Raw genomic sequence first — 141,456 nt, 5'->3', positions numbered from 1 at the left:
GACAAACTACTTCAACCACAATTGTACTGTCTCTATTTTAACCATAAAATCATCCGAGGTTGAATCCTCACGGCCATTTGTTGGGAGAGTCACTGAAATTCTAAAGTGAATACACACAAACAGATCATCCTTCTGCAGGTTTAAAACAAATTAGGTGTCTAATAATTTGGGAGCTGACTCCAAACCTATCAACACACCTTTTGCGATCAACCTAGATTTGGAAAAAACCTCTCTGCTGCTGCAGGTGATCTTTATTCAATACAAATTTCCTGAGCAAATCAAACAGTGAGACACAACAAGACAAGAAGTAGTCACAAGGATTTGAAACTTACCAGTAGCAGAATCACTGCAGCTATTGTCAGATCAAAGTAAAAGGATATGAGTGTGTGTTTTCACATTTACACGCTCTTAAGAACAAAGAAAGCAGGTACTGTCTCCAGCAGGTTTTCATTTATTGATTCTGTCCCGTTCAGGCCACACCTTCGTGCCTCATCCTGGAAGGTTACAACTCTGGATCCTGTATCAAGCACACACACACACACACGTTCATTCATAGGTCACCATCTTTTAACTGATTACACACACACACCCCAAGGCTTTGACTGACATGTCCTCATGATAATGAAACAAACAGAAAAGAAGAGTTTGCTGTTGTTGGCAGAAGTTTCCTCGTCATCTGGAGTCAAGCGACACACTCCTGACCTCGTGCTTGTGTGTGAGTTTCTGAAGAAAAGGAAATATTCAAAATGGTCACTTGGGATTTCCACCTCCATCTACTACTACTACTAATGTGCAAAATAAATCATTATGGATATATTTAAAATCAAAGAAATAAAAAAGAAAGTATAATGAAGAACTATTCTGTAATTCAAATATTTTTTTTTTTACTAAGTAGCTCCCCCAAAGGTTTTGTTGTGCTGTTGAAAAAAAAAAAAGTAATATGGATAAATACAATAAACACCAATAAGACAAGTAAAACTAATTGAACAGCACGTCTCTTATTCTACTCCTGTTGTTTATTTTCTCTGGAGGAGGTGAGAGTCTGTATAAAGTAGAAAGTCAGGAGAATCCTTTTGAGAACTCAGCAGGAGATCCCTGCTACATATACTGTGTGTGTGTGTGTGTGTGTGTGTGTGTGTGTGTGTGTGTGTGTGTGTGTGTGTGTGTGTGTGTGTGTGTGTGTGTGTGTGTGTGTGTGTGTGTGTGTGTGTGTGTGTGTGTGTGTGTGTGTGTGTGTGTGTGTGTGTGTGTGAGAGAGATCGTACCATTTGGGTTTCCACATTCCTCATTGAACATCCCAGTAATAGTGAAGAGGGCGAAAACCAGGAGACAGAACATGATCATCAGCACCTCCAGCTCAGTGAATGGAGATGCCATCAAAACGAAGTGTCCACCGCCACAGCTCTGTATGTGTCGACAGTAAATCTTTCACCTGTCCTCATCACCCGATTTCCAATGTGACCTCCCCTCCCATCACACACTGAAACAGAATTAGGATAACTTACCCCTGATGTGCAGGAACACGGAGATGTTGACCAATACACACACACACACTCTCACTCTATGTGTGTGTGTAACACACTTAGAAGACCTGTGAAGAGCTGACTTACTCGTCCCCTCTCAAGTTCAGGTGAGATCATATTAACCCTAATTATTAATGGGTCCAGTGCCTCTGTGTATCTGTGAGTGTAACAGTAGAAATGCCTGATGTAAAAAGTACGAATGTAGGTAGTGTTTGGTCTAGACGACAGAAGTGCAATATTTTATTGTTTCACACTCAACATTTACCCGTGGTTCTGAAACTGAAACCTTGTGGAAAATGAAGATCAGGTGGTTTTCTGTTTTATTTTTTTTTCTGGGGGTGAAACAAATCCCATGTGATGTGGGAGGTGTCCTGTTGCTACAAAAGAACAAATCTGTCTGTTGTCTGCACCACCTACTCATCCTCAATGTACTTCACCTACTAACACAGACACAAAGAGGTTCTCTAGATACATTTAAAAAAGAAATGAGGTTTTGCTAGAATAATACCCTGAATTAAATTAGACAGCAAAACAATGAATCTGTAGACTTCTCCATTTCCAATGCAATCTTGTAAAATTGCAAAAATGCATGTGTGTGTGTGTACTTGGACATACTGTAGATCGGACTGAGGACTTTTTGGCCGGTCCTCATTAAATAACATTTCTCCACAGACCTACACAGGGCAAATTGATATTTTACGCTGCCTCTCACCTCTAGGAAGAGACTCGGTTGTTCCAACAGAGTGTGAGAGAAAAAATCTGGTAAACTTGACCATATATACACTAATATATATATACTGTATATAGTGTAAACAGAACTTAAGGTGCCTCCCTTTTTGTCTTGATCATCATTAAGATGTTTTACTCTGGACTGATGTCACACATCATGTACCAGTGTCAGTCTCACTGCTGACGGTGCATGTCACAGTTAAGTCACAGTTAAATCAAAGCCACGAGGTTGAAGGAACTGTCTGCAGAGATCCAATACAGTTCTGCACTGAGGCACTGATCTGAAGAAGCTTTAAGAGTCACATTGACCTCCATAATTTAAATGGGAGAAGTCTGGAACAACCAAGACTCTTGCAAGAGGTGAGAGGCAGCGTAGGATCAAGTTGCCCTCTGCAGGTCTTTGGAGGAATTTTATTTATTTTACAATACAAATTGTTTGACTCTTGCCTCAGTCAGTTTAATGAGCATTTAAAGTCACCCATTTTCCAGTTATATCAATCATAATCCCTGTGGCCTGAGATAAGACACACGCACACATGCACACACACACACACACACACACACACACACACACACACACACACACACACACACACACACACACACACACACACACACACACACACGCGCACACACACGCACACGCACACACTGGCATGTTTGCATATGATTTCTTTAGGTTTTTAACTTCACAGTCAGTCAGATGATTAATTTGCCTTCATGCTTTTAACACATTATTCATGGAGTACAGTGTGTGTGTGTGTGTGTGTGTGTGTGTGTGTGTGTGTTTGTGTGTGTGTGTGTGTGTGTGTGTGTGCTGTCCATGTGCACAAATTGTGTAAGCTTATTAGCAGCAGAGGAGGAGATTGAGGTTAGTCTAAACCCTAATCCTCATGGACTGTGTGCTTGTTACCCAGCAAGCACGACAAAGTCCTGGCCCCGCCCCTTCAAGAAACACACACACACACACACACCTCGACAACACAAGCTTTCCCTTCCTCCTTGTTTACTGCTCAGCTTCCATCTCAACTCTTCCTCTCTCCGTCTCTCTCAACAGGAGGGCAGAGGAGGGGGAGGAGGTGGTGTGCACCGTCGAGGAGTTTCCTTGTCGTCATGACGACCTCACACCCCACCATCTCCAGATCTGTCTTCCTGTTGCCACGGTGACCTGATCGTGTTCCATCTCCGCTCTTCTTAATGATCCGGATCGGGCTGTGATAGGAGAGCGACCCTGGAGCGCCGTCTTCTCTTCCCTGAACGCCGCTCGTGGATGGGACAGCGAGTCACGCACAGGGACGAGGATCTGAGGACAGGAAGGTGCGACACGCCGGGAATGCTGTGGAAGTAACGGCGGAGGGTTGCCTGGAAACAGCAGCATGCCAGTACAGCAGATAACTGTGGTGCCGGCCAAGGAGACGGCCAGCAACGGCAAGAGTGCTCCTCGCTCCAAAGACAAAAACGAGGTGAGTTTTGGGAAATTTTGAATGTGTTGTCAAACCTCTGAGTTGGAAAAAAACCTTAGTAGTTGAGGCTTAAAACTAATGTTAAGTTATTTAATTGGTCAGAAGCAAGCAATTATCATGATGGACCCTGTTTGTGTTAATGTGTGCGTGATAAATCAGGTCTGGAGGGATGTTCACAGCATCGAGCACAAAGTACGTGACCTAGCAAAACATGTTTTGTTTTTTTACTCATCATGAAGTGATGACATTTGTACCCAAAATATTAAAGGTCAATCTTCTGCAGAAATACTTTTCTGTCCATTTAATGAAACCGATATACTGAAAACTTCCAATCTGCCCATAAAAACACACAATACCTTTTATTAGATTTCTTCATAGTCTTCACTGCACATATTATATTAATCTGGACAGACGTTGATGTTAACTGCAACTGGACTGGTTGCATGTTATGGATTTTAGGTTATCAGATCATTAGGCCATGAGGATTAACACAGACTGCATGTTTGACACGCACACTTCTTGTAGCAGGACTGTTTGGTTACATCACTACAATTATCTACTGAAGATAACCTGTGTAGACAAAAGTTATGTATTTATTTAGATGTGTAGATTTGTAAGGTGACTGTAATGCATAGATAATATATAATATAATATATATATAACGTGTACGTGCCTGCTGATGGTTCTGTTATAATCTTAATATAAATGAGCAAACTGTATGCTGCAGGACTTGGTTCCATTTTTAGGTGTAGAACCAATAGATAACAGAATAATAAACCATAAAGTAGGATAACTTTTATTCAAGCTCAATCGCAAAACGTGTTGAACGACATGTTTGCTTGAAGCTGTGCTGCAATGAGCTTCTACGTACATTTTCATCTCGTTTTGTGGGTGTGTCAGTGACGCCCAATCAGCTGTGACGTTTATGTAAACGTATTAAAAAGGCTGTGCACGTAATGGATTTAAAAGTTCTCTACAAATGCGGCAGCTGCTTTTCCAGATGGCAAAAGCAGATACTTTAACATTTAGCATATTTTGAAGTATAAAACACGTATATGAAGCCTTGTCATCTACGAATGCTAAGAATGACCTTCTCAGTTGCCATAGTTGCAGCATTTTGCGTCTCACAACTGAGTCATCAATGCACAACCGTTTACGTTGAATTAACAATGTTGCTACGTTTTGTTCCGGCCTGAATGAAGCAGATTAGCTTAAGTTTGATATTAGCCTTTTCATTAAGAAACACTTATTTCAGGTTCTTAAAACCACAGATTGTGTAAAACATGTCTTGAGCAAATATAAACGGTCTCAGCTGCAGCTCCATGGCCGGTTGTCTAAATCGGGCTGTAGGTGTTTTTGATCCCAAGCCAGAGTATAGAGACCAGAACTAGAATATAGCCGTCGTACCACGCCACATCACCTAATCTTCTCTGCAGAAACATGCACACGTCCACACACTGACTCACCAAAGTCTCTGCTGAGCATCACAGTCACAGTATAGGCAGAAGAAGAGCGGCTCAGGTAGGTGACCATCACATGTTAGCTGTGATTCAGCTCAACCGTTAGCTGAGGCTTATGCACGGACCAGGTATAACAGAACTGCTTCTTTTACTATATGATCTCTGGATGTTTCGTGTCTGTGTAATTCTGCTTGAAGGTGTTTCCGCACTTGCATGTGTTGGGTCAGTCTCTTTCATTTATCTGAGCAGCTATTGGCACAATGTATTATTAGCTGTCTTTTACTAAAGGCTTTTTTGTTTGCCTCAGAAACAGTAGCTGCTTCTCCTTTTTTTTTTACATCTGGTCCAGATTGTCAAGTTTATCAAGTCCACCAGTTCAACTCATCTCAAACCTGCCAGTCTTAAAGGAGAAAATGTATTTAGTTGTAAAGCTGTCTTGTCAACTGTTCATCGAGAGTATTGCAGTAACTGTGATCTCTGTGTGATCACTGCACTGGACTCCAGATGTGTTTATCCAATGTGGCAAACTACCATCGCGTCACCTATTGGTTTGTGAACGTCCGTTTTGAAGCCTCGAGTTTGGCATTTTGTCCAGCGCCATCTTGGTTTTATGACATATTCAGTGGAGGTGGGGTTGAGCCTGACTGAGAGCTGCACTGCACACCCACCTACACCTGCGACCTGCACCCATTGGATGGTAATAGCTGTCAATCAGACGTACCGTGCTTTATCGTCAATTTACTCTAAATTGGATTTAAATTTACAAAATGAACATCATGCTCTATTGAAGAAGACTTGAAAACAGAGAATGCAAACTCTGTTTCTCTATGGTTTAGCCTAGCTTATAAAATAGACTGGACACAGAGAGAAGCAGCTAGCTTTGCCCCATCACATATGCCTTCCGACAACTTTAAAATGATCATATAGTTGCAGTGTTTACCCTCGTGTTTAGGTGTTGTCACACCTGCATAGCTCTGAAGATGTGTTGGTAATTAACTTAACATGTAAGCTAACAAGGCCATTTACCTTGTAGGTGTTTGTGCTAAATGCCTGTGAAACCAGTATTCTCACTGAATGCAGAGAGGTTCCTTTAGAAAGTCTCTTTAGAAAAGCTTCTCTGTAAACATACATGTACGTATCACAGGTTGAGCTCCGGCTTTACAAGCATCTAGAATTTTATTGCATCTGTTTGTTCTCTGGGTTTTATTTCCTGACGATGAAGCTGTGGATGAAATAGTCTTGTGCTCAAGTTTCTGGACCTTTTAAGACTAATCTGACCATGATAGAATCCAGTAATGAACAATAAGCTTTATATTATAGTTACTCCCTCCTGCTAAACTACTCTGTTGTTTGTTTGTTTTTAGGAATTCTAAAGAAACTGCTTGACCAATTTGCATGAAAGTTGGTTCAAGGATGTGGTGCAGGTCAGGAAAGAACCCATTTCATTTTGGTGCAGATGCAGGAATTTCTTTTCACCTTCTTTCTCATTGCGAGATGGGGCATTTTTCAATATTTTCTAATTCATGGATCTTGATATATATATTATGACAATTTAGTGTTATCTAATATGCTGATTATGATTTGTCCTGTGAGATAAGACACCTGAGGTCACAAGTACATGTGTCCGTCCCCCCTGACACACATAGGAGGCCGCTGAGTGTTTGCTCCGACTTCACGAAAGGACTACTGGTTTAAACCTGGCCATCAGCAAATCCCTTGATCAGCTTAGATGATGCAGTCTACTCGTTGGTGTCTCTCTTATTAAATCAATCGATTTGCACAGAGTGTCTCCACAACTGTCTGTGTGTGGGTTGATTTGTGCGAGCTCCGTTTTGCTTTTTATCTGTCAAGTCTAAAAAAATATATAAACAAGTCGCCCACGAGAGATTCCAAACAGCACATTTAAAATCTGTGAGATGCATAACTCATAACTTTGATAGTGTTACACCTATAGGTAAAATACTGTACAAAATATAGGCTACTGTTTTTATATATATATTGTTTCAATTAAAGCTTTTTGACACAACTGGCTGAGCTTTCTAACCCATGTAGGCCATAGAGCTGTGCGGCTATTTAACAAATATATTAAAATGAACACATTCAATTTATCCTATTATTCTGTTTGTGCAGCCAGAGTCTGATATACTGCATCTGACTCTCTGTGCCATAAAACTGACTGGAAACAATGAAAATCCCATCGGTGAGCCACACTGGGCTCTAAATAGCGTGTGCATGAAATGTGAGTGTGAATTTCTATATGTCAGCCCTGTGGAAGAGTGCGACCTGTCCAGGGTGTATCCCGCCTCTCCCTCGTTATCAGCCTGGCCATGGCCCTCAAAGGATAAGCAGTAAAGATGATGGATGGATGGATGGAGCCACAGTGCTGTGAATGTGGGCTCTGTTTTGTATTTGATTTTGAATCCATCCCACATACACCTTCTCACTGCCTTAAATACACAATAATTCACAGCGGAAATTACAGTAGTTTCTATTCCTGGTGAAGAAACATTTCCTTAATAATTGCATGTTCTTTCTTAACCAGGATCAAATGGGTGAGTGTGACGGACAGGAACAGGATTTTGTTTTAGTAACATGAAGAACATCACCAGCCCCGTTGTGTAATTTTCCTATAAATCATTGCTACAACAACATCATGCTACTCTTTTACTCACTTTATTTCATGCTTCAGTTCATTATCCACTGCCAACTCATTACAACACTGTTGGAAGGTTAGACTGCTCTGTGTGTGCGTGTATCTGTGTATCTGTGTGTGTGTATCTGTGTATCTGTGTGTGTATCTGTGTATCTGTGTGTGTGTGTGTGTGTGTGTGCGCACTGGGACCCAATTTTCACACTTAACACATATCCACAATAAAGGCAGAAGAGATGTGCTGGATATATTGCAGCGATAACAAATGTGTGACTGGGGATGAGAGGGAAATGGAAGTGGTGATAGGAGCCTGTGAAGACGGACCAGTCGAGGGGAAAGGTAGACGTGTTTTGACCAAGAGTCCTTTTGAGATCAATTCAAATATGTTCATTGTTGTTAGCCTGTTAGCAGGATTACACAGAAACTACTCAACTGGTTTTATTCAATCTTTTCAATCCAAGAAAGCATCCATTAATGTAGAAAGTAGATTTGATTAAAGGGGCGGATACTTTTTGACATTCAGGGGACTGATAGTTATGAGTGTAAGAAGTTTTGTTCAGCTTGATTGAATTTAAGGGGACTGTAACCGGAGATATGCTCTGACTCTACTGACTGCCATTCTATTAGGTTTAGGGCCAATAAAACTTTTAGGGCCAATAAAATAACTGGAAATTCTTCTTATTACTTGTAGTCTATACAGATCAAACCTCTGTAATAGCCATGATTATGTTCAGCTTCCACAGTTTCAAACAAGTAATTTACTAATGATAATACAAACAAACAGCTGGACAAGGTTGGGATGCTATGAAAAGAAAAATACTGTTAACGATGCAAATCTTTCAGAGATTTTAGCTCGTTATTCCACAGTAACTATTCCCGACATTGAGATATAAAATTACACATGTAGCGATATAGGTTTCATCCATATTGCTCCAATGCAAGCTGACCAGGGTTACAAGTGTGTCAGTGTCTTAAAATAGCTTGGAAAACACAATTCAATGTATTCATGATGGTTTAACTGTGTTGGTTCCTGGAAACGCCCACACACACCCCCACAACTTGTGTAAGTCACTCCAGGATCTGAATGAGGCCACGTATGTCTGACGACTGAGTTCAAGGTCTGGCAGTTGAGTTCATACCATCGCTGCTGTAGTCCTAGAAAAAGTGCTTTAAGTTGACTTAAAATAGAGACACATTGCAGAGCAGCATCTTGGGCACTTAGCGGGACAACCAGGTAATAGGATTGGCTGGCTTTAGCTCGGGTCACAATGAAAGTACAAGGGCACGTGGCTGCACATGGCTTCTCACGCTAGTTCTCAACCAGACAACACTGAACACTGTAAACTGCTTTTGTTTTGATTGAGTCCAGGAATCTGCTTCGTCCAATTATACATTTCACTACTTCAACAACAGAAAACCTATGAGATGTGTCCAGATTTCTCCCCTTTCATCTTTTTGGGGGGAAATTCTTTGTAAATCAACTAAAAACAGAGTTTGTAAAGAAATTGATAGTTTCCAATGTTGAAATCATCGACAATATGTATCTGACATTGTTTTAAAGCTGAAACATTCAGTTAATTATTAGTTGAGTCGATTGACAGAAAGATAAAGCCAATAATGTTGATAATTAATTAATTACTTAATTAAATGCAAATATTCTCTGCTTCTAGCTTCTCAAATATGACAATTAGCTGCTTTCCTTTGTTTTATGTTATTTCAAATTAAAAATCAATATCTATGTCCCTGAAAGAACTTTTTATGTATATTTTTAGTATTTTATGGAGTAAATTATTAATCAGTTTGCCAAAAGGAATCATCATGTAATTATGTGCTGAGAATATCTACAGCAGTTCAAACTAAAACGTGATGGTGAGATGATACTTCTCTGAGTCCTCTAATGATTTCCCATCTCTCTCTCTCTCTCTCTCCCTGCAGGGAAGGAAAGCTCCCGGGCGCTCAGGGAGTCGATCCAGCAACATCTCCAAGGTAACCACTGATTATCAGGCAGCTTCGAGGGACAAACTCAGGGCCACAGTTCGTAGTGTTCGTAGTAGCAGCGTTTCAGATGAGTCTGATGTGCAAGAATGAACTAATGCTGGAACTGTTACTATCCATTTTTATTAAAGATTGCATTCATGACTCATGAGTCACAACATCATATTGGAACTCCCATTATTAATATTTTTTCATAATCTCTATGAATCGAATAACCTTATGTAAATTCCTGGATCTGCCTGTTTATCCGAGTAATGTGTAAAGATGACCCACCCCTCCACAAAACGTCATGGAAATCAGTTCCATAGTTTTTGAGTTATCCTGCTGAGAGACAGACACACAAAGAGAAGCAACGCCTCTGTTGTGGAGGAATCAAACCCACAGAGAATCATCATCACCTGGAGGTCAACACGTGAGCTGAGTCTTATGCGTCTCAGTCTAGTTTCCAGCAGAAAAGCTCAGATAAACCTGTAGAAACCAGCTGAAGTTAAAAACAAACCAGGACAAAGGAAACAACGAGCTGATGAGAAAAGTTGAATTAACAGTGAATGATTCAGCTGCTCAGATCTCAAAGGAAAGAGAATATTTGACTTATATTTTTGAATTGAGCAGGAGAAACAGCTAAGTTAGTGTAGACAGGTACATATGCAACAGCTTAACAACATGTAAGCCACAATAACTTTATAATGCCCAGTATGGGCTGTACTGTACTGTCAGTACTTCTGTTTTAGTTTGTTGTATAACTTTAACATAATGTATTTTTAATCACATCTTATTTTGAAAGTGTGTACAGATCTCACTTTTTAGTTTGATTTTATTGTTTGTTTTAGTTTCTTCCTTTTTGAGCAGTGATTTTCTTATTAAAATGTGTTCACCTGGGATTTGATATGACTGCTTTGTTTCTTGATTTCACAGTGATATATTTTTGTTTTAACATGTTTGAAATAAATAAATAAATGACATTTACAAATAAATTTGACATCGGGCTAACCTGAGTCTCTTGGTTGTTTCAGGCCAGCAACTCTACAACAGGAGTCACCACAGCCTCAAAGACGTCGATCAGCCCGTCTTCTCAGGACATATGCAGGTAAGACACAATGATTTGTTCTCTAAATCCAGGCTCCAGGGCAGCAACGGTTTTGTCTGTGATATTAACATGCACTCTTCTCCTCCACTGAGTGGGAGAATGAATTAATACGGTCTGCCGCACCCCGAGGGCATAACAAAATTTAAATGGATGCTGAAATCCAATGACGCACCCATAGTCGATGAGAGGAGGATGGCTCATTGCAGAAATGAGATCCTTTAGCTTATTATTATATCCACTGCTGATGTGGTCGACCTGCTGACGGGCTGAAAGGACACTGAGTCAGAAAAGAGGACGTGAGATGTGTGTGAGTGCTTGGATTTCCATTTATCACTTATCATGTTGAGTCATTCAAAAGACACCATTTCATTTTTTCTGTGTCTGTGGTCCAAGTTTAGACTTAACCACCTTTTGGTTTTTCTCTTTTTCATTCACCCCGATGTGATGCTGGTATCAGCTGCTGTTATTTTTGTCTCCAACTGGTCACAAATCGCAAAATATTCATCCTGCAGGAATCAGTTTTAGTTTGACACCATGATATATGCTTCTTTTTCATACCGAAAAAATGTAAAATGATTTAATAGTTGATGACTTAAGTGTTGAGTCAGTGTTGGTTTTTAGCTGGGATTGACTCCACCCTCCCTGCAACCCTCAAAGGATAAGCAGTGTAAATGATGGATACGTGGATGGAACTGGCACCATCCGTAAATCTGCATGATTACATCATCTTCTGACTCGGCCACACGAATATGACAGTTAGGACATTTTTTAAAACCACATATAAAGATTTTATTAGCTGTTACTTCTCCAGGACAAACCTGTAGAACCGACCGATTAGAATCACTGAACAAAATCTGGATCCAGAGACGTAGGATCAGGCCAGAGATTCACCAGAATTATGAGAATTAATTGTCTCACCTTAAATGGTAACCAACCTGCGTATGAAGATATATTGTTTTTCTTTTATTCTTTCATTTGAAAACAATGTTACTCTGGATAATTAAGAGATCAAACTGAAACTCATGTCTTTTAGCTCAAGCGCCAAATATTGACAGTGAGATCTGGATCTTCTGGTATAATCAGGACAGAAATTCTGGGAGGAGATGTTTTTGTTTTTATATTGTAGATTGTTAACTGTCTTTGCTCTTCAGACAAAATACACCTGCCCTGTGTCAGGTTGAAGTCAGAAATTTCAGATAGAAATATTTCAAAAGACAAAAATATCGACTTTATAGATTAGTCATTAATCAGGTTTACAAGCATTTGCTTCATTTATGTTGTCACATTCATGCCTTCTCCATCTCGTTTCACTTTGTTTTGACATATGCACATTTGTTTGTTTGTTTGTGTGTGTGTGTGTGTGTGTGTGTGTTAAGCTCTGGCCAGCTGACGCGTTTAGAGGAAGATGCTTCTGAATCACACAAACACAACAAGCACGCCTCTGAGATGACGGTCACCAGCACAGCTCTGGGCTCGTCGGCTCAAGCCCAGAAGAAGCAGGTGAAGCGCCGCCATCGCCACAAGAAGAGCAGCTGCTCCGCCGTGGACTGCGTGGAAACCAACGGCAAACAGGAGCAGACAGACCGCAGTGACCGCAGCCACAGCTCGGACCGCAGCGAGCGGGGGGAAAAGAGGGAGCGTTCTTCTAAGAACCGAAGGGAGCTCCCACCTCGCCTCCGCTGCACAGGGGCCCAGCAGTCCGACTCCTCCACTGAGGATGAGGCGGGCCGTGAAGCCCGCAGCTGGAGCAAGGAGAAAGCCAGAAGAGTGCGCAGCCGCGAGAGGGATGGGGCGAACAGGGGTCAAGAAGGCGAAGACAAAACAGAAGTCATGGAGCTGCAGTCGGTGGGCTCAGAGGAGGGGAAGGAGAACCAGCCTCTGGCGGAGGAGAGCGGAGGCCTCAAGAAGCGGCACAGCAGCCAGGGCTCGATCAAGAGAGATGACTCCCCAAGCCGAGATAAGGAGAAGAGTTACAAGTCCCAAAGCCCAGAAGGCAGCTCGTCACTGGCAGAGGACGCAGAGGAGCTCATCACCAAGAGATACCAGGAGAAGGGGTCGGGGGGTGGAGACATGTCAGTGCCCACGCCACAGAACCACTGTGGTGTGAATGGAGGCATGCCACGACTCTACTCTGTCGACTCTGAGACGGAGGTCTGCAGGTTAGTGGGTGTTTGTGTACACACGGGGGCATCTGTCAATATCAGGGTCACATTAGAAACATTAGAGATAGAGAAGATAAAATAACAGACAGTCCGTGTGAACAGTACAGTGGCTGCACGTTGCCTAATGAGTGTGTGTACATGTTCTCTGTGTGTGTAGGATCTGCCACTGCGAGGGGGATGACGAGTTCCCCTTGATCATGCCTTGTCGCTGCACAGGGAGCCTGTGCTTCGTCCACCAGTCTTGTCTCAACCAGTGGATCAAGTCCTCAGACACTCGCTGCTGTGAACTCTGCAAGTTTGACTTCATCATGGAGACGTCGCTCAAACCGCTACGCAAGGTACGCGCGCACGCAGCCATAAGTCTCTACCTCCAACCTTCTGTTCATCTCGACGTCTCATCCTCTCCTGTCTCCTTCCCTCCGTCTTCCAGTGGGAGAAACTACAAATGACGAAGGGCGAGCGGAGAAAGATCTTCTGCTCAGTGTTGTTTCACCTGATAGCGATAGCGTGCATGTTGTGGTCAGTCTACACACTGGTCAAGAGAACCGCTGAAGAGATCAGACTTGGGAAGGACGGTCAGTACTTTACCCCACAACACACCCCCCACCCCCCAGTCACATACCAGAGACATGCAGATAGACACTTCAAACTTTTAATCATGTTTATCTTTGATGAAACTGTTTATAGATTAAAGTATAATTAAAGATTGAGTTTTTGTTTTTTAAGTATTCAACTTTAGTCCCCAAAAGGTATTGTGTGTGAATCTAAGGCCTAATAAACAAGCAAACTTTAATCTCCTTTAATATTAAAGTTTCCAAGGTTTCATTTGTCATATGCTGAGATGCATGTCATGTTGTTGACAATGATAAATATTCAAATGTGCAATAAAAAACATAAGAATTTGAATAAATATTATTATTCAATGTGAGCATTTTATAAAATAAAATATAACATATATGTGCACGTAAAACACTGAACAATAAAAGAGAATTAAATCATGAATCTGCAGAATCAGTCAAAGGTCAGAAACTTCACAGGGAACCTTCTTCCTGTCTGTCTCTGGTCATGTGGGTAAAAATAGTCTGACGTGTTTGTGTTGTACAGTTTTAATCTGCAGCAGTCGTCACTGTTTCCTCTGCGCTCGACGTCAAGCTGCTGAAAGCTTCTACCTGGTTCACTGAGCTCAACCAATTTAATGTTTGGCCAATATCAATGAGCCGGTCCGAGCCTTTCACAGATGGATCTGTATCTGCGTTTATCTTTGCAGTTAAAAACTTTTATTAACAGAATAAACAATGCAGAAAATATGTAGATTTATGTTTAAAATTTGAAAAAGTAAGTTTTTTTTATTTAGGTTCTATATATTTTGTTGTTTTTGTGTTTCATTTTGAAATAGTTATTTATAATAAGGTTTATGGTTAAAGTGTAAACGTCACAGTGAACATAGAACCCCTCAGTGCTTTAGTGTCCATGGATGTGCTCAGTGTTGTGTGTCGTGCTGTGATCCCTGTGTATCTTTCTCATTGTACTCACACTGTAGGACGTTTGAGGCAGAAGTCAAACACTCAGGGGTCAGTAGTTCATTGTAATGTATTAGTTTTAATACATTACACCATAGATCATCTGCAATAAATCCTGCCTCCATGAAGGTTCTTTAAAAAGCCTTTTTAAAGAGATGCTGATTCAACTTAACTGTCATTTTGAAGGATGTATTTCGTGATGCTGTTGAACTTTACTACGAGATAATACTTACAAACTGATACATTGCAATTATAGATATGAACTGTATTTCTATAAAATACTATAAAAGCTTATAGAAATACATAAGAAAACAAGTATTTAATCAGATTTGTAAACAATAAACTTGAAGATAGAATAGATACAATTCATTAAAAACACAATTAAATAGTCAATTGCAATAATAGTAAATATCTAATAACAGAGATGTTTTATTTTAATAACACTGAACAGTTCAGCAGAAGATCTCTAAGTTGAATCAACCTCTTTTTTTAAAACTCTTTTATCATCACCTTTACGAACGGGGGATTTATGGCAGGACTGTTGTATTAGGTGGATTTTAGATCGGTGTACCCAAATAAACTAGTTCAGTGTTGATGCAATAATTAAAAAAACATTTTTGTATATAATTTAAAAAATAGCATAGAGCCCGTTTCTAAAAGGATTATAGTAATAAAGTGAAATTACACTCAATCTTGATTGCAGACGAATTATGGAGAGTTTCTCTTCTGAAGTACTATTCGGCACAGGGTAAGCACAGCTCCGCACACACCACGGATCATGATCCATGACGCGTCCTGCAGGTCGACTTATCGCTGCTGTGTGTGTGTGTGTGTGTGTGTGTGTGTGTGTGTGTGTGTGTGTGTGTGTGTGTGTGTGTCCTCAGGTGTGCTGGAGTGGCCCTTCTGGACCAAGCTGATCGTTGTAGCCATCGGCTTCACCGGCGGCCTCATCTTCATGTACATTCAGTGCAAGGTCTACATGCAGCTGTGGCGCCGCCTCAAGGCCTTCAACCGCATCATCACCGTTCAGAACTGCCCCGAGAAAGACCAGCACCACCCGCAGAGCCACGCCAGCACCCTCATCAACGGCAGGCACGAAACCGTGGAGGTCCCGGTCAGCCCGGCCCCCGTCCCGGCTCTGCCTGCACAGGTGGACTCAGACATGTCAGTGGAGGCTGCTCTGGCACCGGCACACAACCCCGTCTGACCTCATCTCCTCTCTGGCACACGAGAGTCCTGAATCACGCCATGCTCTTCTAACTCCACCAGCGGCGGTGACCATGGTGTGATTTAGACTCGTACAGTGTGTTGTGGTTCTCATGTGATCACTGATCTTAAAACGCGGCAGACAGATTTTATGTTAAAGAACGTCTCCTGTTCCTCAGTGACCACAAACTGAAACACTGAAGACACGGGTGAGGGGAATAAAGCCATCAGCAAGGACAGTGTGCAAAGACCCTATGTGGTGTCCCGACACCTTTTTATTCCTGTACGCATTTTTCAAAAAAACTGCTCTGACTCGTGTTGAAGGTGGACGCTGTTCCCCAGAGGACTCAGGATGTTTCAGATGGACGACATGTCTGATCCGTCCTGAACACTCAGAAGCAGCCGTCAGAGAGGTGAGATGCAGGGAATTGTTCAAATGCAAAAAGCTTTTTCCACACTTAGTGTTCCACTCATTTATATGTAAGATAAGTAGTAGAAAAAAAGCATTTGAAAGCAGTTGAAATCCTGCCTCCTCGTTCACATCTGGATTTATCTTTGTGTGTAGGGGCAGATGTAGACAGTGGACACACAGGCTGCACAGTAACTGACACGTCACATGTGCACACAAAGTAAAGACTTGATGTTGATATTTTCTGATGTAGCCACCTCACGTCTCTTCATTGTCTTTCACACGAGTGAAGAAGGGAAACAAGAGTTGAGATGTTTAACACACACACACACACACACACACACACACACACACACACACACACACACACACACACACACACACACACACACACACACACACACACACACACACACACACACACACACACACACACACACTTTGAATAAAGATGATTTTTAGACACTGTTAAAAACAAAGGTTTTTGTTTGAAGCACTGACATCTTCTCTCCCTTTGGACAATCAGGTCTTCAGACACCAAAGTGATATATTATAAATAGAGGAAACTATTTTAACAGTATCTTTAGTTCAAGCTAAATATTTTAAAAATTTGATGTTTTGAAGTTATTGACCGACAGATAAAAGTTATGAATTTGTGAACCTCCAGTAGCGCGGTGACGTTTTCCTCCGACAGTTTGAAGTTTCACTTGCTTTTGCGACGTCTGTCACTTACACATAGTTCGAGCTTTCACTGCTGCCGTTGGTTCATGTTTTACTTTGGGTTGTAACAGTGACTGAGCCTCGTCCACTTTTCTACAGTTTAATTTGGTTTTTTTTAACCAGAGTCACACAAAGTCACGAAAAATAAAATGTTCTCTTTCTTTTGTCTTAACTCCACAGTAAAGCACTCAACATCTTTGTGAAAATGTTTTTTCTATCTCTTACTGGATAAAATGGATTATTCAGGTTACATATGATGCATATTGTTTCTGTAATAAACACTGACTGTAGAACCCTCACAGGCTGATGTTACATCCTTAACAACAACCAGCAAATTTATAAAAGGACAAACTGAGGGGGAAAGTTTCCATATGTGGGATTTGGGCGCCATCTTCTGGACAGTAGCGGCGCATCACAAACAGTCTTTGCTGAAGGTGTTGGATGTTCAGTTGTCCTGAGTTAAGAGAATTAGTCAGAGTCCGACATCTGATTCATCTCGTCCTCCTGCTGCTCATCTTCCAAATCACCTTCATCCTCCTCGTCCTCTTCATTCTCTTCTGCTGCTGCTGCTTTCTCCTCTTTCGTGTCCAGACCTTTGCTGGAAACTTTTCGTAGTTTAATGTTGGGAAGTTTCTTCAGACTGCCGGTCCACTCTCTGCCGAAACCGAGAATCACCAGGTGACAGTTTAGCAGAAGGTAAATGTTATTTCATTCTTAAAGGCTGATTTGATGGTTTAAAACACACAAGGTTAAGAATATCTCATCTGTACAACGCACATAGAAATAGAATAATTCAGGTCGTGCTCAGAAGCAAAGTCCCTTTAAGGCCTCTGAACATTAGAGCATGTAAATCTTTTAAGTAATAACCCAAATTATAATGATAAACCTGTATATGAGCATAACTAATATCCTTCAGTTAAATGAAAAGAACATATGGTCTGAGGTCTGAAATCTTCCGACAGCAAAAGGCTAATTTCATCTTCTGCACAATAGAATTTGGTGAAACATTAAATCCAGATGATCTGAGTTCATGTCACTCACCTGAAGGTTTTCAGATTCTTTGCGTTGATGATGTCTGGGATCTCTGTGAAGGAGACAGCACAGCGTTGTCACATGTCCTCAAACAATAAGTGTGTGTATGTATATATGTGTGTGTATTTATACAGCAAAGACTCACCAAATCCCACACCATCATACAGCGCCCGCTCCTGCTCGATGGTCTGTTTGATGACAGCCTCTCTGGCTCCATGGACACAACCCTGACGACCTTTGATCCCGTTAATCAACTTGATCTGCTCCAGCTCAGGATCATATCTTTGCAGGTACCTGAACATACAAAAAAACAATCAAACAATCAAACAATGTTCTGATTGAAATTATTTGATTCGATTAAAACTTGCAACTAGAAAATATTTATTCACCTCTCGATAATGTCACAAGCATCTTTACTGGTGTACGTCGTCTTTGCTGGATCCAACTGTTCCTGAAACCACAACAGTTTCTCGCCTGTGAGTAAAGAGAAGACGTTTCACTATTATTATGGTTCTGGGTTGAACAAATGCAGCCGTCACAATCATCACAACATATTTTAAAAAGGGACAAAACCAAACAAATGAAGGAAAAAAAATACACAAAAAGGTCTTATTTACCCACAAAAAATAGCCCTGTATGTTTATCAAGTGTATTTGATGCATTAAAAATGTCTGTACAGAAAATGTGTCGTTTGGTGCAGAGTGTGTAAAACAAGAGGTGAAACATCATGCAGTCTGTGTTGAATTGGATAAAACAGTGTTTGGCAGATTTAATTTGTGCAAAAGATACAATTTGAAAATGTGATGGAGACGTGGAACAATCTCTAAAAGCAAAAATAACTTGATTTAAAAATGAAGGTAGAAAAACATGCAAAATAATGTTTATAACAAAATTATAAACAATTAAATGAAAAACTAGCAGTAAAATGCTATGTTTTCCACAAGCCGACACGTATTAAGATCTACGGCTCAAAGTATAGAAGGAAGGACCCAGCTCACCGATGCCGCTCAGACGGGAGTTCTTGCCAGTTTTCTGCCTGCGGAGAAAAAAACAAATCATTTAATTAATGAAACTGTGGATTAACATTTTCAGAAACGCTCATTTTCCAAATGGGAGTTTTGCTGCAAGACGCTGAATTGATTTCATACTCTGCAGTTTAAGGGAAAGTTTAAATACCAAGCAACAGTTATTGAACATTAGACATTAATAATAATAACATTTAACTTAAGAGAACACTTTATAAAAGCAAAAAGTGGCCGGATTTAGTCCGGGTTTGACGAATCTGCGAATCCAAACCTGTTCCAATGTCTAAGTGGAGGGAGAAATCAGCTAAATTGCATTTCTTTGTGTTTTCGTCAAAACAATAAATAATCCTGACACAGTTTCAAAGAATCTTTCACTTCTGGTCCAAATTAAACAAGTTAAAAAAAGCTCCCAATTATAAATAGAGGTTTAACAAGGTTTGAAGCGTTGAAACTTTGAGGCACGTTTACACCAGTGGAAAAAGGTGTAACAACTTCCCCTCCGCGTTTCTCTCAGTGAGGAGCTGCTCTTCTCAAACTTCTCAAACTTCACTCACTTCGCTTTCTTCCTCAGTCGGATCTCCTCTCGCGCGAGGTAAGCCGCCTTCCTGCTGAACGGATGAACCGCCTTCTCGTGCACTTTGCCTTTCTGGACCTTCGGCTGAGGAACACAAACAGTCACCGCCTTTAAAAACCACCGTAAATCATTTATAACTCGTCGTATTAATAGTTGAATATGAAAGAAATTGATTTACAGCGATGGAAGACACGAGGTTTTACCATTTTATCTGTTCGCTAACACGCGTGGTGCTGCTCTGTTGACAACCAGACCGGAAGTGGGCTGGTCCGTCACCAAATGACGCCCGGGTACGTACCGGAAAGGACCAAGAAGGTTCCTGATTTCAGTTTGGTTTAACGATGAATAATAAACTTTATTTATACAGAACTTTTCAAAACAAAGTTACAACGTTAAAAAAAAGATCAAATATGACAGGACAGAGGCAAATTGAATCAGCCCATAATACAAGATTCAAATCAAATAGGACCCTCAAGAATAATTTATGATTTATGGTAAAATGAAACAGAAAAAACATTAAAAGTAGATTCATTTTAATTAATAATCACTGAGTTTGTCTCTTAAAACCAGTTTATTACAAATATGCATCAAACATGTGCATCTGTAATATTTATCAATTTAGTTGCACACCATTGTTCAACAATAATCAAAACTTAAACCTGTTTAGTGTAATATCTAGAATTGGGTACAACCGTAGACTTGTATATACATGATTATGATTATTATGGTAATTATTATTATTATGGTTATTGCTATAATGTAAAGTCTCTGGGTCTACGGGTGTACCAAACATTGACATGTCTTTCAAAAATTACACTCAGCAGTGACTTAAATCACTACAATTTACTAAAATTACACTACAAACAAATAAGTAGATAATTCGTATTAATCTCATGAGTTTTTACTTGACCAAACAAACATTACAGATTCTGACAGATATTGAGTTCACTCACGCTTTCATTTTTCTTTTCTAAAAATAAATATTTAGGGTCTTTATTGTTATTTATTCACCATGTAAAGAATAACATTGGCACAGCAACACATTGTTTAGGTTCAGCAACATACTGTAAAAGTATAGTTTTTGCATGTGGTGTAATTTATGATAAACATTTGCAAACTTGATACATTTTCAGCCATTAAACAGTGTCTAATAAAACTGAAATGATCAAGATCATGACCGAAAAAGTGAGAACAAACAGTGTAGTAGTAAAACACAAGTTGATTTTGTGTTCACGTGTACAACGAGATATTGATAATGATAAGTCTCATAGTTCCAACTGCCTCCGTGAGACCAGCCAGGCTCCTCCAGCCCCTCAGGCATCGCTGCGTTCATGTGTTAAACAGATCGGATGTGATGAAGAGCAACACAAGTACAATACAGTTAGTTTAGCCCTGATGGTTCCCAACCTGAGGGTCAGGCGACTCCAGAGGATCACAAGATCACTGCGGGGGTCACAGTGATGAATAATGGGACAGAAGAAAAAAAACAAATCTTTATTCATGTCTGGTCCATCTGATCTTCTTTTGTCTCTTGTGGATTATTGGATTGAATGGGTGCGGCGCGTGGTGCAGCGGTTGGAAGAGTCGCGTCACAGCAAGAGAGTTCCTGATTCGATTCCCTGGTTCTTTCCCACACAGTCGACAGACCTGCAGCCCCGTGTGATTGAGAGAGTGATCGAGAGTTTGTTTCTGTCCCTGTGATGAGCCGACGGCCTGACCTGAGTAAAAACTATGGAATTTATATATTTATAGAATTATAAAGTAGCATAAAGTAACGTGTCGGGAACTTTACCTTTTAAATACAGTCCTTACATGACTAAATATATTTACATATTTTTCCATCTGTGCTGAAAAGAATGCCGGATCAAAATCACACCAAAAACATCACACATACATGTCATCAGTCCAGCGGACACAGGTCGTATGACTCGGTCAGATAAATAAAACCTTTTGAGGGAGGAAGTGCAGGAACCTCGACACTTTGATGTGACGTCACAGAGTAATAATCACATCGGAAGTTTTTTTTTTTTTTCTTGAATCAACAAGTTCACTTCATTCATTTTGAGTCCAAACACCTCAGTGCGTTTATTAAAAGTTTACGTAGCTGGGCTGTAAACACAAGACCAAAGGAATGTGGGATTTGACCATAAATGGACACAGATACGAAGACAAGCTTCCCACGAACCAGAGGAATTCAATGATTGAAAGCTCAAGAACAGCCACTCAATGGACCTTGTTTGAATGTATCCTGCAGATTTTCATTATCCTCTGTCCTTTTTCCTCTAGCGCCACCATGAGGTTGACATTAGTGGGCTTGATTGAGATGTAAATCTCGAGTCATCCAAACCAGTGAGAAACTTTTCACTTTCCTCCACCTGTACGACTCACATCTGGACAAACTGGAGACAATTATTTACCTGTGTATCACACATTTCCACAGCACATCATAGTTACTCTGCGCACACACACACACACACACGCACGCACGCACGCACGCACGCACACACACACACGCACACACACGTTGTTGTAATTTTCACCAGTTTCTATTGGTTTATTTGTTGGTTTATGTGTCAGCATGATTAAGCAAAATCTACTAAACCGATTCCCACGCATGTGAGACTGCTGCTGTTGTCGACTCTGCAGTTCTTAGATCATAGACTGTAAATAAAGATGGGTGACACATCTCCAATTCCACCCAACTATCCAGAAATAAAGCTAAAATGTATTTATCAAAACTTCCCAGATGCCAGTGGAGGTCGCGTCCATATCGATTATGAGTCTGTCTCAGCTGTCAATCATGATGTTTCACCCCCCATCTGCTAACACGGAGGACCTGAGGCATTTGGGATACTAATACTCATAATCAAGTTGTATTTATTTTAACTGAATGAGTTTTTAGTAAGTATATGAGTCATGTAAGCATATGAGTCATGTAAGAATCACCACATATTAGCCAACACTCTCTCTCTTCAGGGAAGTGGTCACCAGCGGTGTTCAAATGAAGAAGCAGTAATGGAAGAAGTATTGAGTTAAAGTATTATTTCAATACTGTACTCCACTACAAGTAAAAGTCCTGCGTTCATAACCTTACTCAAGTAAAAGTATGAAAAATGTACTGTACTGCACTCTACTGTACTTTACTTTACTGCACTGTAGTTTACTGCACTGTACTGTTCTGTGCGGCACTTTACTGTACTTTACTTTAATTTACTGTACTTTACTTTAATTTACTGTACTTTACTGTACTTTACTTTACTTTGCTGCACTGTTCTGTGCTGAAAAGTAAAATCACTCTAACGCAGTAAAAGGTTTTCCTATTCTATCTTATATTTTTGTTTAAATATCACAGCTACATAAATGTGTATGATGCATTGCTGCCGTAGATGTTTGAGGTTGAGCTCTGAACTTTATACCCTGTTGTTGTATCTTAATCTAAAGCAACGCATCACATTTTATAAGTCTCCAGCCTTTGTGATGAGGCATTTTTCAGCCAATGCAAGAGAAGTTTTAAAAAGTCGATTGGGAATTTTCTCGACACATAAAAAACCCAGTTAATTCTTCAGTTTATCACAAACACTCAACTTCAACACATCTGGAGACACGTGGTTCACACTCTCATCTGAAATGTAACTGAAGCTGTGAGACAAATGTAGTACTGTATCAATATCTCCATCTGAGAGTACAAGTACCTATAATGTATACCTAAGTATAGTATTTGTGTACATTTACTTAGTTACTGTCCACCATTGATAAAAGAAGTGTATGAGTGGTTGATTTAAGAGACGTTTTCCTGAAAGAATAATAGCCAGTTTATCTGCAGACGCTCTGTTAGATCAAGAAAAACACTGTTGAGTCTTTTAAAGTAGGCCAACAGCCTTTGTCCATAGATAATCACAACAGCATGACCCTCCAACTCATCACCAGCGTTTCACACACACACACTGACTTACAGTAGGATCCAGCCTGAGCCGAGCAACAGACACAGATCAGCAAACACTTTTTACAGCCTTGGATTTATTTTAGGCACCAGCCAGACACACAGAAACCATTTCTCCAGAGATAGCAGAGCAGCTGGCTCTCGCTGAACTCAAATTGTTTTTTCTTCTTCCTTTAAGTCTGTTCAGCTCTGTCGGGCCACATACCTCCCCGACAGGAATGTGACTGTGCTGCAGCTGAGGAGCCGTCAGACCTGTGGCTACAAGCACACAGTCGATTGCATCACATCCGAGTGAGTTATCTGTGTGAAACTGAGGGTGTGTGTGCGTGTGTGAGAGGGTGGTTCTTTTCTTTTCTTTTCTTCTCCTACTTCCATTTGACATGTAAAGTCAAATCAGGAAGTGTGATGCAGTGACAGTACAGAACGCAGCAGGCGCACGATGGCACTATGTCTGCCTCTCGGCCTGCTAACATGAGAGCCTTCCGGGGGAAGACCCCACTCCTCCTGCTGCTGCTGGTATTGATCACTCTGACTGGGACAGGTAAGACCTTTTCTTTCTTTTACCTTCTGGATTAAGACACAACAACTCGCCACCTTCTCACCTCCTCGCTGCTGTCGTCAGGTTTCCTGACTTTGATGCTTTGAGGTTAACGTCTCGACTGAAAACACGTTTAGTTTGGAAGTTTCTTCTGATCTTGTAATGACACCAGAAGCTGAAAGATCGAGCAACAAGGCCCGGTCAACCCACTCGCTCAACTGCTTTTTGTTCCTGTTCAGCTTTAACTTGCTTCAATCCACTTGTTGTCAAACCTCTTAAGAAGCTAAAACCTTCCTGTACTTCACTTTAAACCCAATACTCTAAAAACTGATGACGTTTATTCCTCTTCTTCCTCGTTTAAGATCTACTATCTTTTTCTTAAGCAAGAGAACCCTGACAAAACCCTGTTGCTCAACATGTTGAATATCTCCACCTCCTCTTTTCAATGCAGCGTGTGACTACTGCAACGGTTCAGATTTTTGTTGCAACCGTTTGAAATCATGAAGACGGAAGTTTGAAGTTCCTGTGAGATCTGAGAGTTACTGTCCTCCGCTGTAGTTTTTTTCTTTTTTTTTTTTTTTAATCAGACAGATGAAACCTCTTTGAAAATAATAGAATAGTTATTGTGTGTTTCACCTTTAAAACAAACCAAGTGACGGGATATAAAGTGATGAGAGACTTTGCATTGCAGCGTTGTGTCAAGACGAAGATGAGGATCCAGCAGAGGAGTTCGAAACATTGGACCCAGATGAGTCGGACCCGGGTGCTGACGACCCAGAGGCCTCAGGTGAGACATGAATCATAAGATATATCAAAGAATTCAGAATATGTATATGTGGCCGACAGCCTGTAGACATGTAGGTGTCTGTTCATGTGGGGAGGGAACAGGGCAGAATATAAAGGATTGTTACTGTAAATACATTAAAAAAGACAGTTGTCACAATAAAGTATACAAACAATTTCATTTCTTTTCTGTCTTTCCAAGAAAAAAGGACAGGAAATTCAAAATCTTTCTTTCTTTCTTTCTTTCTCTATTTAATTTTTTATATTTATTTTAACCAGGAAGGTCACATTTGAAATACAACATCTCCTTGAACAGTGGAAAAAAACCCCAAACAGATCACACATAGAAACATAGAGGAACAAAGCAGCAAAGATGAATTATGGAAAACAAAACATTAACAGCAATGACATTGTTCTACGAAAACTGATTGTAAAAGAGGATCGTGAAGATCCGTTTTCGACATCTTCCATCTTTGTGGCGACAGTTTGAGGAAGACGTGCTCTTGTTTCCACGTGGCAGCGCCGTCGTTTCCACACTGAGATCCATAAAGAGAACTGCCTGACTTGCTCCGAGCCACGGGGCTGTGGCCGGACGTTTACAAACACAGTATTCATGAGTCCCAGTCGGGGATTCGTCATTCAGATTTTTCATGGTTTTTTTTATATCCTGTCAACTGTTCATTTATCTTTTCCAAATCCCCCCCCCCCCCAGAAGGAAAGAAGTCAAAATCCTTTCCTGTTTAAGGAAAAGAGAAATACTGAAATACTGACTCTGTTATGGTGCTGGGAAATAAAACCTAATAACCTGGATACTAGCTGAAATATGTCTTGAGAACTAATGATGAAAAAATATCATTACGAGTTATTATCAAACACTTGGTCAGAGCCTGAGGTCTGTTGACTTATTCTGCCGTCAGATATTTCCCAGATTTACATCCATAAACTGTGAATCGTGCTGATCTGCTTCTCCGTGTCCGTAGTGTCGCCCCCAACTACTACTGACGCAACATTTCCAGACCTAGACCCAGACCCCCAAGAAGGCACAGGTAAGATCCGTAGTAAGATTTTTGTTTTCACCCCTGTCCATTTGTTTGTTTGTGAGTAAGATGACACTAAAACAACAGATTTTCAGGAAACTGTGGATGTGGAATGGGGCGCGGAAGAACCTATTCAATGTTGGTGCGGATCCAGATCATGCGTTTGGAGCCAGGGACATTTTGTCACTTTCTTTAACATTGAGAGATTAAAAAATATATATATAAATTCATGGCTGATGATGAAACGTCTTTCATTATGACCTGTGATCTGTTGTTTATCTATGAGTGTGTGCAATTTGGTGCAGCTTGACTGAATTCGAGGGGACTGTTTGGCGTTGCAGGAGATATGTGCTCTACTGAGTGTCATTCTTTTCTACAAGGGTCCATCTCTAAGTGTATATTTAACGGGCCAATATATGCTTCTTACAATACAGATACATAAAAACACAAGATAACCTTTAAAAAAAAACTAATAAGATCTCTCCGAAAAGTACATTAGTCTGAAAACGCTCGATAAAATAGTCTCAATCTTTCACATGTTGTTTATTCCAGGTACAGAGGTAAATGAAAGCTCAGGAGCTGTAAAATAAAATGCAGGACAGTAGTTATTATTGTTATTATTATTATCGTTACTGTTGTTATTGTTGCTATTATTATTTATGAAAATAGACCATTTACCATTGGATCCTCGCTGGGGTTGAGGATGACTGTCTGATCACCAGTGTGTTGCCTCTGCAGAAGTCACAACAGAAGGTTCAGGGAGTGGAGACAATGAAAATTCCACCCCAGCACCAGAGGACGACGGCAGTCTGGGTGTCATCATCATCTCCGTCCTCGTGGTGCTGGTGGTCCTGATCATCGGCGTGATCGTTTGTGGGATTTTCCTCAGCCGCAAGTGGAACAGAAAAAAGAGAAATCAAGGTGTGTGTGTGTGTGTGTGTGTGTGTGGGGGGGGCGCTTTAAAGGGTCAGTGCACTCAAATCAGAAAAATATGGGTGCAAACTTCACAATACTATCATTTGACATTTGACATACTATCAAATGTCAGATTTTTCTGTTAATGCCTTAAAATGATCCAATTACCATGTAACTCACAACCTGTTTAGCAATATATCAATATAGTTGGGTGGAAAACAATTTTATATATATTTTGTTTAAGTAATATTAAAAAAGAAACCTCAGCTATTGAATATCTGTTATCGATACAATAGTTATAATACAATAAATTAGCTTTAGGGTATTTTGACAGTGGCTGAAGCATGTTCTCTGCTCACAGAGCTCAGGAAGGAAGATCCATATCTGGATGGACCCAGCACAGAGAAGGTGCCGATGTAAGTATATTGATCATTTTACATACGGGCCCATTTACAGTTGCAGCTGGAGTCAGAAAAAAAAGTAAGCATGTTAGTTGACCTAGGTTCATTGACTCATTAGATCTTTTGTTAAATGCATTTTAGGCCCATGTTTGAAGAAGACGTCCCCTCGGTGCTGGAACTAGAAATGGAAGAGATGGACCAATGGATGAAAAAAGACGGTAGGTTTCTGTAAACAAACGAAATAATCCTTTAAACACATATCAGAATGAAATGAAATAGGGAGATGCCATTTTATTAGGCTGAGACTCGTGCAGTGGATTACACCAGCAACTTTATCTAGTTAATAATGTCATGTTAATGTTTTATTTTGACCCCTTTTAAACAGTTGTATTGCATTGGGAGGTGTTCCTAATATTTTGAGTAACCAATAGAAATACCTGTAACTATAAATTCCAGTTCATTTCAGTTAGGTGTACCTAATAAATTGGCAAATTAGAGTAAGCTCTTTTCAGCCATAACGTGAGTTGGTAGAGTTTATCCAGCAGAGGTCACTGTTCCTGTATACAAGGTCAATATACAGCACAGGGCCGAGTGTCAGTTTATCACAGTTTTATAAATTCTGTGTCTCTCCTGTGAAAATGACTTTGCAACCTTTCTCGGACTTGATCGATCCCATTGGTGATTTGTAGGTTTACTTGCTGGTTTTTACTTGTTTTAGGTGAAACTGCAGAGGACTCTAATCAAGCAGGATTCTAATTATGGTGAGAATAATTTACACTTCTTATGAAAACATCCCTTTTAGCCAGAAAGTTTTATTTTTTAACATTAGAAGTCTGTTTGCATGTTATTCTATTTGATTCATAGTTTGATAAAAAAAACATAAACCGAGTCATGTTTATTAGATTTACTTGATAAATAACTTTTTTATGAATAAACAATCCTGCAGGTGTGAACACAGCCCGCTTCGATAAAAAATACGTTTTTTATGGTGTTGACATTGTGGTATTGCAGCGAACCTATTGCACGCAGCTCGTTACACAACAGTGCTAACACAACACAGACCAACAGTGGACTTTGGTAATAAGAAGACAGTTTCCCCTCTCTCTGTTTGTTGTGATGCACCAGCTGGTTTCACTAGAGCTGTGACTGATGAACTGTGACCCTGTCGTCATTACACACGGTATTGTTTGAAAGCACGTACACATTAACATCTGTTAGTGATTACACCAGGCACGCATGGAAGTGTGTCGCAACGAACTTAACCCTGGGATAGTCTGGAAGGGCTGGGAAGGAGAGGTCAAGGTCCATGAACTGTTGACCAACGTCGTGCACACACACACAGACTCTGGGTTTTATTTCCAAAGCTGTGCAGGGGTTAGACGGTACCTTCATTGAGCAGGGAGGTTACACAAGACATGTCAGAACAGAAGTAAATGGGATGTTACTGCAGCTGTGGTTGCAACATGTGATGCTGCTGCTGCTGCTGCTGCTGCTGCTGCTGCTGCGGCGGCGGCAGCAAGTGTGCCCTGGGTGTGAAATAACACAGCAGCTTAATCACAATATCAAATTATAGAAAGAAAGACAGAATACAATGTTTTCGAAGCTGCGTAAAAAGTGTGTTTTTAAGTCACTTTGCAATGAAGTTAAACCACAACTGAACTACTCTGGTTGTGTTATGGTCTTTAGGAAAATGAACCAAATAGTCAAAAAGCGTAAAAACTAAAATACCACTCTAACAAAAGCAGCAATTTGCAGGTTTGGGACACTAGAGAATCACCGTGTAGCTCAATTACTTAGATGCTATACCACGTTAACATCTGGAGTGGTGTTTGTGATAGAATTTTGCTTCTACGTCTGAAAATGTTAAAAAGGAAATGCTGTAACATACGGGAGAGGTGCCACAAGATCGGGTTGAACATTCATAGGTATGGATCCCAATGTTAGTTTTGAAAGTGAAGAGGTTGAACATGTACAATAACTGTTTATACATACGAGTCCTTTGTAATATGAAAAAGAGCCAAAAACATGTTCACAGCTAGCTGTCAGTCAGGTACATAGACTGTGTTTAAAGATGGAGGACATGACTGCTCCCCAAAAGTGAAGCCCATAGGTTTTGATTGTCCCCTGGTGGCTGGTTTAAGTATATGTCCTAAACCCTGCCTCTTGTATGTAAGTGGACGGGACATGAGCCAAACTAAAAAGTCAAACATTTAAATTGTCCTCAAAGATGGGTTCTGTCATTTCAAGTATCACCCTGATGTTTGTGTTCATTTTGGTTGTAAGTTTGGTTTTAATGAGTTATTTAAAGCTATAAACGAAGTGAAACGTCATTGGCTGAGCATGAACTCACTGACGAGGCTCCATCTCCTGCTCACTTCTGCACAGACTCTTGCTCCGAACATTGTCTTTACACACATTGTCATCTTTACATACAGTCGACGATCAGCTTCAGTAAGATAAACTTGAACTTCTGCCATTAAAGAGAGTTGCCCTCGTTCTCTGTCCCAAACGTTGTCTCCTCTGTTTCCCTCCAGGTCAAAGAGACGCTCTCCCACCACACGAGGACACACAGTCTTCAGAGCAGCGTCGGCAACGTGGACGTTTTGACCTTTCTACAATAATCCCGCAACCTTTTCTCACTACAGGAGTTGATTTTTACTGCCTGGAAACAACATCATGAGACTTTGGGGACACTCACAATCATGACTTTTGTTTTTAAAGTAAAACCTTCAGCGAGAGAGATTAATCACATCGTCTGCGGTGGAGAGCAACGTGCAACAGTTGGACTTTCCTGTGTCAAACACTGGCTCTTTTTAAATGTCAATGATCGGTGTTTTGCCATCGTGTATTTCTTCTGCTGTGCTTTGCCTGTTTTTATTGTTTACTGTACTACAGCAGGGAAATGTACAGTATTTTCTGTCACGTCGAATCAGTTCCAAAAAACTGTCCCCTGCTGATTCACACTGTTAAAGACTAAGCGGCCGCCTTCAAGCGCATGAGGCCGACACTCCCCTCCGCCCCACACACAGACAGGACTCCTCTTACTGGCTGCTGACGGCTTATCTGCGGCTCACAGCCTCTTTATTGTGTTACACTGCGTGACTCCCTCCAGCTGCAGGTTTTTTTAAGGGGAAATATCCTGTTGATGATTGTAGGCATGCATGACAGAGAGGGCCACTCCTTCTTCATGCCTGTGCAGAGCTGGTTCCGAGAATGAGTTTTTAGTCAGAAGCTGATTGAGATATCAGGGTGTGAAATCAGACACCTTCTGTGTGAGATTCTTTTTTTGATAAAAGGCTGAAATAGCTTTCTAAAAGCTGCTACTGATAAGATTTTGATCTCATCATAGAATTGGACTGAAAAAAATGTAGTGTCTCTACAGATGCTCTTGGATTTTTTTGTCACCAGATTTAGTCGATACACTGATCTAACTGTGAGCACAAGTGTCTGTGAGTATTTTCCAGACCCTTGCCTTGTAAATATGGGAATACAGAAAACCAGGAGATATTATTTTAACGGAGCGCCTTCTGTAAATATTTCATATGAGGTTGTAGTGTTTTTTTTTATTTTGCTGATGAACCTTTGAATAAAATTTCAAAGTGAAAATGTGTTAAAGTCTGTCACTCCACCACTTTTCTGAAATATCTCAACAGATATCTGACTGGTTGCTGTGTAGTTTTGTTCAGGCCTTCATGACACTTTGATGATGTATGCGAATGACTGATTTCACAAAGCTGAACAAAGACCACACATTAGTTTCAACTAAAAATGTGTTTATTTTAATGAAATGAAAAGGTAATTTCAATCGAGACATCAAATTACAACTAAAACCACACTCAATGGAAGCCGTGGGGGAGAGGGAGACTAGGGCTGCGGTCGAAAAAGTCTAAAATAATTTCCTTTTCTTAACCACTGTTCCTTGACCTTGATGACAAAAGTCACAAGGTCAAGAAAACGTGGGAGAGAGGACCCTTAAGGAGTTAGGAAAGGAGAAAATCGGACTAATGCCACTATGAATATCGTGCAGCCAGACCATGAAGTGAATCTACCTGATGACCAAGCTCCTCCTATCAGGCTCCTGCAGGGAGAGGTCGTCTCAGGGGGTCGTCACACTGGAAAAGTCAAACTCGCTAACGTGATATAAAATTTGATTCATATAGGATGAATCCTTGGTGATCTTTTTTTCCATCCAGGTTTTGTTTAATGTGTGCGAAGGCAGCAATCTGGGACAGACACCAGCCAAACTGGTTTAAATGTAAAGACATCAGTGACACAAACAACTTTGGCAAACACTTAGTAACAGGAAATGCAGTGACTGATGGAATCTGAGCCTATAACATGAGACACGTGTGTTAAATCCATCACAGGCCTGTTGGCCACTGTAAACGGAAATGATGTGATGTTATCCCTCGCTGGACACATTCATATTTCCAGTGACCGCTCTGTGAATCCACCAGGCTTTATTGACTGAGTCGCTCTCTTCCCAGCAGGCATTGCTGTCACACTCTATCAGCTCCGTTTCACAGGCGCACCAGCAGCCCTGTTTGTTTGCCTTCCGAGCATCGTACGTCTGTCGCAATCATCACACTCAGTCGTTCTTGGGCAATCTTTGAGTGGGAAACACGTAATAATACACCAGGGAATCTGTGTGTGTGAGAGAGAGTGTGTGTGCTGGTTGCATTATGAGAGACTTCACAATAGTTGTGAGTTGGATTCTCTCACGAGTTGTGATGAACAATTTGAAGCGTGTGAAACTTTTCCCTGCCTCTTATGAAAGGTTGACTCTTGCACCAGTTGTTCAACATTTGATACCAGAGCCACTGGAGTTCATGTTCTCTGTATTTCTGAGGAGGTTCATTTAATAACAATATATTCTTATTATTTTTAAAGAGACGCTCTAAATCATTTTTACGCTGCTTCAGCTCAGGAATGTGAGTTTCACTGCAAAGCTTAAAATATGTGACGGAACAGAATTTGGATTGAATAATGATGAATTTTGAATCTCCCAAGTGAACTGAACATGAGAAAACAAGTTCAATAATCTTGAGATATTAAATGAATAAGATACTGTATAAGATAAAATATTTGTTTCCATTTTACCATATAAATACCATTATATTTTAAACTTGGTGCTTTGATTAGTTTCCTGTCAAGAGATACAACAAACAACAATTGTCTGTATAACATATTTTAATTCCCAACCTGAGTGGATGATACAAAACAGCTTTAAGCAAACAGAAGGTTTAAAACCCCCAGAAGCAAGGGAGGGACTCGGATGAAATACAGGTCACTCTTTTATTCAGGCCCCTTAAAAATGTTTGCTGAGCTTCTGACAACTCAGGTTCGACACTGAGGCTGAAACCTGTGTGAAGGGGTCTTAAATAGACACAACTACCAAAAACATTGGTCATAAAACTGTCTTTAAATGAATAAAACATACAAAGAAATAAAAAAAAGATGAAAAAAAATAGTTGAATCATTAAAAAATGTCCAAATTAATTAAGTGATGTTCAAGTCACATTAAAACTATCTGTGAGTTTTGGGAAATATTAACATGTGGTCTCTCTGGCTCCAGCCCTGACATCAAGACATACAACACTCAGATATATCCAGTATGTTTTTACTCTGCAGTTTCACAGGGAAAACGACTGGAACAGCCGGTCGAGAAATCACACTTACAGAAAATTTCCAGACGAGAGTTCAAATTTTTGAGCGGCGTCACTTTCAGCCGCAATTTCCATAAACGCACAGCCACAGCTGCTTTCGACCCCGTTCTGTGACTGCATTTAATAACAAAGTGAGGGTGTTTACAGTCATCCTTTGTTTCCAGGGTCTGCTTTTCAGTTTTCATTGACTGGGTGCCAGCCTCGATTCCACACTTCCCAGGATCACATGTTTGGTGCTTGGTGATATCTCAGGGTTTCAGACTTTCCCTGGAGGATCCAGATACAGGGCATGAAAATCACCATGAGCCAAAGCTAACCATAGCTGGCACAGTAGGAGTGACTTCTGCAGCAGCAGCAGCAGCAGCAGCAGCTCACTAATCCACCGTTGCTTCCTTTTTATCTTTCCTTTTTCTTTTGTCTGTGAGTAAATATGGCTCAGTGTGCTGGGACGAATCAGGTTTAGGTTTTCCTCTGGCAGGATTTGTGCTCAGGAGTGCACCTCTTGTGATTCTTATAATTTTTTCAAAAATTGTCATTGACTAAAATATATTTGGAGTTTCCATTTATCATCGTAAACAGGTAAACGTGTGAATGGAGATGGACGATGTCAACGATAAGGGATACATCTAAAAAACACGTAGTTTGGTTTAATTTAATTCATTATGTATGTATTAATTATTTATATGTTGCACCATATCTGTGAGGCATGTTCTGCCTTATATACAAAACTGAAATGTACAAATATAGATAAAGCAGCTCTGTCGGGCCTTATATTGTCATTATTGTGTGACTTCTCTTCATAAACCTTGTAAATGCAATAATAAGCATTTGAGCATCAGAGGGAGTGTCCAGGTTGTTGTAAAAACACAAATACCACAATGTAAAATGTCTTGGATTCATATTATGGAGAAAGTACAGAAGCTTAAACAGCTAAATAGACTTAAATAGTTTTGTTTGGTCGATAAATGAAATAAACAAAAAGTAAAAATACATGAAAATAAAAAATAATAATCATCAATACACAATAACTGAACAAACAGTTGTGCCATAAATTAGATTTCTCCAAAAATGTATTTCATCCTTTTTATTTCAGTTTTATTCTCTCAACACACCTGGGCGCATGTTGTTACATCACATTCGAGCGCCCACTCGCAAACAAAAACCTTGTCGTCATCCGGCCGCGACACGAGTCGGTGGAGAGTCAGGAGACGAGCGGAGCTGGCGGGTGTCGAGCAGCCTGTGAACGGCACAAATCTGGTCCCTGTGGATGTGTTCCCCCCCGCGGTACTGGTCGGAGGTCACCGCACGTTTCCCGGCAAAGGATCCGAGTCACAGGAGGGACGGACACCGGCGTCAGTTTTCGTGGAGCGGGCTCACGTTAGCGCTACTTGATGTTTTCAGCTGCTAGCCCGTTAGCATTACCCGAAGTGGGCTCGCAGAGGCTAGTTAGCAGAGGTTGCTAACGCGGTAGCTTGGGTGCGAACCGGTGCGAGCGCTCGCCGCTGCAGGGAGGGAACCGAGAGACGAGGCAGGAGCAGTGTTGTATCCCACCGGAGCCCCCCCACCCCCAGCGTTAGCCCCTTTTTAGCTCAATACAGGCTTGGATACACGACCCCCAGAGGAGCCCTCGCCTGGGGGAGGCCCGCCGCCCCGGTCCGGCTTCGCGTCTCTAAGGTAAACACAAGAGTACAAACCGAGGGTAACATCATCAGCATGAAACACCACAGATCAGAGGACTTGGGGGAATTGGGCCTAGCATTAGCCAGCTAGCGCGTAGCTCGTCGGTTAGCCGAGCTAGCATTGCTAACGCTGATGTGGAGCTGCTGCACGATGTGTGAAGAAGTTGAAGTCGGCTCTTTTTAAATGCCTGTAGCTGCTCGCATCCCGGGCTAAGGTTTGCCTGCGTGAGTTAAAAACGTGCCCGGTTTGTTTACCCGGGTCTGATCCCTCGGATTTGCAACAGCGAGCCCTTTAAAAACTTACTCCACAAACTCGACCACAAGCTACAAAGCGTTAGCAGTTTAACGTGCATAAAACATGTAGATACAAAACAAAAACAGACCTTGTTTCTTGTTTTGAAATGGCCACAGGTCGGGAAATAAAAGTCCAGGCGCGAGTTAGGGAGTGAGTTCTCCTCTGTTTCCCACCGTTCAGCGGCTCATGTGCGAGCTGACCCCGTGGGAAGTTGATGTATGGATCAGTTCTGTAGCTCCGGTTGGATAAAAACATGATCGACACCGTTCGTGTGCTGTTGAAAGACTTGACAACAAGATTTAGCAAAGTTTTCCCTTGTCTGCAAACAGTAAGCGTTGTTCTTGTGGAGTTCTAGTGGAAGAAGGATTTGGAGTGACCAGTTTAATAAGTACACACAGTTGAAACTAATGCAACAGCACAGCACACAAATAATCCCACCTTCACCTTATTGAAGGCTTTCTACCTGTGGTGGTGTTAAATTGTATTGTTTTACTGAGGGAGAGTGTCATGTTTATTCTGCCCTTATTGATTTAAATTAAGTGGACACTAACTTTATGTGTTAGTTGACTACATGATGTCTTTTTTTTAGCCTGGAAGTCGGTTGATTATAACACAAATATCACCAACATTGACCTTAATGTGTTGGAGTTAACACATTTCTATAGCGTGGTGTTAAACCCAGGTAAGGTGGGTAATGAAGGCAGGTTGGATGACATACTTTGTCACTCTGAGCTATATCACTGTTTAAAAGGGATTTTCGACTTGCGGTGCTCGCGTCCTCTCATGGAGAACACCACTGCTTCTTCATCGTGTTGCTTGTTAATGACACTTGACCTCACAAGTTTAAGTTTGTTCTAAATCAGACAGAGAGGATTTAAAAAACATCTCTTGCTCCCCAAGTCAAGACTATAAAGCAGAGTCTTAGATCAAGGCCCTGAAGTTTCTCTTGACCAGGCGAAAACAACCAAACAGTAGTCTTTTGTATGTTGTGCTGTGTCTTCAATGATGATGTAAGTTGAGAGTTATGCCTCGTACACAACATCTTCAAGCCGAGAACTTGTGTATGTGTTTTTAACCACATGGATTAAAGTAGTGCACTTGCAGAGGAGGTTTTCTTTAATGCACAAGGTCAGAGTAATGCAGAGAGCCTGACCACAGAATCCACCTGTTTACACACAGGCAGAAGGCAGATACCTTTCTATTTAATCATCAAATTACAAATAAAACTACACTTTGCTGTATCAAAATTGCTTTTAATGGCAGTTGTGTGTAAAATAGTCTGCGCTGTTTGTAACTTTTACAAGAAATGTATCCTGCACTTTGCTGAAGTTTGAAATGATGGTTTCTATCAGCTCTGAGAATGCACTTTACTTAAAGATACAAAGAAACCAGTGCTGAAGGGTTCAATATCGACTTTAATTATTGCTTAATGTCAACTCTAATTGTGTCTCTTACAAGGTGCAATATATGTATTTTATGTTCTAAGAGGAGATAATGAACGGAATTGGTTCAGCACCTGAAAAATGAGTTGTTTTATTGGATTTAAAGTAATTGGAGAAGATCCACTTAGTTTTTTGGGAGTTCAGCTTGTTCAGTTTAGCTTCTGGTTTCACAGTTGGCTTGATAATGCTTTTGATGTTTTCAAAGCCCATCTATCATCTTGAAGGCCTGTGAACCTACATAATACGGTCATGCAGTGTGTAGGGCTGTTAAGTGAGCGCAACCGTTGGAATTCATGTTGAAAGAAGACCGTCTGGAGGAAACCCAAGTTTAAGTTTAGAGTTGATGTGGCATATTAACACATTCATTAATCTGGGCTCCATGTCAACATGTCACACTGTTGGTCTGGACAGGGGCCAGTAACTGATGCATCCTGTCACAGATTTATACAACCAATGGATTCTGGGATTCAGCTCTGATGATTACACACTTTAAAAAAAAAAAAAAGGCCAACATTTGAAGGTTCCAGATTTCCACGTGATTTCTTACGTGACAGTAACCTGAATGTCTTGGTCTGTTGTCTGGACAAAGTAGACATGATGAATGATGTACATGGTGAGGGACTGGTGATTACAGATGTCTGCTACCCATGATGCCACAGCAATTTAAAAAGCCAGGCTGTAGAACACATGAACCATATAAATAATATGCAGGTATGGACATTCTGTATATGAGGATGTTCATTTTGTTGTGTCTAACATTGACCACACTGTCTTGGTAGTTTGTCTGAAATCGTTGTGGATTTCAAAAACACAAGAGGCAGTTTACCGCCTACACACTGAGCAGCTACAGTTAATGCTGCATTTAATGTAGAGTGAGACATGCTCCTCCATCTCTACGGTTGAGGCATAATAAACGGCCGAGTGCGACAAAACAAGTATAACGATGTCTCCAACACTGAGACGAGGATGGCACCGTTTCAGTTCACATGGATCCGTGTGATGAAATACGTTTTTCTGGCTGTGATTATTGCTGCAAGGCCTTGGAGACCGAGAGATGAGGGGTATCCTGGACTTTGTTTGCAGAAAGCTTCACATTCCCACAGTCCTGGCTGTTGCTGTTTCACTGACCCCGGGGCCTTCCCAAAACCATTCTCACATGGACACTGAGATTTCCTGGCTTTGAAGCTGGTATTGACAAAATATGAAGGAGGTCAAAGTGAGACATGTTATTAAGCATGTAAGTAGTTGGCAGCATCCAGGTGGTGTACATTACAGACACGACTGGTCTTTGTGGCTCTAGACTGAACTTTATTTAAGGAATAACACTTGGAAGCATCTTTTTTAACCTCTGCTTCAGTGAGACTAATAGCTGCTGATGATCACTATTTCACAAACTTATTTTTTGGAGTTGCGTTGCAGGCAACCACATCATTCCTCTGAATTTTAACAATGTTAGGAAACGTATCACTTAATCTTGTGTTATTGGAGAATTGGGGAAACTGCAACCATGTTGGATTTCTCCTGTGTTCTTCAGATTTAAAATGCTAGTTTTATTTTTGCTGTGGACCCTGTTACTGCTTACTTCACGTCAGGACTGGAGAGGGTGACCTCCAAAGAGTCCAAGAGAATTAAACTGGAGGAAAGTTTCTCCTGGGTCCATTTTAAAAAAATAAATAGTGTGTAATTCAAACTTTAGAAAACTAAATGATGGAAATGGAAGAAGATGGACGGCAATGGAGAAAAGCACAACCTACTTTTGTTTGGTGCTCCAATGCTAAATGTTTGTGAAGATGTTGTTAGGCTATAACCTCTTCTGTTGCTTCTCTTCTTTTGCATCAGGAACATACTATTTTTTATTTACTGGACTGTGTGGAATGCAGAAGGTTTGTTTGAAACAGAGAAACGCCTTGGAGTTGAACTTGCAGCTGTAATTCTGAACCAGGAGGAGGAAGGCAGGAAGAATATAAAGTTTTAGGAAAATCATTAAGTAGGACTGTGAGAAAACAGTGGATAACATCATCAAGGAGGAAAGAAATGATCAAGCCCTGTAAGGAAATCAAACATTACAACACACGGCAGGGCTTTTGTTTTCTCACCTTTCTCAAGCTCTCTTAAATTCTCCTTGTTTATGTTTTTTTACTCATCTTTGCCAACTTGTAACAGCAGCAGTAAGAACAGGAGCCCACACAGATTAAGTTGCTAAGCAGGTATTGAACGTTTACATTAGTTTGAATCAGCATCCTGTTGTTGGGGATGTAACAGAGTTGTGAGGAGAGACCCTCATTACTTCTTAAACTAACTTCCTTAAACTTAACTCTGAATAGTCCCCTGAAAATATCCAGAGGGGCTGTATGTGAGAATGCAAATGTCTGAGTCATTTGCTGCTAAACATTCTTCTGAGCCGTTCCAGTAAAAACCGTAGAGAAAGTCCAAGTGAGCCTGTGTGAGAATACAGCAGAACATTGTTGAGCATTCACAGCGAGCAAGTGGGTGTGTTGATGATGTTTCGAACACACGATGGACACAAAACTGAAATAGAAGAAGCTCTTGAACATGTCAACCCAGAAAAAGCTTTTGGTGATGAGGTCCGATGCTGGTGACTATGTGCTGTAAACAAAAACATGAGAATTTTCATTTCTGGGTGAACTATCCCTTTAAGAGTAACCTGATGTGTCAGATGCAAAGCCTGCACCATTTGAATAGCCTTCAGTGGAAACTGTTTAGAAACAGACAGGCGCTTTCACAAAATACTTGGCAGCGGACTGGATAAACTATCTACCGATCCCAGTCTCAGAGCAAAAACACCTTCAGCACAGAGAAAAAAGCCTTCAGTGTTTTTCAGCTCTGACAAAACTGATTTTATTGCAAGATCTACACCATCCTCTTTAGGAGCTGCTGCTGTTGTTGTTGATGATCACTCCCTCCACGCTGATTGGTCCGAACCACCGAGGTTCATCCACAAGTGAAAAGCTCGTGACATAGATTCTCAGCTGTCTCTCAAGGCTAAGAGATGCAATAAAATTCCATACCTGTTATTATTTTCCATGGCCTGGTATGGGATCTGTGGGCTGGTGCCAGTCTGCATGACATTTCCTGATGCAGCTGCTGCATGCCACGCAGCCACATGAATGTAAGGCACGCTAACATTAGCTTTTGCACTCTGTATGAGCATTCTAGCTTAACCTCAGTCAATATGAAACTGAGGGAGGTGCATATATTTGACATTTTAAAATTGGAAATTTGCTCTTGAACATTTATCAACTCCAACACGATCTGCTTAGTAACATTCTCAGTTGTCCTGAAGTAAACAGACGCCAGAGAATTTTTAAATAAGCGGCCCAGAAACCAGAAGACGCTCAACACCAGCATAGAAACTCCTCCGCCACTAGCGCTTCAGCGGTGTAATTGCAGCTCGAATCACACCCACAACCTGGAGGCTCCGTGCGTACCTGCTCTGTAACTTCGACACAGAAGCACGATTTGGGCTTTAGAAGTGATCACAGATCTGGTTTGACTTGAGCCAGTGTCTGAGATCTGTCTTGAAGGTGGAATATGTAGGACACTCCCTGATTGCAAGCGGTAAGCCATTCCAATGTTTACTTCCCTTTACCGACAAATGGGAAACACCTATCCCAATCATTCATTTAAATGTGTTGGTGTGAGCTCATGCAAAACAATAAACATGAAACAACAAACGAGTCCACGTGACCTTAAGATACTAGATTTATTCTGTTCTCGTGCCCTGTGGTTATTACGTACACAGTATTGTACTAGTATGTAGAATCATGCTCATGAAAAACTGGATGAGCTTTTTTCTTTTACCTCCACCAAGCCGGTTATGTTTTCAACAGACGTTTTTAGTTTTCCAGCAGGATTACACAGAAACTACTGAATGGATTTCCATGAAATGTGGTGGAAGCATGGGACATGGGCCAAGAACGAACCCAGTAAACTTTGTATACAAACAGGGGCAGACTCAGGATCTTTTTCCACGTTCTTTAACATTGCAAGATGGGGATATGTGCTCCACTGAGTTCTTGTTTGTTTCTTTAATCTGCATGTGTTCTGCTATCATCAATCGTATGAATAGAATCTACTATTATATGATAGTAGATTCTATTCTTAGCCTCCTCCTTTTTAAATTCTCTCTTAACAAGTTAGAATTCACTCACAGAGGTTTTACTGTCAGACAGTACAGTGGAGCGTAGGCGGGTTCTGCTGTTGTGAATGGCCCTCTGCTCTCTATCTGTGAGGCACAAGGAGCATGTTAATAATTCAGTGCTGTGCCGTGCAGCTCTGAGTTGGTTAATGAACACAGAGGAATCTCTCAGGGATACGTTGTGACATAAATTATAGGGTGAACGCTCGGAGACGTAGTGCAGGGACAATGGGAAGTGTGATTAAAATAAGTCATAATTCTGAATTATGATATTGTGGAATGCGGAAAGTAGAATGGATGAGTCTTTTTCTCATCCTGTCCTAGGAGGGACACTTTCTTTGTTTGGTTCTGCTCCGCTGCTGAACAGGCACAATTTTAAACTGTTCCAGTACCTTTCGCTCATTATGTTTATAGGGGACATGTAATGGGACAGTGTTTTTGCAGAGAGCAGACCTTGCCCTGTCAGCCAGTCTCTTTCCACCCCTTGTAAATACGTGTCGTGTTCATTTTCCTGTAATTAAACTAGAACAGCAGGTTGTACACAAACACACACACACTCAAATTATAGGCAGAAGAGCATAGAGACTAGGGGATGTTTTTTTTTTAGAAGTGACAAAATCCAACGTGTTTGTTGTGTTTCTCAGTGCAAAGATTTGTAGTTTAGAAAATATTGTGGCTTCATCTCCTGATCTTGTCTTAATTCCTCAAATTAATCTCTAATGTTTTGGGGAATGCACTTACTCACTCGCTTAGCAAGAGTTGGATCTTTGACCCCGGTGTACCTGTTCTTCCGTTTGCTGAGTATGAAGCTACAGCTGCTTGGCTTAGTTTGACTCAGCACAAGGGCTGGAAACAAACTGAATCAGCTCCCTTAGCTCTGAACTACAAATTAACATGTTTTATCTTGTTTTTTTTAATGCATTCATTAAGCATTTGTTTTTGTGTTATAAAAAATGTTTTGCAATATATCAGGACTGTACCTAATGATCATTTTCATGTGAACCATCTGGCAATCATTTTCTTTCCTGATAACCGTTTGACTTTGAAAATTAAATTGTCAAAGGAAAGGCAAAAAAATAGCATTTGGCATTTTTTTCCTATTTGCTTGAAAATGACTGAAATTACTTATTGCAAATTTGAGATCTTTTTTGTTGCTTGTGATCATTCAGCTAAATGACTTCGAAGTTATTTTTAGATAAGACCCAGATGGCAATGTCTGTCTTCTTTGGGCAAAACCATTTAATTAGATATCTGTCAATGGAAGCAAGGTGCATCATCACATTCATAAAAACCTACTTGTGAATTAAATGCTACTGCAAATCAGTCTTTATTGTTCATTATCATTAGTTCTTCCGTGATCACAGACTACCATGGTATAGCAAAATTACTGGTGGTTGACATTTCTGTTTTTTCATCTCATATCAGTGATCAGAATAATTATTGCCCTAATACCTTCACACTTCCTAATTACACAGATCCATCTCCAGGCATTGGTGTGATTTCCCTCACACAGGCTGCGTGTAAGGCTTTCAGCTCAAACCGTCTCCATCTCGCCTCAACACAAATGCATCTGTTCACTGCCACCCACAACTCATTCCCTCTTAGATTCCCACCAGTCCCTCTCTGAGGCTGCAGCGGAGGTGCAGGATGAAAAAGGAGGCCTCTCCCAGCAGAGGTCCTGTTGGCATGGAAACGGCTGTCCTTTTGAATGAAGGCTCCTCTAACAGGCCTGGTTAGGGGTCTCCCACTGTCTCATGGTCCAAGAGGACATTGTTAGAAATCTCACAAGCGAACCTCAAGTCTCTTCACTAACCCAGATTTATATGCTTATGGTTAGTCCCTTGGTTGGTTTCTACCAGTTCTTGTCTGAGGGTAGTTAGAATAGATACAATATTGTGTGATTGTGTTACGGCAGAGCTTAAATTTAGCTTGCACACTTTGTTATTGCTAGAGTGCTCTTATTCATCAGCTCTTTCACACTGAATATAGCTGCATTGAGGACCTAAGGTTTAGAGAAGTGGACATTCAGTACAAGCTCTCATTGCATTTCCCTGAACTGGCCCCATGGCGAGGCTGATTAAAAAAAACCTCTACGCCTCCAGGCTGTCTTCTTATATTTAACCAAATGCTGTATCACAATTTCACTAAAGTTTTGTGTACACAATCAAAAACTCTTGACTTGACAAGTAAGCAAAGATTCAGGCTCTTTTGTCTTTATGAAATTTGCCCGATTTAAGGTCCGAGGACTGACTTGTCAAGTTAATCCAAACGATGGATACACGGCACCGTAGGTATACAGCAGGCTGACCAACATCGGAGGACAAAAGCGATTGCGTCTTTCTTCTGATGGGCATATTTTTCCTATTTCTGTGGACCAAATACTGTGTGGAATAACTTTGTCCAGTGTACCGACCAGGGAATGTTGAGCTCATAACAATCAGTGCGGTGAATTCTTTGTTGATTGGTCAACCAACCTGCGGTTCTCCAGGCTAAAAATATTTTTTAACCATTTCTGAAAAAATGATAATCACATCTGTATGGGATAACCGTCTCCACAAATATGAATCTGTCTTATGTAAACAGTTGATTCTGAGAGATTCCTTCATGCAAGTGGATTGAATTGTGGCTGGAGAGTCACACTTGAGCAGATTTCTCTGTATGTGGCAACACATGCTATCCGATGAATTATCAGAAATTATGACCAGATCTGAAATGCATTTGATTATCTGTTGGACTAAACAGAAAGAGATGTATGAAAAATATCTTGAATTCTTAAAACCAAACAACACTTGGCTTCTACAATCACATTCCATTATCCAAATATTGTAGTAGTTCTGATTCTGCCAATGCAATAAACCAGATCATGGGTCTAAATGAGTTCCAGATGAGATCCCTTGAAGGAAAACCTGTGAGTCTCTGTACTCTGTGGACACGGATGGAGAGAGACCCCGACCTAATTATTAATTTACAAAATTCAAGAAAAAGTCCCTGTAGCATGCTGTCCTTGTCTGGTCCCTGTCACGCAGGCAAAAAGAGTTGGCAAAACACTTCATCGTCTGGCCTTTCATATTGTTTCCAAAAATTTGTTGAGACGACTAACTGTGATTAATGGTGCCACTGACTGAAATAATGATAGGTCTGTCTTTTGATGGGAATGTATAATAACACAGTTTACAGAGCAAAACCAACCTAACAATTTTTGGCAATTACGTCTTAAACTCTGTAATTAGTCTGTTTGAAGATTGAATACGTTCTATTAAGTGAAATGTTTTGTAGCTTTTCTGTGGAACTATTTCACGGCACAGAAATGTTCTTGCGTTTGCTAATTCCGAGAGATATGTGGATCACGGTTCTCTGGCCCACATTCTCATCCCTCTAGATGAATTATTTACAGTTTATCAAAAAATTATAGTAGGTGTGTGTGTGCGCGCCTGGTGATACTGCTGTAGCTCTGGTCACATTTACTGTAACTCAAAGATGCATCTTGTGGGAAGTGATCAAGTTGGCAGTTTAAAAGTGGGAATAATCTGTATTTCTATACCTCTGCACCGGCAACAGCCAGTGGTCGGAGGTCATTATGTCTCCGTCTCATTCCTGTGAACACAAACATCTTGAGGGAATTCCTTTTGAATTTTAAACGTTAACTTGAATTTAAAGAAACTGATTTGGTGGTTGAAGGTCAAAGGTCACAACAACCTCATAAAACTACAATGCCTCAAGAATTCTGTCAAATTTGGCCCAACTATTCACTTGGATTAACTAAGATTTTCTAGGTCAAAGGTCAAGGTCACAAAACACATTTGTTAGTAGTTATGATGTTGAATCTGAAAGAGAATGGTGACACTCGTAGTGTTGAACCCTCAGAGAATCATCAACTGCATCTGCTGCTTCCCCTCGACTTCACTGACATTTGTAACAGATCTGGGGTCATTGTTTACCTCTTCTGCCTTCAACTTCACTGTTTTGGTTCTCTGATTGAGCTCACACTGTCAGTTTAGATCACAGCAGACAGCTATTGTCAGTGAGACAAACTGGAACCATTACTTCAAATGAATGAAAATGTTGCTTCCTCACTGTTGTACGGGAGCAACCGTTTGCCAACACAAAGGTGATGATACGTGATAATGTATTTTTCCACTGCTTCCAAGTGGCCCACAAAATTGCTGGATAAAGCAGAGGTATGAATTATAGCTGTTGATATCATTCTCCTTCAATCTGCCACTTATTTTCTCGGCTAAATCATATATGCATCCAAAATACAATCAGGCTGGATTTGGATCCGATTTCTTCTTACCTGGTTGAAGGCAAATTTAATACTGATATCTACACGACTGTTATTTTCTTTTGCCTGGTCTATATTTAAATGAAAGTTGGCAGTAAGCAGGACTGATGATCATTTGGAAATGAATACTGTAAGTGTGATAAAGAACTGAAGGTGTTCATAGGAATGTGTTGCATTGTCATGGTAGGATATCCTCCCTCAGACTTGACCTGGTCGGCTTTCCACCGGGGACGCAGGCAGCAGGCTGCAGGCAGCTGGCAGCTCAGTTAAAGTGCCGTTAAGTCTATTAGAGAGGATAATCCTTGAGGGAGAGTTGCAGTGAACGGAGGGAGCAGGCAAAACAATCTGTCAGTTCACTTTCTTCACTTTCGCCATCAGATTGTGCGTCTCGTACAACCGCTCCCCGTGCAGCGGCTCGTTCTCCAACACATGGTCGCCATATGCTTTCTCCATTAGTCGGCCTCTGTAAACAAGATGTGAAAAGATGGAGACAAACAATGACAGTGTGTGTGCTGTGACCCGAAAGTTCTCACTCTCCTCCAAACAAAGTTGCTGCCGATGGTCTCTGAGGTGTATTTTTATTTCTGCCTGTCAGAATGAAAGTTAACAGGCATGCCTTGTTTATTTCTCCGCTGCTGATGTCTGTCTTTTGTAGCTCGCTGTGGTTTTCTAACTTTTGTTGCTTTCTCTTCATTTTCTCTAGACTGCCACCGTCCACCTTTCACTGCCCCCGGTTCAGTCGGTGGCTCGGCGACACTTCAAAGGGAAAGGTCTGCGGCACTGCAGATAACAAAGTGCACCCCCCCAAGCATCGGCAAGCTTTTCCAGAGCCCCCACGCGGTCCCGTGGGTGACAGGTTTGGCTCCTTCTGTGTCTTATACGAAACTGTTTGCTGATGTTGGTAGTTTTCTAATATATTTCTTTCTTCTTCGGGAAATCTCTGGCTCCAATTTCCATGGTGCTGTTGGACCCCAGGCCTAAATGTGCACTTAAATTGCATAAGGATTTAAATGCAGTTGTCGAACAGTGGAAAAGATGAACCGAATGAGCCACTTGTTGGTAATTAGTTGGCTGTAGTACTGTGGTATATCACATTAAAGTTGCTGCAAGAAGATTATGTGAAAATTACATAAACAGTGACGCATGTTGATCAATGGGATGCTTCGTCATTTCAACTTTGTTTTTAGCATTTTTAATTCGATTTATCAAAAATACTTTCAGGACTGATGTTTAAATCCTCCGATGAAGTTTTGTGTTAAACATTTGGGTCACAGATTGTGCCCTTATGTTATTGCACCTGACTGATCTGATATGAAGCAGAAATTGGTTTATTTTCTTAACTTGACAAACAATTTCTTCAACTTGAAGCGCTGGAAGCACATCTGGAAAAAATACACCTCACTGCAAGAACGGCTTCCTGTCGGGTTCAGGGCATTTGAAATACATTTAATTCTGCCCCAGTTTCATGTCCTGTGAAATAAACCAAAGGTCAGATCCAGAGATCCGGTTTCCACTTGGATGTTTTTCTTCATTCAGTGTGTTGGAGCATTAATGTAACATCGTATCTGCAGGCTGAATGTTGATGAGATGCAAATTAGGCCCGAGGCAAAATATCAAATCAAATATGCAATGCTTAACATAGAAACGTATCCCCACAGTGTTTTATTTATTACTATATCAAACAAACATATTTAGTGTCCATAGCGATGTGTGTCTACTTTGTGCGTCTGTTTTGGAGGGTTAGAGTTCAGTCTGTCAGGCACATCCCATTCTATACCAGTTTACTGTGAGACACTAAAGTTTACTTTTACTTTGCAAAGATGACATAACAATTAATTACATCATAGGCCAGGTTTACTTTGAAGGCAGGGGTTCCCAAACTCTTGAGCACTAGACCCCCAAAATAACAGTGGCAGATACTTGCGACCCCCATTTATTTCAGCTAGTTCACACAAAAACATCACCTACATGTACATGTTGCAAAATCAGAAGGCTGATGATTATTTGCATGAATCCTTTTTGGATTGTATTTGACTTCTGAAAATCCTCCTGCAACCCTTGTTCTGTGTCTCGTGATGCCCCCGGGGGGTCCTGACCCCGAGTTCTAAAGGTTGTAAGGTTGTGAAAATGTCAACAGATTTTCCAGAAAATTGGCCAAAGGTTAGAAATATTGTTTTTGCGTCCACTACCATGATTTGAGTAAACTCTGTGGATTCAAGCTCTTAATGATGGAAATATGATATAAATGTTTGTTTCTCTTCGTGGCTCCACACATGTGATGCTTTGTCTCTGCCACAGTTATTCTTAGAGCAGCAGAATAAGGTGAGGTTCATGAACGTCACAATTGAGTCACTGTCTGGTTCCATTGAGCTTTGTTGCATCTTTTATTTGATGCGCCAACTTTTCCCTCTTCAGCCAGGTTTTGGTGAAATTTGATATCAGCATTTCCATTCAGGGTTTCAGTTCCATAAAATAGTTGGATGTTAACCTACCTATTTAGATCACTATGCATCTATCTTGATGCCAGAAGGGGGGAGGGAAATTGGCTTGATATCAAAATATTTGCAAAAGCATGAATAGAATTTTCTTTGTTGTAATAACATTAATCAGCTCTGAATCAACAATGTCCTCTAAACATGCTGTCTCATTAATCCTGCCTCCTCATTAGTTACTGTTTTGTTTTGTAATGCCTGCTCTGCCTGATTGAGATGTGAGCTAGTTTTCTGAAGGGAAATAATTCACTTTTTCAACTCCTTGGACTCGCAGCTGTGGATTGTGTCACGATTGTGATGTTCAGGTCTCGGTTGCTTGCCGCAGAAAGGTCCAGGACTTGGAGGAAGAAGCTGTTGAGTAGGTGGGGTCACAGAGGAAATGAGGCTACATTCCAGCACTGATTTATGAAGTGTCTTTCACACTCTCTGTACCGCTTGCTAGATCGCAGCTGCTCCAGACAGTTTGCTGACTGTAGTGGAGCTTTAACCATCTCAGCCTGCATATTAAAAGGAAGTCATTAGCCGCTATATGAGCAAATTTGATACCGTGTGGTCGGCTAAGTGAATTGCTTTTCACCAGCACATCATCCCTGCATAGTTTGCCTCTGAAGCGGACACATTCTTTGCCTGCTCTTGGCATCCATATTTTTTGCGCCTGTGGTTTTCATTCATCAAAGAAACTTCCTGAATGATGCTGTCACTTAAACCACAGAGCTGGAAACTGAAGCTTGATGCTGACAAACCACGGAATGAGTCACGTCTTAGCAGTAGGTCCAGCGTGACGAGACTTGGCCTGTTTTATTATTAATCTGTGAGACGCTCCAGCTCTGCTGTGTGAGAACATGTCGATCAGACCGGGCTCAAAGTTCACACCGGCAACCGGAATAAAGAAACATTCTTGTGACACCCCTGGGATTGTCTGACTATTTTTGGAATACCGGTATATAACCCACAGTATACATGTTTGGCACATTAAGCTCGCAGTGGAAAATATTGCTATTATGTGACCCATGTGGATTACACACAGCATCCTGTTTAACCTGGAGCAGTGATCCCTGATTACGTTTCAGTGTGCACCCTCCAACATATTTCAGAATAAAGTCCAGGATGAAATATGTACAGGCTCTTATTTCATTCACATGATGCTGAGAATGTCTCAAACTGCCCTTTCCCGTTTTAATCATCTTCCAGTTAAATGTTGCATGAATCTTCCAATATTTCCAAAATGAACTATTCTTTAGAGGACCTCAGAGTGCTATTACGCTTCTGTTTAGTATTTTAATGGTATTTTGGTGCAGCTCCCAGTTATTTTTGTTGTGCAACTTTTAGCTTTTATGATACAATAACAGGAGTTTAGGCTATGCTATAAAATAAAGAGTGTTTATATAGGTTAAATGCTTATTTTTAATAAAATTTGCTTTAAGTCATCAGATAATTGATTTAAGGTAAAACCTACTCTTACTGCTTTCTCCTTCAATTAATCCAAATATTGTCAATTTCCTTGGTGTGGGATCAATAAAGTCCTACATTCTTGTATATATTTTGTCTTCCCTTTTCAAAGAGGATAGTTTCTAACAGAGGACAATTAGTTTTTTCCCTGAAAGTTTTCTTCGCCCTCATACTTAAACCAGAGTTACTCAAACTGAACTGAGGCCAGGAAAGATGGCAGTTGCATTCCTCCACGTGGACTCGTTTTATTTGGCACATCCAGATACAGCTGACCCAGTCTGAAGTTGGAGGCATCGATGTGTTCGAGTCACACAAAGGCCTCTGGGTAACATTCACGACCTTTCCTAGAAAGCTGTGGGTCAGTCCTACTGGTAAAAACGTTTTAAGACGGCTTATTTAGTTTCTGAACACAGGAGTAGAGCTCACAGAGATGGCAAAAGAGAAGCGGCAGATGTCTGTGTCCTTGTTAAGAACAGGATAGTGGAAAGAAAACCCGGTAGTGTTCTCAGTATCACACGCTATATGTATCTCTATTCTTTCATCTCCCCTGTTTAATTTGGAGGCAGATATCTTTGATTTGTCTTTTGGGAGTGTGCCCTCATCAGATGATGACTAAATACAACGTAATGAGAAGGAGAGAGGGGTATGATTTACGTCAAATCAGGGATACTGTGGCTATATGGCATGGTCCGCCAACATCTGCCTGCAGAGGTGCCCTGAAACCAGATTTTGAACTTTTATTTTATTTTTTAAAACACTGGAGATTTAGTTTTTTTGTATTCTTCTATATCTGAGTGAGCATATATTAGAATAAAGCATGAAAATGGCCAAAAAATTTACTGTTGTTGTGAACAGGTCTGACCCAGAGCATCTCCTGCTGTTCTTCATATGAGAAAGGCAAACTCCAGAAAATATACGGACCCAATTTTATGGACATTTTCCAGAGTCTTAAAACGGATTATACACACGGTTTGTGCAACGATGGGTTGATGCGCTCTCCTACAACCTCAAAAAATTATTCAATGAAAAATGTATTGCATTTAAATGAGAAAATCCACAACCGTACATTATGTCAAGTGCATAGTTAATGCCTTATTAACGCTAAAGGACGTTAAACAGATGGTGAAAATACTGAATTGTTCTTTTCAGCTTTTAGTCTTTCATTTTGCTAATATGCAGTGGGGAACCAAAACTCTGAGACCACCTCACTTGAATTTACTGTATAATGTCTGAAGATATTAAATATTTCACACACTGTGTTGAATTTTGATTTGGTTTGCACTTATCTTAAAAAGCCCAACATTTACTTTTGTCTTGAACACAATCAAACCTCTTATTCACATCTGGAAGCCTCCCCCAGTAGCTTTTATCCAACATCCTTACAACAAATAATGAAGTGACTCTCTGCTACTTTAATCCTCCACTTTGTTGAGAATCGAGTTTACATACTCTCTATCTCTGAAAGTTGAATTCTAACATTTTCTATCTGTCGAGCATCTTTCTGTCTCACGATTATCAAATGTCAAACAGCTGGATCGCCTGCCTGGGCATCTGTTCGTTTCCCAGAGCTTGATGTGCATATCCAGTTTTGTTTACGTCAACTCAGAAATCCTATTCTCTCCACACAAGCCAATTCCTTGACATTGCTGTGGAATCCATTGGGCCGAATTATGTTTGTAGGCAGCTGCTCAAAACCAACCGCTCAGTCTATCACAGGAAAACACCTTTGTCTATATAGTATGACCTGTTATTAAGCAAGTTATATCTTAAAGTACAGTAATTAGTTGACCAAGTTAGGGCAATTTTTATTTTGTACATATAAGTTTTGGGATTTTGATATTTCACATGGATCTATTGTTGTAGAAAAGCCATTCATGTTCAGAAACAGATCTTATCCTTAGGTGATGGTTTTTCTAGCTCAAGGCTCAACAGGCAAAAGGTTTTACTTCATTTTTTTGGGGTGTTGATTTGAGAACACGTATTAGGTCCAAATAACCAGCTGGAAGCTATGTTAGCTGTTAGCTTAGTCACCTGTGTTCAAAGTTTATATCGGTGCATCTTATGAATCCAGGTGAAACATACAGAGCGCTGAGGTTACAGGGATTTTGGTCGTTGGTAGTTTTGATGCTGGGTCACATCCATTGGACAGTTAAAAGTCAAATGTAGCAGACAGCAGCTTCTTTTAATCATTTATGAATAGGAAAAACGACTTTTCCCAAATGCTCAATGTAGAGCTGCTTAAATCTCATAAAACGCGAGAACATTGAGAATGAACTTAAAAACGAGGGGGAAAATATCTTGTGCCAAATGTTTATAGGCTCTAAAGACACATGGCGTCTACCATCAAGTGTTGTACCACAGAAGTTGACAGAGGCCATTAAGTCCACAAGTTTTTAGAAGGACACTTGGTAGAGTTCACACCTGTGAAGATTACCTCCGCTGCTCCAACTCCATCCAACACCGACATTTCTTTACCAAAAAGTTAAATTAAATTTTCAAATAAGCATTACAGTGTTAATGCTGTTAGCTGTGCACTGGTTTGTCATCAGCTGCCTCCTGTTCTCTTTCCATCAGACGAGACAGGAAGAAGTGACACATCTACGGCACTGACTCACTGCTGCATGCCGATGCAGGTGTCATACGTTGTGCCAGGTTGTTGAATAGCTCCGTTGTATAGTTTCTTTGGCAAACCTTTGGAAGAACTGGCGTGTTCGGTCTTGGTTTCGGAGGATAAACTGTGAAAATCCCTGTGTTCTTATCTCACTTCTCTGGCCCTCCAGCTTTCTCCTCTCGTGTTCCAGATGGCCCCACGGCTTGTTAACTCTTGGACGACCTCTGAGATCACTGCACTGACAGCTCCTTCTCGCTCTTTGTCCACAGAAAGAATCAACCCATAGACTAGGACCTGGAGTCAAGAAGACCAATTGTGGCTTGAACAAAAGGCAGACAGAGAGAACTGTAAGTAAACACCGCAGCTGTATGAACTGTGTATGTGTGTGGCTTCTGCTCCACGGAATGCTTATCGCATACGTTTACATACAGACCAGTGAGGTCTGTGGTCGTTTGAATGGTCGAGTACATCTGCGTTGTTAACAGACAAACAAAGATGTTGTATCTTGGTGAATTTCTTTTTGCATGTTGGGATCAAAATATTCAACAGATGGCTGCAGATGTACAACAGCCATTTACGAGGCTCCTTTCTCAGTTCTCCTTTGCTCCAGTCGTGTATATTGTTCAAAGCACAGGTTATGTAGTATCACTTCTGCTTGTGAACAGCGTTGTATTGACAAGCTGTGTTAAACCCTGGAAGACAAACAATGAACAAAGCAAACAAGGACACTGTTGACGTGATGATGCCAATATGTGCATTTCCTCCATTTAAAGGTGAAGAGAAGTAGCCTGGTTGACAATCTCTTCCAACATATAGGCCCTTTGACAGTTTCACACATTGACCAATACTTCTGCATTCATTGACAAACAAAATAATATGTCAGGTGACTGTTGGTTGTTTGGTGTCGTCAACAGCTGAGTGGATGTAAGCTTGAACCCAGTGGATTCCTAGCAACACATTTCCCATGTGACTGTTATCCAGTGAATTTATTCCCGCTCAACCACGTCATCAGCCACCGTAAATATGTTATTTTTATTATTTCCTATAGGAAATTGGAGTTTTAATAATGCTGAATACTTTATCAGTTATTTAACTGCGTGATTAATTCAAGTGCTTTACAGGAAGGGCTCAGAACTAAAGTAAACGACAGGAAGAGATGAAAATAATGAATAGGAACAGCACAAAATTACAAATGGGCAAAGTCAGAGGTTTTACACTCCTCTAAATTCCTTATGGAGGATTTTGTAAAGTCTTTGTTTTCATGTTTTAGGAGCAGGTGTGAAGACATTTTCCTTCTTGATGTAAAACAGTATTATTGTTAGAAATCCACCATTTTTGCAAAAAGTCTTATTTTTAAGACTTCACTCCCCTGCAACTTATCTAAATCAATAAGTAATCTGCTCTCTATTTCCTCAAATAACTGATAAATCCTACAGTCTATTAAATAACACAAAGTGATAAAATTGCAAAACCTAAAAATAATTGAGATGCACAAGGCCAAAAGTAAAACAGCTGAAAAAGCTTTGCCAAAACAAAACCCTTGTGTGACGTGTTGCACATCAGAGAACTTGATCTGCCTCAGCTTCCTGTTTAAAGATGTGTAAACCACGTGTCATATAACAACACGGTGGAAAAAAAATGCCTCAGAGATCAAGGACAAGAAAATGATCGCACTGGTCGAGGTACGGAAGGCCCCACCCTGTGTTTTCATTGTCAGCATCTCGGGCAGGAAGCAGACTGTTCACACTTCCGCACGAGACACAGTGGAAGTTGTTCACGTTGTTGTGAGCAAACAGGAGGTGAATTTGCTAAGAGGCATCCAAGGTGCGTGTCGGGGTCATGTGCTGAAGTTCGTGGGGAAGCGAGAAGTGGTGTGAATAGCTGCAGCACAAGTTGACTGACATATAGCTTCACGTTTGTAGTGTAGTGTGTTGACATCTGTAGGCACAGTAACCCACATTTTCACACAGTCGGGGTGATGCATGTGTTTATTACAAACGACTACCTAATGTGTTTGTGGTGTATTCAGTGCTCAGTCCTGTGAGGGAGGGAGGGAGGGGGGGGGGGGGGGGGGGGATTCTTCCTCAAAGCCCAAGAGTGTGGCGCAAGTCCTGAATAATTCATTCCAGGCACACGCCTTTGAATTAAAGGTAAAGTGATAGCACGTAGCAGAACCTGCGCTTAGCTCACTGCTGCATTTTTAAAGTGCGGACGGGCACTCGAATGTCAAAATGTTAAAACTGTCTTTCACCTAAAACCCCGGTCCCCGCAACTGGATGAAGTACATTTGATATGGAGTTTGAATAATTCAGATGAAGGTTGTAGGATTGAATTTTCATCATGTGTAACTTCCTTATTTGTATCCCAGTGTCATCTCCCGTTTGCTCAGGACTTGAATACTCAATAGGGCGTCCTCTGGCAAAACTGTACCGTGTATAAAAACATGAAGAAAACCCTGTAAATGAGTTATTTGTGTGAGTTGTGTGTCTCCATCATGCTGCCTCTCAGTGCGTTTCAAACGACACAAGCTGCAGCTAAAGAGTCACTAGACATGTGGTCATTACCTCAGTAATAATGATTGTATGACTGCTCTGTATAATCAGCCATAATCGAGCAAGACGTGACCTTTGTCTATGAATGATGACATTGTCTGTTCAATGGGAAACTGTCCTGTTGCGAGCATGAGACTGAAAAGATAAATATAACAAGATTCCCATGTTTAATCTAGAAAACAAAGCTCTTTGGTATAAGTGCCATCATGGAAGCTGCCTGCTTGGTGCCGCTTTTTGAAGGAGATTTAGCTCTTTTAGGTTCAACATATAAAGGAACAGATGAATAGGGTCTAATGAAAAAGTACTGGCGTGCTGCTGGATTCATGTGGGGAGAAGTGCACCGTTATCGTTTCCTGAAAAGGTCCTATGAAATTTGAATTGGAAACTGCTTCCTAAGCAGGTCGGTGAAAGGGACTGAGATTTAACTATCCTCTGTGTCGCTCCCTAATCGGTCCCACACCTCTCACCCACTCATTCTTTGTAAATAATTCAGAACAGCCTTTTGCCTGCTCCCGAGATGAGCAAACGCACATCTGAAGGGGGGGGGAAGGGAAAGAAATCGCTGCTGATGCACATTTGAGAAGTCCGGTGAGTTTGAAAAACTTTACTTTCATATCAGATTTCTTTAGCTCGGGATCAACGTCAAGTTTGTCAAATGATCTCAAGTCCAATCATAAATTACTGATGAAAACTGTCTGTAGTGAATGTGGTGTCGGTATCTTCTTTAAACAAATCATTAACTTGTCTACATGAAAGAAGAACAGTTGTTCTTTTTGTGAGATTGTTGTGTTAGCAGTTAAAAATGAAGCATGACCGACTGACAACTTAAGTAGAAAATTGCCTTTGGGCGACTTAATGTTGCGACTCTGTGTTGAGAGATGAGTTCTGATCATTGTCTAATCATGTGACGTGTGTTGTTTACACACGGGTAAGTAACGCTTTATCACATCCCTAAATTCACCCAATGAGACTATATCAGCAGGCTACATGAATTTAGCTACTTCTGCTGAAGTCACAAAACATCATCTGCTCACTAGATTTACATCACAATGAGAACATTTTGATGGATCAAATAATGTGAAATATTCCACCAACAGACTTTTTCCTCTGAGACATGTTGGTTACAATCCTGCATGAGGTTTCTGCCTGTGCCCACTAGAGTGCAGCCTAGTCAGAGGGGAAACTGCAAGATCAGTTCTACAGTGTGGGCATGCTGAGGAGTTTCATTGTTTATGGGATACATTAATTTATATTGGTGTGCAATTTTTAATCAACTCTTTTGGTACTAGAATAAGTTACGAGTAGTGCCAAGTTTTTCTTGTATAAACAATAATTTTTCAACTGCACAACCATCTTTTAGTTTTTTTATGTACATTTGTTGTTTGTAAGTTATCGTCTATTTAAAAACCCAAACAAACAAAAGTGGAAATGTCTTAAATGGATTTAGAGGAGGATGTTAAAGAGGGATTAGTATTTCCATCCTTTTAGCATTCTCTGCTTCCAATTACAGCGATTGTGCTGTTAGGCCTGTTTAGTTCCTCACTAAATGAGATTCTTTGTGTCGTATTACCTTCCTTTTCTCATTCTCTACCAGAGTGGCTGCCGCTCTGTCTGTAGCCTTTCAACACTGCCTTTTGTCAGCATGTAAACACGGATCTCTGACACTCAGACACATTTTAACAGTTAAATAAACCCTGAATACACAAACAAAATACGTCGACGTTGTGCATCTTTTTTCTTTTTGATTTGAATGTAAAAATCAAGTTATCACAATCCCCATTTCAAATGGATATGATGGCTGAGGGTACAGATCATATCATTTGGCCCATTTATGCCATGAATGGGTTTTATGGTGAAAATCACACCATGTAGACTTAAATTCCAGCTTATACAGGGTTTGATCACAGAAATGAGATGTTAAGTTTGACTACAGCATGATGGGATCAGCATGTGGTGTAGTGATGCCACATTTAGTTCCACCATGGGGGAAGATTAAACTGTGACACAGCTGTTTTTTCCAGCCACATTGTTATTGTCTGTGATGAGCACGGTTATCATCATCATCCAGAGGATAGGTTGACGTGGTTTGTGGTTCTAGTCGCATTCACCTTCAGGCTGCTGTTCTATTTTGTATTGAGACCTATATTAAGAATTGTTATTTTCAAAACTCTGTTTCCATGTCCACAGCTCACCTGCGTAACCATTTAAACCTGTAATAGATTTAAAAAACATGTTATTAACGTTAAATGGACTTTACCTACTTCACTCACTGTAAACGAATCAATAGTTTCATCCAATGCTTCTGCTCATTGAGTCCGAGAAACAGAACAGATTATTATAGAGCACATTATTGATCAGTAAAGCCTTTTCTCAGTTAATGTATTGCTAAATATTAGTTGTGTGTGTGCACTTGAGAATTGTGTAGTTATTTACTCGTGCTTTAAAAAATTGAAATATAGTCATGTACCATTGCAACTGGCTCACCGGTGTGTGATACAGCTTCTGTGTGTAAACCTTGTCGTTCATCTGAAACCTTCTGGTTATGGTGCAGTGAGTCTCCACTTTATGGATCAATACTGAAGCAGTGAGCTGACACAGTGAAAAGCAATATTCATAAATAATGAACAGGGCACCCTTTCACCCTGCCCTGTCTAATGGGTCCTGGCCATGAAAAGAAGAAATCTGTAAATGTAATGCTTGTATGTGTGATTTTAGATAAAGCAGAACTGTTCTATTCTGGTTTAATGTAAGCTGCTGTGTACATTAGGTGAAGGTTGGTGCTTGTGTTTTTAGAATTAAAGCTACTATCTGTCCCTGTCCTGGGTTGACAGTGCTACATTTCCCTTTATAGATTGTTTTTGGAGATCGCAGATAGGGGTCTCTGTGTTCGACACGTTCAATTTCTCTCCTGATGTGCTGTTTGTTCCAGGGAGATAGCAGCCTGGTATTTGAGGAAATCTCTGTTGCAATGAATCACAGGGAGGTGTCACATTTAGTAGCACTCCCATCAACGGCACAAAGACGCACCGGTGAGTGAGCGCACAGAAGAGCTTTAAGTGCTTCATCATTATCCTTCCCTCCACCTTTCATGTTGAACGCATTTGGCAGGTGGTCACAGCTGCACACCGAAGCATGATGGGCCTCACCCAGGTAATCTGATGGAACAATAATGGTTCTTGCCAGTTTTGTAATAACCACCTAAAAGGAGACTAATGGCAGATGATTTTTTAGAGCGAATCGCTTTGCATCATTAAATGAATAACCGTACAGGGTGGACAGCCCAGGTCCAGAGATGGTTAACTATTCTCTGTGGATGCACACTTTATTGGGCTGTTAAAGGGTGTATTCAAACATGAAACCGGATTTATAGGTGATAGATTCGAATATGATCTCAGTGTGAATCTATTATTGGAGGTTAATGGACCCATGTTTGTTCAGAGCATTGAAAAACAGACGAGGCGTATCTGCTCGACATGACATTTCTTTTTGAGTAGTCACAAACAGACTAGTTACAGCTAGTATTTGTACAGTATGGATGACAGAATACCACAAGTTGTTGTCTATTATTAAAGTGAGACAATAACCTCTATAGAGTGATGGGAAAAGTTGTATTTTTAGTTATGGCTGTTCTCTTCTGGTGTTTTTCCTCTTTTCCACAAGCTTGACTGATTCACTTGTTGCTCATGTGAGATGGAGGCTGTGGATGTTTGAAGACAAGTGATTAATGAAGCTGTTTATAAACGTACTCATCACAATGTCAGCCGTCGTGGTTCACGTAAACATATCTCACATCAAAATATAACGAGGAAAATGATGAGAGAATATTTTTGCTTCATCTACCGTATCCCTCAAGGTTTCGATTGATTTATTGTTGTCTGTATTGACTCATAACCATCCTGCATAGTAACCAGAGTCACAAAAGCAATAATAAATCCCAGCTCACCAGTATTGATTCATCAGATAATCTCATAATTCCCCAAAACTCACAACTTCAGATATTTAGTTTGCGTCATTCAAGTTTTTCAAATGACTATTTGTCTGTCGGGCGTTAAACGTCATCACATGCTGTGAAATTTCAGGACACTTTCCTGCTGGATTCTCACATAGGCTCATTTTCCTGACATTTTCCTTGGGGGTTGGCAGGAAATATTCGGGAAAATGCCTGGAGCGTCGGACACTTGTGTTCTTACATAACGTTCCCTCCTGATAATTTCAGGAAAATTCCTGGAGTTCAGTGCATGTCTGTAAGCAGCTTTAGTTACCTATTTTGCAGCATCCGCCTAGCCTTTGGCGTTTTCACCTTCTACGTTTTGTATGATTTCGAAACAATCACTTGATGCTACTTTGTGTATGCGCTATTAATAGCAAGCGGCTGCCGTTCCTTTAAGAGAGGGCTCATTGTCAGCTTTTGTCAGCCTATCTTTGCTACACGGCTATCTCTCCCTGCTGGCCTTCTGGCTTCATCAACTCTAACTATTAGCTTCTGCACAACACGACGTTCACTTTGTGCCCACGCGTCACTGAGCTCATAAGGTTAAAGAGCTACGCAGACAATGTGTGGTCTCACTGAAGCAGGGACAGATGTTGACACACGAGGGAATTAGGAAGGATGCACTTGGATTGCAGATGTTAAAACTGTAAATAATCACAAACATGCAAGCTGTATGCACAATATTATACTGTATGTAGTTTATCTAAAAAAGCTTACTTGCCTTTTCAGGTTTTCTTGATCAATGAGTGAAATAGTTACATATTATAATTGTCCATTTTATTTAACTGATTATAACAAAGATCATTACAGCATCTTAGATTATTACCATGATAATCCTTTCTTCAGTTTTTCTCCTCAATGCTTTCCCTTAAGCCTTCCCCCGCTGCATCCTGTTTATCTGTCCTCCTGGTGCATGCAGCGATTTCTTGATATTCTATTTATTGCTTCCTCAATTAATGGTAAATCTAGAGGGCTTGAATTTCACATGAGTGAAGCACTTTTATCGGCAAGTTGGAGAAGCTCAGTCTGAGTGGTTTACCACTGGAGCTGCGAGTCGCGGCGGCAGCAGCAGCAGGAGGAGGAGGAGGGTGTACAGTGGTGACAGTTGCTTTGACGGGGGATAGCATCCTCATTGCACAGCAGCCGAAGGCAGTGGAGGGAGAGGAAAGAAACGGATGGAAATTGAGCGAGACGAAAGGGACGGGTGGCAAACACAGAATCCTGTGTATTATTTGCAGAATCAGGAAAAGCTGCTTGGCAAACAGGGGGGGAAGCTACAGCAGGAGGCGCGTGTCTGCTCAGAGACTGAAGTACAGCAGAGGGAGTGGAGTAAGTGGGAAGCAATCTCGAGGGAAATGCACCGACAAACTGTACTTACCAAGTCAAGTGCCCCCACTGTGGATTAAGGTGAGCGTCAGAATCTGTATTATGTTGACTGTAGATAAGACCGACCTGTTCTCGGCGACGGAATACCTGTGGATCAGCTGCACCATGTGGAATACATCACAGAAGAGCCATTAGCGGGGAAGACAACTGAAGGAATTCGACAGGGACCAAGGAAGTGGCTTTGGCTCCGTAGCCTCTTTTTGCTTGTCCCCCCACAACACGTGTGTGTGTGTGTGTGTAACCCCAGACAGTAGACAGGCTACTAATGAGCAAGTCGATGTGTGGCTGTGGCTGCAGCTTCATCTCCTCTCTGATGAAGAGACTGGGCCGCACGGCTTGCTGCTCAGATCTCCTCTCCTGCAGCCATACTTCAGAGCAGCTGCAGCGACTGGCCACAGGCTGCCCACCTCAACCAAAGGTAACGGTGCGTCTGCATCCACTGACACAGCCACGGCGGTGTGTGAAATGCAGGAAACAAATCGGCCTAAATATAACAGCATAAAAGAACCGAGTGCAGAAGTCTTGTTTATCTTTGTCCGAAACAATCTCTCGCGTATAAGAACTGCGCTACCAGGGAGAGAGCAGCCCAGTAATTGATTCTTTAATGGAACCAGGTGATTTAATGGGTGTCTGGCTGCCTTGACAACAGTGGACTTGCTTTCAGCTAGCAGTCATTTAAATGGATGCCTTCAGTCTGCTGGTGGTTTACAGTGATTGCTGCGGCCCCCCCCCCCCCCCCCCCCCCCCCCCCCCCCCCCCCCCCCCCTCAATAGGAGAAGCTTTTTCTAATGGAACAAATAAAAGCCAAACAAGAGTGTGTGTGTGTGTGTGTGTGTGTGTGTGTGTGTGTGTGTGTGTGTGTGTGTGTGTGTGTGTGTGTGTGTGTGTGTGTGTGTGTGTGTGTGTGTGTGTGTGTGTGTGTGTGTGTGTGTGTGTGTGTGTGTGTGTGTGTGAGAGAGAATGAGAGTGCGACTTTGTTATAACACAGGCTTCTGCCTCATGGCTCTAGCTTCTAGGGTTCCCTCTGTTTCATTGCTTGTTATGCACATGACTGTTTTAATAGTTTGCTTCCACTGACTGTCCCTGCTGGCAGCTTCCCATTTTCACAGCAGAGGAGATTGATTCTCTTGGTTCCAAAGAAGATTTATGCTCATGAGTAATGTCAGAAATCCACAAAGGAAAGGATTTTGAACGACTCGATGTATTATTGGGCAACAGCCCAATAATTTGGCAAGTCATTGTCTTCCGGAGAAGGCATTGTCACAGGATGAAGTGCTTCACTGCAGAAATGACTGTGGAAATGAATGCCCCTTTTCTTGAGCAGCTCCGGAATTGAGGTTTCACTTTCCTCCTTTGAGACATCACAGGGTACCAGCTTGAAATGGAGCCATCGATTAATGGCTCCAGCGTCGAACTGAATACACAAAGATTTCAACAAACGCAGTGTATTTTTAGGAATCCAGGAAATGGTTCCTCTAATTCCATTTTCTCAGAGTGAGAAATTAAGAAATCCTCATAACTCTATTTGCTTTTGTGTCACATGTTGCAGTTTCTAAGAAGGCAGGTACGAAGAAGAAAGTGTTCTTTAGCTTGGGAACACTATCATTGGTTTCCTCAGTCTGCCCTCACATCCCTCTGTTAATATTTGAGAATCTAAGTGGAGCGACGATACATCCGCTGCTCGATCTATATCTGTTACAATGTGAACAGCCAATATTTCCTCCAGGCTCTCCCACTGTTCTATTAAGGTCACATTGGTGTGATATATTGCTGCCATTTGGGGGTTTCAGCACAGTCCCCTCCTTATTCTCAAGGTTTATGTGATATCTGTTTCCAGTAGCCTCGAAACGATTGATCCTCCTTTAAGTCAGGTTAAATCTTAGTTTCCACAATCTATCATCAAAAATCTCCATGATAGCATTTTAATCTTAGGTATAGATACTTCGATATTCAACTTGCACATCACTGATTAACAACCAAGGATTTCATCAGTAGAAAGCTATATTAATTCTTTGGCCAGAATCATTTCAGTGTATAAGATTACCTCAGTTAATGGTATAATAAGAGAATCATCTCACCCCATTAACCCAAACTCTGGTGACAGATGTTTTTTCTCTGTGTTTATGAAACATTACCTTCTCAGCAATCTTATAACTAGTATTTAAGGCACTGGAGCACATGATTAATGGGTTATGCTCAGGGTTTAAATTGTACTTTTAGCCAATGGCTGACAAACTGAAAAATTACCCAGACTATCTATGTTTGGATGTTTTTGTTGTTTTGTCTTTTTCCTCTGCCCTTTCCTCTTCTGCTCTCCTTTCCTCCTTTCTTCTCTTTCCTCATCTGTTTCTCCCTGAGCTCCATCTCCCACCCTTTCCATTTGTTCCCTCACTGTATATCCAGGTATACAAATAATTAGTAATTAAAAGACTTCAGTGGCAGTTTGCGTGTCTCCAGTGCTTTGCTCTGTAAACACAGTCCAACTGCACCTATGTCAATGTAACACATTAACATAGGTGCAGTTACAGTCTGTTGAGGAACATTAGCCTCTGCTGGTGTGTGAGAGAAGCAAAAGCACGATGCCACCACAGAAATGTGTGAGCCATTAGTGGTGTAGTCACCTTCAAAACAGTCTAGGTTGCTGTGTAGTACTTACTTAAAAGAAAGAGAGCTGGGGTAAGAGCTAAGCTAACCCAGCTTGGAGAGAGCATTGAGAGAGATGCTTCTTCACCCCCTTTCTAACTTAACACTGGCTTTCATGCTAATGTGTCGTGTTTGTTATCAATGCAATGCTAGAAAGAAAGTACACAGGAAATTAAATCCACAACTAGATCAACACACACAAGGTTCACCAGCCTCACAATACATGATGTCACGCCGTTCAAAGTACATGATGAGCATTTCAATTGAAGCCTCCACCGAATACGTGCGAGTCCTGCGTTTTGGGCTTTATTCACACTTCTATTCAAACAGGATAAACATGCAATAACTGGATCTTCACATCACATCAACAGCATTAACACTACAGTAATCAAGGATACTTAAAATTAGGAGGGTACACAGTGCAGTTAAAATGCCTTTCTCGACCTGATGCATCCCATTGCTTCACAGCACGTGGAGAACTCTGTCCAAGTCCACCCAAGAGAAGCCCACTCTGGCTGAAGTGCCCCATGTTGAGTCTGTGCACAAGGCTAAAGTAAAGTCTGTGTGTGCCACAGCTGTGGCTTTATCTGTGAAGTGCCAACTTGGCACGCCACTCTGAAGAAATCCCATCCCCTCCCCATCAGCAGCCTCTCCAGGGACCGTCTGGATGTATGTTGCGTTGCCAGACTGCTGGGAACACACCATCAATGCTGGTCTATATACAATACGTCTTATTATTCTAAAAAAAGGAAAAAATCCTTTGGCCAGTAAACAACCAAGTAAAGTGATTAAGGACACGATTAATGAGATGGTGTCTAACTTGGAATGCCACAGACTGGTTAATATAAGCAGTAAATACAGGCAGGATATGCTTTAATTAAATTCAGAGGCACAATACTTTTAAAAGGAAGTAAAACTTTTTAATAGAACAAGTTTTTGCTACTGGAATCACTGAAAAAGGCGTTGAATACTTTAGCATCAGCTCTTTTTAATAGTGAAAGTTGACTTTGTTCACATGTTGCAGAACAACATCAGTATTCGTGTGGAGTTTCTTGCCACTGGATGTCAGGTCCAATATTTGTTCTCTTGGCTTTGTTTTGCTTCACTGTGTTCTCCAGCTTGTACCATACTGTGTTTTATTCCCTCTGACAGGGCCCAGTCTTTTCAATACCAGTGAACCCTTTGACATTAGTTATTAGATCCTAGGATAATCTAAAAAATATTCATTAGAGCAGCTTTAATTATCAGTTTTACAATACACTATACAATGCTAATTCACTCCAATAAAGGCTGGCTCTTGTTTATCAAATTAGTACTTGTACCAATGTTTAAAAAAATAGATGAATTGAGCTGTTTTTGGGACTTCAAACCGAGCATGCGTCTTTGATCGTTATCCCATAATCCGAAGGAAAACACATCTAGTTTCTGTGTTCCTTCCCTCTATCTCCCGGGCACCTGTGTCACCTGATTGCACCAGGAGCCACAAATTCACACCTGCGCTCCCCAGCTTCCTATCGCTATTTCCGTCCACTTCACTGCTCTTGCAGGACTAAGAATAGCGGCTGATGAATGAAGCTTGTGTGTGCATGTACACAGTCTTTGATCACTACAAGTGTTACTGGAATTTTGTTTTGCTTTCATCTTTCCTTATATCCGCTGCACCTAGCTGCTAATTCAACCATTTCAGAAGAGAACATTATGGGTAATTGACCGTGCTGCTGGTGTAAAGTGTTTGGTTTTTCTCCCCCAGTAAAGTGACCCTGGGTGTCGAGGAAATATTTGTCTGAAAGGTGAATGATGATAATGGCATGAATAGGGAAATCAAATTTTAAAACAACTGATTTCCAGCTATTGTTGCTATTTTTGACGAACACGCACACAAAAAAATAAGAATCACACAAGTGAGTTTAGTGTCTGTCCCTTTTCATCAGTGTCATGCTTTTATTGTGCGTCTATCTCTCTCTTTCTCTGCCTCTGTGCACTGCTCGCAATTATTTGAACTACAATGACAACAAACAAATTTCATGCTGTATTAAGGAAACTAATTACGGAACCTCAGTCATTCCGGTAAAAGGCAGGGACAACTCTAGCTATTCATAGCCTTCCTCTTCTCAGCTCATGAACTGGCACTCCCTACGGGGGGCTGTGCAATTTGAGATCGGTCTAATGCTTCCCACCGCAGCACTGGGACTACGCTGCAAAGAGGATGAGAGAAGCCTTACAAAGGGACCATTGACTTTTTCTCCTCAAGGTCAAAGCAATTGGTTTTTCACTGAAACAGATAAAGAACGCGCACCTTGGAAAATATTTTGTCATCTTTTATGTCGGACACTGGAGATTAGGCGGATTCTTAATTTATCGTAGTTAAGATTAGCTGGAGACCTCATTTGGGCAATGAGAAGACCCATAGGAACCTTTTTAAAGCCACATTAGACACACACTCGCACAGTCTTAGTCGTGTGTGTGTGTGTGTGTGTGTGTGTGTGTGAGATAGCGTATCTACATTTTGCTGCCTTGCAACATCAAATGCACTGAAACTTCAGCTCAAGAGAGTTGATGGTTACAGATTAGTTCTGTTGCTTGCTTAGCGATATGCAAAACAAGTTATGTTGTGATAGAAATTTGAGTCATGATTTTACTGAACATTTTTGTTTAGATGGGGAAAAATGATAGTGTAGCGGACAATGAAAGGTCATGATTCACCAAAGCTTGTTTGGCTTGGATTCTGCATTTTGTGAGGTTATGGGACTCTCTTGTTGTTATGTGGCTTTGCTCTTGCGCCTTTAAGGAGCTGTGGTGTGACTTTGGTAATGGCGTCGCCTTGAGGTGATGAAATGGATGTTGTGATGATGCCATTTTGTCTGTGGTGAGTTGTTATTGAATGGCCACAGAGGTGTGCGGCCAAAATGAGAAGCTATACTGTCTGGTTCTTCCCAGCGCCTCCTACATTTGCCCGATTTTTCCCGGGGCCTGTACCAGACAACTACGCTCTCTTACATCTGGAGAATATGATCTGGATGTAACTGCGGCTCTGTAGCATCACACTTCTTCATTTATAATCTCATTTATATGTAATTTGTTGTCGGACACTTTTAATTTGAAATTGCTGAGCCTGCATTTCGGGAAAATTGCACCGGTCCCTATTGAGGTTTTGATAATACATCGATTAATTGCACAGCCCTTGTCGCTGGAACAGGATTCTTGTCTGTGTTGCCACGTCGGTGACTGGTGCATTAGAAGACGAAGCTGTCTCATGGTAGATGAAGCTCTGGTGCCTGTCTTTCAGTTCCACAAATTATGCAACATATCACTGAAGCAAACTGTTTATGCAGTTGGTTTTCCATTTTAAAAATTTATTTTCCAGCAACACAGCAGATTTTGAAGATGAACAATATCTTTCACTTTCAAAACCTTCGTAAACTCCACAACCGTAAGGATATTTGTTGGACAATATTCTGGTACATTCAAGCTAAGATTGCTTTTGTATTTGACGGACTGGACTTTATTTATTGGCTTTGTTTTTAGTTGGGATGCTAGCTCTCAAGGCTACTCTGTTCTTCCATCCGGATGTGAGTCAGATCCAGTGCTGCTTTGTGACCGGAAGCCCCAAAAAATCACTCCAACTGCCTTGTCTGTTTGCTACTGAGCAGCACAAGTGTCTCTAACAGCAAATGTTGAATGTCCATTATTTTAATTTGAAGGAAAGAACAGAATGAGGCTTATTTACACTTTTATACAGAAGTTATCTGTCTTCAGAGCCTGAAGGCAAAAGCAATCACATTTGAATCATTTGTCTTCTGTCTTTTTTGTGTGTTGCAGAATGCCAAGCCCTTCTCCTCCTCAGACAGCCTAGCGAAGGTCCAGGAGGTAGCAAGCTGGCTTTTGGAAATGAACCAGGATCTGCTGTCGGGGGGCAGCAGCAGCAGGCGGAGTCGGGGGCCGGGGGGTCCGGCAGTGCGAGGTAACGCCGCCTCCACAGCCCGGGCGCCCCAGCAGGCGGCAGAGGAGGGCGACGAAGATGAACACATGAACCGGGTAGTAGAGGAGGAAGAGCAGCTGCAGCAGAGGGTAAGTACAACTGATATCAAAGGAAGTTACCTATATGATAATGATTTAGAGGCATATGAAATATAAACTTAAATAAAAGAGGATTATTAAGTTGTAAATAAGTCATATGATTGTGGAAATGTTCTGAAAGATTTTTACTCTTATCAAAATGGTGTTATCGAGAGTTTTTTTTTTTTTTTTTTCACAGCCTGATGCATCACAGGTTGACGGTGGAAGAGAACAACCATGGGCGCCCAGCGAATCAGGAGCCAGCAACGGTCCTCGCGGAGACGAGGAAGGGGAAGATGGCGAGGACGGCCCGCCAAACGAAGTGAACGGTAGGGAGAAAGGCGCCCGATGGATGTGGGAGTCGGAGCAGAGGCGGCTGCGAGGGCAGCCGCTTGGCGAAGAGGAGGAGGAGGAAGAGGAGGAGAACAACAACAGCGGCAGCCACCAAGAGGAGGAGGAGGAGAGGACAGAGGGAGGGGAGCAGCAGCAGGGAGGGGAGGAAGAGGAGAGGGAAGAGGGCGAGGAGGAAGAGGAGGAGGATGAGGACGAGGAAGAGATGGACCAAGACAGTGATGACTTTGAACATTCAGCAGAGAGCGGGAGAGAAGAGGAGGAGGAGGAGGAAGGAGAAGGGGAGGAAGGGCTGCGGTCTCCCTCTCTCAGGAACAATGTGTCTACCCCCAATAACAACCTGGACTCTTCCAACAAGAAGGTAAGAAGCAGTTGTTTGACCTTTTTTCATAGGAATAACATGAGTATACCCCATCTGTGCATATCCATCATAGCAGGGATCATGTTTCTGTGGCCAAAAATCATTTCTCCCCATTTTCTGGGAGTTGGAGGAGAGGAGGGTTATCACAAAACACGGACATGGAAAACCAAACCCACTTGCATAGTTAGATGCCAATAAACAAGTCGGGAAAATCAGCTCTATGGATGAACTGATAATTATCACCTCACCACATGTGAAAACTTCCCTTCACTGCACTGGCAGGTAGTGGTACATATTTAAAACAATAGCTCCCCCTTATGGTATACATGTGTTACTGCAGTTTCCACAACAAGCCGTGACTGTCTTCAAAAGGAAGAATTAGGATCATTATCCTCAAATACAAGTCTTCAACAAACGCTCGCCACATTTCCACAGTGTCATGGGTCCAGAAAAGATTAATTTGAATTTCTGAAAACTGCAGAACCCTGTAAACAAAGCACATTTCTGTACAAGTGACACTTTGATTGGGTATCTAAGTCTATAAACTTTGGCAGGAAATGCAAGACAGCCAGTTAACAAAGGTCTATCTGTTCATTAGTAAGTGTTTGAAAATGCAGACTCTATTAATTGTTTTGCTGGGCGCTTGACACAACAACTTCATCAGGTGAAGGATTCAATTCTCAACTCCTGAGGGCTACGGACAAAATGGAAACTGTTTGATTCCAAATAAAACCCAGTTGTCATGTTCAAAGTATTTCTTAGTCAATTTCAATCTTAAATGCTGTCGTCACAGACAGACATTATGTGCATCAGCTAGTGTTAAACATGCCTTTTACTTATTCATTTTAAGCTTCTAACTCATTTTGTGTGTGTGAGTCAGGTCGTGATGGGAACTCCTCCACCTGAAGGCATCTGTACACCAAAATGCGTCAATTAGTCCACAGTTGTTCTGACTGATTTGATGTAACAATTACATGAATCACATTCTTACAGTTGTACTTTATTCTCTTGACCCTGCGGCGATGGAATATTTTTTTATCTAGATGGTGAGGAGAATGTTCTTTGGCACTTTTAGGACTTTGGAAATAACTTTTTAAATGTTAAAACTGATACTTCCCAATGTAATTCAGATACTATCTATAACCTTGCCGTTATAGATAGTAATGACTAAAGCTGTCACAGATTTGTTACCGTAGTAAACTGCCCCCTTTATTCCCTCTGACAATGGCACACTGCCCACTGAGGAAATCTTATTACTGCTGTTGACGAGCACGTCCCTCGTAACCATCACAGTTGTTTCCTGTATTATGTGTCGTACCTGTGATGTTATGCGTGTCGGAGCCTTTGATTCAGATATCGGCCTTGGTTATATTGGCCTAAATATAGCAGGTAGTGTGAATTTGCTCCTGCGTGTCTGTCACCATCTGACACAGCTGTCAGATAAGTTTGTCAGGGTCTTGGTCCGTGGGCCGGCTGGCTTTGATGTTGAACGTACACATCTTGTTCAGCTGTAGATCCTGAATGCTTGGAATTAGGCGTGGTGCTGAAACAGTTGATTGACATTTATTATCTCTGCCAAGGTCTATTGGTTTGCTCGGTTGTTTTTGCGTAATCCTGATGACATCAAATAGATTCCCATGAAACTCTGCTGAAGGATGACACATGGGCCAAGAAAGAACCAATTAAATTGTGGTACGGATCCAGTTTTATTGGTTGGGGGGGAATTATGACAGACTTCTGAGAAATCTGAGAGGAGAAGAAAAAAAACCAGTCTTGAGACCAGAGGAGAAATCTGAGAGCAGATGTTTCACACGCACAGAAGCAGTGTGAGCGCGATGAGACGAACTTAAACTGGAGTGCAGGGAATCGGAGCAGGAGCAGGGTGTGTTTGAGAGAGGCCGCAGGGTTTTGGAGTGAGCGTTCCAAAAATCAGAATGTGAAATCAATGTAGTAGTGGTAGGTGATAGTTCATCTGCAGATAAGTTACACGTATAAAGATCCTGTGTGTTCCTGGAGAGTCCATACAGTGTCATGAACTATGATGCGACAGCTGCAGCATGCATGTGTCAAACTAGATGCAACAGTTTAGTAGACGACCCATGTTTGGTATGTTCATGTGGTTAAGTATGATATGCATATGTCATTCTGTGTGTGTGACAGATTAAAAAAACAAAGAACTCCTTGTGTAAAGCCAAACTGCAAAAAAAGGAACTGAAATGTGTTGTTCATCTTTCTGTACATGTCTTTGCACGTTTCAGATGAGGACAGATTAAGTTCCCAGGCTTCAGGTGAGCTGTAGTCTCACGTTACCAGAATTAAATGCTTAATCCCCCCCCTCGTCTGTTGACCCCGCGCCAATGAGGCGATCCTGCGGGTCGTGCCGATCGTTTCACATTCATGAACCAGTATTTAAGCCACGCTTCAGCATCCTCTCAGGCATAATGTGGGTATTTTTTTTTTTTTTTGGAGTGGAGTCAAAACGTCACTCAGGTTTACATTTTAAGCAGGTGCCCGTCTATTCGAAGGTACTGAAAAGGGTGTGTGTGTCACATGATATCTTCAGAGTATATGCTGATTGGTTGACAGTAGCCTTTTAGCTGTTGGGCGAGAGCAGGTGTTGATATCTGTATATTGTGTCATATATCTTACCCTGGGAAGGCAGATTAATTGACTTGGGCAGGTGGAAAGTAAGTTTAAGGTTGTTTAAAAAAACATTACAAAGAAAGCTGTTAATGCCACAACCCCTGATGGAAACTACTTAAATTCCTTCAGAGATTTGATATGTGAGAAGCAAAGTCTACATTAAAATGTCTATAATGTCTCACACTGTGATTTGCTGTCCCTGGCAAAGCATTCGACATTAGTAAATGTATAGACCATTGAAACATGGAACTCCCCGGAGCTGTGAATGTACAGTTACTACTGCAGAGACTGCATGTATTGGAAAACCCATTTTCCATCTTTGCTTTAAAAACAAAATAGCGGGCAAGCGTAAGACTGAGATCTAAGATAAGTTTGATTTGTTGCACTGAAATTAGGAATTTGGCAGTTGTAAGTTCCCAGTGTTCTCCATTTCCGTTACTCTCCATAAATGATGGGCAATAAGAAATGTTCTTTTCAATGTGCAGTTTATTCTTTTGTCCAAATATAAAATAAAGACCTCGTGATTCTATTTTAACAGTCAGTAAATCATGAAATGAAGAATAACTGCTTTTATTACAGAGCAGAGAGAGTTGGACGCATTCAAAAACATTGTTTAATTAAACTGTCACAGCTTTTTAGAATGTGGTGTTGTAAGAATAAACAGTAACACATTATGCCCATGTTAGGCTCCCTGCAGTGCACTGCTGTCTGCCCATCCTACAATTTATTTTAGCATATCACTTATAGCCAATGACCAAGACACTATGTGGTCTTACAGTATTAAATGTCTCATAATGACTCATCAGGGACCTTTGGGAGGAGGAGGGTACGATGAGGGCAGAGGGCAGTGATGGTGTTAAATTTACACACGCTTAATAAAACTTTGATTTATATGGATTAAAAGGAGATTAGAAAAAATATATTTAGTCCATGAGGTGGGTGTCTTGATATAGTACATACATTTTGTTTCGCTTCAATAAACAAATCATTGTTCCCTTTCAGCCTCCGCCGCCATCTGTTAAGCAGACATCTACATTCGAGCATTAATTAATCTGAAATGAAAGTATTTCTTTAAATCGGTTTGTATCATCCATAGTGCCCTGTTCTTTTTCTGCTGTCTTTGTCATATCTTATCAAATTTTTATACACATCTTTATAAATGCCAACATAAAAATGTATTTTACTCTATGATGAAAGTTGAGATTGGGATGTGCACCAACTCGTCAGCCAAGTAGTTTTCACTGAAGCAAACTCGGACGATTTGATTTAGACTTTTCTTCAAATACACATTACTGTTCATCGCCACTAATTAAATATTTTCCCAAAGAAAAGGCAGCCTGCTTATTGTAGGTGGTGTCTCCCACACACTGGCCTTGTCACACAGGCAGAGATGAGCCACAAAGGATCAGTGTTCTCATCCTCCCACATGAAAGCTACTAGTTGAGTCACTACCAACGCACAGGCGACAGTTTGTGTTTTACAGTAGCCTTCATCATATCCTGATTCAACGCTATACGTAGTGTTCATTACTCAGCAAATTAGGTTTTGTTTCTGTTTTTACTCAATCAGAAGGCCATGAGTTGTTGTTCCTTCTTGACTAGAAACATTGTTTTATTTGACAATTTGTAGAAGTCAAATAAAGAAGGATGGTGCAATACATTTTCATACGTTTTGCAAAAAGTAGCATAGTCGTAAGTTAGAAGTTGACGTCATTCTTCCATCAAACTGACAATAAATACCCTCATAATCACCAGCAAGGCCAATTTGAGTTGAATGTCAATAGAGGCTTTTAGTATATTTCATTATTAAGCTCTTTGCATCACAGACTTGAGTAAAGAAAAAGGTTATTGTTATGCTCCTGGAGTCTCTTCTCTATAAACCTGCCTTTGACAGGTTGATGGTGCATTGGGGGGAGATTTTGCAGTGAATGCAGCATTGTTGTCCCAGTCGCTGACAGCAGATGGAGGCAGTGGTCTGAAAGTCATGTTCATACACTAATCCATGGCCCACAGGTTGTGGGTGCTTGTTGCAGCGATGCCCAGACTGAACCACAGGTTTTACCTGGTCTGGAGCAGCTGCTTGTCTCACATGGACGCTGTCCAGCTGTAGGAATAAGGCTGTTTGCGTTCATGTGCCAGAGGCGTTTGGAAAAGGTTGGAGCTTCATTGCTGGTGGATGTTGAGACAGTGTGGGGGTGAATAGAATGACAGTGGTGTAATATGTATGTATATATATATTTTTTTTTATTATACTAAAAACTACAATTCTACCACCTGGAACATTCACATTGCTTACATACACATATAGAAAGGAAATTGACCACCCGCTCCACCGTGTCAGGGGCCACGTTGCCTCTGCATGATCCCTTACAATTCTGAAATGTAAACCTAGATGGCGCAGTAGTTGTAGTAAGCTATAGTATCTCATCAAGTCCATAAAATACTTTTTTATGCAGTCACCTCATGCTGCAGTGATGGGGTTTGAGAAACTGGCTCAGAACTGATAGGAATAGTATGGATACATTTCTTCCATCCATCCATCATCTATACCACTTGTCCTTTAGGGGCTGCATGGGGAGCTGGAGCCAAAGCTGACATTGGGCGAGAAGTGGGATACACCCTGGACGTGTCACCAGTACATCGCAGGGTCAACATACAGAGACAGTCACATTTACACCTATATGGCCAATTAAGAGTCTTATCAACCTAACCCAAACCTGCATGTTATTGTACTGCAGATTTAGCTGGAGTACCTGGAGAAAACCCACACAGACTAGGATTCAAACTGGAAACGTTCTTGTTAGGCCACAGAACTAACCACTATAACACTGTGCCGCCCAGATGAATTTCAGTACAACTAATAATCAGATCTGAATTCATTATCGATTGGACTACAAACATTTACCTCATAATCTGATTGAACCTTATGAAAGTCGTCCACTGCCTCATACTGCAGAGGCCTGGGCGACACTTTCCTACTTTCACAGGGCCTATTTCTGCAGCCATGCCCTGTCATCTCAGCTGTTTTGAAAAGCTGGGAGTGATTTGTAAGAGGACTGAGTTACTAGAAGCCAAACATTCTTGACCCTCTGACACTCCAGCAGTCTTGATGTCTCATCAGGAGTTTGCAAACTCAATGACCAGTCAGCAATACTGCGACATGGCATTAAAACAAACCAGACAAAATAATTCGCCCCTGATTTACTTTGTAAGTCGACAGTGCAAGAGAAATTTTTTTTGTCCAATAAATGAGTATTTTGCTCAATATCTACCTGCATTTATAGATACATACTCAAAATCTCACACCACATCTTCTGTCTGTTGGAGGATATAACACTAACCTCCTTTCATCTGCTCAAAGTCAGGAATGAATGATTGTTGGAGCATTTTCAGGAACTTTCTACACAGGAATCTCCTCTGGCTTTGTCTTTGAGATTCTTGGCCGTGGGTGGCTCCTTCCTGGATCACTCGGTGGGAAGTGGCATAATAGATATTGGTTAAGAAAACATTGTATCAGCCATAGAGGACAAGCATTGCAGAGGACACAAGGTTAAATATGTTTTCGTGGCTCGCTATTTTAACGACTTTGGGCTGATCATGTTGTAGCCGACTGGAGTGTCTGTCACATAGCTTGATGGCCTAAGATTAGTCTGAAAGCTCATGTAACGTCCACAAGGCCCGGGGCCTGTCAGAAACAAGCAGTCGTTCACCGGTGCCTTGTCAGCTATTATACACTGCATGGGGTCTATTGTCATTCATGGTTTAAAAAGGGAAAATGGTAAATTATGATAATCGGCAATTATTTGAGTGGATGAAATTAGAAATGCATAATTGTAGGACACTGGATAATGTCTGCTGTCAGGTATTGCTTTTGCTTTTCACATATGAAGAACGCAACAGGAAGTAGTTTGGGGTCAGACATGTTCACAATAACAGGAACATTCAGGCGAGGTGCCTGGGCAAAGCATGCAGGAGTCGGGGCATGACGTGTTTAAATCCTGCTGCGGAAAGCAGTGTTTTTGTTTACCGCACATAGATACCGGTGTCGGGCTTATCTGCAAAAAGCTCTCGAATTTCATGTTTCTGTCAAAGTTGGCATCTTCCTGGGTCTGTATGGCACCTCTCTTTAATCCTGTGGGCATTTTCTAGATATTTCCCACGGGGCTGGTAGGGCAAGTTCAGGAAAACGTCCTGAGCTACTGACTTGGACATTCGCATTCTCACATACAGCCCCTCTGGGAAAACTGTCCGGACTTCAGTGCCTGTCTTAAAGCAGCTTCAGACGTTGTGACAACAAAGGCCAACTGATTATACCGAGTAGCATTGCCTCATGTGGTCTGTTTAAAAGTCCCTTACTTCAACATGATGCAGCTGATTGATGATGCAGTGAACATTCCTTACTGGTGTTAGAATCCAAAAATATCACTGAAACACCAACCAACCACATTTTTCTTATTTCCAACTGTTTGTAGTTCGTATGAAGAGCTGGAAAGCAAAAGTAAAGAAAAACTGCAGAAAATGGCTGAATGTCCCGGTCAGAGAACTGTTAGTTTAACATGGCCAATGAGCTGAACAGCTGCCGATAAGGCGCCAACTTCCTCCATTTGTGCTGAACATACTGTAATAACTATGGGCGTTGGCTGACCACAAAAACTCAATGGCGTCCACCGGCTGACTGCCGGCCTGATGTGTCGGGGCCCTCAGTGCACGCCGTTCGATGTTCTGGCTCCGTAATCCTCCTCAAACAATGGTGGATGTGAGAATAGAAGAGAGGTTAAGCCCCGCAGGTCCTTTTTGTTACCATGTGTTCAGCCATTTAACTGTGCACAGTGAAGGCTGTCTTTTACCGTTCACTCAATCTGTACACTTATACATATTCAGCAGTGATTGTCGGAGCTGTTGCATATTAATGTTCTGCGGGGAAAAAGCCTAAATGCTGAGAAATTTAAATTTTCTCGGCTCTCCACTTTTGCACCATTCCTTGTGCTAATACTTTCTTCCCCTCACACCTTTCTCATTTGTGCCACTCGTGGTGAAGTGAAACCTTATTTAAGGGCATGTGTCACACATACCAATGTGGGACAGTTTGTGTATGACATAGTGATCGTCTCCCGAAATATCCTGCGTCTCTTTGCTGACCTAGAATTACTGACATTAAGCGACACCTAGGTACGTGAAAGAGAAGAAATCGTTGACGTGAACAAGGATGTTGTGATCTGCCATTTGTTTTGTTGTATGGTGACAGTTATCATGGGGTAAAGTTATCTGGGTTTGGTGATGATACAGGCCAGTAAGTTAGGAGGACCAGAAAAGGGGTCAGAGAATGACCACAATGAGGAAGCTCCCTGGACACGTGGACTGCGTCGGACGACTGTTGGTACACATTCCACCATCCGGGGGTCATGAGAGCGAATTCCACAGGGCCTGTTTGAGGGGGGGGAGCCTGCGTCGGTCCATCCTCTTTTCAGGCCCGACAACAGCTGCTCTGCCTGGCTTGGGCACAGCAGTGACCTCACACCCCAGAGATATTTTAAAGGGTACCAGTCAACAGGGAGATGAGTTTCGAGTAGGTAGGTGCAGAGGCTCAGCGAGCGCAGTATTGATACGTCCGCCCAGTGGCTGTGAGGTCCAAGGAACACTCTGCGTTCGTTTAATAAAAGCTACATACTTGAGACGTTGGTCGGCCATCTTCCGGAGCTCCCTTTGGGATATGATCTATTAAACTGCCGTTTTTTTTTTTTTGCAATGCTGCGGCATTGCCCTATTCCCCGTTTCTCGTCGTCTTCTGCTCGGAGAAAGATGCCAAACATTGCCTGTGGGAAAGAGAAGACCGAGCACGTCCCGCTGAAGAGCAAGGCACTTGACCTGCCGGGCCCCAAGGACGTTGCCACGGAGCCGCTACCCCCTCAGAAAGTGCTCAAGATATTTAGCATCAACATCATTGCCCAGGGGTTGCCTTTCTGCCGCAGACGAGTGAGTATTGTACGTAATAGCTTGGTCATAAGGTTTGGGTTTGGGTAGATCCAGAGAACCTGCAAATGTCAAAGGTCATCCGTCTGTCTAACCCCCTTTTCACTTCAGTAACTGTTGGTTTATTAAAAGGGCAACTATTTATTTGTCATCTGCAAATTATTAAAAAGAAATTGCTTTTATCGGCACAATTATACATTTAGATTTACAAATTGACCTTCTTTTCCACCTCTGATGAATGTGCCGCTCAGTAAAGTAACATTACACCCCCACAAAACATTTAAAAGTAATTACAGTTGACTCTTACTGATGAACTATGCTTAATAGCTTTGTCATTTCACGATGCTGAAGTGGTATTCTTAAGAGAAGAGAAGAATAAATTCAGACAGTGACATACAATGGATTTATTATTATATTTCCATCATTTGTTTCCATCACGCTCATGGACACGAGGTTGGTTTTCCGCGGCTCCACCCATGGCCGGCGGCGGACACCAGCATATAACCTTAAAAAGGCCGTCGGTCAATGAGCCTATTTTTAGGTTAAGTTTTTAAGTGAAAACATAAATTAAGTAACGCAAGAGAAATGAAGAAGAATGCATCTGTATTGAGTTTAAGTTTTAAATGTGCGAATTAATAAAAAATCTCCGTTAGATTTATTACAGTTGGCTTTACAGGATTTTTATTCGCAGTCAACTTAAGTTCATGCAAATTAAATAAGGAGGAGTTCTAGATATTTTGTTATTTATTTCATCTACTGGTATATTTATGCAGTGATTTAGCTCAAATCAATAGTTTTTGCCCTCTTTAATGTTTACTTGGTGTTTTAGTGTCAATTATTGAGAAGGATGTTTTCATTAGAAAGAAATTTACTAATTAATTTACTAACTTCTACATTTTTTGTAATGTAGAAGTAAGAAGTGTTTCTAAAACATCAGCACTCTGTAAATGTGACACTTGAAAAGTCTTCCTCTTTGAGAGCACATTAGTTTGAATGATACGGCCGCAAGAGCAATGCTGCTTGAATTAAAATTCTCCTTTGACATTCCTGCTAAATTAATTCAGCATAATATGCAATGTGACTTGAAAATGAATGAAATAAGACACGAGTAAGCGGACTCCCAAATGAACCCAGGGCAGTTTTTGAAAGATATTTTTTATTTAGCTGCTAGATTAACCCTCTGCGTGACGGCTTAATCTCTGCGTGTATTGTCACTGTCTGTCATGGAAAATCAACTTATTCAAGTGGTTTCTGTGGTGTTCACAAAGTTGTTCACAATTTATATTCATGAAAAATGATCATGTCAGACATTTGACAGGAGAACAGGCCCTTAGCTTATGTTGTAATAAACTGATTACTTTTTAATTTTGGGACAAGACATTTGATGGCTCGACACATTTTCACTTGTAGTCAGAGGATTCTTAATAATTTTGATATTTTAGGCAAAACAAATAATCGCTTGGGGGCAATGCTACATGAGTTATTTAGATTTATTTAATTGCTTGTGTGTACGTCTAATTAAAAAAAAGTGTAGTGCATTTTTTCTTTTTTTTAGTATGTGATAACAATTTTCCATTTTACAATAAATAAATACGATTTTTTACGTGTGGCAAATTAATAATTTTAAAGCAGGTAATATATTATTTTTGGACGTGTTATTTTACAATCATTTTAACAAATATCTGACGTGTTATTGAGACCCGAGGCCCGGGAAAACGAGATGCAACATTAAACTTAGACCACTGTTTCCATTTAAAGATCACAGTCTCTTTACTCGGTATCTGAATATTCCTCCGACCTTTTCTGTCATAAGCACAGTATATCTCTGGCATGTGTTTTCTTTATGTTTTACAGTCCTGACAAGTTAATTCAAATAGATTCAAACCTTAAATCGTCGACATCTTTATGAACGACAGCATTTAACCTTAGAATTAAAGTTTCCACAGTGTAATTAGATTTGAAAGGTAGGCTTTTAAAAATGTCGCCCACTAATCTGTCAGTAAAATCTGGTTGTAGATTTTGTAGCAAGGAGAAAGTATTGAGCAAAGACCTAAATAGAAATGAGGGTGGATGTCATAGTGGCTGAGGCGTTTCAGTTTGCATGACAGTCTTAGCATCGAGAGCATTTTGTCATCTTTTCTACTTTTCTTCTTTAGTCAGACTCCTGACGTGGCTCAGTGTCGATATGTCCACATGATGAAACCTAATGACTTTGATGGTCAATTGTCTTTTTCTACCACACAACCACGAGTTTTATATTTGTGGGTTTGAATATGTCACAACCACTATTGGATTGGTTTCTTTGAAAGTTTAACATCTGCTTGTGCCCTGAATTATATATTATATTGTCGTTGATGGGAACATTTTCATCATCGGGGTATAAATCCATGATAGCTATGACATGCCCATTGGAAATCCTCTGTTCGTCCCAATTGCACGATGATCGTTCATGGGTTTTGGATCCGTAGCTTTGACGAGAGTGCCAATGGGAGGGAGTGCTCTTTCTAGTTTCTTCAGGACTACCAACCCTAGCTTTAATGTATTTACAGGTAGAGTTCTTGGGAACAGCAATATAGAGATTATTTGATTGGTACTTGTCTCCATGCAGGATGAGGAATAGTTTAAATGCTAAGCAAGAAAGTTAAACACTGCCGTCTATGTGAAGGATCTGGGATATTGTACCAAAAAAGAGCTTTCACATTGTTAACAAAGTTTCTCTGCCGCATGAGCGAAATGCACGGTCCCACGAAGCCACGTGGGCCCTGCTGTGCATTTGGCAGCTGACTCCAGTGAATGGCATAGCTGGGATTTCTCTGAGTCCCTGTGGTGCGATGCAACTTAAGTTCCCTGAAACTGCGTCTTCAGAAGGAACAAATACCACAAGTGAAAAGTGCATATTTTCAATCTGCCATTACTTTTTTATAAAAGAAAGATTTGCAGGGAATTAATTACTCTCTTTATCATCCCTCATTTTCAGTTCCAGCTCAAATATTCAAATAGGAACAGGCATAGGGTCTCGTATCTATAATGTCTCCTTAAATCTGTCAGGCCGTAAAACCTCTCTCACTGCACTGTTTAAAAATAATGTCCCGGTTTACATTTCCAATCAAAACGTGACCACCAGAACCCACAGTGTATTTCCGGGAGCCAGAATGGGCATCCAGCTGTTACAGGAGATAGTGATCAAGATATAGAACATTGACAGCGGGACATTTTTCGTTGCCGTATCACTTTCCTCACCAGCCACACCCGGGGCTGCAGGCCTGTGGAGTAAGGTGATCTGGACTTGCCCACAGCAGCTATGTCTGTCTAAACAACTATCAGCAAGATGCATTTGCTGTCTGAGCAGGTGCTGTGGGTGTGTGGCGACTTTCTCTAGCAAGTTTCACTTGAGCCGTGGAGCTTCCTGTGGTTTGATCTGCAGGCTTGTTAACTGAAGACACATTTACTGCACTTTGTCTCCCCCCCCCCCTCTATTTACATTTTTCTAATGACATTTGGTGGCCTTTGCAGGTCTTATTAATTCCAGACTACGAGCTGTGTTGATCCTGCCGGCCAATTGGTCTAAGACGCATGTATCCGGGGATTCTTGTCGCATGTCGTCTCCCCGATAATATGTTTTCTATTGTCAACTTTGTTAATGAAGAAAGAAGCCGTTTAAAGAAATCTTAATATAAAGTGTGGAGCGGAGAGCAGAGAGTTGTCAGATTTTACGCACATGCTATGATTTATAATTTAGAAAACCTACCTCTTATCTGAATGCACAGTTTTTTTTCCTCACTGTCTATTTTTGAAAACGTGTGACTGGATACACTGTGAAGATACGCTCACATCTTCGATTTGACTTTGACTTCAAGACTAGCGTGACATGATAGCGCTCCAGATCATGCTACGTGTCAGATGATCTGATAGTGATCTGGAATGCTATCGGTCTGTATTGCAGAACCAACTGTTTTGCACGAGTTCACCTCAGTTAAATGTTAGATTTCAGTGAGTTGTATTTTCGTTTTAGCAGCACCCCATTTTTATTTTTTGGGATTAGCAAAATTGGTTGATTATTTGTAGACTAAATTCACTTGCATAACCAGACAGAGTTATGGAGGGACAGAAGTTTCTCCTTATTAGTAAACCGAGTAACCTGAAATGAACAATTTAACAAGCAACACACATTTTACATTGAGGTGTAATGGGGGAAGCAAAAGCAATTCTCGAGTGTTTATAATGAGAACCAGCCTCAGCGGGAGCACTTACAGCAACCGTCAGAAAATAACTATGTGCCACCGAACAAGCACCTGATTTAAAATACTAAAAGTCTCTTAGCAGAATCAGCTATGGAGATTTTTTTATGCACTCTTTATTGCGCACCTTTAAATTAAGGTCGCCTGAATTAAATCCGTATATATACAGTCGATTTATTTTTGAAAGTTTTATAGGCGCTGCCCAAATGCTCATTGTTCAGCGAATCACTTTAGATAAGCTGGATGCCCTGGAGGAGCAGCTGCCTTTTCTTAATGTTGCTTTCTGTAGATAAGTGTTGTGAAGAGAGTGAGACTCTCCTGGCAGCGGTACTCTGCTGCACAAACACAATCCCTCAGGCCTTTTCAACCATTTTCTTCCTCCTGTTTGTTGTTAGCCAAATGCAGAATATTGTGTCTGACAGTACAAGAAACTAATGAATCTTTTGAAGTTGCTCTTTCTTTTTCTTCGTCGTCTTCTTCCGCGATTACTGATGCAACACGTTGTAACACACTGGAGTGGAGTTGGTATGAAGATGAAGAGAGATTCCTTTTCTCTGTTTGGTTTCCATATCCGACTGAAGTGTTTGTACGGTAGAGATGTTTGAGTTTTCTGTTTGTTTCTCAGTGTTGCCCCTAAAAACCTAGAAAAGGAGACCGAGCTTGTTACTCCGTCAAAAACTGATCAAAGCAAGAGATCTGAGGATTTCAACTTTTACCAATTAGTGATTGAGAGATTTCGATTTGTTACTTTATAGAGCAGTGATATGTGACCTGCTGTTTTGAATACTTGAGTTTTGCCTTTTATCCAGTGGCATCTTGTTTTTTTAAAATCAGAAGTAACTATATTGGAGTATTTTTTGGGGGGGTGGGGATTAAGCTGAATTTGGGATACTGCACACATTGGTTAGTACTAGCCGTCAATCATATGGTATCCGCACCCCAATGTATACCATGCTTTATCGTCTATTTTACTCTAAGTGGGACCATAAATTACAAAATAAACATAATGCAGTATTGGCGAAAACTTGATACCATAAACTCCTTATGAAAATGTTTACTAATGTTATAAATTCAGTGAGAAATAGGGTAATCTTCTTCAATTTACTTTTATAGAAACTGCCCTCTGCTGGTCAACCCGGAGTCTGCGTCCAGTTTTACTTGCAGTCTGTGCCTTTATGCTCTAAAACTCTCCTTCTCATCCGATGGTGTTACCTTGATGCCCATGACCCCTGTTGTTAAGCACGTGGCTGCCTGCGTGAGTCAGTGATTCACTCGCAGCTTCCAGCCGTTCTCTCTCTGTCCTGAAGTAAGGACCACACCACGGTGCACGGCAGGAGGCTTGATTCCACTGCCCTTGGGCTCCAAATAACACAGAGGGGAGGAAGGCATCTGCCATTGGCTATTCTGAGAAGCGGTCCCATTCCAGGGAGCGCACGGATCCAGTCGGCTGGCTACTCAGCTCCGAGATCAGTTCTGTTTACTGCGGATGCAAACAGACCCGTAACTGAACATTTTGAGGGGAAATGCCTAATATGGTGCCACTTCAATTCATCCATTGGGGCCTTTTTTTTATATATTTTGTGGAAATGGGATCGCTTCACAAATTTAAGGATCACTTTATTTCACGTGATGCTCATACAGTGCATCTTTTTTAACAAGATCCTCATTATTGACTGAGTGGTCTTTGTATTTTCATCTTTGGAACAGACTGGTGGTTGTATAGTGTTAAACTGTTGTGGTGCTTCACATACAAAACATACTGGATAGCGATGTGCCTCCACCTGCTGCTGCAGGGGCTGCCTGGAGGCACTGACATTTCCCACACTGTGAGATCGTAGCCGAGAACAGATGCAGTCTTCCATCTGGATAAGTGTCACAGCTCCTAAACATTGTTATTTGACTGAAGACATGAAGCTAAACCGAACCTCCCAAACAGAATCTGTCACACATACAAATACCTATTTTAATCATCGAAATTTAATAATTCATCCAAGTTGTGCTACGTGGCCCACATCATTCAACACTGTTGGACACATTAATAGACCTAAACCTGAACACAGCACTTCTTTAAACCAGTTCCTGAGGCTCAAATGTATCTGATTGCAGATTTTTATTTTTATTGAAAAGTGCAGCCCACCTGAGTCAGAGACCACACACACACAGCTCCTTTTTAATGGAGTCTTTAAGCTGTCCATCATTTCTTTCCCTCACAAATCAAAGTACATGATTCAAGGAACTGTTCCCCCCAATATGAATTAATGAAAACAATAAATTTGATCAATGCGTTTGTGTTGGTTCCCTGAGGATTCTCAGGTCACACATTGCATCCATCCACAGTTGAGTTTTTCTATTTTATATTGCGACGAAGGACAATAGGCTCTACAACACTGTCTCTCATATGAAATGTAATGATTGCAACTTGTTTTGAGACAGGCAGGGTGACTTGCACATTGAGTCACCTGCTGCTAGTGGCTGTTTGATAGACAATCATGTAGTCTGCAGGGTTTTTGCTACAGAAAATAGTACTTTCTTTTTCAAAGGCTCTGATAACCTGTATTTGAACTGCGTGATTGGGGGCTTTACACTTGTTCTACAGCTGTAGTGGTGATTTCGTCTGGCTCGTCTAGTTTGAATAGCACTTTGCTGTGATTCAATTGGGGGTCTGTCATGTGCTATACGTCTGCGTGCAGATCTCTTTGCAATCGATTAAATGTCAAATCTAGTGGGTTGTTTTTATATGCCAGACCACTGCCAGTTAAATGTGATCAAACCGCACCCACCGATCCCAGATGAAGCAAATTATTTGTTTTTGTCGTGGTAAGTGGTTCGTTTTCTTGGTCCAACTGTTAAATTGTTTGCTTATTATTGATAAATGAGTTTTCCGGTGCTTTAACTACATCTGAAAAACTCCATTTGTTAAAATCCCTGTACTTATTAGGATGACTTAAGTAGGGAAAGTTCTGACATACACTAAACTCTTCACGCTGCTCAGTTGTTTTTTCAATTAATGGATGTAACCATGTTGACAGTATTTTTTGGCAGAAATAATAGCTTACATTTTGTCCTCACAAAAGGGTTGGGAACCAGAGCTTGGTTTAAAATCGGGACCAAGTGCCAGTGCTGGTGAAAAAATATTCAGATCTGCTTATCGCCTCCTAACATATATATTTTTTAGTTTTTGCAGAGAAAAGCTACATATGTCTTCAAAATTACAATCAAAGTTCACCGTGATTAGTCTGTAGAAATATGAGCTGTGCCTCACTGTGTCTGGTCTGGTCTTAGTGTCGACATTCCTCGGCGCTGACCTTCGACAAGCCGCTCCTGTGCCTTTCACCGTGTCCTGCTCGCTGTAATCTGGTCCATCAGTGAAGATGACCTGTGAATGGATATCCCACAGGCTTCAGCTGATGTGTCCGTCTGCATAGTTTGTCTACTCTGTGTATGAACCCTGCTGTCGTATGAGTCCCAGTGTGTGTGGTCCCTCTTCTTTTGATGGACTGCAGTGCCGCCTGGACGCTTGCTGCAGGTCTGTTTCACCAATAGCTGTACTCTGTTGAAACACCCTGTTCACCCTAAAGCTCTTCACAGTGACTATTTGTAAAGACAAAAGCCTTGAGTTTGCCTCCTCTTAGTATTCACCTGCAGTTGATTTAGTATCAAGTGCCTCTTCATCACTTTAACAGCGGTAAGACAGGGTTTTGTTGGTGAGTGGATGCATATGCAGGCCTTAGGGGATGTCACAGAGATCTGTTTTTTTCAGAGGTGAAGCAGAAATTTTAAAAACTTGCTCAGCAACAAGAGGATTACACCCTCTGACGAATGAAAGGTCTCCAACAGGCTGAGAAAAAAAAAAAAAAGAAAGGTGAGCAGAGACCAGAGGGAGAACGATAATGTTCTGATGAAGGGCAATTTATTATTATATTAATGTTTGGTATCTTCCTCTACAGGTGTCTTGATTCAAATCATTCGTCAGACACACACTCTTAAAAGTTCTCAAAAGACTGGAAAAAAAGTTGTACAAAATCCTTGCGGGCCAAATTTGTCCAACAAACCTTCAATGATTAATAACTCATTTTAGTAATATTTTTAAAGGAAATATGCTCAAATCTGTAGTTGGAGCTTTTAAACAAAATATTTTTGCTGGTCTCTACAGTCTATCTATAATAGATTTTGGGTTGTTGGTCAAACGCAACAAGACATTTTGAAGTTGATGTCAAGGGGCTCTCTTAAAACCCTGATGGAAATGTCTATATTTTTACTGTAGTTTTACTGACAGAATCATTAATCATATTAATAATAGATTATTAGTCGCAGCCCTTGCATAAGCAGTAAGAGAATTTTCCAAAATATTCAAATATGGTTTTCCTTGGACAGGGACAATATGTAAACCATATCTAAATGTATATGATGTAAGTTTAAAGCCTCAGAGCTCTGATGACTGAACATCTTTTCCTCTCAGAGATGCACACTCACTCTGTTCCTTTGCCTGTCAGCGGCCAGGTGATTATATTCAGTCTGGTTGAGCCGATTCATCATCTGACATCGATTAACAGCATGTTCATTGTGAGAGATGATGGAAGACCGCCAGGTTCAGGCCGTGACGTCCATATTTATTATTTGCACAATTTAAAAATGACCTTGGCTGTGGTGAACTGCACCTCCCAGGTCTGACAAGTACGCCTGTGTTCAGACCAAAAATAGCCCGGTTGGAAAAAAACAAAACACCAAGAGGCTGCGTTGCTGCAGGTATTGGTGAGAAAATGAAATATGATCCAGGAGGTTTAGTTTGAGGAGCACACCCCTGAGTGCAGGATTATCATGTCCCTGAACACTGCATAGTGCTTCATAAAACTATGAGGTAGGATCACGCAACTCTTAGGAGTTATTGCAGTGCCAGTAATTGTATCTTTGGCCACAACGTTCCCACGATTGACAGCAGAACTAACATTCGTGCATTGAATATAAACGCTTGCACACATTTGATTGGCAACAGCAGTTTTTTGCCGATTTAAGGTGACATTGAGTTTTTCCCAGGATGACCAGATTTCTTTCCTGTAGCTGTGTTTGTGCTAAATACATCCGCACACGTAACCCTCTGAATTCTTTCTTTTCTTTTTACCGTCTGCATACAAAATGGATACTTATTTATTCAATTAAGTAAGTCCTCTGATACCTCTCTGACAATCTGCATTTTGTCTTTCAAAAGCATCAAGGCATTGTGCGGAGAGGAGCTGGCTGCATTCATTTAAAATGAGCTCCTACTTATGTAAATGTGCTGAATCAGAAGACTATAAATAGTGTCTTGACCATCTCCTGTAGATCTTTGTGCTGAAATATCATACAATAGGCTCCTTTTTACTTAGTTTATCGATTAACGTCACATCAGAATGTATCATGGCCAAAGAATATGAAAGATACCAGAATGTTGTCTCACTAACATTGATTGATTTTGTTATGGTGTCATGCACAGTGTTCAGCCTAAAACTGGCTAAAAGAGGAAGTACAAAATAATTGTAATTCAGATGCCTGAAGAAGAAAGGCTACGAGTGATTAATTTTTTTGCTATCAGTTAATTAACCAATTTTCTTTCTTATATTAAAAATTTCCTTCAGCTCGCTTTGTCCGATCAACACTTCAAATTGTAAAGTCATCTAGTTTTGTTGGTTTAGTTATTATGCGGAACCAAGAAGTTTAAGCAAGTGAAAACATCAAATGTTTGACACATGATATTTAATTGATTATTAAAATGGTTTCAGAATAACTTTTTTTTTAATTAACTATCTGCTAAATGGACTGATAGTTATAGTTTGCGTGGAAGTTTCCTTCCTGCAGGAGCTCAAAAATCCTTGCGGAAAGTCCTTCATTCTTTTAATTCGAGAGTCTCATTTTTTCATCTGTGATAAATGAGAATAAAACATCATCCTGTCTGTTTATATGAAAATATGTCTTTTATTCTCTTTCAAGGACACACTTCCCCCTTTGTGTCATTAACAGAAGAGCAAAGTGGAAATTACAGCCGCCCTCGTTCCGCTGCTCTCTCTGGGCACGGAACAGAGGAAGTATGGCTGGCACACGCCTGACTCACTCTTCATGAAACATCAATACTCGCTCTGCCTACCTTATGTCAGTTTTGTAATTCTCTTCCTCTTCCTCCGCAGCCTTTTTCCTTCTCTCATTCATTTATTCCGTTTCTCCTCAGTGCAGAATTGCAGCCGTCCGTACCCACGCTGCTTATTGTCCTGACTGAATTGAGTCATTCAGGTTCAGTACGGACGAGTCCGCGTGAATCAGTTTCTCCAACACAGATTATTATTGATTTAGAAACTTTAACTTTGAGCCATGGCGAAAAAGTATGATTTTAATTATTCATAAAGTACAAACCTACTTAAAGTTTTTAAAGTTGCGATTGATCATTTGGTCCGGATGATTGAACCACGAGATATTTATGCCTATTCAAGCTGTAGAATTGTCCCATGAACGGGGCTTATTCACTTCTGAGACCAGAGATGCCTGAAATAACTCCTCCACCGTGCAGCTTCTCCACAATACATCTTCTGGCAATGTTAATAAATTGATAAAGACTATCAGTGTGATTTCAATTTTGATATTTTACTATACATTTCTTTTTTTCTAAAGATATTCTTTGGGGGCGTGAAATGGGGAGAGAGAGCGGAAAAGACACTGAAAATGTCCGGTTCAACATCGAACACGCGGCCGCACTGAGACTCGAGCCTTCGTATGCTTTGATCTTCAGATGCAGTAGTTGAAAGCATTGCAGATTAAACAATTGTACTTCACCATAACGTCCACTGGACGCAGCTAGTTTCTCTTTTGCTTTGCATCTTTATGTGCAGGATCTAATTTCCCAGAGCAGCTTGCATCTCTGAAGCATAAAATCCACTTCTGAACTCACTTTAATGACAAGTGGCATAATATTAATGCTTAATGATGCGTTCTAATTGACTTTGTCTTTATGCACCTGTACATGAAACAAACTAGTTTTTATTGTTTTATGTTACTTAAAGTTTGTGAGGCATGGGAGCGTTGGGGATTTCCATCTGCTTTTTGGCATCTTTTAAGATACACCGTTTTGGTGACAAAGAGTGATGGGATGTGAAGTCCTGAGCTGACGGGGGAGATTCCTTCGAGATAATGTTTGGAATCATTTTAGTCAGTTAACGTGTGTGTGTGTGTGTGTGTGTGTGTGTGTGTGTGTGTGTGTGTGTGTGTGTGTGTGTGTGTGTGTGTGTGTGTGTGTGTGTGTGTGTGTGTGTGTGTGTGTGTGTGTGTGTGTGTGTGTGTGTGTGATGAGTGATGAGTGATGAGTAAGTAAAATATGAAGGTGGAAAAACAAGAAAAGCAAAAGTGGCAGAGAAGTGAAAAACACATTAATTTTCTTCCCTGTGACCAGATGCCTCTGTCTTTTCTCAGAAAGTGGACCTCTGTGTCTCGTGTGTGGGAGTAGTAGTTTTCACATGTTGCTCTCCGACTAACAAAAGGAACAAACCTGAGCTGAAACAGTCGAGAACAATGATAGTGTGCAGTAAAGCCAAGCACAGAAATTGCTTTTACCTCTCAGCTGTTTGTGCCGTTGAAGCCTCGGTGCTGATACCAATTCAGCCGATGCTGGTGCGTACAATTGGTCGAGAAACCGAAATCAATTTCTGTGAAGCCAAAAGAGAATTGCTTCAGCACCCACACAATGTTACATCAGACGCCCACAACAAACACCTTCATTACCGAGCTGTGAATCCCACCCTCCTCTAGTCCTCACAGAGGTCCAAACAGTTCCTTTCACATTTGTGTAGGTTCATACCGGTTCCTTAGGTGTGAACTTCTTAAACTAATGTTGTTGCAATCTGTCTTTATCGTTTGTGTTTTTCTTCCACAGTTAATGGGCTGTTTTTAGTTCACTGTACTGGGTCAATGAGCACATTTAGCTTTTTTTCTGTGTGAATTTGCCAAGTAGATCACAGACAACCCTCAGAAGAGCTTGCCAGATATTTAGAAGTGTCAAGCTGCTGTTTTAAAACCTCATTACCACGGCTGCAGTCTGAAAATAATGGTTAACTGTGGCAATGATACAATTAAACGGGCAGTTCATCCAAACAACGCGAGAAAACTCTAAAATGTTACTTTGCAATGCAAATGGAGACCTTTTGTAAGAAGTGTTTCCAGATTGACTGTCTGTGTTAGTCAGAACAATACACAGATCTTATTAAGTTAACATTCGGTTTATGTTGAGAATCAAAGTAGCTCCAATTAAAACCTGAACTAACGAGGTCTTCCAACATCGATTAATTTGGCCACAATTATACGTCATCTAACCACCCGCTCATTTTCCACTTGTTGACACCATTTCTCCTGTTGAGGGTCAGAGGAGGCTGGAGACTGTCCCAGCTCTCACCAGGAGCCTGGCTCCACGCCCTGCTCAGGTCTCCAACCTTTCACTGTGCAACTGTTGGATTTAACGAATAATGATATCGTGCTGTTTTAGGGTGGAAATGGCTGTAGCACTTTGCAGCCCATTGAACCTGCCTGTAATGCACTAATTAGCTCATGCTGGTTACCTCTGATGAGGCTTTTGCTTACACGAATGTTTCTCTCTTTTTTTCTCTCCCCTATGTCCTGCTCCCCGACACTCTGAACACACAGGTAAGAAAAATACTCTTTTCACTTTGTAGCACTTGCATCTGTTTCCTCGTCTTCTCTTGTGTCAGTTTCTCAGTCCCATCATGCCACGCACGACACCACTGAACACAATCCCACTGTGCTGGTCTGCAACAACTCCAAAATGCTGCTCTGTTACCTCCAGGGGGCAGCATGAACTAAAATTTAAATGATCACTGAGGCAGTTGAACGCTCAGTGCGACTGTCCCCATGTCAAAACACTGTTAGGAGTGGTTGTGACTTACAGCTACACCCTACGTGTTTACATGTTGTTGGACATAGATGATATTGAGAGAGTTGTGGACATTTTCACTGCCCAGTCTGATCAGGATCCTGCACGTTGTTGCTGCTGCAGTCCTCTTTGTGCCATGTCCACCATTTCTATTCCCGTCTCTGCATTTTGCCGACATTAGTGTTGATAAGCAGTCCACACATCTGCTGTGTTTCAGGCACCAACTCCCTCTTTTCATTTTCCACATGCAGACACTCCTGGCTAAGAGCCTCAACAAATGTTCAGGTTGTTATGACGACAATGAGTGCACCACTCAGTACTACATTAAGAGTCTGAAGGAGCTCTTACGCTGTTGCACACCTCCACATGCTTGATGAAATTGTAATTGTACTAAAAAATCCTTGGCAAATCCTAAGAAGGTCAGTTCTAAAGGATCCTAAGAGGTTCTTTTATTTCCAGCTTTGGTTCGAGAAGCGAGTTACAAAAAGATGAAATGCCAGCCTTCTCTTCGTATATAGGATTTTAATTGATACTCTGGCACCTATTTAAAAGTGTCTAATGTTTTTTTTGTGACTTGTCTGACAAACACATGATGACAACTCTACTTTTCATGATTACAGTATTAAATGTCATGATGTTAAAACCAAATCCCGGTTCAACCTGCGTAGCTGTGCCCTAATATGCTTTGATTAACAATATGTTGCTGCATTGTTTGCCTCTCAGCAAACGCCAAGGCTGCCATCAGGAAGTGAAATTACCAAGCGATCAGCCTTGGGTGCGCTAGACTTTGATGAGTCACCGGATGTAAAGTGGCTGTCAGTATCGCAACAGGGCACGGCATGTGGTGGCACAGGGATAATTGAGGACCTGGCGAAGCGTCGGTGCACCCTGTCTCCTTCGTGCCAGCGCTGGGTCAAACGCTGCATCTCTGTTGTTTCAGTGCCTCTGACTCACTGCAGGCTGCCTGCATTAGAAAGGCTGCCAGTGCGTTACAGCTCTGCTCTGTTGCACAACTCCAGACTTTTAACACAGCGTTAGTTCACCCAGCTAATTTCTGTGGAACCTGCCGAGCTTGTTTCATGCTTTCGTTGTTTCAGCTTAAACTACCACGTGGTCACTTGTCATCAAAGATCAAAAAGGATTCCTGTGCGCCGACAAAGTTTTCACCAGCGTCGAGTCTGGTCTATTATAAACAAATGTGCTTATTTGCTGCTTGTTTTCTGTGGCTAATTTGTCTTGTGACGGGGACAAGTTACCTTTCCAGATTTCATGCATCTTATTCAGGGCTTTTTATTTGTGCTTATTTATAAAGAAACTGAAGAATCCTTCAGTTGTTTATTACGCTGAAGCAGAGATGAATACCCACCGTATGAAGTTCAGGGTGAAGATCACATTTACAAATGCAATTTATGTTGCAAGCATCGTAACTGGTTTTGGGATAATTTGGAGAAATATAATCTGGATGTAAATCTAGTCTCCTCCTTTTTAAAAACTCATACTTTAAAATCTGATTGCCTTGAGCTGCAAATTTATTTCCTTACTGAATTTAATGGCCTCTCAAATTTCAGTAAGCCCTATCACTACTTAGCTTATAGTTTGCACAGACACACTTGCCAGCTTACTCTACCCTAAAGTCCATGGGTCCATTTTTGTAAACAAGCAAAGCTCCGTACTGGACCCAACAGGTTATCACCTAGTCGAATAACCAGCCGCCCGGTCCCGTTAACATATGACCCAACCCCTCACCCGTGAACAGACACACATGCTACATGCACAGTCACTCACATCAAATGGGTTATGGCCTCCATGTCCTCCTGTTTTTTGTGGTTTAGTTGTGTTCTTGGGAAAGTACCTGTCACCAGTTGCTACACTTGCGCTCCTGCGGCTGTCGATGTGTTTCCTCAGCGACGCCCGGTGCTGGACTCTGCTCTATCCAAGTCTTCAGCTATGTTAGGCTATCGTATGTTTTATATTTAAGCCTAATCTCCTTTAATATAAACTGAAACCATCCAGATCAAACACTACATTCACATAAAAAGCGTTTCCTGCAGATCCATCAAAGTGTTCTTTGTTGGTGCTTTTTCGTCCCCATGTGTCGACCAGCTTAGACGCACAACAACAAGTTCCTCAGCAGGACATCTGCATCCATGTTGAGGTCACATCAGGCTACGCAGGAAGCACAAACCAGAGCCGGGCCTGTTGATCTGTCATCTGTCCCAATGTCCACTGGAAGAAAAGTGCAGCTCCTTTTCCCACCTTAAACGTATTTATCTCCATATGTATTCTCATTCCTCAGGACGGCTCTGACCTCACGGTGAATAAAAGCATTGTCCATGTAGACAAGAGTGAGAATCTAATTTCAGCTTCTCATATTGATTCCTCTGTTCGGCAAACTGCCTGAGTGCATATGTCAAAGTGTACACACTTTATCTCGGTGTGAAGGGGAATTATTTTGCTGCGGAGGGATAATAATCGTGGAGTACCATTTGAAAAGGTGTGTGTGTGTGTGTGTGTGTGTGTGTGTGTGTGTGTGTGTGTGTGTGTGTGTGTGTGTGTGTGTGTGTGTGTGTGTGTGTGTGTGTGTGTGTGTGTGTGTGTGTGTGTGTGTGTGTGTGTGTGTGTGTGTGTGTGTGTGTGTGTGTGTGTGTGCTGTACTTCAAACCCTCCAGTGTTCTCCAGGGTGTTATCACCATCTCCCAGCACTCAAACATTAGACAGAAGGAGCCGTTAAGAACCAGACCAGAAAAAATTGTGTTACCAGTAATTTTTCTTTTCTTGCAAAGTGTTTTGCTTCCAAACTAACATTCAAATAGTGTGATCTGGGTTTGGATTCCTGGCCTCGGTTCGTTGTGTACGAGCATGCACAGGGTTGTGATGTGGTTCCATCAGAAATGCCAATTACTAAGCTATTAAAGACTATTGGCTCCAGAGTTTTGGCTTCTCTTTTAGGTTTTGCAGCTTTTCTTTGTCTCGTATCATTACCTCCTTCAAGGAGTTTCTTTTTTTTTTTGTCTCTGCTTGTTGGTTTGTGTGTTTGACAGCAAGATTACACAGGAACTACTGAACAGATTCCCACAAAACTTGGTGGAAAAATGGTACATGGGCCAAGAAAGAAGCTATAATAGTTTGGGGAATAGCTGAAATAGGACATTTTCATCCATTTCCCAGGAAAAAAATTCATGGCTCTTGATGAGAGGAATCCAGAATATTAAGTGGACTGATATCTATGAGTGTGTGCAGTGTGGTGCGGCTTGATTGAATTCAATGGGACTGTTGGGCCTTGGTGGAGGTATGCTCTCTACTGAGAGTCATTCTAGTTGTAGATTAAACGTCTTTAGGGTTTCAAGTGTCCAGTAAATCTTTGAAAATTATACTAATAAGAATCCAGCATTAAGGCAGTTTGTGTTGAAACTGTTTGGCAAGCAGTCATGACCAGGAGATGTTTTTATACTTTATGGTGTTTGAAGTGTTGTCATTTCTCTTAAAGTTGATATGACGCCTTTGGAAAAACCTGTTGCCTTCCCCGGATTTTAAAATCAACAAAAACATATTATACAAGGTCACAACTTGTGAACCCACTGAATTCCCCCCCCGGTCCCTCAACAGTTTAGCTCTGTTTGTTTTGCATGGCCAGGAATTGAATATTTATCCTGACGCAGTTCCCTGCAGAATGTGGATTTTCATTAGCAATTCATGGGCCTCCTTAAGGCAGAATAACAAAGCAATCAATATGTCCTCCTGCGATGGGGATGGGATGGGGGGGCATGTCGAAGGGATTGATTTATTAATATAAAATGGAAAATCAATGTGAGGCACCTCCCGTGAATGCACAAGATGCTCAGATACAGTAACACAGAGCAGCTGGATGGGATTTGAGCTCAGGTTTTCTTTTTTATACATCTCAGCTGCAGTGTGTCATTAGTGTGTTGAGTTACTGTGATGGATGACAATGAAAGGGATTCCATGGCTACATTAGATTTTCCAGCTCCGTCTCCTGACAGGGCAGCAGCATCCAAAGCCTTTTCATTCAAACAGAGCCCTGATGTAATTAGCACTGCCTCATTACTCCACTTCTTACCCCTCCCACTTGTTTACCATTAGTTCAGTGGAAAAACACAAGCAATGTTGGGGGGGACGGATTTTTAAGTTTAGTCCAATGAGAGTTACTTCTGTGTTACACTAAAGGTGACTTTCAGAGGCTTTTCAATTTGGGGTATTTTCTATGTTACTACTTTTATAAAGGATACTGTAACAAAATGAAGTTAGTTATTACTCCTGGTAAAATACATGCATTATAGCTCCTGGACTTTTCCTGGAGTATTTGAGAAACAATTCGGTTTCCTTTATAGGAGCCATCGAGTCTCATGGCATTAAAAAGGGAACTCCTCATCTCTGCTCGATGCTAGCGGCTAAAAAGTACATTCACTGCTACAAGCACAACCTCCAACTGATCTGTGTGTAGTGGATGACGCATTCTTCTTAACAGGGGGGAGGAGAATGTGTGGAATAAAAAAGACATTATGTTATATCTATATCATCTCATATCTTGCTTTATCGATATTGATCTCACGCTAACTGTCCTTTTAGAGTCGGGCAACACTATAAGTGAGTAAATGGTCGTCATTCATACAGAGCTTTTCTAGGCTTAACACGACAATTCACTCATTCAGAGCTTGTTCTATACATAGCACACCTCTGACTCACAGATGGTACATCATCTGGGGCAGTATAGGGTTCAGTGTCTTGCCCAAGGACACTTTGATTGGAGGAGCTGGGAGTCAGACCATCAACTATCAGATCGGCTCTTAGCCACCACTGCCCTGTGATTCGGTGGAGTTTTCGTTCAAAGCTTTCCATGGATTGTATTTTCCGACCAAGGAATAATAATATTTTAAATAAATAGAGCGTTTGCTCAATATCTTTCGAGTGCTTACTTTGTTGTTTAATGTTGTATTTCGCAGCGTCACTCTTGTGATGATCTTGAAACCATTTCTACATTACAAGATAATTTATCCATTATTCCCAATATCTGCCTCTGTATCCAAACTTTCACCCCAAACTCTTCATCAGATCCTTTGGAGAAGTTCTACTGCATATTTGTTTCCCGGAGTCTGTGGCGATGAAGTTTCCCTGGATGTGGTGAAGTTGCTCAGGGCCCACAGTGCCCACGTGTGCGCTTCATGCTTCATCACCCCTGATCTTCTCAGGGCCTCCCTGACACCTCCTTACAACATCGGCACGCTACAGTGGATAAGAGAAAAGTGCTGATTTGATCCGACCGGTCTCTTTAATTTGTGATGAGCATGGGAGGGTGGGACCCTGCAGCGCCGCCAGAGAGCGTTGTGGCCAGGTTGTGCTTCTGCTCCTTCCCCCTAGCCAGCTGTAGATGCACCTGCCAAGTCAGCACCAGCCTCTATCCAGTGCACTTTCGTTTTCTTACCACCGCTAAAAGCAAGAGGAGAGTTTGTAAACTTAGATTTGACCTTTTCTTATATCCATAGACATAAAGACCTTTTTTTTCCCAGGTACCATTAAAAGTGACCCATTGGTCATGACTTTTACTTCGTTGAGTAATGACATTTACTTTTTTATTCTTTATCAAACCTTTCACCCGGCCTCTGACTTTGTTTACTGTGGGTTTCATCTCTTCAGTTAATATTAGTCCAATAAAAACCTTTTACCAGTTTACAAATTCATGTTTAATACTTGAGAATGTTTTAGTACCTCCTGAGCTGCCAGCCTTTATAGCATTTAGATCATTTATGGACACTTAAAACTGTGAAACAGGAAACTATGTTGTTAAGCTATTTTTCAAGGTAACATACAGGACATTCAATTGCAAAGTCTGTGTTTATAATATAGCTTCTACAAAGTATGATAAATGTGGATACCTTAAATATTTATTCTACAAGACCATCATATTTAAAGAGTAGGGTTAAGATGCAAGTCACTATAAGTTCATGTTCACATATCTGTGCATTTGAAAGCACCTGCTGAGATTTGGATTCACACGTAAGACGCGCTGCCCTGTGGCAATTGTCTGCCTTACTTTTTCTTTTAGATATATAATTTTTCTAATTTATGCAAATGGAAAAATGTTGTCTATTTCCCCAGGGGCTGCTCAAGCCTTAAAAAAAGCTATTTAAAGCTTAAATACATCACAAATACATTTACAAGACAAATTAAAAGCAGGAAGATGTTTATATTCAGTGCTGTCGAAAATGTTAGACTAAATCGCAAAGCTAGCTAATGCAGCCTTGAGCTTTACTCGTGTTAAACAATTAGATCTCGCAAATGCAAGAAGTGTATTGTGGGGCCTTCTAGTCTATGGTGGAAGATGTCTGATGCTTGATGTGCTCACACATCGGTCACGGCGCAAACGGACATCTCAAATATTTAAGATCTTTTAATCATTGGTTCTTTATTTTTGTCACTGAAACAGACGCTCACTAGTTTGCACTGATTTCAACCTGGAAGACCAAAGCTGTTTTCAGACAAGAACTCTGGAAAATGGGGTCCGGACATTTGTCTGTGTTTGCCTTTCACATATGAAGAACGCAGCAGGAGATCGTCTGGGTCAGACGCGTTCACAACAACAACAAAGTGTGGAAAAAACCCTGGAGCATCTGACAGCAGACATTTGTGTTTTCACGTTCAGCCCCTGTGAAAAGTTTCAGGAAACTGCAGCTTGAGAAGTCAGAGCAGTTTTGACTAAAACTTAGCTTTCCATCTACAGTTTGTCTGTCAGACATCTTCAAAGATGTTTTAAATATAAATATTTGACTTTGCTTATGATGAAAAAGCACTCACAAACTTTCCTGCTTAATCTAATTAGTACCCAACAAAGGAGAATATTAGCTCTGTACGGATTCTGTCACAAGTAACTATGTCTGGTTGATTTGCTCAACATGATGCCATGTGTGTTTGCATTTGGTTGGCTCAGCACTTCCTCTAATGAGAAACAAGTGTTTCATCAGGACAGCTTGTGCTTTAGAGTATTTTTATGTGAGGTAAATCGCAGCCTGTATGGTGAGGCAAAGCCTGTAATCCTTAAAGTTGAATCTCTGTCAGCTTTTTCCTCTCAGCCCCAATGTGGAAGACGTCTTCCCTTGTAATCCCTCTCTGTTACGTCTGTTTTATCTTCCAGCGAATATTCAGTCAGGTCACAATTTGATGACGCGCTCGTCTTCCTCATCCTCACGCACTTAGTTTGTGAGCACAATGCAGAGGAAACACAGATAATGCAGTGATTTTAGACACTAGCTCTTTGCTTGGGAACAATGCATTTGTTCTAAGCACCTCTCCCTTGCATAATAATCGTCACAGAGTGTGTCAGAGACAGATGGCATGGGCCAAAAAGGGAAACTCTTGTCTTGGCTGTTTCCTTTTAAATATGATGGTTTCCATCCTGTTGGGGCTGTGGCCCGATGTTCATGGCATTGTGAGGATTGAGGTGAGTGACAAATTGCAATAATACACATGGTGAGAACTTGACAGTACATACCCAGCCCCTGATTTATGGCTTGGTGTCACATTTTGAGATAAAATTGGCCCCATTCTCCTGAAATTGAGGGCTTCATTAGCAACCTCTGCAGAATTCATTAGTGAATGGCAAACCCTGCATCCGTTGCCAGAATTGGTCGACTCTAATAGCAAACAAGAGCCTTATCCCTGGATGAGGCCAGAGGCAGCACACTGCAGCCTGGAGGCCAGCGAGCATGAATCCTGTTGCCAGGCAACAGTTTACAGATAGAGGGAGGGAGAGGAGGGTTGTTGCGGGGTCCTCCGCTGCTGCCCACACCCCTGCCTGTCCTTCGTCATCATCACGTCAGGATTAGATCTGCAACTTGCCTGGCCTTGAATTATTGATTTGATTTTCCCAAAGCATTATCATTTTCCTGTGCCGGTCTTACCTGAGATGTCTGACTTGTCACTGATTGCCTCTCTGCTGAGACGCAGGAGGAAACAAAACGCCACTTCCGTGGCACTGAAGTAAAATGAATTCCTCTCGATTGTAGCCATAAAAACTGACTATCTCAATTCTGCTCTTTCTGTTTCTTTGTAAGGATTCCTGAGCGTAGATAATATTCAGAGATGCCTGTACGTGATTTTGTCTATCGCAATTACAACATGTAGTAAATTTCTACAAGACAGAAAAACCAGAAGAGTTCTTCACTCATCACTTTAACAGTTTAAGAGTTTTTGTCCTCTTCCTTTTTCGGAAATTGCTCTGCAGCCGTGTGTGTGTGTGTGTGTGTGTGTGTGTGTGTGTGTGTGTGTGTGTGTGTGTGTGTGTGTGTGTGTGTGTGTGTGTGTGTGTGTGTGTGTGTGTGTGTGTGTGTGTGTGTGTGTGTGTGTGTGTGTGTGTGTGTGTGTGTGTGTGTGTGTGTGGCGGTTGTTGGTTCGGGGTGCCCGTCTGTGATGGAGCCTTATTTGTTTCCTGAATGTCTAATCGGCCAAGTTCATGCCTTTGGCTACCCACTGAGAAGGGGGTCCTTGTTCAGTGTCTGCCTGGCAATCCCAGTCACTGCTGCTGTCCCCGGCCTCTTGTGCACATTACCATACAGCTGTCCCACAGGATGTAGTGAGACAGACACCCAGGAGCTTCAGAGGGAAGCTGGGCACTCCCTCTCTCCTCCCGCAGATTCAACTCACAGGCAGCAGCCGCAGCAGATGGGCTGTGTAGATTAAACCACTCGGCACATGGCAGCTATTGTGGGCTGCCTATTGTGAAATTTAAAGGTCATCTATAGGGTCAAGGCTGTAATGGTGTGGCGAGTTCCACCTACCCTGCATGAACTGTGTCCATGAAGGTTTTGGCTAATGATCGCGTTTTGGCGTGTCAGGAATATTGATCAATAGGCCACAGAGAGAAGCAGGCGTCACAGTACATGTGATACGCAGAAACACTGGGTGAAAGGATTTGCATTGTTTTTGTTAAAGTTGTTTATTAACGGAGTATTATCCTTTTATTTAAATACTGTAATGCCCAGATTTATTAAGAAATATATTTAGAGGCTGTTTTGGTCTGAGAAAATATTGAATAAATCCGTCCCTAAAGCCAAATAGAGTTTGTTTATCAGTGAAACATTGATCTTGAATTCCAACATGTGGCGTTAATGTCATGGAACATTGAGGAAATAGAAAGTGACTGAAATCGATGACACCCTTTGACTTAAAAACGCTGGATTGTAGCTGAGGGTCCGTGAACAGTTGGTTTAATCCAAATAATATATCACTCTATCAATCTTAAATTTAACTAAATATTAATTTCAGCTACTATGAATTTGAATAAGTAAATGTAGAGTTAAAGTATGAGGAGACATTTGCATAACCTACTTTGATAGCTGTTTCAGTTTGGTTCACTCTACTTTTCCTCTCCACGAGCAGAATTAACCCCCGAGTTGTGTTCCACTGTTTTTTAAATACAGGCCAAAAATCCCCCAGCAAAAAGATGGCGTGGATTTCTCAGCAGAAACACCGAGGCCTTCCATGCTGTTGCGTTGTGAGAGTATGGTGAGAGTGTGTGTGCTGAGGGAAGTCTATTTTTGGCGAGGTCGTTCCAACCTCATCTCCATTTTCCAGTCTCGTGCTCATTTCATTGACTGGCCTGTTGGCTGCGTAACTTCCTTGTTGGGAAAATGAAGGAAAAGAAGGTGACAGCACGACATGTGAACTGGCTCTGCATATAAAAGAAGTGACAACCCATCACATGGCGTTGTAGACAAAATCTTAAGAAACCCAATCACTCGTATGTGTAAAGATTTTGTTTCTTGTACGAGGAAATCTCTCTGATCATCACTAAAACATTGACATTTCTCAGTCATTCTCGTAACGTATGCGTCATTTAACAATTCCAGCAAACTTTGTACAACAAACTTTAAAGGCCCGTATCCTAAACTGAACCTTTAAGTGTTCATGCTTATCGGTTGGCCCCAGGAGAACGAGCACCATTAGAATAGTCATGTTTACTTTCCTCTCGCCATCTGCTGCTCCGACGCCTGCAGTGGCTCTATAGATGCCGCTCCGCTCGCCCTCAGGCTGCGTGTCGTCAAGGTAGTCAGCTCATCAAGATAACTGACAAGCTTCAGAGAATGGAGCGAGTCATTTGACAGCGTGAAATAACAATGCACTTCCTGCCGCAAGGTGAAAATTTGAATGTTGAAGCGTGTTATCGCTTGACCTGCGTGCTAAATGGATGGATGTTTTCAAGTTAATACAACACCCTTGACCCTTAAACTGAAAATTCTGACAAGATTGACAAGGATTGTTATGTCCGGCGTTCTGTCGTCTACTTTGAACAACATAACAAGGTCCATTCATTCCTTTCAGAGCAGGGAGACAAATTAGCTCAACAGCAGTGGTGTTTGAAAAAAATTGCACATATTGTGTTAACGTAATGCAGAAACCCTTCAATGTGTAACTTTATAGTTTTTTTTGTTTGTTTGAAGACAAAGGACGGAGCTTTTTCAAAGGTTTGTTGAAAGAAACATGCAGATCTGACAGAATGTTTTACTGAACTTGAGACAGTTACCTGTTTGAAGAGAGTGTGTGTGAACAAAGACGTTTATAGAGGAGTCCTGCTACTCAACAGCTGCCTTAGCAACAGCCCGGAGCAAAACGCTTTAAGGGTTAATAATTTATAATGTTTATAGGTTCTTTAATATCATCTCTGATGTCGAACAATATGGGTCTAATGTTTTCAACTACTAAAGATATTTATATACACACACAGTTTCTAACTAATGCAATATTTCTAATTCACTCTGCCACTCCTGTTAACACGTACAAAGTACATGCCTGTTAAAACCAGCAAAACAGCTTCACAGATTATTTAATTATTGCAGTGAATTAGTTAGTGTAGTCGGAAGTTGAAAGTCACTTAGTCACTCTCTGGTGTATCAACATCTGCCTGTCCCCAGGGCTTGTTCTGTGCTGTATGACTCGAGATCTATGACAGTGCATTGTGTTTCCCTCTTGCAGGGCTCTCTGGGAATTGCTGTATCCATTATGCATGGCATGAAACACTACACATGAGCAAACAAATCAACAAACACCAGCACCTAGAGGTGTTTTTCTAAATGACCCGATACACACCTCTCCTCGTATCCGTTCTCTGCAAGATGGGAAGTGGGAGAGTGGTGTTGTCTGTGTAGTTAGTGTGTAGGAGGTCTCTAGGAGTATGTGTCAGAAGCTGTATGAGTCGGAGGCAGGGAGGAGGAGAAGACTGCAGCAAAAGCTGAATCGAATCAGTGAGACATAACCAATGTTTCCAGTGTATAATCCACCACCAGCAACTTTGGAATGCTTTCTAAAACGCCGCTGAACATTGGCCTCAAACTATTTATTCTAACGAAACAATGCCAGTTTATCTTCAATGCAAATTCTTGTAGCAGATGGGTGAACAATACCAGGCTAAAGTTATTTTGCTGGCTTTTTTATTTGACCACAAATGCCACCCTCTTCCTTCTTCGCACCAAATATATTTTCCAGCCGTTCAGGATTTACTTTCAGCAGCAGCTGGTTTCTCCTTCCTCTGTCCTCCGTCTGTCTCCATGTTGCCCAGCATGGGATGCACCTCCTCAGGGGCCCCTCGCTGCCTACCCTCACAGCCAGACACATTTCCACCTCAGGATTCAATGGGCATATGGCAACCACCTACAACATCGGCCTTACCAATTATTCCTGCACATCTAATCAGTACATTTGTCAGATTTAACCAGTTCCGTGCTTCTCTCCTGATTCTACGTGGGTGTTGTCTGTTGTCCCTGCGTGTGTGGTGCTTATATGGTTGAACATCATATGCAGGAAGAGTACAGCAATATGCAAATGTCTTCCACCGCTCATTAAATACATGCAGTCTGTTTCTTCTGTCTACAGCCACTGCAGTGGAATCAAGTATCTCTGTGTGTGTAAGGTGGGGTTGCAGGGGGTGAAACAAACATGCTTGCAAGCTATCCAAGGTTCACTGCTCCTCTGCCCTTCCTGAAATGAAACATTTATGACCCCTGACCTTTTGTCACTCCCTGTAGCCTTTTAAATCCTGGGAGACACATCTCTATCAGCATCACTATCATCCATCCAACTATTCCCACTACAGAAGTATGCCTGACAATACTGTCCTGTGTCTTTCCCCCGAACAACACATTCCACTCTTTTCTTCCCTTCATGTATAAAAACACTCCTCCTTTCATTAACTCGTTTGCCTCGTCCAAAAATAGCTACTTGATCCTCAGCCATACCAGTAAGACAAGTTTCACTGCATATGAATAGTATTCAATGGCAAAGAACACTCTCTGAATCATCTTACTTATGATCATCTTCTGGTGCATTCTTTCTCCACGAGTAATGTTCATTTTCCCTCAGGCTGTTTTGTTAAGTAAGAGTCCCATGTCCTTTGTGTTCAGTACACACCACTTTTAGCTGCCTTTATTTGTTAATATGCAGAGATATGAAAACAAATTTCATCATCCATTTCATGGTTTTATTTCACCATTGGCTGAATTGGATAAATACGACAACAAGCTAACACTAGGGTCTCCGTTAATAGTGCACAGTGTTCAGGCACATACCGATTTTATAACTTGTCCATCTGCCCCAGCGTCTGTTTGATTCTTTGTTTTTATAGACAAAAACACCTTTTTGATTCACTTGTGTGTCTGTGGTAGTCCCCACAATGATCAAATAGAAAATTTATGATAATCCCATTTGTGTGGAAGCTTTCTATTTCCTTCTATACTATATATATTCCTATAAAATGAAGAGGGAAGATTTTATTTCTCTGGAACCTGACCTGGATATTTGCTACAGTAATGGAGGCCATATTTAATAAACTTCATCATTTAAGTATTTTTTAATAAAAATGTATTAAGTATTTGAACCAAGTTATCATTGAAGGTGCCAGTTATTTACCTGTTTCATTTTTCTGACTTTTACATTTTCTGCCCAGTTAATTTACAGGTTCGTTTTTTTCCCCCCACTTTAATCGATTTACTTTCATTCATATATGTTCAGGGTCGTTGCTTCATCCTTTAAATATTCAACATGCACTTAATTACATTTTAAATATGTAGCCTTTTAAATTATATTCTCCATCACAGTATCCTGTTCTTTGCTTTAGTTAACATATACTTGCATAAAGTCTGGTCATGTCCACTCCACAGTCTGCATGCAAGTTAAATTGCTGTTACGTTGCATCACTCATCTTCCCCTACAAACGTCCAAACCAAAGATTTATATACTTTCATGTGCTGCCTTTTTGATCTCTCTCAGAATATGTCCATTATGTGAGTCTTGCGTTGTGCCATCAGACATGGAAGTCGATAGCAGTCAAGTAAAGCACTAAAAAGGTTGTGCTATCACCCACTCTGTTGGTGGTCCAGCCGAGATAATACCGACAAACAGACACTTTAGACAAGAGCCTTGGCTTTCAAAGCATGTCCAAGCAGACACATCTAAACAAGATCAAATGTGCCCTTCACTTTCTGGAAATTGGATTGTGTATCATCATGGAAGTCACGATTTCACGCTTATCCAACGTTAGTTTCTTCGGCCGCTGTCCATTTGTGCCATTTCTCCACTCAACCCGACTATAAAAAATAAGACTGACGATATAAGAGCCTAGTTTTGAACTTACAACTGAGCAATCTTAAGACATGCTCACCTGCCTTCATCTCAGATCACCTTATCAGTCAGGCTCACCTGTCAGAGGGATCTACCTTAGTTTAATCTACAGAGAAGGAAAGTACAACAGTTGAAGTACCTCATCCTTGACACAAAATGGCCTTCTTAGCCTTCTCTGGACATTTTCAAGTGGCACACGATCATATTGACAATATTTATCATATGGATTGAGTGTCTTTAGTTTTGCATCTATTCGGTCGAGTGTTGGGCACACTGAAGTTTTGGCCTGATGATGCAACTTGATGAAAACTCATGGTATCACCACAATCCCAATTCATACTCAAAAGTGATTACAATTCTTCCTTAGGGGACATTAATGTCTGTACCAAATAACATGGCAATCCCTCCAATAGCTGTCTTGATATCACATATAAAATCATACATGTGTATCCGTGGAACATCAGAGTTGCAGGATTCATCCTCTTGACACCATGAATGTTTGTACCAAGGTGCATACCATCGGAATGAGAATCTATTCCCTGTTGTTGAGATATTTGAGTCAGAACTAAAGCAGTGGATCAACCAACAGACGTTGTTATCCCTGGTAAAACCTGAGGTTAATGCCCTTGTGAAGGGTGAATGATCAATGTATTTGCTTACATCATTGCTTATAGGGGCCCGTGTTAAATGGCAGCCTGTGATCCCTGATCCACTTAGATTAAGGTGAAATCTCAGTTCAGAGGCCACTCCGGCATATTTTCCCTTTGAAAGCCTGTATTTGGAACAGCAAACATGCAGATGACCTCTTTGTTGGAGAGATAAAGGATAGGATGGGTATAGATGATGATCCAGATGAGATCAGAGACAGGCTGAAATACCAAAGGCAGCGGGATGCACATGTTTCTCTCGTGAGCTCTGGTCAAGGCATGTGACCAAGACAGCGTTGGAATGTCCCCACGTAGTCTCCCACCACCTTCTCAAGCATATTTAGGGATCGAAAGATGACAGGAAACACCCAGCAGGCACAGTTTGGCTCCCTCCGCTTCATCTGGGATGCAGACTGGTAATTCTGGATGATTAAAGAGGTTTATTCGTTTCTGTGTAAATGTTCATGCTAGCCCCAGCCAAGTTTCGCCTGGCTCATCACACACACATTTCCATAACCCCGCTTTCATTTCTGAATGAGATATGACAGCTCAGGCAGCATCCAAATGCAAAACCGGATAGGTCTGTCATGGGAAAAGGGATTAGAAAGGGAGGGGAAATGTTAATACCTCCATGGTCCTGTACAATTTGCCATTAGAAGGTATAGTGTGTGACTTCCGTCTGAGGTACTTATCAAATTCATATATTGGGTTTTCTGCAAGTAATATAACTTTAAACTCAAAATATTTAAAGTTTCATTACTACTTTCAAATAGGGCCAAATGCTGCTGTAAAACTTAGAGTCAGTCCTGACTAAATGTTGCCTTTCGCTAATTTCAGAACATGAGATCTACCCTGAAGTCTTTGCCAGAGACACTTAACTTATTTCATGTAATATTTACTTTATATTTAAGTCACGTTCCCCTTAAATATTTTCTTTGAAAGAATCTTAGTTTTTTTTTCTGAATCAAGTATCTAAGTTTCGAGGCGATAGAGCTTGTGATTTGGGGCTCTTTAAATAAAGTTGATTTCGGACATTCCCTTTAAATGAGGTGGATGATACAGTATAGAAGATACTCACTGAATCTTAACTATAGGTAAAATGTAATGGAGATATCAGGGGTGCTATGACTCTCGGAGGGGGTCACAAATTTGTCTTAAGCTTTTTCTTACTACAGTTTCCAGTATCCTACGACTGCGCTGCCGTACGCTTTGGACTCTATGCTAATGGCCTTTGAGTATGATGCTTATGATTGAACAACATAACGATTCCAAGCATCAGTCCAGGCTTTAAAAAATGCAGCGACACACATTCATTCATTGATTATCTGCACTTCATTACGTCCACCGCTACAAAGTAAACACCTTGAGAACAATTTGTAATGCAGCATCCATCTTTATCCATTACCTTTAAGCAGCCAGATGTTGAAAGGTCTTTTGTAAACCATTAGATGTTGTCCCTTATCAAGACAATAGGAGTGTAATGAAGCTGCAATGCACAATGTTGTTTTAATTTATCTTGGCCACGGAGATTAGACAAGGCCATCTCCGCCTCAGAAGATGTTGGGTCAGGATTTGGCGTCTTCCAGGGGACATGCAGAGTGTTTCCGTCCACTGGTGATGTTGTGTCTGGGCCGGGACAGGGACGATTGTAATGATCACTGCAGCATTGTTCTTGACAAAAAAACAATTCCTTTTCTTCTATTTTGAATGGCCAGTTTATCTTGTTATTGTGATGTTGCTTTTGTAGGATTACAGGGCACAGCTTTACACTTAAACACATGCCTTTATTTTCTACCTCCACCCACATTCAGCGTAGAGGAAGGGTCGGAGGCAGTAGTAGAAGTAGGGGTCCGACTTGACAGATATTTGCGTCAGCCTTTCATTGCATACATGCGTTTGAGCTTTTGTGCATTTTTTTTCATCCTCATTTTGCCACTTGTTTATGTGAAAATGCAGCATTTGCTTGAAACTCCAGTTTCTGAATAACTGCCAATAATGGCAAGTACTGACCCCTGTTCTCCATTTATTTTCCATGAACCCTATTGATGTCAAGAGATACCACTGGCATCCCGCTTTAATTTCTTTTTTTGACATGACCTCTTCAAACTTGAATGATTCAGTCACGTGGGTGGCTGTAGGATATGTTAATTCAACTCCATGCAGATGTTGCCGCTATTATCCTCCGCCGAATGCCATGATCCATGGTTTCCTTATTCATCAACCCTCCCCCACACGCATTGCATCTGTCCGGCCTGGAATGGGGCTCACACTTCACCATTTCAGAAAAATCTATTAAGAGGGGACCCCCTAGTCCTCGTTTTTTTTCCTCGGGGGGGACAATCGCACAATGACACGGCCCCGTTTAGTGATGCATCACTGCCCAGGAAGTATTTGCCTCCTTCAAGTTCACCTCCTCACATTAAACATTTGCTCAAGAAAGCCCTTTTTCTCACGTCGAGAAGCCCCCCCGCCCCCTCGGGGATTTGCTGATTTTAGAATAGCTGACCAGTCAGATTCCTCTAATCTCACTAGATTGGAAGTATAACAGAAAACTAATCCGGAGATATAATCAATTTAACACTGAAACTACTGAGACTTACTTTTTATTATTATTTTCTCTTTAATCCTCAAAGCCGGTTTACATATTGAAATCAACAGATCAAAACCCCAAGATATTCAAACTACTTTTATGAGGACTAATAAAACAAGACCATCTTCACATTTGAGAAGCTAAAGCTTAATCACACCTGCTTGAAATGACGAGTAAATGACTATCAAAATAGCAGCAGATGTATTTGTTTAATATTTTATTAATCCTTTGGTTTTTAAATCAGGTTAGAATATAAAACAGTTGCATCCAAAATGTCAACTGCTTTTCTCTGGTTCATAGCATTTTAAAGTATCAAATTAGTTTGTTTTAATGATGAGACCAAAAATAAAGACTGCATTTAATTTGCTGCTAAATCAATACTTTTTTTTAACATTTTATAGATGTAATGATATTTGTATTAATAAAAAAACAAACTTTTTGAATCTGTTCATTAACTTTCTCCAGTATTTGCTGTAACCTTGGCACTGACGTTGGTTATTTCTGCAGTCAAATAAGACACGATTTTCATTTCCCCACAAGCTAGTTACCGCACTGCGATGTGATGCACGAAATCGTATACATCGTTTACTGTTAGAATATTCCAGGAGCCGAAGTCTGGTGCAATACTGAGAGTGTAAACTGAGTTTTTTCTGAGAGATATACCCGTTAGCTGTGCAGCTTTACATCTGGCCAGCAGGATCTCGGCTTTGATAAGCAGGAGGTCAGTATCGGGGGGGGGGAGGCCTGTTAATGCTTTACCAACTGGCAGAAGGAGAGCGACAAAGGAGGCCACGGCCCATTCAAAGGCCACAGTGCAACCCCTCTCGCATGCCGAGCATTCCAATGAGCTGTGTAAAGGTTGGGCCGGCCGGGGAGCAACCAGAGGGCCTTTCTCATGAGGGCCACCTTAAACACACACAGACAAAAAACTTGAAACGGGCTGTCTGTAGCACTCTGGTGTCCGCTTACTTCTGTTCGGTGCTTTGCTAGTTTGGTGAGAAAGTGTGACTAAAAAGCACGGATTAGCCACCTGCCGTATATCGTCTCAGATAATCATGATATATATCTTTTACCATTCATGATTAGTGATTCCATTATTTTTTTTATTTTGTCTAAATTACCATGCAGAAGGTCATGTCACGTTGGTTTCTTTGTCTGGTTCGCCTCCATCTTAAGTCTCAAATTGTGGGAGATTTTAACCGGACCTCTCGTGCCCAATGTTTGCTCTATAAACTCTCCTTTCTCTGCGAGGTCACTCAGTGATTACAGGTGTCAGCCGGGAGCGTCTGAACTTTATGCTCGGTCACCTGCGAATAGGTCCCTTCCCACGATCCCTCATTGTGTTCCCTGTTTCCGTGATCAAATGCCGGTGTCTTGTGAGGTCAACGGTAGCAAATGCCCAAGACCCACTGAAACTAATGGCTTAGTCCACCTGGATATCTGAAAGATTTCTGTGGGAGAAAATAATGCTGTTCTATGCCCAGAAGCTAGCAAACCCATGACGTTTAATTTAAGACGCACACAAATGTCAGTGTTAATAAATGGCAACTGGTCCATTTAATGGAGCAATGGGCTTCAGTTTGCTCTCTGCAGCACATTGGCATAACACAGTTGACCAGAGGCACTGGTTAATATACCTTATTCTCAATTTGTCCAAATTAATCAAACAAAAAGCTTCTGGTGTATTTGTCTTGTATTGCTACGCAAAGGAGCAGCAAAGCCATTGCTTTGTTTGTTTACCTGATGACCATTTGTCTCCTGGAAAAAGGCAGCGCGAGTTGTGACAGTTTACATTCACCTGCGCTAAATGTTCATTTATTTTTAAACTGAAGCTGTAGTAGCTGTTGTGCGGCTGTGCCTGTGGTGTTGTAAACTGGGCAGGAGCAATCAGCCATTGCCGTCCATACTGAAATGCAAATATTGGCCTGTTCTGTGTGTGTGTGCAAATAAGCAGGTGCAGCAGACGTGATCCATTCACACTGTCGCCTGATAGGTTGTAATGGCTGAGTACTTTGTGCTATGTGATCTGCCTGCTGCATGTTGACAGTCTTTAATGCAGCACAGTGCATTACGGTCAGTGTGTGTATGCTGTGGTGAAGGATGTATTCAGATTATTTACCCACTGAGTAAAAGTAGTAACGATTAATGCTCCCAGCTGAAATATGACCGACCCCTGAAGTAACCCTGGCCTGTCGATGGTCTTTAAAAAAAACACAAAAAAAACGAGTCACTTACTAAGAATAACAACAAATATTTGTTAAGGTGTTGTTTATTTTCTAAGCTTCTTTAAAGTACACAGTGTGCTTGCATAAGGAACATTTTTTCTAAATATATTTAATAATGTGTGGCTTTGCTCAAAGCTATAAAGCTAACAGTAAACAAGGAGTGACTCAGTATTTCCCACATGACTCTATGGTGGTAATGAGGGTGCACGTACACAGAGGTCACTCTCACGTGCATCCTATTCCCAGTGACAGGTAGATGAGCTCTGCTGTGAGGGAAAGAACTGGATCGATGCCACAACTTCAGAGTTCTGACTGCGTGGATGTTAAAAACGTTATGGAGACGATAGCGCAAGGGAGCATGCAAATATTAAAAACTGTGATGGGACAAATTAGAATATGACAGTCTAGATGATTAATGGGAAACAAGGTATGCCTAACATGTGCACCTTACTGAATCAGGAATAGTGTGTGGATGTTGGGCATATAATTGGCCCCTCATGGCCCCCGATTTAGAAAAATCCTCGCCACTGCTCCCTTGCCAGTAAAAGTACTGCATTCCTTATTTTTCACTCAAAGCAGGTAGACAGCATGTACTTAGAGATAATGAATAGTAAACACATAGAAGTGCTGGTGTAGCACCTGGGTGCGGTGCAGGGACGAGGAGGACATGGGCGGACCCCTCCCCGGGCCTCTGTCTCCCCCCGCGCCCCGCACATCACGTCCCTGCCGGTGCCCTGCTCTCGGAGGATGCTCCCTGCGCTGCGCACCGTGTTGAATGTCGGACTGCACCATTCACTCCTGCCCGCCTCCACCGGGGGGAGGCTGTAATCCGATCCCGGTCGGAGGAGCCGTCGTGCAGCCTGTGAGGAGGAGGAGGAGGAGGAGGAGGAGGAGGGCACTGCTCCGCGCTCTGACGCGCTCCCCCGGCACTCCTCCCCCTTTCCTGCCGAGTGTCACCCTCCCTCTCTCTCCCTCGTCTGCTCACTCCCTGCTCGGCGAGGCTGGTCGGCGGCGCACGCTCAAACCTCCGGGAATCGTCGCATCGCATTGTTCACCCAGCGACCGTCTTCAAGCCTGCGTGTCACCGCGGAGCTCCTACTTCCATCCACCCCTCGCTCTCCTCCTTTTCTCTCTACCCTGTCCTCCGATGGCTTTACCGGGGGAGCCAGCTGGCCGCGCACCGGTCCGCTGAGCATGTCCACACCAGAGGCGGATTTACCTGAGAGTCCTCTGCCCTCGCACTGTCATCGCGTCCTCCTCCTCCTCCTCCTCCCCTCCGCCTCCTCCTCCTCATCCTCTTCCTCTTCCTCCGCCGCGCACACAGAGCCGCACTTCACCCGCTGTCACTGAAGAGGAGGCGAACACACCGGATTACAAGGATGGGGTTCTACGGCACTTTAAAGATGATTTTCTACAAAGTGAGTAGAGCCGCTCCGCCTGCATCGTGTCACCTTTCCCCCCCCCGAACGCGTGTGCTCGCTGTTCAATGCCGGACTCGCGCTGTCGCCCTCATTATCTTTTGACGCGCCTCTCTCGGCAGATTGTGCGGCCACTGCGGAGGATGAGCCGCGCACGGCAGACCCCCAGAGACGCTGCTTGAGAAGTGCCCGGGCCTCCGTGTTGTGTTGGGTTAGCTCTGCGTAAAATGTTGTCATACCGCGACGCGTTTTTTGGCATCCCCTTCCCTGCCTCGTAACTTCAGTCACGTAAAGAAAACCCCGTGATTCAGGGGGGAATCGGTGTATTTGCGTTAGGGTTGTGGCACATTGCATTGTAAATATGTGCGTAATTTCTGCGTTATCCACTACTGAATCTCGCGTTTGGGGATGACATGATCCAAATTGTCTTCTTTTTTTTTTTTGCCCTAGCGTTGGCTCGATGCTCTCTGCACCTGAACGTCAACTGTGGTCCTCCCTTTTCGTGCACTACCTAGTAACTACAGCATGCTGCATGAAGCTTACTACGTGCAGATGGCTGGTATCACCTCTGCCTGTGTTTTTAATACACGCAGGGGGAAAATGTGCGTGAATAGGGGGGGGGAAATGGTCAGTTTCGGGGGCTCACGAGCAGCCAGTTTCCCCCTGCAGTCCTCCCCCTGTTTGCAGGCTTGTTATGGTTCCTACATTATGCAGCAGTGGTTATCTTGCACTGACCGAAGTGACTGCGTGAGATGCATGCATGTGATCAGTCCGCCGCTTGCCTGTTGCAGTAGCCCCTTTTCCTGACATTGTGCACTCCCCTCAGGCTCCAAGTGCAGATAATGGGTCACTGTGTCAGACTGCGTGAGGTGGAATATCCTTAAGGATGCGGGGTGTTTTTCATGCTGAATGGCAGCCATAAAGTGATACTTGCTCGGTGGGGGGGGAGTGCAGAGTACAAACAGGAGAACATTTTAAGGGAATCCATTACGCAAAGGGTGTGTAACGGAGGAAAAAAAAATGTTAATCACTCAGAATCTGACTCTGAAAATCCCTCGCGTTCAGAGATGCTGTGGTGGCGCTTTTTACTCGATTTAATGCTGATAATTAAATGAAAATGTCATCTTTAACGAATGAGCGGTTCATAGTTTTGAATGTTTGCTTGTTTGTATTCTCCCATGTTTTTCTGAACTCAGCCCCTAGAGCAAATATGTTTTGTGTCCCTCTTGCCTGCACCAACAGAAACTGACTTATTAGTCATAAGACATACACATTGATCGCAGTTTCGGTTACCGCCGCTCCTACTACCTGATTGCTCCGTCTCTCTCCAAAATGGCCAGTTATCAGATGCAAGTGTCTCTGCGTCTCTTGCGGTGCTGATTGACATGATGGAACTCTCTCATGTCGGCTTGAAACCCTGTTAGGGAAAACGAGGGAGAGATGTTTCAAGTGACTGATGCTGCAGGATGTAGCCTCCGTTGAAATGAATCAACACATTATGCAAGAGCGATTGCTGTCTTTAAAATATCATTAACTCTCTGCGTATCCATCTGTCGTGCTTTTTGACCAGATAGGGGAAGAGGGGGAGGAGGAGGAGGGAGGACTGATTAGTAGTGATTTACAAACACTGCGCTCTCTGGTTACCTTTTCCCAGACTGAAACACAAGAAGAGGCTGGTTACATGCAGTGTTTTCTTTTTTTCCTCCTCTTCTTCTTCATGCCAGTGTTTAGTTTGAGGTTTTTCTTTTTACATGTGCACACAGAGGCACACACACACACACACACACACACACACACACACACACACACACACACACACACACACACACACACACACACGCTCACACACGCTCAAAGCCACTGAGCACTCCCCCCTTTTCCCTTTCAGGCTCTCACACTCTGAAACACACACACAAAACACACCCAACGCATGCATACACACACCCAGGCTCTCCCTGGCTACTGAACTGCCATTGCAGTGAGATCACTGCTCAAAGAACAAGGCAGTCGGGTTTGAGCGCCACATCGTAACAAGAGGGAATATCTTATAAACCCCCCCCTTATGTTCTGTAGCAATCAAACAAGCTCCGTGAGCCAGATACGTTCAATATAGACAAGTGGAACACAAGCTACATACCTGTGGTGCTTTTGAAAACACGTTTACATGGTTTTTGCCACCCGGGTTAACTTGGCCGTCCCTTTTCTGCACAATTCCACCTTGAATTCCAGGAGCTTTTTTTCACGGCTCCTCCCTCAAGCCACACCTGAGCTGACATGTGAGGAGATCATCATTGGTCAGATCCGTCTAATGTCCAAAGGGCGACAAGCCTGCTGTACATGTTTGTGTGCGTTAGTCATGTACACATTCCTCTGTGAAGTCAGGAAGGTCTTATCAGTGCATTGACTCCTAGCTGCATTGACACCTAATGCATGGATACAGTTGCTGATAATCGAATTACCCATGAGCACGTCAGGGGTTCTAAACGAAACATAATTTTCCGCATTCTTCGTTGCTTCGAAGCATCGCGTGCTGCTCTCGACACTCAAACTCGCCCCAGAGACTGAAAACACAGGGAGAGCAAACACACACTTACCAAATTATAGTGATGAACAAAAATGCAGCTCGAGGAGAGATGATAATCATCCCACTGTAAATTCATACAGTGTGGAGTCAAATGCCCGAGGCGTTTCCTGCAACTCTGCACTCACATAAACACATCACAAGAGCATTGTTTGCCTTCGAGACCAAAATAAAGTTGCATTTCGAATGTGGTTTCTTGCAGCAATAGCAGGGGAACAGATGGGGTTTCTGTCACAGATTCAGTACAGGTTGCATCCTGCTGCACAGGCTGAAGTGTAATTGTAGACAAACTGTTGCCAAATATTTTCATCCTAAAAGAAAGTACAAATTGTGGTGTGACAAGTAAAAAAAAATATTGTGGAATGAAAAACCCACATGCTGCAGCTCAGGGATAAATCACCCTTGTACACAATGAAATGTTTTGATGGTCAAAATAGACCCTTGTAGCTGTGGCTGTTTTATTTTTACAATATTGCAGGTTTGTGCTGAAACCCAGAGAGACATCCTTTTTTAATTTAAAAGATGTTTCTGGCACTTTGTTCAATCTGTGTCTTTATTTGAGGCTGAAACAACAGGACAGTGATCAAGTCTCCGCCTAAACATGAAACATATTTAATTAATCACAGAACAAGGCCGGTCTGTCACATTGTATATCTTATTTTGGCGTGACACTTAAAAATCAGCGCTCGGTTCCTCTGTTTGCTTGTTTATTCATGAGGGACTCGGCGATGCGATGGTGATCACTTGCATGTGTGGTGAGAAGCGTTGCCAGAGAGAGTGGCAGGCATGGGATGAAGTAAATTGGCTTGCCCAGTCCTTTTACACAGACTCCTTTGTTTGTGCTGTAGGGTAGGTGGTATAACAGGGACTGGGTGGTGTGTGTGTGTGTGTGTGTGTGTGTGTGTGTGTGTGTGTGTGTGTGTGTGTGTGTGTGTGTGTGTGTGTGTGTGTGTGTGTGTGTGTGTGTGTGTGTGTGTGTGTGTGTGTGTGTGTGTGTGTGTGTGTGTGTGTGTGTGTGTGTGTGTGTGTGTGTGTGTGTGTGTTCATGCAGGTGATGGAGAATGACGAAGAGCAGGGTTGCTCTGTTTTTCTTCTTTCTCGTATCAGTATGCAAAGAATTTCAGTGCCAAAGAACGCGCATTTTACCCTCCCTGAAGACTGTGTGCATGAACACACTGTTCCCGTGGAGTTTTGTGTATGAATGTGTGGTTTCCTCTGGATATTATAGGGCGTCTTTTGTTGCCCAAGGATCACTGTTCACCAGTAATGTGCCTCCCAACATGGAAAATAATCAAAGTGAAGCTGAGCAGTGTAAAACAAGCACCTGCTTTGTCTCCTGCCGCCTCGTCTCAGGTTGAGCAGCTTCATCTATTGATGGCTAGCACCTTTCTGCTTTGTTACGGGCCATGTTAATAAACCGAATCTCTCGCCCGTCCATTAAAGATTAATTTCCCATTTGCATAAAGCTGTTGCAAGACTCTGGTGTCTGTATTTTATTATGCTGAATTTCAGACACAATGTTAACAAAGTCTGTAACTTGCAAAAGCAATTTTCTGCTTCCACCACTGTTTTTAAATATCCCATGAACTGTGTCTGTTCTTACATTTTTTTCTTTTTCAAGAGCTGGCCTCTCTTTTAAAAGTAAAGTGACTTGGAAAGTTATCGGAGAGGAAGGAAAAAATGATATACAGACCATTTCAGAAGTACCCTCGTGTTTATTTATCTCTTAGAAGGATGCAGTGTAATAATTCTATTTGTGTTTCAACACGGTCTCCTCCTGTGCTTTTGTGCTGCTTTCTAATGTCTTTCTTCTATATTTTCTTTTGTAGATGAAAAGGAAGTTGGACCATGGCCCCGAGGTCCGATCTTTCCCTTCAGGAAAAAAGCCCTGCAAAGGCCCAGAGTATCCAAGGTAAAGAAACCTGCATTTCACAAATAAGACCTGTACTGCAACATCCTGCTTTTGTTTCCCCTCCTAGAATGAAAGTAATTAAATGTTATCTCCTTATTTTCATGCTATATGCATACAAAATGGGCCTAGCAGGAAAATTAATGATAAGAATATATCAGAAGGTACGAACAAAGAGGCCTTTTGTTTTCAAACGGAGTGATGCTTCACATCTCACTGTATCTCCAGCACGCAGCCCCGCAGTCGCACATGTTTCTCTAACCCTGAATATTTAATGCACGTGTTCACATGTAGCCACATTAAAATTCAGACTGAACACAGCCACTTAACTGTAAATGCCATGTAACTGGCTCCGGCTCAGCTTCCTCTCCCATTAAAAATGAATCAGTAATGAAATAGACCCCCAGATTCCCATTTTGCTGTCAGCAAGCACAATCTGAAGTATTGCGGGAGCCCACTGGCCGGTCGCTCCTGCTGCCCCTTACATTACAATGGAGCACGGCTGCCCTTTGAAGATGCGCGCTGCTTTTCGCATCTCGGTTCTGACAACAGGAGAGGGGGGGGGGGGGGTTCACTCTGTAGTCACTCTTTTCAAGTCTCTGAATCAGAATTATACACTCAGCTGGCAGTTACGTACGTATACTAAGCTAAAAGTAATGCAGTTCTGATATATACCCTCACTTATTGTAGAGTTATTGGCTGATTAATATCATAATATTATATATGAGCTTTTCACAGACATATCCATATCAGCGTTTATGTAGAAGAATGATTTATGTTTGCGTTTTACATTAAAAAAATATACTCTTCTTAATTTGAGCTCTATTTTTTTGGGTTATGTTTGTGTTATTTATAATTTAATAATTTCCATCCAGCTCTACCTATGTCAGGATTTTCAGATTTTGTTCAGAGGTGTTGATCGAACCTTATGTTAATATCTAGGTATGTTATTTATTGCCTTATACAGATGGGTAGTTTTGTTATTCAACCTGCCCTCAAATGAGAAGAATAAAACAGTGGCGACACCTGCCAGTATTAAACAGTAGTTTGGCAAATAATAAAGAGTGAAGTCTTTTAGATTAGCTACAGGTGAATAATAATAATAATACACTTTGAAACTAAGAAATGTGCGAATAGGAACATAAAATACCTTTATCGTTCTGAAGCAACACTGTTTTGGTGTTTAGTTTGTATTTTATTGCCATTTGTTAATGAAGAGTTCTTTTGACTATTACTCTAACTATCCTAGTTGCTGTTTGAAGACAATAAATGACGACTCGGCTTTGTGAATTCAAGATACTTTAACAACACAACTGATTATTTGCTCATATCTCGTGCATAATAAAGAATGGGGGGTTAATTGAAGGAAATTGCCATAAACGGAAAAGAAAACACGTTTTATGTGGTTCCACCGACAGAGAACAGCTGCTTTCCACTTGTGTGTGTTTTGTTATTGCTAAATCAAACAAGTGAATGGGCAAAAATGCTTTTAAAGAACATCTTTAAATATTTAACTTAACAATGTAAGCCGTCCCATTTACCCGCAGGCCATCTTGAGTGTTGGCGCTGTTGTCAAAATAATTCGTAGTGGAAATATCTACAAAAGCCATCGCAAAATGAATCGGTTCACAAATAAACATCCTCATAATGTGTTTTTTAATAGAGCTCATTAATGGCGACTCCTTTTAATGTCTGTTTATCTTCAATGTATGCATTATCTCTTCTCTTGTTTGTAATACTTCCACTAAGTTTGCTTTCTCCCTGTGAAATTCAGCCCGACGGGAATTGTCCCATGTCCAGCCACACCCACCACATTTGGCCACATCAGAACAGCCAACAGTCAGGGGCAACAAAGACGGCGCATCACCTCAATCCAGCCACCTACGGGTCTCCAAGAATGGCTCCGAACATTTCAGGTGAGTCTAACTCCGCTCTTCTCCTTCTTCCCTCCCAGGTGAATCTGAACCCTCGAGCAAAAGCTCATCAAAAAGCAGATGATGTGCCCAATCAATGTTCACTTAGGCTCCGAGATAATTGCCGCCGTGTTGTTCTGGCCCATCACATTACCACAGGCACTGTTGCGTGGAATTGGAATTAGCCGTACCTGTTCGGAGTAAAAGGAGTTATAAGATCCACATGTGTCTACTGTAGACTTAGTCTGTATTGAAAGTTGAACAGATGTTGTCATACGGCAGGAGGATCTAAGCCTATTATTACCTTGTGATCTGTTTCTACTGCATTATCCAAGGACAGAAATGCAGACTTCAGGTTCCTTATGAAGTCACTTTGCGTCCATCATAGGCAAAATTGGAAAAGACGCTTGTTAACTTGATCTTATTTTCAACCAATTTAGGGAATTATTGTTTGTGTCTGTAGAGGCTGTGGACACACTGAGACATGCAGAAAGCATTTAGACCCTTTTACTTTTTCCATATTTTATAGTGTTGCAGCTACATGCTAAAGTAAAAAGAATAAAAACAATTTACTCTCATTATTCTTCACTCAACACCTCATATTGACAAAGCCAAACAAAAAGCTAAAACAAGAATTTAGGGGTTTTGCCCAAATGTATTAAAAATGAAATATCACAAGTATTTAGACACTTTGCCACGATGCCTGATGTTTTGCTCGGGGTCTTTCAATCCTCATATCATCTTTGAGATGTTTCTGCTCCTTGACTGGATTCCACCTGCAGTAAAGTCAATTGACTGGACTTGATTTTAAAGGCGAACACCTGTCTGTATATAACATCTGAACGCTGGAAGTGCACTGAAGGTTCCCAAGAGACAGTGACCTCCATCATTTTTAAAAGAAGACCTTTGGAAATACCAGGGCTGTTCTGAGAGTGACTGGGTTCTAGAGATCCTGTTTGGAGATCGGAGAAACTCGCAGAAGTCCAATTTTCTCTTTCTGATAATGGGGGTATTATGTGTAGACTCATGAGGGGGTAATAAATTTGAACTATTTTAGCATCATTCCAGCCAAATGGGAATAAAGTGAATACTTAGCAAATGCACTGTGAGGTAATACTGCAATCATTTCTCTACATTATAGTTAAATTCTTCCTATATTGTTATTCTCTGTACAGATGCAACATAATAGAACAATATCTTTCACATTAGAAGTCAGGTCTAATGAGTCCAGACCTCATTTAAACATATTAGCCTCAATGGGGTCTCTCTGATTTCCTGTATAATTGGTTCAGGTTTTCCCCACACATTGCACAATATCAATGTTTTAGAGCTGTATGCAGCCCCTCCCCCCCCCTTCCCCCCTCTCTCTCTCCCTCACACACACATTGAGAACAGACCAATGTGTCAGTCGGACCGGCCATCACGAGCACCGGGAGAAATCCTGCCACATCATTATGTCAGATGTGGGTTTGTTTGACAAAACCCAGCTCCGACCTACCGCTCAGACAACCAGCAGTTAAAACTCAATTTACAATCTGTACATTCCCCGGTCCAGTCCTTGCCTGTAGCTGCTATTAAATATGAAAGAACAAGTACAAAACAGTGTTTTGTGCAGGGACAAAAACTTTCAGATTTCTGGTATTTTTCGACTTTGCACTTAGAAAAAAAAACAACCCAAGGACACACGCGGCCATGTCAAAGTCACATTTTTACATTAAAGGATTAGTTTGTGAAGGAGATGGGGAGATAGATTGAAAGCATTCCTATGTGTCCATTAAATATGAATCTACAGCCAGCAGCCAAATGTCTTTTCTTATAAACAAAAACAAACAGAATCTGCCTGCCAGCAACTGTAAAGGTCACTGATCATCCTGTTACATCTCGTTTGTTTAATCTTTTCCAAAACCTGTTTTTAAAAGAACAAAGACAAGTTGTGATTTTATGGAGATTAATGTTTGGGGCTATTTCTTGATAATATCGCAAAAAGGCATGTTTCCCAAAATGCTGGACTATTACTTATATACAACAAACATACAGGAACATCTAGCTTGACTTTACATGGCTTGAATACATTTAAATAAAACATTAAAGCGGAGCTCGTCACCATGACTGACATAACAGATGAAATAATTGCCCCCTCAGCGTCGTCGTAGCTCAAACTTCAGTAAACCTTGAGGTTGCAGTCTTTTTGAGTGCTTGGTCTTTATTGAACTTAGTAGGACTTTTTCTGCAGATACTTCATTGTTTCCCTGAATGTCTGAACCAAAGTATTTTACCAGTAGCCAATTATCATGATGATGTATTGATCGAAAGAGTAATCTGAAGCCTGGAGCCGTTCTGAATTTCCTGCCTGTTCAAATCTCAGCTCTGTGATCACAGATGTTGACTTGTGAAAGAAGCTATGGGACATTTAAGGAAGTGGGTCTGACATGTGGACAGGAAAAATGTGTTTACCCAAAACAACACACTGCAATTAACCTCTCAGGTTCGTCCTCGAAAACATCGAGCTCTTCAGAAGTACGATTTGAAGTAGATATTCAGAAGCGTTCTGCTGCAGTGTTTACAGCCTCATAAGGATTAATGAACGGTCTTGAACTATAAATGAACTTGCTTGTTAAAAACATTTTTGCATGTTTGCTTGGAAAACAAACATAACAGCATTAACTACTTTCCAACGCTAAAGCAGGTGAAACGCATAATCCCCTCTCAGGTTGGGAACTGTGAAACTGTGGTGTTGGAACAAAAGGTCTCAAAATCTATGGGAGAAAATGTTGTAACTCCTAAGTAACTAATACGTGGTCCTCCCTGTGTTCGGGGGGGAGGTTTCTAAACCCCCTGATTACCTCCGCAACCAACACCTCCGCCTCAAGCTTTTAGCTGCCAAATGACAGGTGGTATGCTTGTGCCTGGTTTTCCATCCTGCCTCGGAGCCTGTAATCATTGTTGGATTTCGGAGCTCCACAGAGGGAAAAACAACCGTGGCTGTTTTGTGCAACACACAATACGGCGCAATTCAGCAGCCGGCATTTTAAAAACTGAATGTTCAAGCAGGAGAACCAAGAGCCCACAGAGCTCTAATAACGCTGCTGATGATCTGGTTTCTTGATGTACAAATGTTCCACTAACGTGTCGGCTGCGAGCACCAGGCAGGCGCCCCGAGCTGCTCCCTGCTGCCGTGGAGGGCACGCAGGGAACATTAACAAGTTACAGACACGTTACACGAAGCCACTTCTTTCCAGGATGCTCTAATCAAAGGTGTCGGACTTGCATAAGCTCACTGGAGCATTTAGATGGAGGGTGAAAAAACTGGGACAATCGGCCTGTAACGCCCCCCAGCGCTGTTTTCAGTTAACACTGGACGGTTACAGCTGTGATGGGTGTGGCCGTCCAGATGTCACCGTGCAGTTAACTATGTGCTGACAGTGCTCGACTCGTGCGTTAACACCTGTGATGGCCAACTTGCAAAGTTTATTTTAAGAACCTCTGGAGAGGAGAGAAGAGAGAAACGAGTGCAAACTGCGCTGAAATAAAAAGAGAAAATGATTTATTTTTATATTCGTTTGCTCTCGCCTGTAAAATACAAAACTTTACATTCTGTAGCTGCTCGTCGATGTCAATGCTGAGCTAGAAATGTAAGTGATATGATAAATAACCCTGCATTTAGCTGTGACAAAAGTCTGAAGCTATCTTACAAACCTGTGCAGCTCAATATTTTTAACAGGCTACACTTTTTCTTTACTGACACCAGCACATCCCATCCACAATTGTTTGGGATGCTAAAAATACTGGTGCACATTCTAAATGTGTCTGTTTGCTCGGCCTGTGGTGATGCTGGTTGCAGCTTTCTTTGTAAAACTGTAAAAGTGACCTGCAGTAATTGAGCTGCGGCAAGTAACAATGCACTTCCTTTAAATATACTCCACCATTCAGACAGTAGTAACATGTGTAGGTTATTGCAGGCAACCACCTCCTCAAACATGTCACTACACGTCTTGTTGTCACGGCGATGGAGGTACCTTCTATGGAATACAAAAAAAACCGTTGGGCTGCTTTTGTTAACACCTACATGCTTCCGATGGTAGAGAAGTTTGTTCAGGGCAAAGACAAAAGTAAGGAAGTTTAAAAAAGGCCGTTGTAAGTCTCCCTGTACAGACGTCATAACTGCTCTGTATGAATCAATGTGAACAGAGCGATTTGCACAGTGCTCGTCTTTTATTCAGTAACACATTGTCACAGTGAGTCACAAGGTATATGAAAGAATATATAAAAGGATTTACTGTGGGGATTATAAAGAACAGTATGGCTTTATGTGCATGTAGCGATATCAGCGAGTGATTAGATACTTTACTGATCCCGAGGGAAATTAAGGAAAAAAGCCTCAGTCTTCATGTTAGTCGCACGCCAGCTCACCAATTAATAAAGTAAAAAAGAGGCTGCACCTCAACATCTGGAGGGTCGGTATTCCAACTCGTCTGCAGTTGACTCTTTACCTGAGGACGAGTCTGCTTCCACATGTCTGTGTTCACATGTGTCTGAAAAAATACAGTCGTACAGTCGCACTAAATGTTACTATTGCTTATAATTCAATTTCAGTTTTTAATAAAATATAGTTTTGTCGTTGATATTGAGTTTGAACGCAGCGAAATGAATGTAATATAATGTTTAAACCGTCCTCTGTCTTGTGTTCCAGAGCTGGACTGGCCCAGAGAAGCTGCTGGCGCTGGATGAGTTGATTGACAGCTGTGAGCCCACACAAGTCAAGCATATGATGCAGGTGATCGAGCCGCAGTTTCAGCGAGACTTTATCTCCCTGCTTCCCAAAGAGGTGAGTTCCTGCACCCCCCCCCCCCCCCCTCTCTCTCTTAGCACTTGCAGCTTCCTCTCTACCTCTTATCCTCTTCCTGCCTCTTCCTTCTGACCCGAACTCCCACGGGAATCCTTTGTGGTAGACGTTATTTCTGAATGGGAGGGATGCGGCTTCCCCTCCAGCTTTAATCCCATCGCCGTCTTCCCTCCCATCATCTAACTGCATCCATAGTGGGTATCTTGTTTTTTGCTCTGCAACCAAAACGATCTGAAGTGCCACAGTGACGATAAGATCACATGAGGGATTCTTACGAAACAGCCTCAATCCACGGTATCTTGCGGAGTTGATCAAATACTTAACACCTTGTCTCTGTGTGGCAGATGTTGGGACGAAGCAGGGGTTGGTAGCCTAGTGAGTGAGGCAATAGGATGCAAGATTTCAGGCTCCAAAGCCAAATGCAAACAGCATCATGTGTGTTTACACCAGGACATTAATACTCTTTTTGTTCCTCTTTACTGTGTCTTTTCTATTTAATCTGGTCCCCTTTGAATTATTTTCACAATTCAGTCTCTTGTGCTGGAAATGCATCAGGTGGCGCCGCCAAATTTAACAGGACAATCCCTGTGGTCACACTATTCATGCAGCTGGAATTGAAAGTCTGCAGAAGGCTGCTTGTATCACACATTATAAGCAATCACTCGACTAGAGGTCCGTTCTTAGAATTGCTGAAATATCCTTAACCTTGGTTAATGACCAGTGGTTTAAACAGACTTTTCAAGTGATAGGTGGGGGGGGATAGAGTTGAGTTTTGGCCAAGCCATTTGAAATAAACCTGAAATTAACTCTAATACTTGAAGACAGGCTCAGGATATTTCTCAAACTATAAGAGAACAGTTGATGAAGCCCTCCCTGCTTCTGTGGTCTCGACAAAGTTTTTCTTATTTAGTGCCACATGTCTGTACTGGGTGTTGCCACAGAAAATTTTACTTTCAGCTGAGAGTTGACCAGAGTTTTGTCTCAACTTGGATTAGACTGGAGACGAAACAGTTACTGAATTACTTGAGTAAACGATCAACAGAAAGTTCATCTGCAAGCAAAAAAAAATAAACATCCAACCTAATTCCCTCCCGTCAGCATCACAGTCCTCTAACGAACATCTGGTCAAATAATACCCAATATCGTGCTATTATTATATAGACCAATAAATCAGGAAAACGATGCCCTTGAATTTGTCACACAGCGTGTTTCAGGTCAGTGTCACCTCAGATTAGTGGAACATAATGAAAGAACATTATTTTCTCAATAGGTTTCACCTCAATCTGTAAAATGAACCTATAATCATTCTTTTTTGTCTTTTTTTTTAAGCTGATACAGAGCAGTCACCTGACATAATTGCAGTTTCACTGCGTTGTTTAACAGCTGAAACGGATGTTGTGTTGATAGATTTGTCCGAATGTTTACCTGTCAAAACACAGGAAAGGCAGCGGACTACAATATATATTTCTGTTGCTCGAGGGTCCAGATTTAAGCTCATTGCAGCAGGTTTTGTGTCTTTTATTTACTGGCTTAACCAACTGTATTGCTGGCATCATTACCTGCTCTGTGAAGCTCCTATTGTATGTTTTTTGTTGGGCTTTCATAGAAATGTGGATTCAGTCAAATGCTAAATACAATTGCGTATCCTTGCCAGTTGGATTCGTGCTGTTTATATTGCGCTTATAGTTTTTACTTTGTGCTTTCCTTTTTTGTTATCATAGTCTACATAGTTTACTTCTATGAGGTGTCGCACACACCTGCTCTGGTAAACAATAGGGTCTTCTTTGTGTCTCCTGTTCTATTTACACCCCTGACATTCCCTACCCATGTCTTTCAACAGCTGGCTTTGTACGTCCTGTCATTCCTGGAACCGAAAGACCTCCTCCAGGCGGCCCAGACGTGTCGCTACTGGCGCATCCTGGCAGAAGACAACCTGCTGTGGAGGGAGAAATGCAGGGAGGAAGGTGAGTTTTAAGATTCAGGCAGAGAGACAACATGCAGTCGCCCAGTGGGAGCAGTCCGGAGCGATCGCTGTGGTCCGTGCTCTGCTTAATCTTGTGGTTGTACCGGTTTTTGAAATAAACTTTTAACCTGAAAAACATGTGTTTGTTAGTCTAATCATCTGCCATCTGTCTCCTAACAGGCATCGATGAGCCTCTGCCCCTCAAGAAGAGGAAAATCGTCAAGCCTGGCTTTACTCACAGCCCCTGGAAGAGTGCCTACATCAGGCAGCACAGAATAGACACTAACTGGAGGAGAGGCGACCTCAAATCACCCAAGGTAGCTTTTCCTTCAAACCTGAAATCCCCCAGAGGTTCGCCTCCACCCAGCTGATCTTAGAGATCTGACATCAAATGGCTCTGAGTCACAGAAAGATGGTTCAATACGGGTCTGAAGTGCGGAGCTGATGGAAAGTTAGTGATGGGTCAGGTATTTGTGTTGAATGATAAGTGAACCAGAGCGGGGGGTGAACTTTTTCTCCTTCAATCTATAGACTCCATTTGTCTTTTGCCCGTTCAGGAGTTTCTGATAAAGCCTGACCAGCATGCGAGAGTTGATCCTTAATGGGCCTTTGCTGCTATAGAAACATCCGCAGGTCATTTTAGGACGCCGCTGATGTAAATGTGGTTACTGTGCTCTTCATACTGCTTTGCATATACAGTGTGCTCTCTCTTTTGCTGAGCGAGCAATCCTGTGACCCAGTGGTAGCAAACAGAGACCACACATACACACACATACACACACACACAGCTCCGATTAAAGATTGGCGTGCACCTGCAGCACTTGATGACATTTTCCTTTTTATCTCCACCTCACTTTGATGTATAAAGCAACAGAGACACGGCGTTGTGCCGTTGTCGCCCTCAGCTCTCGCCCATTTGCGTCGTCAGTGCACGTCCACCCTCCTCCTGCTGTCGTCCTCATCCCGTCTCTTTCTCTCAAAGGTGCTGAAAGGTCACGATGACCACGTGATCACCTGCCTCCAGTTCTGTGGCAACCGCATCGTCAGCGGCTCCGACGACAACACGCTGAAGGTCTGGTCAGCTATCACAGGAAAGGTAAGAGTTAACTGCTCCTGTGTTTCCTGTTCTGTGCTTTCGTCTCACCGGCTTCCTTTTCCTTCTGCGCTGTCAGACGATAATGGATTTGAGACACAAAGATCAAGTTAAACTTCATGAATTTTTCAGACATATTGATTAGAAATGAAGGATTGCCGCTTTTTCTCTGCAACGACATGCAACTCATTGTATATATGACGTGCTACATATTATGTAGCACGTCATATATACACAGCCATATACATAAAACATGGGCAAGACTCTATACTCTCGTCTCACATTGAGCCATTTTGCAGAATTGTTACACAGCGTATCTGTGAACAGTGTTAGTATTCATAGCTGAACTGTTGCAGCCACAGGCTCTATGCTTCAACTTTATGCTGTGTGTTAAACAGAAAGGCAGTTTGTTGCACTGTTGTGTTTGAGAGAGGTTCACAGGTTGTTGTAAATCACAACACTTTCGTGCCTCCTTGCTGGACTTTTTTACTAAAAATCCTTCGTGCACCGCCGGACCATTATTGCCTGTTTCTCCTTCCATCCCTGGTCCTTTCAACTTCTGACCTTTTTAAATAAATGAGATAAGGTCGGGCTGAGAATTTGCTATTTCATAAAAAAAAAAAAAGCCGTTAAATAAATTAATATCCCGCATGATCACACTGCAGCAGGTTTCTCTTTCTGTTCAATATACCAGAGAGCTTGTTTTTCATTCCTGCAAAGTCTCGGCCTAACAGATAGTGAACTTGGCATTCAGCCCACTGGTGATTACACGCATAATAGTCACAGCATTTGCTGATCTGAACAGATTTCACCAAGGTCATCTGATAGGCATGGAGCACAAATTGGCTCTCCTTCACCCAACCGCGTATCTAGATGACAAGTTGTTGAGTTACAGCCGCAGCGGCTCCACATTGGTGGTGGAAGTGTGCGATGAGTCACATCACCGGTGGCTTTTTATGAAACCACCGTGCGCGCAGACGTCACAGACGCACAGTTCATTGTGTCCGTGGCTTCTACAATGCAAATCCGCCTCCGAATTGTTTGCTTACATTAGTCATGAGGAGGAGATGAGCCTAAATCCATCTCTGTTTGGGTGGTGTATTCAGAGCACATCCCCTCAGTGGATTTCATCTCTTTGCTTATTTAGCTCTTAACACCAGAGGGAGAATCCTTCGCTGGAGAGGAATGGCCAATTAAGCCTAGTCGACCATTTCGCATGAAGTGGCTGTCGATGCCGGTAAAACTGTAAAGTAAAAATACAATGGGATTCCCAGAACCTGCATTTGTTTTTCTGCTTTGCCGTCAACATCCTTTATTGTCTTTGCCAGCTTATTTGAGGACTTGATTGCTAGGTTTTTTCTGGCCGTCGGCTCGGTCTTGTGAGATGCAGGCCGTTAAGTGGCTATCAGAGATTGCACAATGGTACACGGATTGTGATGAATGGATGAATGCGTCTCGTGGCTCCGAGTCCACGCGACAATATCCATCCCTCATCTCCTTCATATCTTCTTCTCCTCCTTCATATTGCAAATGACCGAGATGTTAGGAAAGCCTCTCCCCCATAACTGTCAGGTAAAGAGTGATTTGTTTGACCTTGCTGAGCCTTTTACCTCTTACATAAATCCCCTAACTTCAAGAAAATCTCAGACCAGCCTTCCACAGCTCAGCAGCTAATACCAGAACTTAAGCTTTACTCAGAACTCGGATCGATACGAGGTAGAAACATGATGATAAGCCGAGATGAGAAACTCCTATGAGTCTTTAAACATCCTCCTTCTGAAGTCTGACGCCATTAGAGTGAGGACTTGCTTTTTCTTTTCTCTCCTCCATCACCTGGGTTTGATTCTGGGTCGTTTTTCATTCAACAGACAAAAGTCCTCGCTGCAAATCAGTATGATGAGTTTGGTGCATTATTAAAGATTAGAAGAGAAAACTAGCTCATACTCTCCAGAGATCAGTGGTTACCGCTGTGCTTTTCTTCATAAGGATGGATCAATGAATGGTGATTGAGTGGATAGATACACAACAGGTTGAATGTTTGAATTGATAGATACATAGATGGATAAATGGATGAATCCCAGATATCAAGACATTGATGGGTCATTGGATAGATACATGCATGGAAGGATGGGTAGATGGATACTTAGTAGATGAATGAATGGCCGGATGGATTGATGCATGGATATTTAGATAGATGAATGGATGAATGAATGGGTAGATAGATTTATGGATGGATGGATGGATGAATGAATGGGTAGATATGTTGATAGATGGATGGATGGATGTATAGATGCAGAGAAGGATGAAGGTTTGAATTGATAGATTCATAGATGTATGATTGATGGACAGATACATATATGGATGGATAGCTAGATTAATTCATACATAGATGGATCAATGGATGGATATATACAGGTAGGGAGATAGATAAAGATGAATGGATGTATTTCTTTCTTTCATTGATTTTGTTTCAGGTGCCGTTCTGGTGGTTTTTGCTGCAGGCAGAGAATTTATCTCGATAGGATGGAAAAAGAAATTGGTCACACTGTGGACAAACTGTGCCAGAGGAAGAGAGTGTGCACACATCCTCTCAGATACGTGTCTGCTCCTTTTACTCAGGAACTGTGTGTTCAATTTAGAGCGATCACTGAGATTCCCCTGTGAACCACACAGTGTGGGACCAGTCAAGCAATATTGCATCACTTCAAAATGTCCTCGTGTTATTTTCCACTCAGTTTCCCCAACCCAGCTCTAAATACTGCATCAGATACGATGCAGACAGACGATGGAATCTGTCCAATATCTTTTTTTTTCTCTCAAAGATTTGTTTGTGACTTGTGTAGTTATCAAACTCGTGGGTCATTGATGTAGAGCTCCCACGCATCTGGGAAAACCTGGATATTGAGACAGTATTTTTTCCAGTTATGTAAACTATAACTCCATTTTAAAATGTAATTCCACGAACATTAAGACAGGTATCTGCTTGTGTTCATCTTTGCAGCAGGTTTTGTCTTGCCCTTGATTTACCCTGTTATATAAAAGCACACCGCGTATTTAGCTCTTGCTGTGAGGCAATCAGGGAGTTATTATATCGTATGGAAACGCTCCCACACCCCTGAAAGAAGTGGGTCGTTGCTTAGTGATCAGGTAAGACAATGGGGATTTGATTGTGGTGAAACTGTTGCGTCAGAGATTGAGCAAACTCTGGAGTTTCAAAGTCACAGAAGAATTTGACTTTAAGTTTCAATGTGCGCTTCAAGACCTTCTTTTTTTTAAAAAGCTTGTTTTCCTTTGCTGAGACAACACTCAAGAGCAGACCTTTGTCTTTGGGTTGTCCTCCATCGTCAGTGAGGGGCGTCAATCTCCCATCCGAGCGCACAACAACAGCAGCAGCACATATCATTGCTTCAAAGGTGGCTGTCTGCTGCTTAACAGAGCAGCGCATGTCCTTGGTGGTGCCTGTCAGCAGCAACCTCAGCTGTCAGGCGGATCTAAGATGGCAGACCCGTGGACTGCTGTTGTATCGAGGGAGACGTGTCCTCTGACCGATGCCTCAGCTGCACGGACACCCAGTTTACCTTCACCTCCTTTTTAAAGTAACACACGTCAGGGGTTGCTGTTGGAGCTGGGAAACTACCCGGGGGGTATTAGGTTGATCAGACGCGTGGAGATTACTATTTATCTTGTTGAATTGTGACGGCAATCTGGCACATCAGAGGCTGAGGTGTTGTGTTTTCATAACGTTTATCAATGAAGGAAAGCACAGTGTAATTATCTGTGCTTACGGGACATGTCGTCAGCCTGTCAAGTCAATCGGTAAATCAAACCCATCTCGTCAAACCAGTTGCACAAGTACTGGAAAAGGGCAAATGTGTTGACATCCCAATAAAACTCTAAGGAAACCTTAAGACCTCGCAGATTTCATTTCTCTGCCTTATTCCATCCTGCGATTTTCTGCTCAACAAGCTGAAAGCATGGTCCGTTTTCTTTTTTTTCTCTTTTTTTTTGCTGTTTCAGGGAAAATCATGCCAAGTTAAGGCACTTTCATATTTTCATATCACGCATCACTGTGGTGGCTCGGTTGGCCAAAGGTGTCCCAGCAGAAAATAGCGACGTAGGCGGCAGCAAAGATTCTTCCTCTGCCAACATCATTACGCTGCAGATCAGGACAACTTGGAAGAGTTTAGCATACTTTATGGTCCAGGCGGCAAAAGAGGAAAGCAGAAATTTGTCCAAAGTAGTGGGTAGATATCTGAAGTGTTTACTATGTAGAAAGTGTTGATTGTTTAATAGACTCCTGCCAACCAAGCTCAAACATTAGGTTTCCACTGACTATCGTGTGTGAATCTATAATAATGACAACTTAACCTCTGGTAGTTTATTTTCGCCTTTGCTAAGCTTTTAATCAATTCACCTTTATGCCCCTCAACCCTTATTTTTGATACGTCCTGCTGAGGTTGAGTAAGATTGATTTTTCATAGCAAAGGAAAAATATCAGTACTTAGATTATCTGTTGCTGCAAACCTGGAAACCAAGTGCTACATTGATGAATGTGTGTTACTGGGTGTGTTTAGTTGAATTCTTGATTATTACTGAAGTTATACCGTTGGCCGCCTGGTATAGTTTGGGGAGTTTTTTCCCAGTCGATCAACAGACAATATTTTCCCAGCTCCCTGGTAAAAAGTTCATGTAACGTCAGACTGAGTCTTTGTGCAAATACATGCATGAAACCAACTGACAGAGTGGAAATGTGTTGCATTGACATCATGAACATCCGCAACATCCGACACTGACGTCTCACATGAATTGTTTAGTCAATTTCACACATTGACGTACGCGGCTCAGCTACACACTAGGTTTTGACCTTGTTCTTTCAATGAAGAGGAAAATATTTAAGTATATAGATAGTATATAAAAGAATGAAAAGGAATATTTTTCTTTCACTCTCACAGATGGGTTTATTTATGTTTGTTTCACACACAGACAAAGATGCCTAAGCCCTTCATTTCAGATGCTCTCTCTCATCCCACGCAGTGTTTCAGTGGGCTCTAATCACACACTGCTCGTCTTTTTCTTGGAACCTCGAGTACTGGCATTCGATTCATGAGGAAAAAAAATCCTCCATCCTTGAGAGTGATTATAAAAAAAACCTGCCGACCTGTAGTTGAATATTACAACGCAGAAGCACGGATCTGTCACAAATGTGGATTGATGGATCTGGGTCTGAATGTGATACTCTGGATAATATCCCACATGTTTCTGCCATGTTTGAAATGTGCAGTATCATGTAATCTAGTAACCTGCTGTAGTTCTGCTTTTTTTTTTTTTCACTACACCTAAGAGAAAAAGCCGTGGTGATAAAACAAGAGAGTTAAAACACTGTGGTGAGGTGGACTAAAAGGTCATGCCACATTGACCCACACTTAATGAAGTGATTCTCTTTATCACAGGGGGGGGTGGCGGCGGCTGCTGCTGCTGCTGCTGTTGCTGCAGTGCCATCTTCCTCCTCCTCCTCCTCCTCCTCGCTGCAATAAAACCTCTCGCCCTGCATCGCCATTCACTGCACAGCGGCTTATCAGCTGCAGTCAGGGGGTCACATGTTGTACACTGCTGAGCCTGACACAACCAGCGCGCTCACCACCGGCCGACCACCTGCACAGTTTGCTCCTCTCCTCTCCCCAAAGGCTTTTAATTTAATGCATTTATTATTATTATTATTATTATTATTATTAAATCCAGGGACAAATGAGACAAACCGCGTGGACTCACATTCAATTGATCTGAAAGATTTCCATAACTACTGTGATCAATAGCTAATCTACCATCCCCAATGCAGAGCAATGTGCACATTTCTTCATTGAAGACAGTTGTCAACCCTCTCTGCAAAGAGAATACATCTGCCGCTTTTGCAGCAGATAAGTAAAAGCAATTATAAGAGGCAGCGGAGAGTTTGTGTCCCAGTACAGCAGCAGCAGGTAGAAGGGACTGAGCTCTTCCTTCACATTAAAGGTCACACGAGCTTAATCTAACTTGTCTTTTTTCCCCTGAAGGAAAACCAATCCCAAATGTGATTTTTATTAAACTAATTTATAATATGTATGAATGCAATCACCCTGAGTGTCTTTGAAACTTACAACAGGAGTGAAGAACTTTACTCATCAAGACTTTCCTCCTCCTTCTTCTTCTGTGGTGTTTTCAGTGTCTGCGGACGCTGGTGGGCCACACAGGGGGCGTGTGGTCATCCCAGATGCGGGACAACATTATTATCAGCGGCTCCACTGATCGCACACTCAAGGTCTGGAACGCAGAGACAGGAGAATGTATCCACACCCTCTATGGGCATACCTCAACAGTGCGCTGCATGCACCTACATGAGAAAAGGTATGTGGGAATCTCACGGGTAAACATCTGTACGCCTTATTAAGTCTTGTGTAACAGTAAAGAGATCTGTCATGATAAAAATGTTGCTTTATCTAAAACTGTCAGGAAAGTGGTTTCTTAATAGATGATGCTTTTAGCCATTTTTCAAACTTGGTATGGATTTAAACTGAAATTCTCTATAAGACATTTTAAGACGTCACCCAAAGCGTTATGAAAATATGTTGTTGAATAGCGTGGCTGCATTTTTCTGTCCGAGCTCGAAGGAAAACTAACCTGAACGCAATGCAGTTAATCTAGTTGAGCGTCGTTGTCCTGAAGAAGCGTCTTGGATCAGAGGTGAAATGTCCTCAACAAACTCGCAAGTCCAGTTGCATATGTACGCAACTCCATGACCTGAACGACTGAAAAGCTTTACAGATCGTAAAGTGTAGATTTAGCTAAATTTACATTTCATGTGTTTATGATATATATACTTATTTATACTGCTTGGTGGAAATGTTGCCTTCACTTAATTATCACTTCTAGAAAATGTTTCATCAGCAATTGCTTTAAATAGTGCATCATGTTCATTTTTGTGGTATTATATGTGATTATTGTAAATGAATAATTAGATTTTGATCTAATTGTATAAAGAAATATTTATACCAAGACATGGTATCATGTAATTAACAAGCTCTGTAATTAACACCCTATAACTTATTGTTGAATCCATATTTATACAAACTTTAGTGTGAAAACAACAATCTTCTCATCAAGCGTGAATAAGCATAACTTCCACAATGTATGAATCATAACCCCCCCCCCCCTCACACCGAGCTAAAAGAGCAGCTCTGCAGCAGTGAAAGAGGACAGTACCCACAGAGAGCGTCGGGTCACATGGAGATTAAATAGACCCTGTAAGGCGTCTTAAGTGAACTGCTGCTCACTTATTCACTCAGTATTACACTCCAGACTCAAAGTGCTCTTTTCGCCTTAGGGCCCAGCGAGGTTTATTTTTTTTGTGTGTGTAGCATTTGATTACTCACCCAGTGGAAACGCTGTGAGCTGCCGGCAGACAGTGAATAACATGTTGGTGATTTCCATCTTTGTAGCACCGTGAGGCATTTTTATAAAGAGAATGTGCCGCGTGTATCTACAGTGTGTTTTTATTTCTATGTAAATATCCTTTGAAAGAGAGAACTTCACAATACGGAGGAACGTCAAAGTTTCTCTCGAAGCTGTAGTGGAAGTTATATCAAGCAGCGTCAATCAGTGAAAGAATTCAATGTTTTTCTTCTACTTCAAATCTTTTAAATAGATGTAAATCACACCCTTGGTGCAAACTCTTGAGTGAAACTTTCACAAGCATTCCTCCCTGCGGGGGAGTTTCCCTTTCTACAACCTATGACACGTCTTTTCTTTTCCATCCGGAGCGACGGGGCGGCTGTTAAAGAGTCAAAGAGGTGTTTTGTACATTCAAGTACGAACATGAATTTGACTCCGAGGGTTACACGTTGTCACGGGAGCAAAAGAAAATGTTCATAGCTGCTTCATTAGCCTGTCAATGAGCAGCCACAGCATGAATGAAGAGCGGTGAAAGTAATCTCACAGAACGGCCGTGTAGGAAGAAATTCATTCTCTGGGAAAATCTAGTCCGATACAAAGACTCGCGTTGAATTCACAATTGTTTTAAGTGTTTGTTTAGACTCGTGCATTCATCTTTTTAATGCTTTGCTATTTGTCCCTGACTCTGTGTCTCTGTGTCCTGTTTCCTCTCAGGGTGGTCAGTGGCTCTCGTGACGCCACACTGCGCGTCTGGGACATCGAGACGGGTCAGTGTTTACACGTCCTCATGGGCCACGTGGCGGCGGTGCGCTGCGTCCAGTACGATGGCCGGCGGGTGGTCAGCGGTGCCTACGACTTCATGGTGAAAGTGTGGGACCCCGAGACGGAGACCTGCCTCCACACGCTGCAGGGCCACACCAACAGAGTGTATTCATTACAGGTGAGCAGCATCTGTAAATGTGTCGCACGAAGACACACAAACAAGTCAATTGATTTTACGTTTTATATGAATTTTCTTCTTATTTCTGTACATTTTATTAACACATAGTGTCTCGTCCTCAGATGTGTTGTAGATTTGAATATATGAATCCCTGCATGTCCTCTAAAACGTCCTCTCACCCACTCTGCGTGATGACACCGCACTTTAGCTGGTGTCATCATTGCCAGAGCAGGAGGCTGTTCACTTCACTTATAGATTGGTTTTTGTGCCACGCTGCTGTTTAAGTGTTGCTGCTCCGCCGATCAATAAAATTCATTCATTTCAATGAGGCCAATCTTGGGTTTGTTAATGGGACCAAACTACGCTGTGTAGGCGTCCGAGCCATCATCTGCAAGTTAAGGTGACATCTGTAGTTACCCTGAACTGGCAGCTTGGCTTTCAGCCCCTTTAAATTGATCTTTACTCTCTGCAGTTTGATGGGATCCACGTGGTGAGCGGCTCGTTGGACACGTCTATTAGGGTCTGGGACGTGGAGACGGGCAACTGCATCCACACGCTAACGGGGCATCAGTCCCTCACCAGCGGCATGGAGCTCAAAGACAACATCCTGGTCTCCGGCAACGCAGACTCCACTGTCAAGATCTGGGACATCAAGACGGGCCAGTGCCTACAAACACTGCAAGGTGAGATTAACGTCCCAGCAGGCTGCTGTGCACGCAGATTATAGCTTAGGCTACTTACACACCGCTGCATTTTGTTGTCCACACTTCTCCAGTGTTTTCGAGCAAATAAAATGGAGAAGTTTGAAAACTCTGCGGCTGCGTTGTAGTGTGGACAGGCAGGACAATGATTATTACTGATACAGAGCTAAAACACTGGAACACCAGAATTCGTTTAAAACACTTTAAATAAATACTAATACCACTGTAACGATATCTGTACTACTACAAAAACTTAGAAGTATAGATGGAGCCTTAGTGAAAACAGGAAGCGCCATTTCATTTATGTAACTTAAATTATGCACATCTTGCAAGTAGATGGAGGTGATTCTTTACATAGCAACAGAAAGTAACAGTATAAGTAGTAAATTTATTAAATAATTTCTCAGAGATTAACAGTGGAGTAGAATGTAACTGTAGCCCGACACCTTTTGTTTTTTATTGAGTTATTCACGACAAGGTATCTACAGTAAGTGTAATACAGTCGTCGTCACCCTGATGAATAAGCACATGTCTGGGCTTCAAACTGACAGTCCAATTAAAACCCAGACTGAATGACCTGTTTGTGTGTGTGTGTGTGTGTGTGTGTGGCTCTTTTGGGGCCGACACCTTGTGGGTCTGCTGGTCCTGATTACACTCTTATACCCTTTGTCTGCTTGAATGGCCCTAAGTCCATTAGCAGCACTGGTGCCTCACAGAGAGCTGGAAATCCTTTGCTGAAAAGCAGCGGCCACCACCACCACCGGTGCCCCACCCCTAAATGCCCTCATTAACAAACTACATCGCTGCGAGCTGGTCCTCTAAACAACACACACACACACACACACACACACACACACACACACACACACACTGAACAAAAGGATGCCCCTGTGAGAGTCTGAAGAGAGGGTGGGATAAGACCAGGGGGAGGATGTGTGTGTGTGCTTTGTGAAGAGGGGGTGACTACAGTGAGGGGAAGAGGGTCAGAGAACTTTGTAGGTCATATAATTAGGTCAGTAGACAATTTATGTCATTCATTCGTGTGTTTTTGATAAGACAAAAGGGCAATAACAAGGCAGCCTCTGTCAGCTGGAGGGAGGAAAGGTATAGTGATGGAGCAGCCGGCTTTGTTGTGGTAATGGGGAGACGAGGGAGGCAGAGGAGGGGGAGAGGAGACGGGATGTTGGGGGGGGGTTGGTGCGGAGCAGTGTTGTACACATGGGTAAATAACGCAGCCTTTGAACTCACCCGAGACAGAAATGAAAAAGACGCTTGAAGAAAGCTTGTTGACGTTGAGTATTCAACACATTATCGTCGCAAATAAAAGGAAAAAACGAATTAAACTCGTCTCGGTGAAATTGCTGCTATGGCGACGTCAGTAAAGAAGAAAAAATCAGCTCATTTACCAGCATTTGATTCTGAGCGTGTTTGTGTTTTGTGTCGCCCTAATTGATTTAATTAAGATATCATTTTCAAGCCCCTCGGGGGAAATCTTAAAGTCACCGCACACGCACAGTCGCAAATAAAGTCACCTCAATGAAGGCGGTAACTGCCGCCATCTTCACTTTGAACGCGGCCTCCTGCCAGCACACACAAACACACACAGCAGACGGAGATGTAGCCAGAGCTGCGTAGCCTCCGTGACAGTGACAGGCCCGAACATCTCACTGCGTCCCTGTCCTGAAGCCTGACGACAGCAGGAAGACCTCACTGCTCCGTCACCGCTGCCTCAGGAAGAAGAGACGAGCTTTTCTCTGTAGCTGAGTTTGTTATGCAACAAATCTGTCGTTTTTAAAGTCACCCGTCTACCACTGTACCACTCACTGCACTTCTGGAGTTATTAGACATGACTAGAGGGGCTACAGAGGGAGCTGGAGCTGCCCAGGTCAGGGTTTCCTCAAAATACCTCAAAGATGGAAGGGGCATCTCCACTTCCTCCTGTTGTTCAAAAAGTTAACCCTAGCACCACAGAGAACTACCTCAAATGACTGAAACCATCTTTTAGAAAAACGTAACGTGTATTTTGATGTTTTAGTTTGGTCCATGTCCCGTCTGCTAACATGCAGGGGGCGGAGTTTGTGACCTATACTGCAGCCAGCCACCAGGTGGGGATCAAGGTTATTTGGCTTCACTTTTGTGGAGCTGCCATGTCGTCCCTCTTTATATACATTGTGTGGTTTCCTAAATTAAACTGATCCGGGTGGTTTTTGCCTCTCGGCTCAGGATCTATATCCAATCCCAGGAGGTTTTGATGGGCAGCAACTATGGATGAGAAACTAAATTTAGATCGTGGTTCCTTTAGCTGCGGACCACAAAGTCTCTTGGTTCCTGCAGTGAAAAAGAAAAGTGTGTTTTTGTGTGTCACACTTCATCCCACTAACCATCAGTTCCCTCTGTGTGTCCAGGTCCACACAAGCACCAGAGCGCCGTGACGTGTCTCCAGTTCAACAAGAACTTTGTCATCACCAGCTCGGACGACGGCACAGTTAAACTGTGGGACCTGAAGACGGGCGAGTTCATCCGAAACCTGGTGACGCTGGAGAGCGGCGGCAGCGGCGGTGTGGTGTGGCGCATCCGGGCCTCCAACACCAAGCTGGTGTGCGCGGTCGGCAGCCGCAACGGCACAGAGGAGACCAAGCTGCTGGTGCTGGACTTTGACGTGGACATGAAGTGAGGGGGACGTGGTGGGTAAGGACGAAGAGCGCAAACGAATAGAGTGGGAGACGAGGCGCCTGGAGACCAGAGGGCCCGAAGCCGAGAACTCTTCACCCAAACAAATTCTACAACCACCACCACCACCAGTGGGCTGTCCAGTCCTCCACCATTATCCTCCCTGTCCGCCTCCTGGGTAAACGTTACTGACAAAGCCACAGACCCTCACATGTGTTTAGCCCCTGCTTTTGACCCCGAGCGCCACACTGAGGTGGAGTCGTAGGGGATTGGGCTGGAAAAGGGGCAGGGGGTGGGGCATGAGCGGTCTGTCCCTTGATTAGCCGGGAGAAAAGACGAGAAGAAGAAGAAGAAGAAGGAACGACTGACGACGACTGAACTTCTTTGAAGTGACTCTCCGCCCTTTCGGTTCGGGGTCAGCTTCGCACAGAGACTTGGTTTCACTTCAAGCCTGACAGATTTTGAGATGTATAGAGATATATTATTTTTTAAAGCCCCACCCGCACATACACCCCTTCCCCCTCATCAGTATGCTCCCTCAAACACGCACACACACACACACACACACACACACACACACACACACACACACACTCTCAAACCAGAAAGGAAAACGCTTGAGGAAGGTGGGAGATGTTTTAAAGGTGAATTTCCACAGTTACATGTAAAGAGCTGCTCAATGTAAACGAGAGGATTCAGAGGTTTTGTTGTTTCTTCTCACTCCGTTTCCGTTCTTATCGTTTTCCACTCGGTTTCTGTAGTTTGTTTTAACAATATCGCACACAATCACAACTGTGAATCTCAGTTCCTTTTTGGTTTATCACATGAATGGGGGTTTCTGTATTGTTGTGGTTTTTTTTTTTTTCCTCTTTCCTTGCCGTTGCCAACAGCAACAAATCCCAGTATTAGAAACCTGCTCGGTTTAGGTTTGCTGTCGTTATGTCACAAGTTTGTTTTGAGGGGGGGTTTGTTTGAGTTGTTTGTTCTTCCTTTCTGTTTTCTACATACCTGGGTTTGGAGCTCCGTCTCCACATCAACATCAGTGCTGTCCAGATTTTTCAGTCTAGCTGGGGTGGGTTCCTCGAAGGCGGCGCTGTGACGAGAGGCAAACGTCTCTCTGCTCAAAGCGGCTTAACGCCCCTGACACCCCCTCCCCTTGGCCCCTCCCCCTCTACTGTTCTCCCCAGTGGCCAAACTGTATTTATGCTGCTAGATGAATGGGAAAGAAGAGAGCGATGGAACTCTTACTTGCTGTGACGTTTTAGTCCCAGGCGAAATTCCAAAACAAACTCTGTGTGTTTGGACTTAAAGAGACGATGACAAAAGATGAACATCCAACATTTTTGTTTTTGTTTGTTTTTGCCACTGAAACTTGAGCCAAACGTGCCTCTACGAGGCTGAGAGGAGGGAGCGTGTCCGACAGATACTGACGGGATCGCCTGCAGAGAGGAAACAAGCGGATGTACACTGTTGGCGTGCGTGTGTCTGTGTGTGCGGCGTGTGCATGAGTACGTGTGTTCAGCGTGTTAATGGGCAACTTGTAAACACATTCCTTGGGACAAAGCTCTTTCAGCCTGTTCTTTGGAGAAATGTACAAATGTGCTGTGTGGACTGGCAAAGAAAAAAACAAAAAAAACTAGCAGACGTATCAACCTTACCACATGAATGAAAGAACTGTCCGTTTCCATGTGCGATTGTCGTTCCACTCAAAGATGTCCGAAGCAACAGAGGAGACCATCACAAGCATCAGCTGACGGGCGGAGCGGCCGGGGAGTCGTAGTGTTACATGTGTCGCCGTTCAAACCACCGCGGCCGCAGCCTCGTGGTTCGTCAGCGGGGAAAATAAAACACAAAAAGGCAACAAACGTGAACTGAAGCATTGTAGCCAAATGAAAAATCGTCTCAATCTCTAAGAGTCACAACTCGAGCTGAACTGTGAAAGTGGTATAACACTGTATATTAAAAAAGAAAAAAGAAAACAATCTTGCTCTATCTCTTCTCGTTGTTTTCTCCCTCTGTTTTAATTTATGATCTGGTTTGAGAAATCAGATTTGTTGCAGGTGTTTTATTTTTTCGGTTCATGTAAACTGCCTGGCGAAAAAGAAAAACAGACAGAAAAAACCTTAAAGGGATTGTGTATTTGTTTGATTCACTTAGAATTTTATTTTCTTATAACTTAAGTGCAATAAAATGTGGGTTTTTCTTTTTTCATTTCAAGCATATCAGTTGTCTGTTTTTGTTTCCTGTGTGAAGGCATCTTATATGTTCAATAAAGCAAATTATTTGGTTAATTATATCCACGAGGGAGTAATTCGAATATCAGAGCAGGTTTAATTGATCAAACTTGTGTAAACAGGGGAATTTTCTTCTGTGGCAGCTCGACTGGATCCAGATGAAGGAAGGAAACTAAAAGGTTTTTAATCTCGTATAAAAGAGAATGTTTTCCTTTCAGTTAGTTTCTCAGATCTTGATTTATGAGAAAGAATGAACGAACAAGGGCAACTCTAAATATTGTTCTTAGATTTTTTTCATAGTAACAAATGACTAAAACAAGAGCAGTTATTCTGCCTCGGTGCTTTCAGAAAAGCCAAAAATGAAATATCACACAAAGGCAATATGCGTAACCGAGTTTAAAGTGTATTTAAATGTAAACAATTTGAGAAAACGTAAGAGTCCCTTGTGTGCACTTCCTTTTTAAAAACGGCGGGTTTACACACGTCGCTGCTGATTGGGCGACACCTCTGACACACCCACCAAACCAGAGGAAACGCCTGTTCGCTGCTCACATGTCGTTCAACCTGGAAACTGTAGCAAAAGGATTTGAGCTTGAACTTGATTTCTTCTTCTGTGGTGGTTTGATGGGACCTGACGCCAGCTGCTGTTTATCTTGACGTTCTCGAGATGGTATCGTCCGGTTGTTTGCGTTTCCTTTTCCCAATATTCTCGTAATCCACTTTGCACAAAAGTTAGCCTTTGTCACTCAGAACCACAACTATTGTTTCCCACAGAGGATGAAAACCTTAAAATTATCTTCAGGCTCAATTGTTTCCCAACAAACTTCCCTAAGCTTTTTCAAAAACAAGTAAATGGAGCATGTTTTGGGGACGATTTTCTCTCCAGTGAGTATTTATAGCAGCAAGAGTGTGTTACGTGAAATTGACCCAAAATAAACCACAGTGCTCTTGTTCATGCAGGAACAAAGGAGCTCAACAGCACAGAGGAATAAGCTCTTTGGCTTCGGCCTTTCCGGGCGACACGTTGGTGACATCACTGTTTTTGTTTTTTTCAGGGGATTTGTTGACAAGTTTCACCGGCTCTGTTCTTGCAACAGCTCGATATAGTCAAACAATGGTGCCTGTGTAAAGTTCAACAGCAGCAGAGCTCGTCAGGACGTCCCAAGAAACTCTGATATTCCGATGAAGAGGTTTATTGACGGCAAATTGAAGATAAAGTTATTCTGGCATCAAGGAATTTGTGATGATTGTGATTTGGTCTAATACCCTTGAGTTAGGTCAAGGGCCAAAAAACATTTTATATTTTATTTTATTATCACTGATTTCTCTTTTTCTTAATCCCACCTTTTTGGAATGGCCGCTTTCTTGGCCTGTGGTGATGCTGGCTGCAGCTTCTGACCTGCAGTAATTGAGCCACAGCAAACGACGGCCCTGGGCCCTTGACAACACGCACCAAGTGTGAAGACGATCAGACCCACGGTTCTCGTGATACATGACATCAAAGTGTTCACTACAGGGGTCAACTGGAGCCAGATTTCTGTCTGACTCTCATCCAGCAGCAGATTAAACATTTATAAAGATGTTTTTTTTATTCTTCAATAGCAGGTTTTTAAAAGACTGCCGCCTCTGATCTTCTGTTTGTTCTCTCCAGTCTTTCCCCGCTTTTGTTGTTGTGTTGTTTTCAGCGCCGCTAAATGCTTTTTTAATGCTCAGCATGACGCTCCAAATAACACACAATCTTAAAATAGGTACCCTGAAGAGGCAGATGTGAGATTTGGTCCCATTAGGAATCATATATTTTTAATTCCAGTGTTTCTTATTAAGTGTAATCTTATTAAACGAGATTAATCTCCTCTTTAGAAAACGATAATGAGGTGGGGGGGGTTTTCTTTTCTATTTAGTGCTTAATTTAATTCTTGTTTTTCAACCTACTTTGATAATTTATGCGCTTTCAGCCTCACTGAAGCTGGAACATGTTGATTCCCTCGGAGCCCTCAGCTCCATCTAAAGCTCGGAGGCGACCGGGGAACAATCTGAATGCGACCCTTTGTGTTTTGTTTCTTCTTTTTTTTTTTTACAGCCAGTGTCAATTATATCCTAACGGTTATCTGTCATTAGCCCATACAGCTCAGAGCAGCAGCAGCAGCAGCAGGGTCCGTGCTGCGGATTCCCTGCTGCCTGTTGCCTAGCGATAGCTCGTCTCTGGCCCGGCCTCAGAGCTCAGTGTGAGCGATATTGTGAGGAAGCAGCGAGGGCTGTACATCCTCACATGAATGGACGCGTGGGGGAGTTTCCACTTTGGTTGGCAAGGTTACTGTGTGCGCCTGTTTTGTTCCCAGGCTGCACTCATGTGTTGTGTAAGCAGCAGTTCTGCACCACTGACTGGTCCTGGACGACAGGCGTCCACTCTCCAGACTCAAAGTGTTTGGAAATGTGACTTCAGATATGGAAACGTGTGACTTGATCATCGAGTAATTTGCGAATTTAATTCATCGTTCTTTGCTGCAGCATCACTGCGGCTCGGGGACCGGCTCCATCAGGGCGTCAGCGCTCCAACACTTTACTCCAGACTCAAATATCTTCATCGCTATCGGATGGATTACCATGAAATTAAAACACAGCTGTGCGTCAGAACATGAACCGTGGACTAAATAAAGATGGAAGACGCGTCCTTCCATCTTTATTTAGTTTACTTCCTGCTGTTGTACAAAAATTAAACCAGAATGTCCCAGGTGCCGTCATCTTGCGCTTTATATTTATAGTTGGAGCCAGAGTCTGGAGGATTGTGGTCAGGAGCTGCAGCATCGAGGTCCCACTGATAGAAACACTCAATCAACTTCAAGTCACTATCATCTGTCAGTCGTGGCATTTCACCATCATGTCTTTATAGCATCAGACATCTCATCAAAACCGAACCTGCTGGAAAAATCAACACTTGAAACAAACATCAGTGTGATGACAACGACCTAAAATAACAGAAACCATCTCCTTGTCCTTTGAGTTTTTTTAGTTCGGTCCATGTCCCATCCACTAACATGGAGGAGGTGGGATTTATGACCCGTGAGCAGAATGATTTGGCTTCGCTTGTGGGACAAACTTGCTAACATGGCTGTGGATTAGTCTTCAAATACTCTTGAGTTACAGCTTCATAAAAGATTAGCCACTTTTATCTGATTTATATCATAAGCAATTTAGTATTTTTGTTCTCCTACAAAACACTACACTTGAAAACTGATATTTCATCTTGAATTCTGGGAAAACATGATAAGAATTCTTTCCAGTACTTCAGGATCAGTGAAGGAGGCTCTCTCACGTTCTTACTCGACTCTACACAAAGACCCTCAGAGGAGAAGTGGTGTAGCTAATGGATGCTGATACCTCCAGGTCACGTGACTCAGTGTCGCTCGAGGCTGGAGATTAAAAGTTAAAAAATGCAAAAACAACTCTGTGTGTGTGTGGAGTGAGAAAGAAGTGAGATTAGCAGACGACTGTAATCTGCTCCTCATCTCTGCCTGAGGCCACATTAGCCACTAATAACACAGCTGAGTGAACTGTGAGCAGGGGAGGTGTATTGTGGGTAATGTAGGCGTGAAATCAACGGCATTCTCTTTAAAGGGTCACAAGATGAAGGTAAAGGGTCATGAGGGCGGGAGGTAAGAATCATTTTCATACTCCTCCCTCATCTTTTCGTGAAATAAAGAATAATTTGAGAATATTAGCGAGGAAATGTCTCTTTGAAACAACAAGTGAGTCGTGACAAGGACACACAACTAAACACAACTTTATTTGTCAGAGTTGACGAGACAAAAGCTTTAAGGAGCTCTGGTTTAATTAAAACAATATATTATATCTGATTAGTGTCTCAGTACATTCATGCTTCTCAGAGAACCGGGGTTACACAAGCGACCTCAGTTTTTGATTTGTATTTTTTTATGTATAATTATAATCTGAAAAGTAACTTAAGCTTTCTACTTCTTAATATAAAAAAGATTAAAATGGAAATACTTTAAATTTGTTCCTGAGTGTAGTAAATGACTAAATGTGCTTATAGTTACTTTCTACCACTGCGAGAATACAACCACCAAGGAATCCATAATGAAAATAATAATTAGCTGCAGCTCTTTTATAATTGAGATTTTTTCATGAGGACAAACATGAATACATTTTAATTTTCTTGGAGAGAGTTCCTACATCGTGACAAACAAGGGGACGAGGATGAGGAGACACTGATGTATCTCTTAAGGTCGACTTTTAATGAACTTAATCCCAGGAGGTGATGAATCATCTCATTCCTTCAGGTTATTAGCCATTCATCTACCTCACACTCACCGCGCTCCTTCCTCTT

General features: G+C 41.9%; 3 protein-coding genes and 2 long non-coding RNA genes across 8 annotated transcripts; 4 read left to right on the top strand and 1 right to left on the bottom strand.

Moving 5' to 3' along the window:
* The first annotated feature begins 3,204 nt into the window (after positions 1–3,204).
* On the top strand, positions 3,205–16,090 carry march1 (membrane-associated ring finger (C3HC4) 1). Of its 3 annotated transcripts, none has more exons than XM_034599269.1 (8): positions 3,205–3,715; positions 9,761–9,811; positions 10,834–10,907; positions 12,284–13,066; positions 13,227–13,407; positions 13,500–13,644; positions 15,293–15,406; positions 15,457–15,584. In XM_034599269.1, the coding sequence occupies exons 1-7, from the start codon at positions 3,629–3,631 to the stop codon at positions 15,376–15,378; spliced, it is 1,407 nt and encodes a 468-aa protein (XP_034455160.1). In that variant the 5' UTR covers positions 3,205–3,628; the 3' UTR covers positions 15,379–15,406; positions 15,457–15,584. The 3 variants fall into 3 exon arrangements, with proteins under 3 accessions (XP_034455160.1, XP_034454999.1, XP_034455074.1); XM_034599108.1 differs by having other exon boundaries at positions 3,210–3,715; positions 15,293–15,337; positions 15,474–16,090; XM_034599183.1 differs by lacking the exon at positions 15,293–15,406 and having other exon boundaries at positions 3,214–3,715; positions 15,474–16,090.
* Positions 16,091–17,120: 1,030 nt separating this feature from the next.
* tma16 (translation machinery associated 16 homolog) lies at positions 17,121–19,863 on the bottom strand. Its single transcript, XM_034599541.1, has 7 exons — positions 19,759–19,863; positions 19,536–19,639; positions 18,955–18,992; positions 18,346–18,430; positions 18,102–18,250; positions 17,966–18,008; positions 17,121–17,579 (listed from the first exon to the last, which is right to left on the bottom strand). Exons 1-7 carry the CDS (start codon positions 19,759–19,761, stop codon positions 17,393–17,395), a joined length of 609 nt encoding a protein of 202 aa, XP_034455432.1. The 5' UTR covers positions 19,762–19,863; the 3' UTR covers positions 17,121–17,392.
* A 6,630-nt stretch (positions 19,864–26,493) lies between these two features.
* On the top strand, positions 26,494–29,842 carry LOC117770316. Its single transcript, XR_004615374.1, has 5 exons — positions 26,494–26,774; positions 27,130–27,184; positions 27,311–27,387; positions 27,888–27,930; positions 29,704–29,842. It is a non-coding gene; the product is annotated as an uncharacterized LOC117770316 (long non-coding RNA).
* A 4,167-nt stretch (positions 29,843–34,009) lies between these two features.
* Positions 34,010–57,261, top strand: LOC117770356. Its single transcript, XR_004615384.1, has 5 exons — positions 34,010–34,509; positions 45,396–45,548; positions 51,514–51,591; positions 56,726–56,825; positions 56,905–57,261. It is a non-coding gene; the product is annotated as an uncharacterized LOC117770356 (long non-coding RNA).
* A 17,538-nt stretch (positions 57,262–74,799) lies between these two features.
* LOC117769841 (F-box/WD repeat-containing protein 7) lies at positions 74,800–136,688 on the top strand. Of its 2 annotated transcripts, none has more exons than XM_034599029.1 (11): positions 74,800–75,199; positions 113,250–113,332; positions 115,104–115,245; positions 119,933–120,067; positions 121,926–122,049; positions 122,229–122,365; positions 123,031–123,144; positions 129,341–129,522; positions 131,281–131,506; positions 131,979–132,189; positions 134,613–134,881. In XM_034599029.1, exons 1-11 carry the CDS (start codon positions 74,972–74,974, stop codon positions 134,879–134,881), a joined length of 1,851 nt encoding a protein of 616 aa, XP_034454920.1. In that variant the 5' UTR covers positions 74,800–74,971. The 2 variants fall into 2 exon arrangements, with proteins under 2 accessions (XP_034454920.1, XP_034454987.1); XM_034599096.1 differs by lacking the exon at positions 74,800–75,199 and adding an exon at positions 108,009–108,839 and having other exon boundaries at positions 134,613–136,688.
* The last annotated feature ends 4,768 nt before the right edge of the window (positions 136,689–141,456 follow it).

The sequence above is a fragment of the Hippoglossus hippoglossus genome, chromosome 1 (assembly GCF_009819705.1).
Source record: "Hippoglossus hippoglossus isolate fHipHip1 chromosome 1, fHipHip1.pri, whole genome shotgun sequence".
In the NCBI taxonomy this organism is placed as follows: Eukaryota; Metazoa; Chordata; class Actinopteri; order Pleuronectiformes; family Pleuronectidae; genus Hippoglossus; species Hippoglossus hippoglossus.
Note: the sequence above shows the minus strand (reverse complement) of the source record. Positions and strands in the feature narration are given on the sequence as shown.

Coding starts and splice junctions, on each gene's coding strand:
- LOC117769841 (XM_034599029.1), top strand. CDS start 74,972: ATGCTGCGGCATTGCCCTATTCCCCGTTTCTCGTCGTCTTCTGCTCGG. Junction 129,523..131,280: donor ATGCACCTACATGAGAAAAG/GTATGTGGGAAT, acceptor GTTTCCTCTCAG/GGTGGTCAGTGGCTCTCGTG. Junction 132,190..134,612: donor GTGCCTACAAACACTGCAAG/GTGAGATTAACG, acceptor CTGTGTGTCCAG/GTCCACACAAGCACCAGAGC.
- tma16 (XM_034599541.1), bottom strand. Junction 18,993..19,535: donor CGACTGAGGAAGAAAGCGAA/GTGAGTGAAGTT, acceptor TTTTCTCCGCAG/GCAGAAAACTGGCAAGAACT. Junction 17,580..17,965: donor AAGAATCTGAAAACCTTCAG/GTGAGTGACATG, acceptor CGGTTTCGGCAG/AGAGTGGACCGGCAGTCTGA.
- march1 (XM_034599108.1), top strand. CDS start 3,629: ATGCCAGTACAGCAGATAACTGTGGTGCCGGCCAAGGAGACGGCCAGC. Junction 3,716..9,760: donor GCTCCAAAGACAAAAACGAG/GTGAGTTTTGGG, acceptor CTCTCCCTGCAG/GGAAGGAAAGCTCCCGGGCG. Junction 13,645..15,292: donor GATCAGACTTGGGAAGGACG/GTCAGTACTTTA, acceptor TCTTGATTGCAG/ACGAATTATGGAGAGTTTCT.